Source organism: Corvus hawaiiensis, chromosome 3, assembly GCF_020740725.1.
Source record: "Corvus hawaiiensis isolate bCorHaw1 chromosome 3, bCorHaw1.pri.cur, whole genome shotgun sequence".
NCBI lineage: Eukaryota > Metazoa > Chordata > Aves > Passeriformes > Corvidae > Corvus > Corvus hawaiiensis.
This window is the reverse complement of record NC_063215.1, coordinates 61,446,156-61,590,334: the sequence shown is the minus strand read 5'-3', so window position 1 is coordinate 61,590,334 and position 144,179 is coordinate 61,446,156. Positions and strand designations below refer to the sequence as shown.

General features: G+C 40.4%; 2 protein-coding genes across 8 annotated transcripts in view; both read left to right on the top strand.

Moving 5' to 3' along the window:
• CNKSR3 (CNKSR family member 3) overlaps positions 1-45,137 on the top strand; it is a 52,453-nt gene extending 7,316 nt beyond the window's left edge. Inside the window, exons 2-13 of one of the 2 annotated variants that reach the window (XM_048299866.1) lie at positions 17,861-18,024; positions 25,133-25,335; positions 26,646-26,733; positions 29,235-29,276; positions 31,161-31,280; positions 33,025-33,084; positions 35,837-35,905; positions 36,649-36,795; positions 38,475-38,599; positions 40,911-41,119; positions 41,590-41,679; positions 43,026-45,137. In XM_048299866.1, coding sequence (XP_048155823.1) covers positions 17,861-18,024; positions 25,133-25,335; positions 26,646-26,733; positions 29,235-29,276; positions 31,161-31,280; positions 33,025-33,084; positions 35,837-35,905; positions 36,649-36,795; positions 38,475-38,599; positions 40,911-41,119; positions 41,590-41,679; positions 43,026-43,324 — 1,616 coding nt within the window. In that variant the 3' untranslated portion in view covers positions 43,325-45,137. Of the gene's footprint in view, positions 1-17,860; positions 18,025-24,088; positions 24,158-25,132; positions 25,336-26,645; positions 26,734-29,234; positions 29,277-31,160; positions 31,281-33,024; positions 33,085-35,836; positions 35,906-36,648; positions 36,796-38,474; positions 38,600-40,910; positions 41,120-41,589; positions 41,680-43,025 lie in introns of those variants that run through there. The other variant, XM_048299867.1, reaches the window with a different exon arrangement.
• Positions 45,138-51,626: 6,489 nt separating this feature from the next.
• On the top strand, positions 51,627-135,687 carry IPCEF1 (interaction protein for cytohesin exchange factors 1). Of its 6 annotated transcripts, none has more exons than XM_048299872.1 (11): positions 51,627-51,685; positions 87,818-87,868; positions 93,970-94,006; positions 94,673-94,842; positions 102,591-102,664; positions 103,796-103,867; positions 106,779-106,840; positions 111,210-111,298; positions 116,657-117,026; positions 126,507-126,700; positions 130,240-135,687. In XM_048299872.1, exons 2-11 carry the CDS (start codon positions 87,845-87,847, stop codon positions 130,438-130,440), a joined length of 1,293 nt encoding a protein of 430 aa, XP_048155829.1. In that variant the 5' UTR covers positions 51,627-51,685; positions 87,818-87,844; the 3' UTR covers positions 130,441-135,687. The 6 variants fall into 6 exon arrangements, with proteins under 6 accessions (XP_048155829.1, XP_048155828.1, XP_048155827.1 ...); XM_048299871.1 differs by lacking the exon at positions 51,627-51,685 and adding an exon at positions 73,739-73,815; XM_048299870.1 differs by lacking the exons at positions 51,627-51,685; positions 87,818-87,868 and having other exon boundaries at positions 93,835-94,006; positions 116,660-117,026.
• Positions 135,688-144,179: the final 8,492 nt, after the last annotated feature.

The window sequence follows — 144,179 nt, the reverse complement described above, 5'->3', positions numbered from 1 at the left end:
CTTATCTTTCACCTTGATCAAAGCAAAGAACTTAATTGGTGCTCATCAAGGGCTAAGGCTTCTGCTAAGCAAGTGTTGGTACACGCTTCTGGGCTAATCAACCTGATGTCTCTGTCTTGGGCGTGCAAAATGAATGTTGCTTAGGTTGCCATCCTTTTATCATTATGTTTCTTTATCTCACAGAGTCTTTAGTGAAATGAATTTGGCTGGGTGAATACTCTATTAAAAGCTCTCCAATAAGCCCATTTTGTCATTAAATATAAGAGATCATCTCTGGTACAGGTGCTTTTCAAGCCAGAAGAGAAGGACTCAGGGTTTTGCAGGAGGCAGAACGCTGTACCTGAGCAGGTATCTGAGCACTGCACTGCTGAGATGTGTGCTTTGCCATGGGGGTGGCGAGGGAGAAGGGAACAAAAAGAGATGAAGACTTATTTTACCTCCTCTGCCCCCCTTAAAAGGACTTGCCCTGAGTAGGGAGGGCTCTAGAAACAAGTTCGGACATGCCTGAAGTATGTGGCCTGAAAAACATGTGTAGTGGATGGAGATGTGTCCAGAGAGTATTGCAGAGGAAAGGTTGAAACCTAGTGAAATTCACATACCTACTCTGGCATGAGACTTGTTTCTTCCTCCCTGTCTGGTTCTAGTCACAAGGTGCTGGATTCTGTTTGTATTCTGTCAATTTCACCGAACAGAATTATAAAAGTATTATGGCAAAAGTTACACTTAGTAATTGTTGGCATTCCTAAAGTGAGCTGTAATGGAAACTTTGGAAGAAAGAGGAGACAAAAGATAAATATGCTATAAATTCTGTATGTTTGTATTCTTTCTCATCAAAATTTGTAGTATTTCTTGTAGTATTTGGACTTTGTTTTTACCAGATGGTGTAATATACCTCTTGTGAAATATAATCCCTGTGTCAACATAAAAGCATTGTAGTTGCTTCCTTGTATTTCAAAAGAGTTCATCTTTTCTCTTAACTATACCTACTTCACACTATTTCAGACAGTAACATTGGATAAAGAAATCTATGTGTTTGAAACAAGGACTTGGAAATCAAACCTGCCAATAACATTGTGATATCTTACTGGTTTTGGTTTTATCTCCTCATAACATGTCTTCTCAGACCACATCATGGTGCTTAGGTTCCAAGCTAGTTAGCATCTTTGGTGTATAAATCATCTCTTCAAACAAGACAATTGACAGTTGGACAATCTTGTTGGATGGGGCCATGGTACCAGTAGCAACGATGTGTGGCTGCTTTTATTGTAGTAAGATTATTACTGTCTTCTCAAGGTGATGTATCTGGAGAGGAATTCCAGCTCCCAGTAGAGTCAGTCCTGTGTTAGACGTGTCTGGAGACTTTTGTTGAGCTGCCCTTCATGTAAATGATAATTTCCAAGATTGTCAGGTTGTGTGCACACTTGCAGGTTTGCTCAAATTAACATGGCTTGCAGAATACTGAATGGACTGTGTGGTTTCTAACACATGTATAATTGAGCATAATGCATGTAAATTTTATTGTCCAATATCATCCTCCCTTTTCCAAGGGTTAAGAGAGTGTTGAAATGATAGTTGGAAACTTAATTATCTCTTGTGGCTTTATTGAATTATATTTTACTCTTTAATATTCTTCCCTGTCATTGAGTGTTCTCAAAAATGTGTTAACTTCTGAAAACTAATTTTCTGTTAAGATTTAAACTATTTTCGTTCTGCCTACATTAGCCCCCTAGCAGCTTTCTTAGCCATATATGCATGGTCCCTCCCTTGAAATGCTTTTTGCACCTTGGAATTATGCACGGTCTGAAAGTTGGACCAAAAAAACTGTACTGTGTAACAGATTTTTAAAAAAAACCAAAACCCACACCAAGTTTAGCTGTGAGAAATATGCAAATAGCCATCAATCAAATTGCCTGACTTCCCTACAAATATCTGATGGTGCTTTGTTGTGGCTTAAAAGTATCAGGGAGACTTGTTTGGAGCTTCAGCAGAGGGTCAGAAATAGCTTGACACCACCCCCACTAGGAGGGTAGAATATCTGCTCACATATTGCCTCTTCATCATCACAAAAAATGAGGATGTCAGATGGAGTGGCTGAGGTACTTGAAGGGCTCTTCCCTGCCCTCTCCTGTTCTACTTTTCGTGTAGGAAGGAGGTAGGTCTCCTGGTCAGTTTAATGGTATTTTGGACTTGTGTATGATTCAGACAGAACCCTCAGCTTTGCCACTGGTGATCTTAAGATACCTTTGGCTTTGTTATGGTTGGGATGTTGCACTTGAACTCTGAGGTCTCTGCTAACTCAGGCTGAATGGTGTGAAATAAGGAAAATGGGTCAGGCAGCTGATTGTTTCAAGCAATTGCTTTAGATGTTTAAAGTGATTATAAAATTATGGAGAAGCTGAAAGATTTGGTGTTCGACTGCTCAGTTGATAAACGTTGTTTTTTGATCCAGTTGTGATGTGCTTTAAAATGCCTGTTGTATTGGGTGCCTCGAGGCAGTACATCCTGGTTCGTGGAAGGCACTCCGAGGGCTGCGTAAAGTAATGCAAACAGTAACTTTTAAGAAGATAGTATTCCTGATGGAAATGTTGTGGGGCTTTTTGATATGAAATGATGTATGCATCTAAGTAATGACAGCATCTCCTAGGAGAATCCAGTAGTGACTCCTGGGGATCTATGATGGAAAGAGGTATGCACCATCAGCATATTTCTGTTAATGTCATGTCATGCAGCTTGTTATGTCACTCAGCTTGTCATTCATCAGCAGGTACTGATGACTGGTGATTCTCATGTGCCTGTGCTTATTTATTCCTCCCTGGTGACTGTCAGACGGTAAGGTGCTAGGCATCCATGTTTTGTAACCATGGAAGAGGTTGTCATCCAAAAGCTTGACTATCTGGCAGCTGCATCAGCTGTTGCCTTGCAGCAGGCTGCTCCCTGACTTGCTCATGGGTGGAACGGTAATCACAGTGTTTGCGAGGGTGCACACACAAAGGAGAGGCAGATGTGAGTAATGGACCCTGCTGCAATCAGCCAAAACACTTCCACATGGTGCTGTGAGAAGGCAGCCAAACCAGATTAAAGGGATCATCCCATTTCTTCTTGGGAGACAAGAGGCAGGCAGTTTTGCAATATTTCTTTTTGTTTCTACTGTGGGAACAGGCAACAGAGTGTTAATTGTCTGAGTTGAAGAAAAGGGGCTCTTGTGACTAATGAACTACTCCTTCAACCACAAAAACCTTGCAACTTTTGAAAGACAAGCTCTTAATTGTGTGGTGGCCATGGGGTGGGAGGGGTTGTTGCTTCATATTAAGCACATAAAGTTATCAGGCACACAGGGTTCATGTGCTAGACACACAAACAAGAAATGTAGAGTTTACTGTTACTGCTTTTGGAAAATGAAATAGCTTCGTGCTTGACCTCTTGAAGGATGGTATTTATTTTAGGGCCAGCAAAGACCAATAATGAATATAAAAATTATTCTTGCTGCAAAGATGTTGACTTATTGTCCTCGTGGAAGGGCCATAACCTATTACAGCTGACAAGGCATGGAAACAGTCACCTTAGGAGGCATGCTTTGAAGGGGACAGTGCTTTTGTGTTGCCTGCAGTCATTGTATAAATACTGTGATTAACATTAATATTGCATGTGATTGAATAGTGTGCTTGTAGTTACTTCCATTTTATTAATTTGGAAGTGTAATTCTCTGTGCTTCTGTGAAGTTCTTTGCTACAATAAACCAGATGGGCAGAGGCTTGGTGATGAGATGTATGTGTGGGCTGATGGAAGCCCAACTCCAGATAAAATGGACTGAAGGTTGATTTTTGCCTCCAGGTGGGATGGGTTGTTTGTTTTTCAAGTTGAGTGTGGCTTTGCCAGGAAGTTTTGCCATGCAGTCATCTCTAAAGACTTCCCTTGCTGGGGGTTTTGGCATGGAGGTGGGTGGTGGTCTGGCCTGTCCCCTCTGTCCATAAGCTCTCCAGGCCTGAGCAGTTTCCTCTCTAGGAACAGGGATTGAGGAGCTGCTGTTAGCTCTGGCTTGCAAGTAAATACATATTTTTGGTTTCTGTGGCTCTGATTCCAGCATCTTTTCAGCAGGATTAGTGTGTGTGTGTGAGATGGGTAACAGCAGTTGAAGTTTAGTGTCTGCAGACCGAGAGGTTGAAGACAGTTTTGTATCTCTTAGAATTGAAAACATTGGGGTAAAATAAATGTCTGTTCTATTTCACATGAGTGGGATGGGATATCTAGAGGGAGTAACTTTGGGATAAGAAGACTTCTATGTTGCCCTGTTTATTATATGCTTGTAATGTTCTCCTGTAGATTGCTTTTGAGATATTGCTACTTCTGTCAATTTAAAATAAACATTAAGAGGAAAAAAATGCAAAGACATTTTTGTACTTGTGCAGTTGAAGCTGTGTGACTGTCTAAAAGTCAGTTAAGTGGTCTCTTTGGGGTGAATGGCTGCAATGAAAACTTTCAATAGCAATTTCTCATCAACTTTCCTCTTGTGGCTGTACTTCCCTTTATTCCTTGTATTTTCTTGTTAATGAGATCTTTCCTAGACGATATTCTGTCACAATGGTCTTACTTGGATAACTTGTCACTTACTTGACATAACTTACTTGTCTCCTGGCTTTTTTATAACAGTTTTCAGAGGTATTTGGACTTCTTTTCCCCTCAGTAAAGAGCATGCTTATAGGTGTGACAAAAGGCAGCACACATTTTTAAAAAAAAATTTAATTGTATTAGCCCTTGTGGGGAAAACCCTCATTCTTTTCCAGCTAATGGTAAGCAGAAGACAGGAGTGTTTGGTGGCTTCTGTGATGACAGCTTGCAAATAAGTTGTTCACAATTTTCTGCTTACGAGTCTGTATTACTGGTGCAGAGGGCACTGCTGGAGCTGGTGGGTTTCCTGGAAATTTTAGTAGAGAGAACATGGGGAAGGTGTCGCTCGCTCAGCAGCGGTTTTGGTTTGGGGATGTGCAGCCAAGTCTGAATAAACAGACAGTTGAGACACTTGCTTTGCTGTTTCAATAACTACTAGATATCACAAATGCCTTTAATTTAGAAAGTAAACCCTCTTCCTTCCTCTTCTGCACCCCCTTCTCTTCCCTTCCCCAACCATTCTCCACCTTCTGTAACACCTAATGATTAACTCGTCTGTAAATAAGGTCACTACAGTACCTGTAGGAAAAGAATAAAGAATAATCAAACAAGCTTCCATAAATCACCATCTTAAAAGTCCATCTCCATATAAAGTTAACAAATAGTATAGTATTACTTCTGAATTTAGGTTTCCAAGTACTTACTTTGGGCACAGTGAGCAATTTCTTACGATTTGGGAGTTTAAAAAGTCAGTCACTGACTGGAGATTGCTACACAGTACTGACCATGTGGCAAGTTGATTTGCAGAAGTCTGATCTGAGGACTCAGAGAGGTTGTTTGATCTCTTTAGGTAGCTTGGAAATAAGGCTCTGTAATATGTGAGATACAGTATGCAGACAGGAGAAAGGCTGCTCAAACAACTTGTTGGTCAAAACAAACAAAATACTGCATTTAATTAAAACTTTTGATAGTTCTAGATTGGGTGTAATATCTTTTTATTAATGGGCAAACATCTGCTTCTAAGTTTTCAATGCCTTCTGGTTTCAAGCAGCCCTTATACCCATCAGATGACATTGTTAAAAAACAATGTAAATGTTAGGATAAAGTGTCTAGACTTCTTCCAAATCAGTATTTCAGGGACCAGAAAAGAGCTGAAAATTTTACAATGCTCATGAAACATAACTTCATTCTTCTTTCTACCCCATTCTTCAAGTATAATGTTAGTCACAGCTCTACAAGACGCTCAGTTTCACACGAAGCCTTGCGTTTAATACTTCTCATTACTTGTATTCTTGGTACTGGTTTGCCAAAAAATCTGAGCACTAAGGGGTTGCTTGTTTGTTTTTTTTTTTTTTTTCTTTGCACTGAATGCTATCTGAAATGTAAGTGGAGCAGTAAGTAGAAGAAAAATAAGAAAATGTCTAGGTGACCCTCGAAATAGAAACTGGGGAGGAGAGCATATTGAGTTTAAAAAACAGGTGTAAAAATTATTGCAGCCATTGTTTTTAGGACAGCATTTGCATCTGTGTGTTTCTAGCCTGTTTTGCACATGTTTAATACAGCAGGAGAGCAGTAGGTTATTTTTGGTGTTTAAAGTAATGTTACAGGTTGAGCATCAGGGCCTTATTGTGTAACATTGCATGCATGTACACATGTAGTGTGCTCCCAAAGGACTAGATTGTGTCAGACATTAAGAATGCAAACCATTTATGGGATTTTCATCCCTTTGTGTGTCTGTTTTGCAAATACAGAACTCAAAGCTTTAAGGGGAGATTGTCCACTTGATAATCTCTTAGAAGAGGGGCTGTTAAGTGGTTTTGTACCACTTTCACAAATGTTATCCAATCCATTCAGCCTTATTTAAAATCTAATTTAGAAAATCCTTCCGCTTGGTTACTATACAGCAGTAGAGTGGCTGATGTGAAGTTTGGCATAACTGAAATAGAGAATAATCATTTTTAGGATGCAGGAGAAATATGGTGCTTACAAGGTGAATCAGCCACTGGATTAACACATTTTCTCCATCAATGTCTTGAAGGTTTTAGGTTGTGTTTTTAGGTCTACCTGGTTGTGCCTCTTGTAAGGGTTTCCTTTATCTACCAGTTCCTGTCCTTTCAGCTATTGAATTTGTGTTAACTGACACAAGCGTGGGAATGATGATTTTTTTTTTTTTTTTTTAATGTTAATTAGTTTGGTATGAAAGCCATCCCTAAGAAAAAAAGTTAACCTACAAAGAAGATAATGTTTTGCTAAAACAAGCTCTAACTGTAACATTGTTCTTAAAATAAGAAAAGCCAAACAAAAAACTCACACGAAATCATAACAAACAGAAAACCCCCCACCCAACTGTATAGTGGCACAGAAAAATCTCAGTATGAGGAAAAATTGATAATTCCATTTCATGTAGACAAAGAGAATAGTTAAATTCATGAAAATAATGAACTGAAGAAGCACTGCTTTGAAGTGTCAGTAGGTGAAAGATAATGTAGGTGAAAATACAGGTGACTATTCTGCTGAGGTTAACTCTCTGTGCAGCAGAAACACTTCCTCTTTCAGACACCTTTGAATTTTTGACATCTTGAAGTTTCATCTTGTGATGGTGCTGGTGTAAACTGCATGTTACTGTGAATGCATTAACATTACAATTGAAATTCCAAGACTTTATGAGGCAAAAGGCTCATTAAGTTGTCCATGAGTGTTCCTATGTCTAGTGCTGTTGTGAAAATTGTTTGAATTTGATTATGAATTACTTGATAGTAATAATGAAGTTAGGTAAACTGGAAAAGTACAGTGGTAGGGAGCTGCCTCTTTGTGAGGTTAACTTCATATGTCTGCTGCTTGGAAAACTGGATTAAGGAGGATGTGAGGGTTGGAGCGAAACCTGCCAAAGGACATACCCCTTTGTAAGAGGTTAAATGTTTTGTTCACATTTTATACATATTAGGTCACATACCAAATGATGTTAATAACATCTGGGTCCCAGAAGACCAGTCTGACCAGCAACCTGGGGCATTGATGTGACCCAGCATAGCCAGTTTTGAACACTTGGGCAGTAAATGCACTTGGTGTGTCTTGAATATTTTGTATCTTGGGATATGGTGAGAGCAGTGTCATGCAGGAAGGACTTCATGTACTGACACTGCTGAGAGCTTCTCTATCTGTGTTGTCCTCTGGAAACAAATGTTTAGAGGGTCAAATAGGATTGTTCAGCTAACCAGTCTGTGTAGGACCATAATGGGCAAGCTGTGCGACCCTACATCCCACACCACACTCACTGTCCTTTCTTTTGTGGCATTCACTGTCTTTTGCCCAGTGTCCTAGCACTTATTAAAGAACCTTATATTCCTTAAATCCATCGTCCCAAATGCAGTCCTGCAGATGGTTCTCCCCCATATGGCACCTGTATTTCCCCAAACCTGTGCCTTGTCTGGTGTCATTTGCTGCCAGGTGGCACACTGGGGAATGTTGGTCCAGTCTGCTGTTTGCAGTGTTTCTCTGGTGCCCTGGCACACCTCCCAGAATATGCTCAGATACAGCCAGGGCACATTGGGACCCCATCATCACCTGTGGTTTTCCTCACTTTTGCTATGGACCTGGAAGGTTTTCTGCAAGGGGCAGGTAGTATGGTGCAGGTACAGGGAGGTTGGATCAGAAGACTCCACCGTGGTGCCTTCCAACTTTACCCGTTCTGTGAATCAGAGGTGAGAAAGAAGGGGACCAGGGCTGTTGGAGAGAGGAGTGAGACAGGCAATGGGAAGAATGAGACTAAAGAGGTGGTCTCAGCTATATATAATGAATTACAGACTTGAGTCCAAATTCCATAATTTCCACAGCTTCTAGAGTTTTTGCCTCTGGAGACTGAAACAATTTCCTATTGCTGCTATGGATTAAGCTGCAATATGTATTTCACTTGAACAATAAAACAAAATTAAATTGTTTCCCTTAAAAAAAAAATCTGGTTCTTGTAATCTCATGAATGACTCCATAGCTAACATTGGAACTATTTTATGTTCAGTGCTATTATACTTCTGTAAGCAAAATGGTAGTGTTTTAACGACTTGTTTTGAGTAAAAATTCTCCTGTAAAATGTGTGTGTTAGAATAGTGGTATAAAAAAGAAGCCACGCAACAAATTCATCATAGTTGTGTGAGTTGGAAAATTCTGGGAAATGTATTTCCTCTGCGGTTGCATTGATTTAATGAAAACATCTGTATCTGTTAGAAGCAGCAGTAAGATTTCTTTTGGGCTTCTCTTTGGGGCTGTTAATGGGTGTGAGGAAGTACACATCCCTAAGTGAGGTCTGCAGCCAGTCTAGTGAGGAGCATGTGGGGGTCTCACGATGCACGAGTCAGGTCTCAGATAGAGGAGCTCTCCTGGATAGTCACGGATGAGTCAGTCTGGTCTCTAGGGAAGCGGGTGATACCAGTGAGTGTGATGGCACCAAAGCCACACGGGGTTGTGGCCTAGGGCCCCACAGCTTTGCACAGATATCCAGTCCAGTTCTGCTGGTGAAAAGCATGACTGCATGTGTCTTCTGATACCTGCCTTCAGACTGGTGGGAATGCAATAAAACAGATTTTTTTTTTTTTTTCCCTGGTGTGGCCTACTTTTCATGCCTAGGGGGAATGCCTTGTCAAACTGGAAAAGCCTTTAGTTCCTTTCCCTCTGGTTCTGGCACAGTGATCTATTTTTCAGTGTAGTGAAGTGTGTCTGACCTACTGTCTTCATGCTTGTATCTTTTTTATAAAAATACTTTTTTGGTTAAACCTGTATGGTGTTATGCTGTATTAGGCTGTGTTCTGGTTATTTTTTCCCCTTTTCTTTTTAGATACATGACATGACATCACAACTCACTTTTCTGTAACATTACATTTCAATTTTGCCTTTAATTTGAAGTCTTAAAGCTATAATCATAAATAATAATAAATAGTCATAATAAGAACCCCCCTGTGGAAAAGGGTAGAAATAAGTTTCTCTTCCCCTACCCCCTTTTTTTTAATGCATTATCCGAAAAGGAGCTATTAAAAAGAAACAAAAGTCAACTCTACTTTGAGTTTTAGTTGAAATTTTGGAATTAAATACCACGGACTTCTCAACTATTATAGAATTGCCTTTTTCACTGTTTATTGTATACTACCATTTCTCCATGTCAAATCTCTTTTTGGAGTTCTGATGCAAGTTCACTCATTGTCAACCAAAAGTACAATTTATAAATCAATTCACTCTAGCAATTTTCCATTTGATGTTAATATCTCAAGCTGGATTATTAAACCCATGAGAGCAGCTGTGCGATTCATGTGATTCACTGTGATCTGTTTCCTAGTATTACCAGGGTCTATTCTTTGCTGTATTTTTTGACCAGTTGGTAAAAGCTTTGGTTCTATCTTTAAATCAATATTGCAATTCAATATTAGTGTATAGCTGTTTCTTCTTCCCCCCTATCTGCTGAACTCCAGTTACTCTATATAGAGAGTTTTGCCTTTTTGGGAAAATCTTGTGTCACTATTACAGAAAATATTAAAACCCAGAGTAGCTTTCACTTGTGAAGAGAGACAGTTTTCTTAAGTCTTAGAATAGGAGCTCACCATTGTCACCCTTGAGAATGGTGAGGCACTGGAACAAGATGCCCAGAGAAGTAATGGGTGCCTCATCCCTGGAAGTGTTCAGTGACAGGTTGGATGGGACTTTGAGCAGCTGGGTCTAGTGGAAGGTATCCCTGCCCATACTGGGGGGTGGAGGGAGGAATGTGGAAATAGATGATTTTTAACGTCCCTTCCAACCCAAACCATTCTATGGTTCTAAAAGTAATTAAAAGGGAAGCTGCCATCTACATTTTGGTGCTGTGTATGGCACAGCTGTGATAGTCCTGTGTTCTGTGCTGCCTAGCTAAGTGTCCCATCCTGAATGTTTGCCAGAAAGGGGTAACTTAAGTAGTGTAAGAGGAAAGATGACACATTGTGTTTCCTTCTGTAGGCTTCCTCAAGCCTTAGACCATCTCTGCTTGAGTCTGTCAGGGTCAGACCTGACTTCTGTGGCACTTTCTTTCATGAACCTCTTCACCTTTCCCTGAACCTGTGAATGGATGTTGAACATTCATTGCATACTGCTGTTTGAAGAATCACTCCTTTATTGCTTGTTTGGACCTGTTGCATGCTTGCTTCACTGTCTCTCTGATTCCTGTATTGGAAGAGATGATGTGCAATCAGTGTTCTTTCTGGCCACTTCTGGCTTTATAGGCGTTTATCATGTCCTTCTCCCCTAAGTATTTTCTTCTGTAAAACTTATTCCATGGCTGCTTAGTTTCCTAAAAATATTTTTGAAGGAAAATATTCAGTAAATTTTTCTGGTTTTTGTAGAGAGAAGTCTTGCCTTACAAAACTTCTGAAGTATTGGAAGCGTTCAGCAAGCTATTTTGACTCTTCCTGAACATACTTCATGACTGTGAAGTGCTAAAGCTTAGAGTTGTCCTCAGATTTACTGTCTGGACCTAGGTAATAGGCACTGCCAGAATGGTCGCAATCAGTGGCTTTGTAGGGAGGACTGATAAAAAGTGTAGCATAACACAAGGGCTGTCAGTCTGAGATTGTATCTATACTGAGCATCTAAAAGCTAAACTGTAGTCTCTGTTTCCCTTCTGGTCAGGATAGCTTACAACCCAAATTTACCGACAAATTCTTTTATTACAAGGTAAAGCTTTCAATTTTGTGTTCAAAAAAAAAAAGCTTAGGGGTTTATGGATGGATTTGAATGGAATGAATGGATTTATTTTGAGGTAATGTGAATGCATGTGTACGGAGCCTGTTTTTGCAGGCTAAATATATTAGTTGGAAATACTGAAAATAGAAACAAGTTGCAAAAGCCTTTCTGTGCAACTGTCAGTCGGGGGGGGGGACAGTAAAGCACTCATCGAGGCTGAAGGCTTCACCATTTCCCTCTGTCCTGCTGTGACCTTAATGAGAGAGCTGCTCCTTGCATCCCGGCTGGCAGGCAGAGCCCAGCAATTTGTCTTGTACCATTCCTGTGTGATGGGGCAGACTGACAAGAAACTTCTGTACCATTCTGCCTGCTCTTGGCAATGCCTGTCCTCAGCAGAGCCGTACCTAGTGCCTGGTTCATTAGGATGCAGGTGCTTAGACAAAACCATAGAAGAGTTGCTTACAGTTGACTACATGAGGAGAGCTTACTTTGTAAACAACCCGGTTTAGGCAGGAGACATTTTTTCAGGGTGATAATAAGCAGCTCTTGCTCTTTGATTCTGTGTTGTTGTTTGTTTTTTTTTTTTAAGTGATTGATACTTCAGATGGTGATGGTGTTATGACTAATTGTGAAATTACGTGAGAATAAAAAGTGGAATAAGGAAGTTTTTTCACATTTGTACTAGACAATAATACAAAGATCTCTTGAAGGCATCTTCTTGGAAAACGAAGACCTTTGAGCTGTTTTCTGGCCCTTAAAAGTGGCTCACACCAGTTGATAGCTAAACTTTTGTTTTGGGAACTTTTTGAAAGATAAATGTGAAAACACTGATGATAGCTAAATGATGCCATGAAGATTTTTTGCCTTTTCTTTTATACCCCTGTTATATATTTTTTACAACTTCATTATTCTTAGTGCTTTTTTGCCTACATTCTTGGACTTGTTTGTCAAGCTGAGAGACTAAACATTTTAGAAGCTTTGTATATAGGGATCAGTGTGCCCCAGACCCCAAGGTCCTCTCCAGAACGCATTTTGTAAACTAAGAACCATCCAGGGGAAGGCTCCTTGGGAGGGGGCTCACTTGAGCCTCTCATTGGGGAATCTTTGATAGATATGCTAATTAGTAAGACCTATAATGTTATACCAGATCTTTTAGGGTGTGCATTTCGCAGGGTGCATCTCGATGCATATGACCTGGACGTGTGCAGCTAAGGATCCTTAAAATAAATACCAAGGTAAAATCCCTTTTCCCTTTCTAACCGTGTATGACTCTTGATTTTAAGACCAGGAAAAGGCATCATAACAATCAGGCATGTGGATCCTAGAAAGTCAGTTCTTACCTAGGCTCAAATTATTAGTGAAATAAGTTTCTACTGACTGCTCCAGATTTAATTTTTTATCCTCCTTTTATAGAACCTTGAATTCCGTTGTTAAAGTCATCCCTGGTTCTGTTTATAATACTGTAGGGGGAGAATGGCATCTGATGTTCCTGTGAAAAACCTTCCCACTGTGTCCTAAATTAAAGAAAACTGTATTTATTTTCTTCTCCTTGAACTTTTCTTATTGCTTTTCACCCTGTATCTGTCCTACTGAGCTGCTTCAGCTTTTGGCTGCCTTGCAAACCCTTTTTCCTTATTTTCATTTGCCTTCTCAGGTGCTGGTTCATCTGTTTATGAAGTAGTTATTTTCTCTTTCTAGTGTTCATTTGCTGCCTTGATTCCCTCCTGCTTTTTCTTTGATTAATTTCTTCCAGTCCTGGAAATAGAAGAAATGATGGGAGGAAGCTATCACAGTGACTGTTATAAAATGATGTGGAATATGAACAATGGTATAAGGGCACATACCGTGGGGTATGCCGAAGATTCTCACAGAACAGATCATCTTTCAATGCTTGGGAGGGATGAAGTTGATGTGTGCAAGGAATCTTTGGATACTAAAAGTGGCAAGTATATAGATCCTGAAGAGGAGACCAGAATAAGAGTGACTTTTTTAGGTGGGAAGGTCAGTTTTAAGGTGATGAGGCAAAGGTTACTTCAGCAATCCTATTCTAACCGGCTGTCCAAGGTCCCAGGGATCCCCTTAATGGGATGAGGGTTGTAGTTGAACCTTGGTTCTGCCCTGAGATGCCAGGTGCTGCCTGCTTGTTATAGTCGCCCAACAGAGAGTAGAGTACATGATCATCATAATGCTTTATTTCCTTGAGACAGTGAGCAGTGACCTCCATGTTCCTGCTACGTGAAGGAAAAGGTCTTGTACTTGTGAGTTCTTCCTCTGTTCAAGTGGCTTGTGCTCCTCCCATTTCCTGGTGTCAACTTTTGGCGTTTTATGAGCTGTCCTGAGAATCTGTTCAAGTTCTTGAATGTACGAAAAGTAATCCCTGTCACATTCCAGCTTCCCCTCCCCGTGCCTTCCTCAGTTCCTTGCCCTATCTCCTCTTCCCTGCTGTCCGCCCCCTCTGCCCTGCTATGTCGGAGTGTATAGACTCTGTGTTGACTGTGGTATCACAAGAGAAGAGAGTGAGGGAGGAAAGAAGTGGTGAGTTAGCTGTGCCTGCAATACATTAGTTAATTGCTGCTTTATGGTAGGTCAATTGTTTTGGTAAACGCAGAAGTTGAGCAGAAAGCGTGAAAGTGCTTAACGACTCTGCTCACAAAACACATCTCTCTAGTTCTTGGGGAGTCAGGTATGTCCTGCTCAATGGCTGACATCTCTCGACAATAGAAATGTTAATTCTTCCTGAATAGAAAACCGATAGTTATGGCTTGGACCCAAGCCTCACCCTTAACTCCCTCAAAGTTGTTTCTCTATTCCCCTCAATTCTTATACAAAATAACTTTCTTAATCGTGGAAACCGATTACTATCAGTTTAATCAGAGATTGCTATCGGTACAAATCTGTAAGTGTAAGCCCTGTCCTAATGTTTTTGCATGAATGCAAGGTATTGAATGTCTTCTGGGGTGCTTTTCTTCGTGGTGGTTATTTTAGACAGAAAAGTCTAGACAGTTCTTAGGATCTATTGCACATCTCTACACCTGCCAAAATTTGGGAGGGAGTTTTGTTCAAATTACACTGCTGTTCCTCAGAAATGTTTTCACAACATGCATAACACTAACTGGACTAGTCTGCCTCTCGCTCTCTTTCCCCCAAAAAATCTCTGCTACTAGTGTTCTAAAACTTGAATAATATTCTGCAATTGCTATTTTTATTTCTACTTTTCCTCATTCTCTAACAATTATGTAAATAGGAAGGACATACTTTTGTGCATGGTTTTGTTGTATGTCAAGAAAAAATGTGAAGATTTCACATATATGATTGAGGCAAGTGCTTTTTAAAAACACTTTTGAGTCTAAAATGAATAGATTAGCTTTGAGAAAGGCTCTTCAGTGGATAAAGGAGATAAATATAGATACCTTTTTCAATGTCAGTCTTAATTGTATTTTTTTTCAAAAATACAGAAAACTACTTTCTTGCTTGAACCTGCTAATAGTGCACTTACTGGCATGTAAGAAAGTATCTTTCTAAGTAATGTAAGGAATTATCTAAGTAATTTCGACTTGCTTTTTATAGTTTTTTTTCATCTAAATTCTTCAGCAGTATCTGGACACTACAATCAGCAATACCAAGTCTCCATAAGGCTCTGAAGTTCATGGAGAAAATTCATGGAAACAATATAGATGTTTGGAATAAGGAAAAAACGAGCTACTAGACTACTAGTGACATTTGAAGGCTGGTTTTAAAACTTTGCTTAAATATTATTAAAATTTATTGAACTGGGTCATGAGTCCTTTTTCCTCCCTTCTCCCTTCCCTCTTTGGAAGTGTGGTTTGCACACGATGCTTTTGATTTGCGTATGATGTTTAAACATTTCATTCATATGATGGAAAATTAAACGATAGGCTATAAAATGTGGTTGCAATCTCAATTAAAATGTTTAATATTTCCCTCTGTGTTTCTCAGTAAAAGTAATAACAATGTTTCTAATTTTGGTAAGCTCATCTTAAACTATCTACCAATACATGAGTTTATGGGTCTGTCTTCACTTCCTGTTTTGCATAGTTTTGGTCACTTAATCTTAAATACTTGTCTAGCTGAGCAGCTGTGCCACTGTGTTGGCTGTTCTGAGTCAAAGTTTGTGCAATTTTGCAATATCTTATTTTATAAAATATAGTCCTACAGTTTGATTGTAAAAATATTGTTTTTAAGGACTCTTAATTAAAATTTTTTATAAAAGTAGCCTTTCAAGTTGTAGTAGACCTTCAAGAAAGGGCAAGCATGAGTTAAAGCACAGGCAGCTAAAAGCCACAGTTGTGTTTCTTGGGGAGGATATATACATCTGAGTCTCCATGTTTTAGTAGAGAATGGAGTTCTAGAAAGGATAGCAGGCAAAAACCACACTACATCAAAAAAACCTTAAAAAGTAAAATCTTAACTGCATGCTGAGTGAAGTTTTTTTTATTTTAGGTGTTTGTGTAGTTTGTACTGGAAACTATGGGCTGACAAGAGCAAATGATGGGAAACAGTTGTCTGCAAGGCAGCAATAAAAATTGGGAATGCCAGATATGTGCACTGTATGTCAGCCTTGGTTGTGAATTTCTTTGAAAAAATAAATTGTTAAACAATGAAGGCCAGGTTTTTTTTATTATTTTTCCTGGGAAAAGAGTTTGTATAGCCTAAGGGGGAATTTGGTGCCTGTGGGAAAGAGAACAGTGGGCTCAATTTACAAAATTTGTGCAGCTTTGTGAAGACATAAGGGAAGAAACAAGAGTGCACCCTGAACAACTGTAGCCCTGGGAGACTCTGCTAGTCTTGCATGCGGGTTTTCCCGTTCATAATTGTGCTTAAAAATCAAGCTGCGTGCACTGGTAGCTCTGCACGGGGAGGAGTCGAGCTTGTTCAGCCAGATGTTGATTTGCTCTAATAATTAAGCTTACCCGAGTCATGTAAAGGGGTGTCTCTGTCCTCATTAACTTGAAAAGGCAAGTGGTGTGCGTTTAGCCAGCCTGTGCCTTTGGGAGCCCATCCTCTGCACATCTGCTGTGAGCAGGCACTGCAAGGGAGCAGTGGCTGCTCGTGCCGCTGTTTGGAAGTGAGTATGGGACTCCTCAAACCCCCTTTGGGATTTGTATCAAGTGTTTTCTTGGTGGTAGTGTGTGCTGGGAGTGCTTGTTTTGCAGGCTGCTGCTGCGGCTCCACAAGTGGAACTGAGTGCTGGTCTTTTGGCTCTCATTTCTGTGTAGTTCAGGATGCTGTTCGTGTTTCTCATCTGCTGTGTTCGGTATCCTGTCCATCTCAATGGTTTCCTTTTGAGTCAGCGTTGTGCATAAACATCCTTTATTCAACTAAAGGCTCACCTCCTTTTAAAAAGGAATGGTGAAACAATGTAGCTGTTGTGGAGCATGCAAAGTAGATGTCAAATGTGTAATCTGAATTTTTGCTCATGTCAACTGTTTTAAATGAATGTGGTGTATTCCTATGAAACAGACCTGATTGGGGCTGTTCCTTTTGCTCTACCCAGTATGTTGAAGGGGAGCAGAGTAACAAGAGCACCGCAACATCTTTAAAATAACACATCCATCCAAATTCCCCCCCAAGATTGTTGCTGCTCGCAGGCTCTTAAACAGCAGAGGAAATAAGAATACACAAGGAAACAGGATTAACACATGAAGCTTAGTAAAATTAGATGAAAACCAGAAACACTTTCTGTAATCACTTGGGAAAACCTACTGTAGAGAACAGGATCATAGAATCACTGTTTAAAGTGAGGATTTGGGGGGTATTACTGGGACAAAATAGTCTAAACTGTTTTAAAAACACTTCAAGATAGAAAAATGAATTAGATTTCTTACTGGTGTATGTTGTTGACCCTTAGCAAGGGGAAGCAATAGCTACTTCAGGAAGCTACAGGGCCTTATAAATCAAGGTAATAATGAGACTTGAACCAAACATCCTTTTGATTGCTTTGCCTTTGTGTTTTATTTTTTTGTTAATTTTCCTTGTCATTTTATGCTTTTGTTTTTTTGCTTGATTAACTAGGCTTTGGGCAAGATCTTTGCCCTTGCCTTGGATTTTTTTTTTTCTTTTTTTTGACAGTTGTTATTTTTTTGTTGTTGCTCTGGATGCCTCTCAGGGTTTGGGTTACCCTGATGTGTATGTCCCTTGGTCACTTTACCTGTGCAGACAACAAAGGTACATTCTTACTGGCTGAGCTTGATCCACAAGGACCAGGCAGGTTGTGCATTGACTTAGGTAACCTAAAGATCCCCATAATTTATGTGCCCTGTTTCTATGCTCCTGTGGTACAACCTCAGTCACACTGCAAATTTATTTCATAATTTTGCATTGTACACTGTACGAACTTAAAATTTCTTCCTTTTGCAAGGTGGTTTTTTTGTGGGTTTTCTTTGTTGTGTTATTTTTTTTTGGTTGTTGTTTTTTTGTGGTGGTGATTTTCTTTTTTTTTGTGTGTGTGTGGTTTTTTTGTTTTGTTTTGTTTTTGTTTTCCTTTTGTTTTGTTTGTTCGTTTCTGATGCCCCCTTGTCTCTCTTTTGTGTTTTGGTAGGCCTGGATGATTGCCTGCAGCAGTATGTCCATAAATTTGAACGGGAGAAGATAAATGGTGAACAGCTGTTACAGATTTCTCACCAGGACCTTGAAGACTTAGGTATCTCAAGGATTGGACACCAGGAACTGGTTCTAGAGGCTGTGGATCTCCTGTGTGCACTGGTTAGTTAAGTGGTGAATAGATATGCAAAGAATTCCTTAAAGTGCTTTTTTGGGTGAATAACCAAAGCAAGATTGACGAAACCAGAATACCTTTGTCTCTTGCTTTCTGTTACACATCACAACAGAAGAAAACAGTAAGAATTTGTTTAATTCTTGCAAGTTTTGTATTAATAGCTCATTAACTTTTTCCTGATAAGAGGCAACTTTAATTCATTTGGTTGCGCTTCCAAAGGAAGATGTCTGAATGACATTGTTAGATCTTGTGGCTCCTCTCAGTGAACAGTTTGTCTCAGAAGACAGAAGGCACACTGTTGAAATGACAGGTGATAGAAGTTCCTCACATCAGTTGAAATGGGTTTAGGGTAGTTCTGTAACAAACATAGGAAGTGAAGAAAAACTAATTCTTGAAATGAGGAATGTTTAGCCACCTCAGTTACAGTCTAGTTGAACTCTCATTGGATTCAGAACTTAAGCTGTTCCTTTGTCCTATTCCTGATATATAACTGCAGATACTTTGAAAACAAACATTTTCTGAAAAGAATAAATATATATTGGATTGTTTTACTAGCACAGGCTTTATTTAAAAGCCATAGTTTGGTCACAGTCACAGTCTTGAAGGCGTGTTTGATGTAATGCAGTGTAATGGGCACCAGAGGTATATGTAATTACATCAGGGAGGAGGGTGGGAAAGCCTGCCTGATGCTTCCTTGGCCAGCACTGGCCTGTCTTCCCTACATTAGGCAAGACTTGCAGCACCAAGCATATGTTTCTTAAATGGAGAGTCTTTATTGCCTGTGTGATATGTGCTTTATTTGCTGCAGAGAGGTGCTACAGGGAGTGTTCCTACTCCACAACCTGCAGCAAATTGTACTGAAAGAGGCATATGTAATGAAATCTCTTCAAATGATCTAAAATGATTCTCAGAGTTACTCTTATACTTGAAAGACATTTTATTTCCTTTATGTATTTGATCTACCAAAAATTTTTAACATTAACTTGAAAACCTAATAGAAGAATGTAACTGGACTGAAAAGCAGTTAATGGTGTGGGAAAGAACTTGTTGGGCAAGTGCAGGGGTCTGGTGAGTTAGTAAATGTAGTGTGGGCTGTCTGTGGTCCTGACTGAAGTAATCTATGTGGCAGTCCCCAAAGGCACTATTTTATTCTCTTAAAAAAATTAGAATAAAGTGAACAAAGCTGGACAACTGCCAGAACCTAAAGCTGTCCTTTATCTCCTACAATTTCCTTCTAATTTCCTTTGTAGACAAAAGTTTTGACCTCAGACCCATTTCTGGAAATCCTTTGTGAAATGCAGCTCAAGTTAATGCATTGGACAGATACTGCATATTACAGCTGAAATGTCCTTGTTCCCTTTCTAAGAGGTGAAGGAAGAATTCCCGTGTTTTCAGTATGCCCTTTGCCACCTTCTTGATGCCTGTTCCCTTGAGTTTTTGGAATTGCATAGAATCACTACTGATTTTGTTTCCAAGGGGTTACTAAACGCTAGTGACAGCTAATTTTTTTTTGTTGTTTCTTCTTTTTGTGCAGGAGAGAGGTTTTCTGATTCCACTGTGTTAGTTCTTTGGAAGTGGGAATGTTTATTGTTTAGTGACTGTTTTGTACGTATGCTGACACTTCCCCAACTTTTGGGGCCTTGCAAGCAAAGGAACTATTTTTTTGACTTTTTCTTTTTTCTCTTTTTTTTTTCTTCTTTTTTCTTCCCCCTTTTTTGACCCCACTGGCACCCCCACTATTCTGTAAGCTCACACAGCGGAAATGTGGCATTGGCTGGGCCAGCCTGATGTCACTCTTTGAAGGTTGTCATTCTTGGCGGACAAAGGCTGAGAGGGGGTTTTGGTGGTTTCCCAGTCCTGGAGTTCTCTAGAAGAATTTCCTTTTTTATCTAGTTTTGCTTTGGCAGTTTCCCAGCTGAGTTTCCTTCAGATCAGTGCTTTGGTTCCCTCACACCACAAGAACACGTGGCTCTAAATACAGTGAGGAAACTCTCTTTGGAACATCTTCCTCCTGCAGTATCTCTTTTCAAGCATTCACCACCATTCCAGCCTCAGTAATCAGTCACTAAATAAAAGGTGAACATAGTCCTTTCCTTGAGAAAGGACACCAAATGCACCTGATTTTTTAATTTAGGTTTTATAGGGGTTGGATACTATTTGGCAGCACTGAGCTAAAAATATGACAGTAAGTTTCTGGTGTGAAAGAGAAATTAATGCATCTTTCTCTACTGCTTTGGTGATGAAGCAGTGTTCCCTCATGTCCTCGTAGCAGTGGCTGCATATGCAGCATCCTGAAGAGTCAGCAGGAGAGTGTGGACTGGGATAGAAAATGAAGGTTTCCTCTGAGCACACATTTCTGTTACTCTTGAGCTGGTCTAATAGAGTTTTCTGAACAGGTATTGAAGACTTTTTTGAGGAATTTAGAGGATATGTCAAAGGACCTGAATTCCCCACAGGGGAAAAAAAATCATCAACTTTCAGCTTTTTGTGGGTAGTATCTGCTTGGTGTGTGGGGGGGGGAAAGGGATAGAAGAAAGATCATGTTTCCTTATTGATTAAAGTATTTGGGGAAGGGGGGAACAAACATACATAACTTTGCTTTTCAAACCACAAAAGCAGGGACAGAAAACAAGCCTTTGAGGGCTCAATGAATGTAAAACAATGCAAGCAGGAAACTATGAAAATATTTTCACTTTTAATGTGTTCTTTGGATTTGATTTCTGAATCTTTGCCTACACTGTATGATGGGAGCATTTGGAAACAAAAAAGCAGTGGATTTTTCTTGAAGTTAGAATGAAGACCTACTAATTATATACAATTAAAAAAAACCAAACCCAAACCCTGAAAAAACCCATAAACCAAAAAAGAACATAGTCGTGCCTTTGATAATTTCACTGGTAGTAATGTTCTGCCAGCATATTTGCAGTGTAACAAAATATAACATCATAGCATGAAATAAAACATGCATATGTGAAGACTTACCCTTTAGGCCCTAATCATTGTCAAAGGGTATCTGTGCACTGACACATAAGATTTCATTTTTTTTGAGGTTTCAAATTATGTGTTGTTTATTAGGAAATTTGCTACTCCAAAGGATTTTTTAGAACACATTTTTGTTAAAAGGAAGAGAGCAAGAATGGGTGACTGTGACAGTACCTTGTGTTAACTCTACTGTTTATATAGGCCTGTAGTGACTTGGATCAGCTTCTGAGCCAGCATTTGAACTGGTTTTACTCATTTTTTTTTTCCCAGAGCAGGTTTTCAGTTCAGTCAGCCAGCATGTCCAACTCATAACATTGCAGCATGTGAACATGGCTGTGAAAAGGAAGGGGATGCTGCCCCTGGGCAGTGGCAGAGCTCTTCATCAGGCCAGTTCATCTTTGAAATAACTGCTCTGCTTTTTTGACTTCAGTTAGTGGTTTGTTTTTGGTTTTTTTTTCTTGTTATGTTGGCTGCCCGACCTTGAGCCATCATTTGGTTAAATTAGTTTTTCTCATTAAATGTGATGGAGTTTAGAAGGAGTGCTCTCATGTCCTCTCTCCTGCACGTGTGGGTGCTGCCTCTCCTCCAGCCCTGCATGTGGCTCCCCAGGTTAATGAGTAATAGCCTGGGAATGTTTGACATTGGGTGCTCTTGACCGCTGGCTTCAGCCTGTGTTTAGATTAAAACAACTTTGATGTTTAAAATCGGGAGCGATAGTAAAATGTAACCTCTTCTTTGGTTCATGAGCAACATCTAAAACCTTTTGGTTGCTTAAATAATAATTTGTTAACTCTTGTAGCCTTAGTCCTGTGGAAATATTTCAAGAAAAGCCTGCTAAGATTTTCACTTCAGCTATGTGTCACTGAAGGCTATTTGGTGTGCTGCCACAATATCAACATTCCTATCTGTTGTGAATTGGGGCTACAGTTCTATGACAAGTTAAATTAATCCAAGTCAGCTGCTGTCTCCACCCCCTCCTGTCCTCTGATTAGTGATCTTTTGTGCTTGCACTCACCTGACCCTGAAGTGAGTTACTTCAGGGAGCTAAACCAAGGGATTAGATTTCTTTGTATTGTTTAGATCCCCAAGCTAGCCCTCCCAAGAGACTGGACCTTGCAAGTGAAGGAGCAGGAATAGTTGGTGATGTGAGAGCTGGTCAAGACACTTTCAGCTTGGATAGAAGCATTGCTATACCTGGTGAAGGGGCAGAATGCTTTATGTGTATCAGCGCAGACAGGTGAGGAGACTGGCTTGCCCGTGGAGCAGAGGTCACTTGGGTTGTGATGATGCATATTTCCAGGAAAGTTCATCCATGAGGGATGATGCAGAGTTGGATAATTTGGTGTCCTGGTACTGAAGAGCTGCATACCCTGTCTTGTGCTGCATAGGTGTAGTGCTTTCCTAGGGCACAAACTGCTGGTTTAGCAGTGGACGTGCACTCTGTAGACTCCTTGGGGGAAGCGTAGGAGAGCTTAGAGCAGGGACCTAGAGCTTGGCTGTGATGTGGCTCCTGAGAGTCTGTTGGGGACACCAGTTGCAGTTATGAGCTGGCATCCCTAGAGGCAACACGTGTTGCTGAAGTCTCCCTCAAAACTCAGAACTACTTGACAGAATTATTTAAAAACTGCCTGAACTGGAAGAGTCGCACCAGGCTCACCTGTGGTATGAATAAAGTGGAAGAGGTGTGATAAGGGGTATGTGAATGTTTAAGGCCAAGTCCAAAATCTTACCTGGTATATCAACACGTGTCCTCTTAAATGCTGGTGCCATCTCTAATCTCAAACACCCACAGGTAGTTGGCACAGTTTCTGCACCTGAATGACAGAGGGAATGATCTGGAGATACTTAATTATATGAAAACTTTCAAGTTCTGATCAGAGTGATTAGGTGGTTATACCTCTGCACAGGAAAAATATTTTCTGTTTTCTGTCCCTTTGTGAAAGCAGGGGCTCAGCATCCTCTACTTCCCCTCTTTAAGGGGAGGAATTCTGATACGTGGCTGCTTTCTTGTGGTCGTAGGAATTTGCCCCACATCCAGATGTGTTTGTGGAAAAGTATTCCTTCAAGTAGACTAATATGCAATCCTCTGAGAGGAGGAAAAAACTAACTGCAAGAAATGCATCCAAATAATGCTCTGTGGTGCTGGGGGTCTTTTTGTGTTTTGTTGTTGTTTTTATTAAAATTAAAAGGTGGTAAGTTCACACATCTCAGTGTGCGAGTACTTTAAAATTGTTTAGTAATCCAGATCTTCCCCTTTCTGTGATCTTGGAAAATTTAAGGATATCCTTTGCATTTTTTAAAATTGAACACATCCTTTCAACCCCTACTCCTGGCTGCACATGAAGGGTATTTCCTTGCCAAGAGGTGGTGGAGGGAGGCACTTTTGTAACTTACACCCACTGGGATCTTATCCATAGGAGGTAGTAGTATTTTAAAGGTAGCTGCATAGCTGAAACCTCTCCGTACTCTGTGGAGGTGTGTTTCTTTGGGTCGAAGATTCTGTCTCACATTTTGTAAATGACTTAATCTGAAATATTCCAGCCTGTTTTACAGATGCTTCACCCTGGAGGGAATGGAGGCACAAGCCAGCAGTGTGCCCTAGCAGCATCCTGGTCTGCATTAATGGGAGAGGGAGGGGACCCTTTATTCTCATTCATTAGTCTAAATAGGCCCCCTGCCCCTAAGTACAGGAAAGGTAAGGAGAAACCAGAGCAAGCTCAGTGGAGGGCTGGAGTGGGCTTGGTGAGGGCTGGAGTACTTGCCCTTGAGGAGAGGCTGAGGGACTGGGACTTCTTCAGCCTGGGAAAGAGATGGCTCCAGGGAGGTCCAGCAGCAGATCCCCAGCACCCACCATGGTGGGTAACAGTTGTCAGGATGGGCTGTGCACGGTGGAAGCTGAAACAAGAGGTTCAGGCTGGATATAAGGAAACATTTTCTTACTCTGAGGACAGTCAGACCAGGTCAGGCTGCCCAGAGAGGTTGTGCAGTCTCTGTCCTTGGAGATTTTCAAGACCTGAGAAGACAAAATCCCGAATAAGCTGGTCTGAGCTCACAGTTGAGCCTGCTGTGAGCAGGAGGTTGGTCTGAGACCTCTGAAGCTCCCCTTCAGCCTGGGCGGTGCTGTGATCCTGAGTGGAGGTATTAGGAACTCCTGGAAAATAGGAATTGAATGGAATTAAAATTTGCTTTAGTTGGTTTAGATTTTTGAGTGGGAAAGTAGAAAGAGTAGTTATTTGTCTTGGTTTGGTACCCAAGGCAATTGTCACCCCAAGACAATAGTATATCTGACTGAACTATGGAACTTGGAGGTTAGTTGCAAGGATCTGCAGCAGCAAAAGAGTAGAGAAGCACAGGGATCTTATATTTTTTTCTGTTTGTTTTGTTCTGGTGGGGGTGGGGTTTTTTTGTTGTTTTGTTGTTGGTTTATTTTTCCCTCAAGAAAAGTAGGAATTTGAATTTATGAAGTTGTAGGCAAGACTCAGATTTTTTTTTTTTTTTAGGTTTTGTAAATGAGTGAGAAATATGATGTCTAAAAATGGGTTTAATTACCATGTATAATGTTAATGCTGTCCTCAAACTTGCAAATAATTGCACTGTTGTAGTCAAGGAGCACAGCTACTGAAAACTTGTGATCCAAATATTTACTCAAGCTTTTGATTGCAAAATTTCATTTGCTTCCTGTTGGTGTTTTCATCTCTTACCAGATTTAACTTATGTTTAGTTGTGAATGAAATGTTACTTCAGTGTTTATTTACCACAGGATAGAAAACATTTTAAGAAAAAAAAAAAGCTTGCTCTTCTTTAACAAAAAGAAAAACAACACAATCCTGTTATTAACAAGTAAGTGATATCTCTTAGGATGTTGGGACTTCATTCTGATGAAAAAGTGTCCTTAAATCTTATTAATGTCAGAAATTGAGGTTTGGCACCCACAAAAGTATTCTTTAGTGGCTATAGTGCAGAACAAATCTTAGAAGGTATTTTTGCCAAAACCCATGAGAAGGTTGTGCAAATCCTCAAGACTTTTTGTCCCATATGAGCTTTTAACTTGTGGTATGATAAATAGGAGAACTCAACAAGGATATTTATCAAGCTTAATAATATTCCTTGCAGAACTATGGCCTTGAAACAGACAATATGAAGAACCTGGTTCTCAAGCTGCGAGGGTCATCCAACAATCTGCAAAATTACATCAGCAGCCGTAGGAAAAGTTCAAATTATGATGGAAATACCTCTCGCAAGCCCCCGACTGACTTCCTTACTTCTGTCGTAGAGCTTATTGGTGCTGCTAAGGCCTTGCTTGCATGGTTGGACAGGTAAGAATAAAATGGTCATATTTTAATTTGCTGCTCTAATGAATTGCTTTTCCTTGTAGGGCAATTCCTAGATGCTTGGGTGGAAAGATCTTGATGTCACTAACCCCCTTTTTTGGTGTTGCTAGAAGGCCTCTAGTGGATAAATTTAACCTAGGGTATCTATTCTTGCACTTCCACTCTTGCTAGAACAAATAAATCTGTTAACATTGCACACAAACTGGTATTTATAAAAGTTTGAGCGTTCCCTTCTAGGTCAGTTTCTCATACACATGGTTTTCCCAGCTTCTAAATTATTTGTCATTGGCAAGTCCCTTCCTGAAAGATTTTTTAATGTTCTGCTGAAATCACAGCCTTAGCTATGTGATTTGAAAACTGAACAATGGGAAAGATTATCCTTCTGCTGTTTTGTCTTCTCTTTTTTTTGTCTTATTTAATTGTTTTTTTTGCCTGGAAAGAGCCAGAGTTATTTTGTTACACCTGCAGCAGGTCAGATGCTGGCAGGGGTGCAGTCCACAGTAACAGATGAACACAAATTCTCCAAGCCCTTGCTAGCTCTCCTGAGAAGGGAAGTTAGGAGGATAACTGCGCAGGGACTGGCAGCAAGGAGCACTTTTATCCTTTATCCTGCTCTCAAGCAAGGAGTTGGTCTGTGTCCAGGCAGTGATGTTAACAGTTTGTGCCTCTCACCTGGTCCTCTCCTCTCACTCTGTTGCTGGCAGCTCACCCTAAATTTTTTTCTGAAACTCACAGCCAGCAAATTGCTGGCTTGTCCATTTTCAAACTGCTGTAGTTACTTCTCAACCCCTCTTCTAGGTTTTGTAGCTGTCTGAAGGGTCAGATGTAGGACTCTACAGGCCCTAAAGCTGCCCTACCTGTGATGCTTCTTCTCTAAGTCTTGCTGCACCTCTGTGTGTAAAATGTGAAAATCCATTTTTCTTCTTCTGGAGAATTGTTTTTTCCTTGTCCAGTCAGAAAGTTGGAGGTTTACTCACTGGTAAACCCAAGGGTGTGATTTTTACACCACTGTATCATTTGACTTCAGCTTGCAAGTGAGAGAACTGCAGTTTGGCAAACCGACCATTTCTTCTGGTTCTGCTCTCTGAACTTGCTTACCACAGGGCTAGACAATTCCCAGTTTTGTGAGTGGAGCAGGACTATGCAGTCAGGAATACTTACATTGTAAAACTACCCTCACACTTGTGCTAATGTCAGAGTTGCAGCACTTACTCCCATATGCTCTTCCTCACTGATAAGATGGGATGGGAGAAGGCTAGTCCCTCCAATCTAAGGAGAACTTTCTCTTGTTGTAGGACCCCATTTACAGGTATTGCTGACTTTTCATCAATGAAGAACAGAATCATTCAGCTCTGCTTGGACCTCACTACTACTGTTCAGAAGGTCAGCTGATTTCTTTTCCTTTCTGCTTTCCAAAAGGGAAGGAAAGGGGATGTTTGGGGAAGTAATGTGCTTGCTTTGTGCTGAGTAATAATGAAAGGCAGTTCTGGGAATGACAGCTTACTTTTAACTTGGAACGTCCCTGAAGGTCAGTGTCAGTTGTGTTTCTGAGTTGTGGTGTTTTTTGTTGTTCCCTCTGCCCCTGAATTTAATTACCAATTTTGGTATTGCTGGCTGTATCTTAAGTGACTGCAGCTTAAAGGATACTCATATTTTCTTGAGCTTTACTGGAAAGAGGGTTAGTCTTTGAAATGGTTGATCTGCATGTGAAGACTTTCACATTCCAAGCAGCATGTTGAAAAACAGTTATCAGTGCTAACTCTAAACAAAAATGTGGCTCTATTGGTTTTTCTACCTATGCTTGCATACTCCATAGATCTTGTCCCATGCAGAATGTTTTAGCCATCAAATGGGAAATGCTGCATGTAATGGAAGGAGCAAGTCCCACTAGCCTGGCTGCTTCTGCCACTACTGCAAGACTACAGTATTTTTAAAAACTTTATTTACCAGCTGTATGATGAGTGCTTGTACAGATAACATCTAAAAGGACATGTAGCAACTGTGACAATCTTGGCAATTGGCATAATTTTGCTGTCTGATAATGCTGCCTGTCTTTGAGACTGTTCTGAGAGTGTGGCACTGCTTTGGCTATGAAGCACTGTGTGCACACTTCAGTGACTGCCAAACTTGCTCATAACCATTATTCTGTGCCCATACAATGTTCAAACTCTGAAGGACCATGCCCTGTGACATGCATAGTTCCCTCCCCATGCTGAAGGGATGATGTCAAAGGACAGAAACATCCTGAGCTGTCAAGCTGTGGTGGCACCCAATTATGTCAGTTGTGTCATTGTGAAAGGATGGGGTCTGGGTGCTCCAAGGTGCACATACCCACTGCTCAATGCTCTTCTTGCTGGGGTGTTCCGTGTGCAATGCACAGCCAGTGATTTACAGCTACAGATATGCAGATTGTGCAGTAAAACAGTGTTTCTAGCAGCAGGTGGTGTTAACCCAAGAGTGCTTCAGGAACTCAGATATGAGATTGCTGAATGTATTAATAAAACTGCTAAAAATGGTGTCTAATCTTTTGGTTAGATCAGCCTTTGATGGCAGGGGAATGGAGGTTGTGAACACAACCCTGGCCTTTTAAAAAATGTCAGACTACTTCTCTGCCAATTTGATATGAGCTATAATAAAGAACGGCGCTGGTGCACAGGAGAAAAAGCATTAATGAGGGAAGAACCAGCATGATTTTGTCCTGGGATGGTGCACATATGCTCAAATAGTCTGAAGGAGTCTGCTGATGTGGAAAAGAGATACAGTTGAAAAATCTTCAGGAGGATTTTTAGACTTCAAAGGAATTTCTTATTAAGGTATAGACTATAGGAACAGGTGGTCAGTCCTAATAGTGAGGAAGAGGCCAGAGTGGCTCTCGTGGAACCAATGCTGCTCTGCATAATCATAAATGGTGTATAAAAGTGAGTGAATAATAAGTAAGGCAGGAGTGCAAGAAGATTCTAGTTAACTTTGATGATGGCTATATAGATTCAAGGACAGGACTTTACTCCACTTAAAGTTCTATGTCAAACTTTAAGATTGAAATAATTAACAGTGTAAACAGAAATGAGTAGGAACAGAAGGACGTTGCAATATTGAGCATTTTGGCTGCATGATGATAGGTGGCATTTGCTATTGATTTGTGCAGATGTATTTAGCAGAGAAAAGCAGGGGAAAGTCCTCCACACACTTCTCCAACATGACTCCTTCTTAAGCTTATTAAAATGGTTGGGGGTTTTCTCCTTGTAGATATTGTAAATCTTGTTTTATTATTTATGTGCTAACTTTTTAATCTGAGAATAATATCATTCTCCAGTTCAGTACTTCTTGCAGAAAACAGTGATGACTTTTGTAGTTTGTTACATGAACAGTAGTTTGTAGTTTGTTTCAGTTCAAAGACTTTTATACCTGGGCTGTGTAAATAATGCCTTTTGTGCAGTCCTCTGCCCTTCAGGAATGTCATTGATAGCATATTTTAATAAATTCACTTTCCCTTCTATTTTTAACAATATGCTTTAGATCCATTTTGATGCCTGGGACAGAGGAGTACCTGAGTTGCGGTTTATGTAAGGCAAACACATCTGCCTGGCCTTCTGAGAATCTGATTTTATTTGTGCAGGGTTCTGCTTTTCTGGAAAAGTCAGCTGCTGTAATTGAATCCTACATTCTCTCAGTTTTCAAGGTTTATTATTGCTTTCTACCAAGGCCAGAAAATAGTTGCTTAACAGTCCTTTTGAGCCCTGCTGGGTGAAACTAATCTGACTAATCCCTGCAGCATGAATAACTATTTCTATTTGAGGTTAAAATGGAAGTTTTGCAGAGTTTTCAGCGATTTGTTTCCATGTTTATTGGTTAATATAGGGGTTTTGTTCTTGTTTTATTTTTAGGATTGCACTGTGGCTGACATGGAAGATAAAGTCCAGACTGTGGTAAGTTTATGTTTCTGTTGAAACTCAGCTGTCTGCAGTCACATTCATTTCGGTTGCTTCTATTGTATTGACAACAGCATTTCAGTCCCAAATGCACAAGCACATCATCCAAGGAAACATTACTATGGCTTGTTTTGTGAATATTCTTTAATGTAGAGGAAATCATTGACATTTCAGCAGATGGATCGTGTGTATGATAATACAATAGTACAGAGTCAAGTATTCCTTAAAGTTTCATTACACAGCTATTTTTCCAAGAGAATTTAACCTCAAATTTTCAAGGGCAGAGTAGTACTGTAAAGTGATCACAGGCTAAATAAACCAATTATGCCTGTGAAGTGCATTTAGTGCCTTAATAGGCAGACACTCTGCCTTATTGTGCTTCTTCATGTAAAAGACCTGCCCTGGCACAGGACTGAAATTCTGGCTCTGTACTTGAGCTTGAGTTACCAGGGTTGTTTGAAGCAGCCTTGTGACCAAACACAGAGTGTAATGGAATGCTTTTTATATTTTGTAACAGTTAATCATCGCTTCCTGCTTTTGACATGAACCAGGCTGTGCTCTTTGATAAGGCCTTCCGGTAGCTCATAGATGCTTAGGAATTTAGTAGCACAATAACTAAAAATAATTTTGTTCATAAATAATGAGACCACGTAAAAGGGAGTTTTCTGCATCTTTCTTTTTCCGTTTGTGCACACCCACACTGGAAGTAGGCATTGTTGTTTGGAATTCCCTTGTTTGAGCAGTTCCTCACATTCACACTTAAACATTGTTTTCATTTATTTTATTGCTGCTCTATAAATCTGACGTAAAACAAAACAGAAAAGGTTGGAGCTATTGTTTCCAGGGGCCATTATACTCCAAACCAATGTCTTCCTATGACACAGCTCCCCCCCATTCTGTAATTGTGTGTGTCTACTTTGACTGAAGGATTCCAGCCCCTTGTGAAAGGTGACTTACCTTGCTGGTTCCCAAACTATTTATACCTAAGTACTGTTAGTACTGATCAGTACTGTGTACTAATCCTCTCTCTCTCCTTGTCTCTAAGCTTTTGTAACCTACTCTGAGTGTCAGCCTTGCTTCAGTTGATGCCAAGACAGAAAACACAGTGGGACATTATGAAACCTGTGAGTGTAGAGAGGGCACAGATTTTTTGACTGTTTTCTTTTTCTTCTTTTTTTCATGTTTAATTAGACATTCTGATAGTTACATGTTCTACAAAGCAAAGCCATTCTGCCTCCAACTTTACTGACACACATGCCGAGGTCAGAATTAGCCGTTAATTATAATGTTGGCTTAGGATCAGTTATGTTTTGGTCAAAAGAAAATACGAACCTTGCCTGTGTAAGCATTCCAGAAGAGGTCAGTTCAGAGGCACAGTGGAGAGAAGTACTGCAGAAGCACTTAAGTGCTGGATGTCCTACCTTATACTGTAAGGTTTTGTGCAGATATGCTAGTGGCCAGCACATCACTTTTTGTGACACATGGCCAGCTGTATTCTCATAGTAGAAATACAGAGGAACATGAAAAACTGTCAACTGTTCCCACAAGGAATCATCAAAATGTTTCAATATTTTAATGAGTTGTATTTTGGTTAAAGCAATCAAACCCTAACCTCATTTTTTTGCTGTATTTTGTGTGTTTATTTTTTTAGACAGAGGATGTGTCAGCATCTGTTAGTGATGGTGAGGTGGCACTGATGGAAACACGTTGTTTGTACTGTGTTACAGTAAGGATGTGAACATGCTGTAGAATAGATCAGTACAAATGAATCCTCTATTTCAGTAGTTTTGGAACTCATTTCCTTTACATCTTTTGAAAACTGAAAGAGGAGGAAGCCAGGAGAGAATTTTCGTAACTGTTTTTTGTATGTTCTCATTGCAGGCCAAGACTTTAAATGGCATTTGTGATAAAGCCATCCGATCAACTACAGACCCACTGATGAGCCAGTGTGCCTGTCTGGAGGAGGTCCATTTAACCAACATTAAACCTGGGGAAGGCCTGGTAAGAAGCAATTCTGGAGTGTCCTAATGTTCCCAGTGTTTAATAGGTAGTAGCCCTGTGGACCAATGCAAGTGTGTGTTTATAATAAGGCATTTCAAAACGGATAATAGCCTGTGGGGAAAAGAAAGAGGCATGGAGGAGGAAACCTAAAGGTCAATTGTCAGATGGAATGGCTGCCAGAGACAGATATGCACATTAGTAGGTTTGATCCCAAATATAATTTCTGATTCTAAATTGTTAAAGATTTCTGTGTTAACCAGGATACTGGAGAATTTATAAATGCTTGTGAAGCTAGTAGTTTTATTTTTTCAGGTTACTATAACCACTAGTTTTTCTAGGGGAGCTTGGAGAGGGAGAAGGTAATGAGAAATGGTATTTGTGTTTTGAAAGATGCGTGTTTATGTGTGTTTATAGCAGGATTGAAAGGAATATGAGATTCTGGAGGTTTGCTGTTAGCAGGAAAATGAGAATTTTTTAAAGTGTTTGGTGGCCATGTCACATAACTGACTGTTGTTCATTCAGTGAATTCTACTTAGCTGAGTGCTGGTTATGAGAAACTTAATTTGAAATTTTGGTGGATTTTCTGCCTAGGGAACAGATGTGTTAGAATGAGTTGGAGGGAGTTGAAATTGTTACGTGCATTTGTATTCACCCCTAGCCCTGAAGGCAGGAGAGATGAACATTTTTAGAGAAAGCTTCACAGTCTTACTGTGCTACATAGTTTTACCTAGACCAGTGGATTTGACTGAATTAGTCACACATTCTTGAAATTATGGGAACCTCTTTGTTAATGCACAAGCTGCATCGAAGCAGAGTCAGTCTAGCTTGACCTAAGTAAGAAACAAGGAAGTGGGTGCACACAGTTGGATACTCACAGGGAAACAGGCAGGGAATTGGCTGGAGAGGAAGGGTCAAAAAGATCATCTAAGTTTCCACCTACTTTTAAAGCAAGTGTGGTAAGCTGCTTTCAGCTCCTGAGTAACATCCAGTTCTGTACTTCTCAGTGTGTTTCTAACAACAGATGCAGAAAGGAAAAGTAGAGATGTATTTATTCATAAACGATGAAACCAATGTGTGGGTCACCTCTTGTGGGGTCATCTGTGTAATTATTAGTTAATAGCCTGTTTGTGATTTTTGATTTGGTGCTCTTACAGTCAACACCCACTTAATCGAGTTTGTCCTTGTATTCACACTCAGCATTAACATACAGAGCCACAAATACTCTGCTGGAGCTTTTAGTGCTTATGTAAGCGTTGTGGTTATGAGGCAGTCTGTATATTGACTTAGCAAGAGAAGCTGTAAAAGAACATGTCAGCAATACTTGTAGTCCAGCTGTGTGAGTCTGCTCTGTATGGAGACAGCTGGTGGCCACCTAGTAAAACCTTGTAATTCTCTAGTGCAGGCTGAGTAGTAGGGAAGTAAAGTTCTGTTCAAGGCCTAAGACCGACAAGGCAGCAAAACCAGCAGTGTTTGGTATTACCAACCAGACAGTGTTTCTAAGTCTCATTCCATATACTAGGTATTTGAAGTCATTATAAATATTATAATTAACTGCACTAAAAGTGATCTGTGAAGAAGTTTAGAGTGTTGTAATATTAGACCACACACTTTTCTAGGGAGCATATACGAATTGTTAACTGGTTTTAATAATGTTTTGAGTCTGTTGCCAATAGTGCTTTAATCAGATAAGTTATGTGGTTTGTTTTGTCTTTAAACTTGTGTTTTATTTTTTCCTTATATTCAGGGAATGTACATAAAATCAACTTATGATGGGTTGCATGTAATTACTGGAACTACAGAAAATGTAAGTAAAGTAAACGTAGATTAACTCAGACAGTAGCTTTGATTGAGGTAGTTGTTTTTTTTGTTGTTTTAGATATGACTTGCATGGTATTACCTGCTTTAAATACTGTGTGATGCATCATTTGTTTATCCACAGTCTGTAAATATTTTGTGCCTGCGTGTTTCACTGTTAGTCTGATTAAACCAGTTTCTGCACGTACACCAAATTAGTTCAAATGCTTGGCATTAAAGTAATTGCTTTAATAAGTTACTGTATCTGCTGTTCTGAGCCCTTATGGTGTCTTGCTTAACAAAGTCTTGGATGTATTTTCTCTCCACCGGCAAAGGCAATCTCCCCTAATGGGAACATTTAGGTGGTAGTGTGCTAAATTCAGTAATGAGTAATGAAATCAATGAGCTGTCCTGTGACAAAATTACCTTGCAGATTAAAAAGACTATGAACAAGTAAGACTTTAAGAGTGGTCAGCTGGAAGGAAATAGTTGGCAAGAGAGGCAACTAGTTTTTACTGCAGGTGGTTGCTTGTTTTATTTGTACACTATGAGTCCTTTATAGTTGAGAGTTTATTAAAGGCTTTTGGGCAGCCCTTGAAGGAGTGGACCTCTAGCCAGCAGCTGAGGCTGGCAGGTGATGCTGTGGTGTTTTCAAACAGGCTACTGTACAGGAGCAGTGACTGAAAGAAAAAACAGCAGAGAAACTTGGCGTTTGCAGTAATGTGTGTGTGGTTTGTTTTTTTTTTTTTGTTTTTTGTTTTTTTTTTTTGGTTTTTTTTGTTTTTTTTGTGAATAGGAAAGAACCAGTGATTCTAGTTGTTCCCCTGCCAGGTCCAGGGACCAGCCAGGAGAGGGTGGCAATCTGTGCTTGCAGTTCAGAGTGAAAAGTTCTATAGCTTTTATGCTATTGTCCTGGAACAATTCTATATAGGATCTGCCACAGAGACCAAGTCCACTTTTGCAGCAACTTTAACATCTGATAAACGTGAAAGAATATAGTGTTGACTGCTGACAACCTGCTTCTGCATGTAGGTCTTATTTGGGGTCTGTATTCCTTCTGTAGCTTTGAGTGTTGACCTAAGTGCCTGCTTTTTATTATCAACACTGGTTCTTCCTTTGGGGAAACTCCTTTTTTTGGAGCAACAGAATTTGACAAGTGACTGAGAGATCTGCGAACAACTGATGTCTTTGTGGTGGTATGGTATCATTTAGGTGACCCAGGCTGGATCTTAGCTCAGTTTTCTTTTTTCTTGCTAGATTTGGAATGGTATTTTAGTAGCTATCCCCAGGAGCTGGTGTATGGGAATGCAATGGAATTGCACCTCTAATTTGACAGTACTGAACAATGGAAGAACTGGGGAAGTCCATTTGGTATGAGTCAGCCAAGAGAATTCCTGAGTTATGCCATCCCACGTGTGACTTTGCATGTCACGTTGGCCTAGAGCTAAACTTTGCTCTTTCCTCTGTTCTCACAGTGTGATCCCAGTGTCTGTGCTGTGACCTCTCACTTGCTGCAGGAGTTCTCTGTGCAAGGGTTCCCCACCCTCCCTCAGACAAGTTGTTGGCCACCCAAAGGACAGCTTGAAATGAGCTTTGTTTTTCACAAACTTGACTCTGGCCCAGCATTTTTTCGTGGTCTTGGTTGACTCCTATATATGCAGCTTTCCACAGAGGCATTTCCTCTCAGAGGAAGCAAGAAGACAATGAAGAAATGGGGTTACTCATGATAGCTGGAGCCTCCCACAAATTCCCCATGTTTTCTTCCTTTGTTGTACTGTTTATTCTTACAGTTCTTTCTCATAACAAAGTTACTTGAGGTCTAAAGGTGTGATGAGGTGGAGAAGGGAGTCCTTAATCCCAGTGCTTAATTCTGGAGTCGCTGGGAAGAGCTGGCCTGCTGCCTGGTAGTTGCTCATGGGGTGGGGGGAATGGGAGGAGTTGCTGTCCTGTGACCAGGGTGCATGTACCAAGGTAGCATGTCTGTGTGCTTTGGGTGTTGTCAAGGCTGGTAGGAGTTGGTGTGTTATAGCAGTGAGAGTGTTTTTAATAACTGCAGCACCAGGTGTTGATAAATGTAAATACTGACATATTTATCTGTTCCTTGCTAACGGCTCCCCCGAGCTTAGGTTTTGTTCCAAGAAAATTGTATTTTAAAGTCTATTATTATTAGGTATTTGAAAAATACCTATCTATGTACATTTGACTTATGCAAACATGTATTTTTATCTGCTGACCTTGGTGATTCAGGCAGGCAGTTTCACATTAAAGTCAGAAGTTTTTATTTACATTGGAAAACAAAAAGGGAAAGTGCAATGGGTCTATCTTGTGGATTGGAGTGGTTTTGGTCCTTTATTCTGTACATTCAAAGTCTTAATGTATTTTTAAAAATAAATATACATTTATTTGAAAGCTGTTTAAGATGGTTGTTGTTTTAGGGCATAAATCCTCTTCAGTCCTCCTCCATTTCTGTCTAAAACTAGTACAAACTGGAGGGAAAAGGAGAGTGCAGACTCTCCCATGCCTTAAGTACAATTTGGCCTGTAACAGATGGAGGCTGCGCCTTCTCCCTTCCCCTTTAGTTCCCCAAGTATAAAATAAATAATTCAATTAATTAATTTACATTTCTCAAGTTGTCAGCAGATGTGAAAATTATCTATAGTGAAGAGCATTGCTGATGCAACTTCTGACTTAGCTTGGTGGGGGTTGTTATGGCAGGGAGGGAGACCTGCTGCAGCACATGACTCTTGTTTTCCTCTTTGTAGTCCCCTGCTGATCGCTCTCAGAAGATTCATGCTGGTGATGAAGTGATCCAGGTTAACCGGCAAACTGTGGTGAGTAACTTGCAGCACTACAGACCTTCCCCTATGCTTGCTCTGCACCACAGGTGCTGAATGGATGGGGTCAAGCAGCAGTTCTGGTGTTTGCTTGGTGAAATGGCTGAGGCTTTTTACCATTTTGTTTTCAAGACAAATTTTATTTTTTGTAGTATTTTGACTAAATATACTGCATTTCATGTTTAAATGCTTTATGTGTCATATTAAAATAGTTCATGTTGCATTTAAGACCTGTTTTAAAAGGCCTTGTTACAATCCACTGAAATGCAGATAAAGAGCGTTAAAAAGCCCCCCAGTCGTTTGCAAACAATTGTCCAATCATTTGCATCTGGGTACCTGGATGTAATGATTACATTTTTGCTTAGCCAAGTAAACAATGCCTTCCAATGTGAGAAAGAAGCATGACAAAAGTACTTCACTGTGAATCCCTGTGTTAGTCAGTTTAAGCATATCCATGCATCCTTCTAGGACTGGAACTGAGGTATAAAGAGCACTGCTTGATAGCTCAGTATTTAGTTTGCAGCTTAAGTAGAGAACTTTTTTGGGAACAAAATTAAAAACCTTGCAAAAAATGAGTTTTCCAATTTTTTCATCAATTCTTAAAATGGCTTTTTTGGATCTCTTATCTCTTCTAGGTTCATGTTAAAACAAACAGTTTGACTTGGGGGATTTGGGTTTTTCTTGTTTGTTTGCTTTCAGAAAAGAAATGCTAAATAAAAGATGTCTTTATTCTCTTCCAGGTTGGATGGCAACTAAAAAATCTGGTGGCAAAGTTGCGAGAGAATCCTGCTGGAGTTAGGCTGCTGCTTAAGAAACGCCCTACTGGCTCTTTTCATTTCACTCCTGCTCCACTGAAGAACCTGCGCTGGAAACCGCCTTTGGTGCAGGTGAGACCCTGCCAGCTCCGCTCTGATCTCAGGATGGGAATGTCTTGGTTGCAGCTTGAAAAAAGAGAAATCCCATAAATGCTCCGAAGTACTCATGTTTGAGTGTAGGTCAAGGCAGGTTAGGTGAAATGGCTGTCCTCCTATAGCTCCTAGATAAAAGGGAAAATGTTCTTCTCTTTTTCTTTTTTTCTTCCCCTTGCAACCAGATAATGCCCTCTTGGTACACAAAGGGACTAGGTGTGCTGAACATTTTAATCAGTCTGTGTGCCACTAGAAGAACTTACCTGAGGCAAAACTGCTGATATGTATGGAATTAATCAGCATGGAGCAATAAATAAATGCTTTCTCTATCACAGTAATATGTCTGAAATAACTTAGATTATTCCATATATTTGTCCTCTTTTTAGTCTGGTGAAGAGTGGAAAAGAGTGGTTTTTTCAAGAAATTATTTGAACTACTTGTTTAAATAAGATTTGATTGTTGGACAAGTCACAGATTGGGTACTGAGCAGACAGAGAAAGTGATGTTAATAATTCTTAAATAACCATGTTGAGAAATGGCTTGTTTTATTAGAAAGCCTTAGGGCTTAATGTTCACAGGAGGAAACAACCTAACTGAATTTAAACTAATTACCTGAAATTAATAAAACCAGGGAGAGTTTCCCCTCCTCCTCCTTATGTAGGGAGATACAGGTCTCCCTACAGCCATGGGGATAATTTAAATCTCTGAAATGCTGTTGGCTATCACAAGTCTCCATGAAGGCAGATTTCTCTCAAACTGGGTAGAAGATGTATACTACCTGACTACTTGTTCATCCTTACTTTCAGCAACGCCTGTGTCCTGTTTTTGTGGCATCATGCCTGACATGTATCACCAGGGTGAAAAGCTGGGGTGGGCTGGCTTATAGGCTATACCCAGCAGAGTTTCCTTGGGGGAAGGTGTGATTGGAGAAGCTGTTTTACAGTTCTGGGTTTCACCATACTGACCAGTAGAAGGCAGAAGCTTGTGCAGGAGTGCAATTAACTAAGTGGACAGGTCCTTGACAAAAAGAGGAGAGGGCAGTTCTCTTGCCTGACAAAGGTGAAAGTGTCTTTGAAACCTTTTCTCTCCTAGAGGCAGACAGGAGCCTGGAAAGATGCTGAGAATATATAGAAAAGAACTGCAAACATGAGCAATGCCAAATCTATTTTTAATTTGCTTCCCTGGCCCTAGTTATAGCCATTGATCCATGATCCATCCAATTTATGGTGAGCTTTACTATATTCCCGTCTATGCCCCAGGCATTGAATGGTACGGAATAAAGGTGGCCTATGACAGCTTCACAAGGCTTGCAAATCATATCTGTATTTAACAAATAGCATTCTTTTAATGCATCTAAAAATAGAAGAGGTCTCAGTTACTTTTTTTGTCTGTGGAATTTACAGGAAAAAAAGAACTGGAAAGAGCAAAATATTCTTGAGCAGTGCCTTACCCATGACAGGACTTCTGTAGGAGGGCCTGTAAAGCTAGCCAAAACTGGGGGTGGAGGAAAATGTAGATTCTAAGAGTTTTTAGAGTGTTTATACACCACAGAGATAGTAATTCACTAGGGGATGAAAACAGTACTATTGATTATCACATTAGCTTTTTGTGAATGTTAAATGAATGCTCAGATGTTTGATTCCTGTCTAACTTTTCAGACCAGTCCTCCACCAGCTTCAACTCAGTCCCCAGAAAGCACCGTGGATACCTCACTGAAGAAAGAGAAGCCGGCCATTTTGGATCTGTACATACCCCCTCCACCAGCTGTTCCATATTCGCCTCGGTATGCAAACAAAAGTGCACTACTGAACAAAAACCTCCTTCATTGCACTTGTTTCTGAGCTGGCTTGCTGTTAGAGCTCTGTGCAGATCAGCTTGAGGAAGCTGCAAATCTCAGACTTACTTCTAGCTGCCTAAAGGAGTTGGATTGCTTAAACTTATGCCCAAGTGCGTGTACTACCAGGATAGTAACAGATTTTATTACTAGAAGATTATTGTGTGCCACATAGATCAGATTTGTTCCCAGAACATGAACTGATGTCATCTCTGGTTTTCTTGTGGAGTTATGTTTATGACACTGTTTAAATCCAACTGCACACAGCAAGAAGTAATTTTTGTCCCTAACATTTTTCACTGTTGGATTTTTTCTTTTTTTAGCAAGTTGAGTAACTGTTTTGGGAGTTAGGATAGAAAAGAATGTCATGTTAAATAATGCCTATCTTGTTAAATTTTTAAACTTGGAACTTGTTTAAAACAAATATGTTCCCACTGAAGGGAAGGGAGAGTCAATACATCAACTTTTATTTTTTTATCCTGCAGTGTTAGCTATGAAAATGGAGACCTGTGTACACAGCAGGAGGGGGAGGGATGTGTATAGTAAGGCTGACTGTTGTTTGTTCTCAAGTCCATGTTGACTCATGCCAGAACCCTGCCAGATGATCTGGGAATGTGATGGAAAAAAGAGTTTTCAGGCAAGACGTGAAAGGCAGGCATGTTTCTGGCCTTCCCTGACCATTTAGGTTATGTGTAGATAGGCCAGCATGGGAACTCTGGCCTTTTGCTGCAGGCCCTGTGGGAAAGCACTTGCCTCCTGTCATGTAAGGGCTTATACAGAGACAGAGGTTGTATTACTGCAATCTTTGGGGCAGGACTGGGAAGGGAGGGGGCTTTCCAAGGTAGGGTCACTTTTATGAAGCTGGACCCACCTTGACCTGCTCTCTCCCTGCTTTTATGGTTACACATGCTCAGTTCTTATTAAAAAGCCCCAAATCTTTTGGCATAATAACAAGCATATAGATTTAGCAGATGAATGCCTTAGTCTTATCTTCAAATCAATAAATTTAAAGCACATTGGTGATTTATGTCCATGTGCTCAATTTGTTTATTTTTCCTAACAAGACACAAAATTATATCGAGCTTCAGATGTCTTTAGACCTGAATCCCTGTTGAAAAGGAAGGAAATCACAATATGAGCTGTAAAACTTGTCCTGGATGATGTGTGGAAAGGGAAAGGCATCTTGACTTGGACTTTTAAAGAAAGCAAATGTGAGAAGCTGTGGCAGGCAGGAAGAGGAGAAAGGACAGTTCGCTTGCCTTCTGTTTGGCCATTTATTTTGACCTCTGCATGTTTTGCTTTTCTCTTGAAACTGTGGTGCATTCGTGTGATGGTTGTTTTTTTTTTTTCCCCTCATCCTGTTCTCTTCCTTTCCTGGCATGGATCTCCTTTGGTCCACACTGGGAGGCAGAGAGCAGTGTTTGGTTTCCCTGCCCATGGCACAGTCTCCACATGGTGGTGGTGTAGGAGAGCTCTCCACATACATACATTTGTGGTGTAACACTTGAGTGCAATTTTTGGTCTCTGCATCTCCATAAATAGCTCCTTCTTATTCACTGAGCTGTAGCATTGTTCTTGCTGGAGAGCGGGACAAGTGGGATGTGCCAGCCAGGGACTGCTATGAATACTGGGCTATATGTGTGCTTAGACAGTCAGCTATGTGTTTTTATGCCTGACTTGGCCAATGGTTGCTTCAAGCTACATGTACAGAGAAGGGGAAAAAACCTCCTGGCAAATCTTAACTTGAAGGGTAGCTTATTTTCCAAAAGTCCTTGCAGAATTTAATCAAAATCATAGATATATACACACTATGAATCTGTGACTGAAACTCTTAAGGAGGGAGAGAGAAGGTGGTAAATATTCAGTGGACTCCTACAATGGAGAGTCCCTCAGATGGAAGTGATAGGTGTTAAAATAGCACAGAGATGGATAAATTTATGTATCACTCCTGAGCAGACAGCCAGACAGGTCTCATTTAGCAAAATCTTTTGCAGGAGTGGAGCCTCTAGATTTCTCTCTGTGTTAAATTACTGGCTCGTTAAGAGTGAATTAGCATGAGGGGGGTAGCTTTCTTTTCTCCTTGTTAACTATAATGAAGTCTTCTATCACCTGACTTGTTTGGGGTTTTTTTCCAGCTTGTTTGCAGCACACTGCCAGTTGTCACGAGCATGTCTGGGTGCTACAAGTATCTTTCAAATCTACTCATGTCTTTAGCATTAAACTCTTTTAAGCCACTAACTGAAGTGCTATGTCTTTTCAGAGATGAAAAGGGGAGTTTTGTGTATGGAGGAGGCAACAAACGCAGTCAGCCACTGCCTGGGTCCAAGGGCGCCGAGTCTCCCAATTCTTTTCTGGATCAGGAGAGCCGAAGACGAAGGTTTACTATTGCTGATTCAGATCAGTTGCCTGGGTATCCCGTGGAAGTAAATGTCCTACCAGCCAAGATGAGAGAAAAAACACAGTCCTATGGTGAGTTCATTTCTCTCTCGTTATCACTGTTGTGATAAGGGCTTTGGTCAGTCTGAAATGACTTGTCTTAGAAAACTGCATGTCAGACTATTAATGACTCTTAAGGGAATTCTGTGCAAATTGTGAATATGAATGAAATTCTACATCTGAAATAGTTTTTCTTAAATGTTGTTCTTTAATGAATGTCATTCAGCTGGGCTCTGCTGCTGTAGAAAGCCATTTCCATGTGTGTTTTGGTTATTAACGTTATGTCCACTCCTGCTCTAAATGAGCAAGAGGGTGGCTGTTCAATCTCAGCACATTGATTTCTTATATGTCACCAGTGAAAGTATCTTCAAATATTCTTTTTTTCTGCAATTTGAACTCCTTATTGCCTATCTCTCCCTTTGTTTAACTGGGAAAAGTAAAAGTTTAAAAACTGTTTTCCTAAACTTTATATCATTCCTCATAACCTCCAATGTTGTCTCTAGGAAAACCTCGTCCTTTGTCAATGCCTGCTGATGGAAGCTGGATAGGAGCTGCAGAACCCTTCTCTAGGCCACGAGGATCAGGGAGAAAAGGCAAGGTTTTAGGTTTCATTCCTCATCCTATTCTCTTCCTCTCCAAGATTTCCTTGGGGTGATGTTAGCAAGAATGACTAGGGCAGATCTGTACTTGTGACTTTACACAAGTTTGCTATTTTGCTCTTGCACACAGCCTTATCCTTCCTTCTGCATTTAATATGGATTGTGAAACTACTTTTTTGCTAAGTCTTTTTGTTTAGCTTACTGTGGAGGCTGTTGTAGAAGCAAGCATTTTGAATTTTGTTCTCAAAATGTAAAATATAGGGCCTTTTAGGAGCTGCTTTTTACCGCTACTGCTGTTAGAAAGCAACATATTCTGCAGACATCACTGAATGCAAGAGAGACAGAAGCTCATAACATTGGGTGTTCAGTTGGATGGCTTTTTTTACCTCCCACACTGTCCTCTTCCCACCCTCTTTTGCATCTGAAAGACTATTTCAGTCATGTTAGAGTGGGAAATAAGGATGACTAGTTTATTCTTGGAATCAGTTATGAAAGCTAATGTCTAATTCTAGGTAAAATCAAAGCCGGATTCTATTATTTTCATGCAAAGCCAGAAGTTGATAACAAGAAGCATCAACCTGGGATGTTAGAAGTGAGCTAAGTAATGAGTCTAACAGAGCAATCACCAGGTGGCAGGGCTGGTTTTTGTGTGTATGGTTTTTTGTTTGGTTTGGCTTTTGGGTTTGTGTTGTCTTTTTTAATACTTGAAATGTACCTAAGTGCTGCAGGCTTGTATTTAAGCTGTATTGGATCAGAGCCAAAGGCCTGCCTAGTCCAGTAGGATGTCTTTAGCAGCAGCTGCCTTGGTCAGGTACCTAGGGAAGAGTAAAAAAACTGAAAGCATCACAGATCACTGGTCAAAACCAGGGAGGGAAGGTCTTACATCTTCACCTGCAAAATTAATTTCTCTTGTCCAGAGTAATATTTGTAGCTTTTAAGTTACTCATGAGTTACATTGAGAAGTACATGGATTCAACTCTGGTCTCTTCAGGATTTTGAATAACACATTAGAAGAAGGTTTATTACATCTCACCCATGATAATGATTTGCGTGAAGGTAGTCTGTACCAGCATTTTTGGTGTGTGTGAATCCAGAATATAACAGTCAAACGGTATCTTCCCTGTGTATGGATTTATTTTGTTACTTATGTTACTTAAAAACCATTAAAGATGTAAAAAGCCATTAATCTATTGACAGCTGCGTATGTCCAGGTGTTTTATGAACAAAACCCCAGATCTAGGTATTTGAAGTGTAACCAGAATACTTCTATAGAAATAGAAAATGTTAATGGAGGGTTTTGAAGTCAGCAATAATTGGTTTTCCTCCTCCTGTTTGTACAGATGAAGATGTCCTCTGCAGGTACTTCAGCAATGAAAGGATACCCCCGATCATTGAGGAAAGCCCCTCCAAGCAGCACCCCCTCTCCAGGCCAGTGTCTGACAAGCAGTTGGTGAGGGGAACAGATTATATTCGAGGCAGCAGGTGTTTTATGAATACAGACCTCCACAACAGTGCAACAATTCCCTTTCAAGAGGAAAGTGCTAAAAAATCATCGGTTACATCGTCCACAAAATCCTCCTCGGCAGAGCCCTCGCTGCTGGTCAATTGGATGACAAGACTGAAATTGTTGACTCACTGACTTGTCCCCAGTGCTGTTACCAAGTGCCTTTGCTCGTTGGTCAGCCTTCTCTGCTTTGCAGCTTAACTGACACACAGAGACTAATGCGGTTTTCTTTTCCTGGAGAATCTTACACTTTTGCCTTTTTGTTTGTCATTTTTGATGGATCAGAGGGTTTCGTAGTGTGAGGAGGGAAGAAAGATAAAGATCAAGTTCCTCTTCCTGGCCAAAAACTGAAGGCATTTATTCCCATGGAAATGAGTAAAATTTCAGTGAGGTGGAGGCCACACGTGACCTGGAATATGCATAATGACTCAGAGGAAGGCACTGCATTACTGTGAAGTCCAGTGGCACTTTAGTTGCCTGAATGCTCAGAGGCTGGTGTGACTGGCTGGGTGTCAGAGTATGCAGAGCTCACAGAAGTTGTCACTCTCCTGACTGGGAAAATAAGCAGGGAAACAGCAGTTTTGTGCAACTTCGTGATGCTGTTTCGAGTACTGCATGAGATCAACCTTATGAGGAAGAAGTAGTAGTGTTACCATTCTTTCTCTGATCTCCAGAGTTCCTGTGAAGTCTTAGGAAGAGAGTTCTCTTATTCAGAGATTTCAGGAAGTTGGACTAATTTAATTATAAATCAATCCAACCTTATATATAATCTATTTTATTGAAATCACAGTACAAATAAGGAGCACTGAACCAGTGCAGTGCTCATCTGTAAAGGTATACAGATTGCTACAACATGCCAAGGAAATGCATCTGTAGAGGTGGTAAAAGAATATATATTTTTTCCTTAATTGTTTAAGAATGACTTGCTGTTAACCAAAGTAACCTTTTAAAGTCCTGTTGGACTTATGAGAACTTTTACAGTGGTTCAGTTTTTGAATGATGTGTTCTTTTTATGAAAAATATGTGCTATCATACACTACAATTGTAAGACATCTTGCTATTTTCTATGTAGCTCTAATTTTTACCCCTCCAGAATTTTAAAGTAGCATTGGGTATTTTGGGAGGAAAATAAAACTTGTTTAACAAAAGAGGAGGATATTAACGAGATATTGTTTAAGAAGGAATGTATATAAGATTGTTAGTATTCAAACAGTTGTGTTTAAAGATATTTAAATGTTAAATATAGTTGTATATATTTTTACATTTAAATAGATAGAGTTTGTATCTTCCTGTATTGAAGTGTTGGGCACAGCTTAGTCAAATGAAAAGAAAATAAGATTTTGTATTACCTTATAATTATAAGACTGACTATTTTTGTAGATGATACATTGCCAACAGTCTTTACTCCTTTGGTCTTGCTGAAAAGAAGGATTTATATTTAATAATTGGTGGGGAAAGAGGGAAGTTAAATGCTAGTTTACACTTAGGACTGGGGCAGGAATCACATGTGATAACAGGAGTGTTAAAAACACACTGTAATCCCGTTTGTGAAGATGTGACCATTCTGCTGCAATGAGCTTATGAAGCTGTGCTACAGCCCTGCAGAGAGAGACAGGGTGTTTGATTCACTTCTCAATTAATTTGATTGTGACTCACTGATGACTGGGAGGGCTGGTTTGGACCTTTCTGATCAAAGCAGGTTATAAAGTGTCTGTCTTGTGCCACTCTCCTCCATTCCCCAAGATGGCTGTCTATACTAGAGACATGACCAGAACTGCTGCTGTGCAGTTGAACCCTACAACTGTTTGGTCCTGCCTCCAGAAAAAGGGCTGAAACTGCTATGTTGTAGGCTTTGTGGTGTAGTATAGTCCAGCCTCCAAAAGGCTGAGCTGTTCTAAAGATGTTGTTTAAACAAGACTTTTAAAATGGAAATTTTGTTCATCTTCAATGTTGTGTTTTCTGTACTTTAAAAATAAGTGGGGGCCATCATGCTTAACTTCTTATTCCGTATAATGAATACAGAGGATGCTCTACAGTTTAGGGGTAAACAAAAAGGTCCCACAGATCTAGGAATAAATCACAGCTGCTATCTTTCTGGCTTAACCTGAGAAAAATTCTACTATTATGCTAAAACTTGGCTCATCTCTTGATGTTGAAGGTACATGTATCTGTCCTATCAAAAACTGTATCTAGGCTGACTTCCCTAATGAGTACAACATACATTTCCAGATATCCTGCCATGGTACAGTACTCCACAGTACTCTGAATACTCTGTCACGGGGGCAAAACAGCACAGTTAAGTGGAAAAGATCATAAACCCCACAAAATTGGAAAAGAATATTTAGTACTCATGCATATATGTATAGTAAGGAATGTGTACTTTTGAAATACTGAGCAGGCTTCTGTTATAGACTGCAGAATATGTGAAAGCCAATACCTTTAATTTTCCCTTACATAACCATTGCAAGAAAATTCTATTTTGGATGGTAATGTGTGAGAGGAAATAAGACATAAAAATGAATACTAATGGCTTGTAGAGAAAGAGTGCAGGGCAATTCTCCAAGCAATGTGTTTCCTCTAGTATTATGGACAATTAAATTAATCAGTGTCTGAATTCTGGATGACCAACAGTGGTGGAGACAGTATGGAGAGTATTATACTAATTTTGTGCTAATCAGTGGGCTGATAAACTTTTCTTCCTCATAAGCAGGGCTTGTTTTAAAAACGACATGCTCCATACTCTTGGTGCTCATTGAACAGAAAGGGGAGAAAATAAAAGTCCAAGACTTAGCCAAACCAGGAAAAACAGATGGTGAAGACTGGTTTTATAGTTGGAGGGGATAAAGAATTTTCTTCTTGCATAAATGTTTATTTTGTCCAAATCTTACATCCTGTTTTATTACACTGCCAGCATGTAGTCTTCACAAAGTGCTCTGTACCTGCAGTCACATCCTGAATAGATCAAGTTAAACCCCTCATCAGGCTTTAACTTAGATCTTGATGAATTCAGCTCAAATGTTTTTTGTTTTTTGTTTTTTTTTTTTTTGCAGGATTTACTTCCCTAGGAGCTTTCCTGCATTCATCGTTCAATTTTTGGAATATCTTACACATGATCTGGGCAGCAAGGCTTTTATGTGCATGCATTCTCACAAATGCCTTTGCCAGCAGGATTGGTATCTCGGAGGAGTGTGAAAGTTGGCTTCTGCTTGTGTTTTCTGCACTTAAGTATTGTTCCCCCAATGTCCACTGTACATCCTAGTGCACCATTTCAAAGTGTGAGATAGAAATGCTTGTGGACAATTGGAAAGAAGTGTTGTGTCCTTTGGAGAAACCTTTGTCCTGCTGTACAACTGTGGCTTCTCTTTTCTCTGTAGCCTGAGCTTTACTTTGCACATGCTGTGGTTATGGAGCATGTGCTCTTTGTGGCCATCACATAGGAATGCTTTTGTCTCCTTGCAGGCTGCAAGGTTTTTATAGTGGACAAGAGCTCTTGAGGAAGCCACTGACTTAACTTAGCATATTTTGTGATTCACTTAAAATGTAGAAAGAGCACTCCAAAAAAACTCAGTTTGGAGAATGAAAAAAGAGGGGCCAGGCTAAGCTAAATGCATGGGTCTGTGTTGTGTTGGATGCTGCTTCAGCTGTGTGGCAGTAACTGCAAAGAAAACACCCCACACAACTGCAGCATGCACATTTGTTTCCACTGCTACATTTGTATGATGCTGGAATATGAAAGAAGGGCAGTCTTTCAAAGTAGTTATATATAGTTCCACACACCACACTTGAGCTGTAAGATGTATGACAAAAGCAGTCAAGAGCTGCTGTCAGTATGTAATTTCACCAAATTCTTCTGCCTGTGCTGCTGCTGCATCAGTTTAAAATAGTAACCTCTCTTTATCCTGTTACCTGCACAATGCAAGTCCATAACCATCAGTTTTGTCTTTTTTTTGTGATAGTTAGCAACTACTGGTCAGATTGTGTCATTTGCACAGGGCCTCATGCAGTGGGCCAAAAGCTTAGTTTGGGTTATTCTGGACTTTGTCCAAAAGTGGAAAGTAAAATTTAAAAAAAATCTTACTGGTCCAATATCACTTAGAGTTGGGATTTCTTTTTTATACATACTAAATATGAAACAGGCAGGAGTTTTGTGTTGCACATACTTTGCCAGTGCGAGGAAAAATGAGGATTACATACTCGGTGGAGGAAAAAACCCCAGACCTTTGGGTGTCCTCCAGTTCCTGCCAGTGGGAGAAATGTTTGTTTTAGCATGACATAGAATGGATGTAAACATTTCTTTTTAAACCTCCCTGTGTGGTTACCTCAGTTATTCAGGATGATGTAAGCCACTGACTTTCTCCCTTAAGTGGTTATGGAGTTAACCCAATATATTTTTTTTGGGAGAGGGGAAAGATATATTTTCTTAGACAATTATGTGATTGATTAACAGTATATGGAGACAGAGGAATTAAGCATAAAATAAGTGCCAGAGAGCGCCAAGTTATTGGGAGAATTCTTGGGGTCAGTTTATGATTTGTGGTTGCTGTTTGTTCTCTGGGCTCTGGTGAGGGTGAATGCTCTCTATGCATGGTGACAGCTAGACAGCAGCCAAGGAATCAGGACAACCAGTCCAGCTTACTGTGCCATCTTCAGCTGAGTGGGGTAGTTGCTTGGACTTGGTTGGTTGGTTGGTTGGTTGGTTGGTTCTGACCCCCCACACCCTCCTTGGTAAGTGTAGCCCTCCTTCTGTCCAAGCGAGCCAGAGTAGGAGCTGTTGAAATGTACCTGTGGAGCAAACCTGCCAAGATCCTGATGGAGCACTGGGCTGTGCTTGCCAATGGTGCTCAGCCACCATGTGTTTAGATGTGCTCTGGGAGTGCCTTTGCAGGTGAGGAGCCTCAGACCCACGTGACCTTTGCTTAGAGGTTTTTAGTTTAGGCAATATTTACTGTGAGGTATAAAATATACAAGTCTAAACTGATATTTAATGTTTTGACTGTGTATTTAATGCTTTTTTTCCCCCCCTCACTAATTGCATGTTTTTCAGTGCTACTTACTAATGTGTTTTTCTCTTTCATTCCCCATTAGCTGTTTTCAGTACAAATGTCCCAGATTTCCAGTGAAAATGTTCATAATGCCAAGTAGACACAAATGAGCCATAAAATTTAAATCTGTAAACTGTAAAAGAACCTCAACCAAACAAAACTCCATAACCAAAACACAAGAAAAACCACTTCTTCTACCTTGTGAATAAGTACGTCATGAATGATATGCAATAATAATGAAACTAGGGATTTACATCCAGGTAAAAGATCAGCCAAACTTTAGTGCCTGCCTCTTGGGTGATTTGTTTGATTTTATTACTTGATAGTAGAAAGTGAGGGCTGTGGTTCAGGTATTGTAGATTCTTGCAGAGCAACTGTGGTGTTTAAGTGTGCCTCCACAGAACATGACCAAAGGCTTTCTTAGGTGTAACACAGCTTTAGCTGAAACTCTTTCCCAAGCCACTGAATGTCCCATTGAACACAGAGAAGTCTGAATATTGTCCGGCATAGTTCTTGACCATTTGTTTCTGGGGGGAAGTTGGTATAAGTTCCTATAAGTGAGTAGGATGAAAGCAAAATAAATTATGTCCAAAATTAATTATTTCCCTTTTCCTATGCCCTTCTTCCTCTCTGACCTTTTCCTCTGTGTATTAAGGCCAAGGGACTTTCCAGGAATTTATTTCACAAACAAACAGCTATAAAGCCTTTAATATTTATAGCATAATCAGTTTGTTTTGATGTCTGAGATAGTTTTGGTCAGAGCCTTCCAGCAAAAATAGCGCTGCCCACAAGACAGTATTTCCAAGTTCTTGATTTGTGCAAGAATTCCTCTCTGCTTAGTAAGCTGTTGGATAAGACTCTTGCTTTGAAGTTACTTAGACCACCCCAAGCAGCCCTTGGTCCTTTAGGTCCAAACACATCAGCTTCTTATCACTGGATAGGAAGAAAGGTCTGTTTTTTCTCCTCTTTCAGAGTTTTGTAATGCTGGATTCATAGGCTGCATTGGAGAGATGGGTGTGGACCTACGGCTGCGGCCTCCTGCCTGCTCTCTCCTGCTGTCTGTGCAGTGGCTACGTGAGGTGGAGAGACAAGAAGGTAAAGGGGAACCCAGCAGCTAAAGCAGCAGCCCCTCTCTTCCCTCCCTCATGCTCAGGAGATGAGTGACAGGCCTCTGAATAAAAGGCTAGTGGGACAAGATACGCGATTTGCAAAGTTTGTTTTCCTGTAGAAGTGTGGGAACATCGTGGAGGGATGATGTGTCACACAGTGTTAGTGCAGAGGTAATATGAGGGAGTCACTATTTAAAAACCAAAAAGTTTTGGCAGCATATGAGCTCCTGGTATGGCACAGGCATGTTTCACCTAGTGCTGCACAGAGACACCTTTATTAAGGCAAAGTGAACAAGTGAGCTGGGGCTGTCTGGGAGAGGCAGTGAGGCAGCACCCCCGGGTGCTTATGCCACAAGAAATGCATTTGACCTGCTACTGACTGTGGCTGGCTGTTGTGCTTGGAATGGATGTGGTCTGTGTGGGAAATAAGGCTTTTTAGAAGGATGTGGAACAGGCTCTGGTTTTGGCATCGTGACTCATTTTCCCAGTGGTTGATCAAAGGTGGGGAGGTGTGATGAAAAGCTGTGATGAGAAGTACTCCTGCTGTCCTTCTTGCTATCAAGAAATGTCAGGGAGTGAAAACAAACATCACTAGAAATTTGAAGTTCAGAAAACTGGAACCAGCCATGGTAACGAAAGCGCATGACTTCTCCCACAGGTCACTCTTGCAAATGCAGATTTTTCATCTAGTTTGCAATGAAGTAGTTGGTGTGTTTTCAAAATGCAGAAGATTTCAGGCACCCTCTGGTCTCACACAGTGTTTGCTGCTCATGTAGCTGGCTGTGAAGAGAGACATCTTGGCTAGTGAGGGTGATTCTGGCAGTGTTGTCTCAGGGCAGGAGCTGTAAGGTGAGAATTGCATCCCTGTGACTAGTTTGATACAAGCTTTTTGGGTTGGATATGCGTAACATGCCTACATTTTAAAATGAAGTGGAAATCAGTTATAAAATCCCAAAAAACATCCAAAAGCCATTAGTGGAAGAAGCTGTCAAAACATGGTTCTCTGGTTGCTTTCCAGTACTCTTGCCTAGTTTGCACCCCTAAGACAAAATTCCAGGTTCTGCCTCAGTGGAAGGCAGCACTCTAGGTGACCCCAAAGGCTCACTTCTGTTGTTCAAAGCACAGGCCAAGCAACATTCTGTTGTTTTTCTCTAGGTATTGAGTGATTTCCAGTGATGACCAGTCTATTCAGTTTCTTGCCACCTTCTCCCTTTGCTCAAGGTGCCCTTGCTGAGCACCTCAGGCAGTTTCAGCATTGTCACACTTGTGTGCCTGCAGAAGGCAGTGTTGTGTTCAACATTCTTGTGCTGATTTGTACTTGAGGACAAAGAAGAAATTCTGCTAAGTAAACAGGGCTTGTCTGGCAAGAGGTTCTGTCCAATGCAGCCACTAGGTCTGATTGTTCCTTCTACTTTGGTGTCAAATCTGAGTGGTTGATTAGAGCTGTTCTGATTTATGATTGTAGGGGATGAAATGAAAATAGGATCTTGTTGATGAAGAGGATTCAAATGACCATTTGAACAATATGATAAAGGCCAAAGAAACTAGAGAAGTAAAACCAGGCATTAATTCTTTATCTGAGCAGTGCTAAACAAAAAATACACAAAGTAAATGTGTATGTGTTTTGCATTTGTGTGGGTTTTTTAAATGTCAGCCTACAATATAATTCTACAAGTTTCTAGACAATGACCTGCACGTAGCTGTGGGATACTTAGGATCAAGCTGCTGCTGTATTATTGTCCTGTTGTATTTTGGGAGAGCAGACTGCTTGCAATACCTGGCTTTTCTGTTCCTTCCCAACCCTCCCACTCTAAAACCAATGCACATCACCTCAGGTGGCTTTCAAAATGATAAGCTCATCACTAGATCCTCTCTTCATTGCCCTATTCAGTCCAACTTTTGAGAACAATACAAAATATATTTTTAAAGGCTGAATATGCTGCAATACATAAGCACAGGTAGGTGTAGTTATTGATAGGTTTGAGAACTGGAGCCATTGTAAGGTAACAGATGCGCTGCTGTATTTAAGATGAAAAGTTGTTCTTCAAGTAGAAATTGTTATGTACTTGGACTATTAAATACAGGTTTGATTCAGAAATGCACAAAGCACCATTTGTGCCACTTAAAGTTCACATGGAAAAGCTGAATCATCCAAGCCATCTGAATGATGCACACTATTTGGTAGTTGTTTTCTTCAGCAGGCAGCTGGTGATCTCTCTTCCTGTATTCAGGGCTTGGGTGGGGGAGGAAAAGGAAGAGAGAAAGGAGTCTCCGGGGGTGGGGGGAGCTCTATTGCTTCATGTGTGCAAACTTTATGGTTTTCCTGAGATCTCTCTAAATTTTTGGTAAGTTAAAACTATATTCAGAGGATTCAAGAGACAATATATATTGCAACTAGGTTATAAAGTGTTTTTATTTTAAAGTAATGAGGCTTTATGAACATTTTAGGCATGATTTGTTTATTGTAAGTTATATTTCAAGCAGTTCTTCATGGGGGAAGACATGTGATATGTGCTAGGGCTGAGAATCCTTCAGATTGGTAGCTCCTGTGTCTCCTGCTCTTGAAATGAGGAGGTGAACTGTGAGATTCGTTGCCTCAGTCACCAGGCAAAAAATGGTAACTCAATTTTTCTTGTGCTGCCCGTGTTGTAAACTTAACACTGAATTTACATGTTTGCCTACTGAAGCTCAGTGGTAGTGAAGGGCTGTTTAGTGCTGGAAGAACTCCCAGCTGAGGAGTGGGACAGAGACGTGACAGGGTTGGGGGGAGCAGTAATTTTGCAGACAACCCCATATGTAGTCCCTGCAGCTACATCCTCAGTTTTCCACATTTAGGATGTATCTATTTCTCTGTGGATATTTTCTTTATATTGACATTGGTGAATAAGCTTTTTTCTTTTTTTCTTTTTAAATTATCTATCTCTTTATTACAGTCTGTCTTACCTATTTAGATTGTAAGATTTTTTTTTTTTTTTTAGCAAGCCATATCTTGTAGTTTTAAATTCCTGAGTGTGCTGGGTTGGGGATTTAATTGTCCTCTATTGTACTTACTAGTACAGTTGAAAGGGTCTAAAGAGCAGCAGAATGGAAAAAGCAATGCAGAGAGGCTTTGCGCAGATCTTGTTTGTCTGACTTTTCTTTGGGTTTTTTCTTTTTGCCAAATCTGAAGAGGGACACAACCAGCAGGCATTCAAATCTTTTGAGTCTAAACCAAAGTGTGTGACTCTGTCAGTGAGAGTAATGAACTGCCTGGGAACTGATGGCAGATTACTTGTGTTTCTACCAACACAGAACAGAAAAAAAGGCTGGGGCTCTGCTTCTCAGCAGATTCTTCAAGAGAGCCTCTCATTAACTGTGCTAGGGGGGCACCTCCATTCCTTTTGGTGACTGTCATTTTAGAGCTGGCAGTGCCTGCAATAACCTGAAGTCCTTACCACAGCAGGTAGTTTAAGCGAGGGGGCAACAGTCCCCCTTGCTTAGAAAACATTGGCCTTTGAGAAAATATTAAATCAAACTAAGTTGCATAGTCTTAAGAAAAGATGACTGCATTGGTGTCATAAGAACAAACATTAAAGTTTTATGTAAGAAATTTATGGGACAAGAGACAATAAGCTTAAATTACAGCACAGAGCTTGAATTTGGTGGAAAAATCTGATGTCAAGGAGAGTTAAGGACTGGTTTAAGATGCTGAAGGGAGCTGTGGAACCTCCATTATTTGATGTCTTTAAGAACAGGTTAGGCAGCCTCTGTCAGAAATAGCCCAAGTATAATTGATCCTGCTGGGAGGGACAGACTTAATGATCTCTTGATGTCTCTACAACCCTATGAATTTGCAGAGATGTGAGTAGGCTGTATGTAATTGCATCCTGGTAGAGCTCATCAAGTGCTTTCAGGCCCTTCTGGATAAAAGCCACTATGTACACTTCACCATAACCCTAGTGAAATTTGGAGGTTTAAAGGACCCTGAAGCAATCAAATGAACGCATGAGAAGATTCAGTTCAGGGGCACCCCACAGGAAAGAGGGACAGGGAGCAGTAACATTCAGTAATTTTGCAGTTTTGTACTTATCGAGAGTAAAATCATAATTAAAATTACCACTGTCATTCCTTCAGTTGAGGCATTTGCAGGACATTGGAAAAACACGGCTATTTGTTTTGAAGAGCTATGGAGCTTTTCCTCTTAATAGAAGGAAAGTATTAGGAATGGTGCTACACTTCTGAGTTTTCAAGGGAAAGCATATTGATAGGTCTAAAATATAGTTTGGCCTTTTAAAATCAAGACAATAGACCTACAAAATCTGCTCTTTTATACTGCTTCCTGATAGAGTTGAAAGACACATCCCCACATCCCTGCCATTTCTAATGTAATTTTTAATTTTTAAAAAGGAAAATAACATGTGGTCAGGTAGGGTAGCTCTGTGCTTATGGAAGTGGCTTATTTCTGTATATAAGTTCCTTGTTAAAACAAGCTGTGAAGCAAAAAAGTACCCACCTTCATCTTCTTTCAACCAATGGGTGGCCCAGGGGTATGAATTTATGGGGAGACACACAGGTGGCATGATACCAATAAATTAATTTCTCATGCAGTGCAAATTGTGTGGCCAGAGTCTGCAGAAAGCAGCACCAGATGTACTGAATATTTTGACATTCAAGCCTGTAGAAAGCTCCAAAGAGGAGGAAGTGGAAGAATGGTGGCAAGTCTTTCGCAAGCAGTTTTAGGGATGTGGGACTTCATTTGCACATGAGTGTTTCAGCTCTCTTCAGCAGAAAGCATGGTGGGAAGTAGGATAGACCTTGTCTTTACTACCACTCAAAGGAGTGAGCCATCTGCTTTTCCACGTCATCAAGGAGCAGTGTCTGGTCTGCTGCCTCCTGTGGACTATTAACTCTTTCCATAAGTAATGCACGTGCTTCTTCAGACCTGCCAGTATTGCCCTCACTACGATTCCAAGTGCACATAAAGCCAGTAGTTATTTTAGGAAGTAGGAGCTGAGTCTCTGCATCAGATTTCAAGATACATTTTTGGGCAAGTTTTCAGATAATCTGTTTATATGCAGTTAAAGAGCTTTGAAGATGTAAAGTTACTGATAAGTACTGATTAGTCATGCAAATAAATGGAGATATTTTAATTAGGGCAATTTCAACATGATTCGTACTGTGGAAAAGAGCCTATGTAAACATATTAAATAGGTAATTTATTAGTGGGAACAACCTGTGATTAAGGGCCCTGGGTTTTAATTTTTTGAGGGGGATAAAATACTTAGCAAAGTAGCAATGCAAGAGGATAACAGCCTGATAAGCTAAAAAACTAATAACCTCTGTTTTTCAAAGTGTGCATAAAATTATAAATGCGGTATTTGTATCACTTCATGTCTGCTTGAGCCTCAGTACAACTCCAAGTAAGCTGGGGATGTTCAAATACGTACTGCCTGGAATGTGGCAGCCTTGCCAGCTGGTCCATCTGAGATTACCCACATATCCTGTAGTGCTATAGTAGCTTTGTTCTAGGATTTGCCATCACTTTTCTGCCAGGACCCTTTCTTCTTGCAGTAATTTTTTTTGTGTGTGTGTGATCTGCCAGCATCCTGACGGGGAGTGACAGCAAGTGACTGGGGTGTATGCCACGAGGCCTTCTGGTGTTATGTAGGAGGTGTGTGAAGTGTTGCTGGGTTATTCTATATCTACTTCAGAGTCACTTTTGTATGTGTGTGCAATTATGTGTGAGGTGGATAGAAATGGGGACCAGGATCAAGGTGCTGTTATGCTGTACTTGCTCAGGAAGGCTTCTGAGAGTTAGAGCCAGACCTTTCATGTTCTTGGATATGGTTGTACACTACCCTTTTGCTTTCCTTGGAATCAGGATAGGGTGCCTCTGTAATGAGGAATGGAGCAGAATATCAGGCTATTGTTATTGATATGTGTGTGTTTATCACCTTTGACAATATATATGGGCAATGTAAGTGATGACTATTTGATGAACTATGGGAATACATCCATGAAATGATTCTTTGTCTCTTTGTTTTTAGTGCCAGGACTCGTTTATAGTGGAGTGTGCCAAAGTTAACCTCCAATTAAAAATCAGGAGAGGCAACAGTTTACCCCATGGTAAACACCACGTAGTAGCTCAATTTACTCTCTGTCAGTTAGTCACAACACCCACAGTCTTTTTAATTTGACTAAAATGCAAAGGTGTAATGTAAGTGGATTTTCCAGTCTGGTTTCCTAGTTTCAGTGGAATTTGCCTGAGCTTTATATAAGTATAAAAGTATTTACATGTGTGTATGCCTGTGGGTGTATGTATATACCCATGCACTGAATTCTGTTTAAACTACTCAACCATAATATTTATTGGAGATGGAATGGCATGACTTGTCAGCTCTTTCATATTCACTCTTTTACCTTTGTTAAAAACCTTCCAAAGAGCTTAGACTTACAAGCTGTAGTCAAGGAACACGAGTCTGCTATTGCCATATTTCCCTATCCATGCAGCCCCCTTACCTAGAATAAGGAGAAAACCAGGCTCAAGTGAAAGCTTTAGTGAAACACCTTATGTGTAACTTCCCACTTTATGCCTATGTGAGAGGTGTATTTCTCTTTTTTGGTTTTTTTTTCTTTAAACTGAGAATATGCAAGAATAAATTTTGACAATCATTGAGGTTGTAATGCCTACTCAGTAGATATTTAAAGTACCTACAAAAGCTCAGTGCAAAAGCTATTTTTAATCATTGCTATTCTCCTTCTAGTGTGTTGCGCTTACAAGTACAGCTGTGTCTATCTCTGCCTTTTTAAAAAGAAGTCAAATTTCATTTAGAGTTGCGCTTTGAAAAAAACCCTAAACAACTGCTGCGACTTTGTGACCTAAAATGTGTTCTCTGCCTTTTAAATAGGGACTTTCACTTGAAGGAATTTACAACAGATTTTCCTCTCAATCCTTCACACTTAGATCTTGGCTTCATTCCAGAGTGTAGAAACTAGATTTGTAATTGCCTTGTTTACAAGGTAGGGTTTCCCCTTCTCCTTGTTTACTTAACTTGCCAGATTGTAGACTATGAGGCGCCACTTAACCTTCTTACAAAAAAGTTTTATTTCTATTCCTTTTCCGATAAATATCTATTTATTCTCCTGAAAAACCATCATCAGAATGAACAAATAAAGTGGCTTATTCTGAATGTAATTTGTGATAGCAGAGACTGGGTTTAACAGAATTTACTCTTTCCGACGATCCTATCAGCAGGTCCCAGACCCAGCATTCTCTTTAGGAAGAGAAAGTTAATGGGTGGGATGGAATGTAGTCCAAATGTGTTTTGGGATAAAAGAGAGATCCTGGGGGATCTGGTTATCCTCCCATTGTCTGTCTTCTCCACTGGGGTCCTCCCACTGTAGGAAAGGGCAGCAGCAGCTCCAGGTCCCTCTCACAAGGGTGCAGGAGGAGGAGGAGGAATGATGCCTCCTCCTTGCGGGGGTAAGGCTGTACCATGGCTGGAGGAGCTGGGGTGTCTGTCTGATTATCCTGCTGTGCCAGAAGCACTGGTGTTGCTGAAGGTCCCTGAGGATGATTGTACTTCACAGCAAAGGGAAAGATACCCCCACACCAGAGGAAGTTTGACATCCGCAGAGCTCATCCACACAGCGCTGCCGTCGTGTGAGGTGAAAGCAGGCACAGTGTGTTGCCACCACTGAGCCTCGCTCCTTCGAGACTGGCACTAAGTAAAGTCATTGGTGCCCTGGGGCATTTGTGTCTGTGGCACTGGTCAGAAGGTCTGTCTGGGACAGGTCTTTCCCTTGGATGAAATGCTCTTTGGTGTGTGCCTGCTAGAGTCTCCTTACCCTGTTCCCTTCACAGAGCATATGGGGATGTGAAAGGTACAGCTGGAGAGGTCTGGTGCTTTTCTGCAAACTGAAGCATCTTCTCTTGGAAACCCTCCCAGACCCCACATCAGTCTCTGTTGGTTTTGGCCAAGATGGTTTTTCATAGTTTGGGAACATCTTTGAGAGCATGCAGACAGTGCCTACTGAAGTGTGTATTATTTATACAGCATATTCTCATTCCACATTCTCTAGATTTATATCAAACAGATCCATGCAAAAGGCTAGCCCTCATCTGGAATTTCTGGACAATGTTTTGTTGGTGTGTTATTGAACCTGTTTTTTCAAATACCATTGTGTGAGCAGCTGGCACTTGCAGTCTGACTGGTGTGCTGTCAGGCTTTTACCTGTGTGACTCTGCTGTAGGAGAGCACCACAGGAATTACTCAGCTGTTTGGGCTGCTAAGGGCTTGTCAGTGGTGACTAACCCTGGTTGGATTTTCTAGTCCACTCAGCCCTCTCTTTCTTCTTATCTCAAATAGATTGTGAAAATACTCTGAATGGTACAAACTGACTTGTTTGTAACAGTGCAACAAGCAGATTATATATCACAGCCTGATGTACAAGTCCTTTGGAAAATGTTTGCTTACATGGTTTCCTATTTGGATTTTTTTGTGGCATTTGACTGCCTGGCTGAGCTGTGTGGGTCTCTGCTCCCTGAAAAACTCTTGCAGTGGGAGAAAGATGTTTTATTGTTCTCTGTGGATGAATGCTGGTATTCATACAAAACACAGACTGTCTAGTCATGCACAGAAATAAAAATCCCTTCAAGATAATGATGACAAAAAGGGAACATACTTATGTCAGATCATATGCTGTAAATACAGACAATAATGAGGTTTGTAGAATCTACTTAACTTAGGTCTTGGTCCTGCAGGGATTTATCAGTGTGTAAATACATTTATGTAGCACTGTTGACTTTTAGGACTGCTTAAGTTTATAAGATTAGTCCAAAGGCTATGGAACACACATAGTCATTTTGTTAAACTCACCTAGTTTAAAGTGTTACCATCAGGCTGTGGTCATATGTATTTTGTATTTCCTCACTGGGGGAAGGCCACCCCAGAGGTGACTGTAGCTGTTAACTGGGAACTGGCAAGTTGTGAGTGCAGGTCCCAGGGCTGCTGCAGCCAGCCTGCCTTACTTCTTGCATCTTGGCCTTAGGAAAAGGAAGCTCGTGATGGAGAAAGTAATGTTTAACTTTCATACTGTAAAGTCTTGTAAGAGTGAGTACTTCCAGAAGCATGGGGCAATCAAGAACTAGCCATGGCTCTCTTTGTGTTCCTATTTGGGGCCAATAGGGTGACTGACGTTTTATACCATGTGTAGCTCATTGCAAGATTCAGGTGTGAAAATTCTTATCAATGCCTTCAAGTTTGACATCCGGGGGAAAATTAGAACGGCTTGTTTGGCCTCATCCACAAGCTAAAACAACCAAATTAAAAAAAAGGACTTTGGAGTTAAATCACTGTTTAAAACCATTCTGGTTTAAACATTAGAAACAAGATTGAATTTATTAGGTGTGGTCTCTCAGCAGACACACCATTCCCACACCATTGCTGCTGTTGAATTGACTGAAATGTGAAAGTCCAAATATCTCCTTAGGGGATTGTCTCATGCTTTGTCATGTGCATTTGTGTTATCAGAATTCAGGTTTGATTGATTTCATGCCAGTGAAAAGTAATATATAGCTGAGTGGTAATGGAAACCTGGATAGAATGAATAACAAGAGAAGAACTTGAAGGGAAAGAATGAGAACAGGAAGCCTAATCTTCAGCTTTTCTATATATAGAAAACACCTCAGGGGTAAGCACATACTGTGTTGTATAAATACATTTAAAATGTGTTTTGTAGGCACATATTTTCAATGTGTTGTCATGATCAAAAACACATGTAGACTCTGAAAAGTTATGTGAAGCATGCAGAACCCTTGCTCATGCACATAAGTAAAAGCTGTGCACACTGTATATGTGTGTAAACATTTAGCTGGAAGAACAGCCACATAAGAACTACTTCAGAACCATCCCCAAGTCAGGAAGCCACAAATTATGGGTCTGAAATTTACCACACTGGCATGTCTACATAAATAAAACCAACTGGAAAGATAGGAGAGAGGAAAAACACATTTACAAATAGTATTAGATTAGAGAAGAGGAAAAATGCTAAACCCTTTTCTTGGCTCTAATCAGAAGGCAGGAAGATTATTACAGGCAGGAGCTTGCAGACTTCAGCTAAACAACTTCCTGGTGCTGAGTATGAGTCTTGATTTTTACTTATGTGCATGCATACAATCAGGGCTTTACACATAATCATTATTTTGATAGAGGCCAAGAGGGGGCATGGTTGGATTTCTTTTTTCCCTTTCCAGGTACTTTGTCATCATCTTATTCCCTCTTTATCTCTGCCAAGTCTTTGGGATGGGATGATGTCATCTTCTTTATCTACCTAGTATCTACCATGATGAGCCCTTGATCCTTACCAAGGGTGTTGGCTGTTTCATGAATGTTGAATTGAGAAGCAGCCATAGGAAGTCTGAATTTCTATTGCAGACAGCAACACTTCAGCTAGAGTAAATACAACTGATACTTGTAAAACCACTGAGACAACTGCTAGTTGTCACAAAGCCTTATATAGGCCTCATTACATCAGTCCTTTTCCAGTCCTCCCACCCTTAGCCTGTGCCAGAGCAAACTCCCAGAGCTTCTCTCCCCACTCGGTCATCACACTTGCAACTCGGACTCTGCTGCAGCTGGGCTGAGGGAGGCTTGGAAAAAGTAGCTGCCCTGAATGATTGGTTGCTTCTCAGCCCCAGATGTTCCTGGGAGTGAAGTAAGCGCAGCAGGTAAAATGCAATTCTTGGAACTGAAGAGTGAGAAAAGGGGGTGTCAGTAGATCGGAAGAAAGAAAGCAAAGTGACCATTTGTGTTTGTTTGGAGTTGTCTCTTCTTTCTGTCTCTGAAGAGACTTGCTGAGCAGAAGTGTAGTTGACTGATGTGGAGCATCCCCACATGGTGGAGAAAGTCTTGTGCTCGCTTAATCTCCTACTTACATCTGGGAGGTCTGTAGGACAACTGGTGAGAAGGTAGCAAGAATCACTGCTCTTCCTACTGCAGTCTTCTTGGAGCTGTGTCCATGTCCTCTGCTTCATCAACTTGGAGGATATAAGGGAAGAAGAGAAGGGAAAGCATTATGTAAGTGGAGGAAACTTCGTTACTATCTAGCAATATCTGACATTTTAAAATGGGGATAAAAGGAAGAGTTTTCTTGAGATGGAATGTTATGAAACTAGAATTGAACACGCAGGTTCAGCTCCATCATCTGGCTTCTCCGCAAACAAAAATGAGGAGGTTACTTTGTAAATGCCTGGAAGCTGGAGACTTCCTATAAGAGAAGGATGGGTAGGTTTAAAAAGTTTTTCTCTTTCCTTAGGCTCTGCTGTCAGACATCATAAGCAGATGTGGCACATAACCCTAAGGAAAATGACTGTCAAGAATGTATTGGCACTAATGCTGTTCTGTGAGAACTGGAGCACTGGGAGCCCCTGGACCAGAGATGTCTCTGTGGGAGGGTACCTCCTGTTCTTGCTCCGAGAGCTGACTTTTGTGTCATTGTAGCTATGGCATTGCCATCAGCTTCATTAACTTAAAATCATGAGAGCTTGGTCAGCAATTTCAGTCTTTGCATATTTTTATTTCCTGTGTTGAAAGGCTAATTGCTGCTGTTACTGAGGTAGATCTCATTTGGCATTTAATAACAAGTACTTGTTTTGGGTGCTGACTGGGGACTGCAATCCCCACATCTGGGGAGAGAAGTTCCCTAGTGCTTTGTGGATTTATATCTGCCCCTCACAACACTTCCATCTGCAGGAGAGAACAGCCGTTGCTTTCCTTGGATGATTTGAGGAACTGAGACAGGTAAACCACTCAGCACTGCAAAGCAAATGGGGGAACTGAAAGGCCTTGAATTGGACACCAGTGCTCTTCTGCAGCTGGACTATCTTCCCTGCTGTCAATCTCCTAACTATTCAGTTGCTGTGGATAACTCAGTAGTGCATGGCAGTGGTCACTACCAGTTTTTCAGTCTTTGAAATGACCTCTGCTTGATGGGGTTTCTGTGCCTGCAGAGGATTCAGCTGAGCTGTATTAAGTAAAGAACATTAAAAAACTAAGTCTGCAAATTAGCCCTGAGAAAAACATATGCTGGATATTTCTCTGTCCAGGATGAGTTTAAATTTTCTTTCAAGATTTTTAGTGCCCACTCTGATCTGTTTGGAGTGATTACACTTTCTTTTTGCAGTAACAGAAATGTTAAGTGTCTAAATTTTATTTGTCGAATTCTTGTAGATTAGAATGCACAGTTTTCCTTACTGGAGAAGGGGGAGGGAAATGGTTTGAGCTGTGGTATGGAAAAGTTGTGTAAAGAGAGGCTTAGGGTTTGTGTTTTGTGGTGTTTCCACTGCCTGCTCCACTGTGTGTGTGCAGAGCACAGTGTCTTTGGGGACAAGATGCCTGTACTGCTGTCACCTTCTGCAGCAGAAGGTTGAGCAGTCAGCTGCAGGAGGGGGAGCCTCTGATGGGTATAATCATTGAAATGAACCTATTATCTCTTACAGATTTTGGTAGAGTTAGACTTATATGTGGCATTTCTTCTAAAATATCTCCATACCTAGTTCCTAAAAGCTTTTTAGCTACGTGTAATGCTCCCTTTGAGTTTCTCCAAAAGAAGAGAAATATGTGATAAGGCAGGATTGGGAAAGGACACTTAAATATTTAATTTGACTACCGTCTGTGGGATTAAAAATTGGTTATAACTAGTGATTTCTTGAATACCTTGTGTATCTGTAATCTCTAACATTTTACACAAATGAATGCAGTTCCACATAACCAACTTCTACCATGTCTTGGTTAGATAGAGTTCATGGAGTCATGCACAGAAACTAGGTATTGTTTTAGGCTCTCCTTATCTCCTCTCAGAGGATAAGTAGTCCCAAGGAGCATCCCACTGAATCCTGAGTCTTGCAGGCAAGCCTAGATCCCTGCTTAGCTCTGCTGGAGCATGGCACTCCACCAGCTGTCACATTCTGCTCTTTAAACCAGCGCTTCATCCAACCTTAACGCAGTTGCTGGACCAGGAAAAGTGCTGCTGATAGAAATCTGCTGTGATCCAACAAGTAGTTAATGGTGAAACACTCCATGGCCTAAGAAGGCTGGGTCATACCGGTTCAGATTTTTAATGTGGGCTCAGTCTGTAGAGAAACCTACAGCTGAGTGTTTCTGGCAGACAGCCTAAGGGGTGGGAAAGAAAGGCTTTTGTAAATTCACTGCTGTACAAATGTATGCTTAATGTGTGCATGCACCTAGTATTTATTAAACAAGTAGGTTTTCCTAGCAGGAGAGACGAGCAGATATTCTGCACATGGCTGGGGCATGGTGCTGCTTCCCAGCAGAACCCGACTGCCGTACTCTCCTGCCAGGCGTCACCAGCCCCAGAGCGTGGGGCAGCAGTGTCCTGGTGCCTCCTGCAGCCTCCCTGGCCCCTGCCTTGGCTTTGGGGCAAAATAGTTATTGTTGTTTTTTGTTATTACTGTTAATCTTCTTGCTCAGGATTTCTGAGAAAACTAACATCAGTACTTAATATATAGGGATTTTCCTTTTGAGGATGGACAAAAACTTTTCAGTTAAAAGGATTGTTTAGTAGGAAGTGTTTATCAAAAAAATCCAAAAACATAATGGATAAAATTTTTATTTTATGTTAGAGGTTAAAAGGAATGCAGAGAAAGCATCATATATCTCATTAAGGTAAACAAATGTAGGAACCAATTCAGCGACTTCCAATTCAGCATCAATCTGGTAGTTAAGAAACCAAGTAAAGTAACTTTAAAAAGTAGCCCTAAATGATGTGAAAATGTGTGTTGAGAGAAAAATAGGAGCTGTTGGAAATGGCATCAAGGCTGTTTAATTGTGCCGTTAGTAGAAGCTAAGAGTAAATATGTATCACTCTCAGGGAAGATTTAAAAAGTTCAAAAAGCAAAGAGAAAAGTGTATGGAAGGACAAGGAGTTGAGAAATACTTCATACAATGAAGCTGTGCAAATCTTCCTTCAGGATGTGCCCAGACTGTGGAATGGCAGAATTCCTCATGGAGACCTCTCTTGACATTGTCTCTGTTCTTGTCTCTTTTCCACTTTACCTTTATTCTGACACAGTTTGAGCACTGAATAAAAATGCCACTTTTATTTCATCTCAAAATCTGGGATGTAATTAAATAAGAGAAAATAATAATCTATGACATCAAATTTCTTCAGCTTGTTATTGAAGGTGCAAATACTTTCTCTCTGCACCCTCTTGGGACACCCAGATTATCCACACTTCTTATGTAGCAGTCTTGGGTCGAGCTCGCTAGAAAGCTGAGGATGAAATTGGCACACATACCTTATTCACTAAGAATGTTGCATTGTCTTGCAAGCCAAAGGGAGCTTGCTTTAGTTCTGGAGATGCTGCTGGTGCTGTGAAGGCTTGCACGAGGCCTCTCAGCCTTGTGCACCACCTGTAACCTCCCTAGCAGAGTCCTGCTGTAATTTCCAGCTTTGGGAAAGTGGCTTGCATGTACTGTTTCTGAGTCAGCCTCAGGAACAACGTTAATGTAGGTATTTGGGACAAAGCTCAGGGTGTACCCTGGCAGCAGGGAGATGGCACAGGGCAGGTGGAGGGGTACTGTGCTAAGGACTAAGAGAAGCAAGAACACCCAAAGGGTGCTTTGGTAGTTTCTGGATGTGAGAAGCACCAGGGAAGTTACAGATGTGGTTACAGATGTTATAGCAGGCTGTAGCAGAGCAAGGAAACTTCTTTTAAGTGGTGACACTGAAGAAAACATGTAGAGCTTCTTAGAGAGATGAGATTGTAAGACCAGGTGGATGGGTGGCCTGGTAAGCAGAGACTGCCTGGGAAGCTATGGAGAGCTCCTCAAGAGATATGGTGCTTTGCTAAGTTTCAAAGGTCCTTTGAACTTTTCAGCACAGAAGTGGTGCCGGCTCTTGGAAAAAACATGTGAAGCAAAGCGGGAATCTGTGCCACTTGCTTGTCTAATCACATCTTATCTCTTATCTAATCACTTGTTATTTTTCACTCTTTCTGTAACCATTCACCTTTGTTCCCCTCCATCCTTTTTTTTGAGAAGACAGGGAATTCCTCTATAACAGAAACTGTTGGAACTTTTAGTACTTGAATGTGAAAAGATTGTTGCAGTGCAGCTAAGCCCAAAGCCTCACATAAAAAGTTTTTTGGGTTTCAGTAGTTGTTTATAGTGGTGGAACAAACGTGTAGGAGTAGCAGTGGGATTGGGGAGCTCCAAGCCCTGCTTGAAGTGTCAAAGGATGTGTGTGGTAATGTCACTGAGTCATGTTGGCCACAGGGGTGGAGGACAGTGGAAGGGCTCTTTATCTGCTTCATTTCCAATGGCTTGAACCTTGGTGCTTTCACAGAATAAAATCATTAAGGTTGAAAAAGACCTCCAAGATTGTTGAACCTAACCTTTGACCGAACACCACCTTGTCAACTAGACCACAGCATTAAGTGCATGTCCAGTCATTTCTTGAACATCTCCAGGGGTAGTGACTTCACCACCTCCCTGGGCAGCCCATTCCAATGCCTAACCACCCTTTCAGTGAAAGAATTCTTTCTTCAAGAATTTCTTCTTCAACCTGAACATCCCCAGTGCAGTTTGAGGCTTTTCCTCCTGTCCTGTTGCTGGTTCCCAGGCAGAAGAGACCAACCCTCACCTGGTTACACCCTCCTTTCAGGGAGTTGTAGAGGTCTCCCCTGAGCCTCCCTTTCTCCAGGATAAACTCCCCTAGCTCCCTCAGCTGCTCCTCACAAGATTTGTGCTCAAGACCCTTCACCAGCTCGGTTGCCCTTCTCTGGACACAACCCAGCCCCTCAATGTCCTTCTTGTAGTGAGAGGCCCAGAACTGGACACAGCACTCAAGGTGCAGCCTCACCAGGGCTGAGTACAGGGGGGACAATCGCTACCTTGCTCCTGCTGGCCACACTATTCCTGATTCAGGCCAGGATGCCTTTGGCCTTCTTGGCCACCTGGGCACAGCGGGCTCATGGTCAGCTGCTGTTGACCAGCACCCCAGGTCCTTTTCCCCTGGGCCACTTTCCAGACACTCTGCCCCAGCCTGTAGCTCTGCAAGGGGTTGTTGTGACCCAAGGGCAGGACCCGGCACTTGGCCTTGTTGAATCTCACACCACTGGCCTCAGCCCATTGATCCAGCCTGTCCAGATCCCTCTGGAGAGCCTTCCTGCCCTTCAACAGATCAACACTCCCACCCAATTTGGTGTCACCTGCAAACTGACTGAGGGGGCATTTGGTTCCCTTGTCCAGATCATTGATAAATATATTAAACAGGACTGGCCCCAGCACTGAGCCCACAGGAACACCACCTGTGACTGGCCTACAGCTGGATGTAACTCCATTCACCACTGCTCTCTGGGCCCAGCCATCCAGGCAGTTCTTAACCCAGTGAAGAGAGCACCTGTCCAAGCCATGGGCTGGAAGTTCCTCCAGGAGAATGCTGTGGGTGACAGTGTCAAAGGCTTTACTGAAGTCCAGGTAGGCTATATCCAGACCCTTTCTCTCATCCAGTAGTTGGGTCACCTGCTTATAAAAGGACATCAGGTTATTCAAACAGGACCAGCCTTTCCTAAATCCCTGCTGGCTGGGCCTGATTCCCTGATTGTCTTGTACTTGCCGTGTTTGTTCGCTCAAGTTCACCTGTCCCATGACCTGCCTTTGGACCAAGGTCAGGCTGACAAGCCTGTAGTTCCTTGGATCCTCCTTCAAACCCTTCTTGTAGATGAGCATCACATTTGCTGATACCCAGGCATCTGGGACCTCCCTGGTTAGTCAGGACTGAGGATGAATGCTGGAGAGTGGCTGGGCAAGTCCTTCCACAAACCAGTACCCTTGGGTGAATCCCCTGCAGCCCTGCAGACTTGTGTCTAAGTGGCTCAACATGTAATTAACTACTTCCTCCTGGACTGCAGGCTTTTTTTGTGCTCCCTGTGTCTGTCTACCAGCTCAGGGGCCTGGTTGCCCTGAGGATAACAGGTCTTTCTGTTAAAGGCTGAGGCAAAGATGGCATTAAGTACTTCAGGCTTTTCGTTATGCTTAGTGACAATGTTCCCCCCGTGTACAATAAAGGATGGATATTTTCCTTGACCCTCCTTTTGTTGTTAATGTTTTTCTAAAATCCTTTTTTATTATCTTTCATGGCAGTGGCCAGGTTGAGTTCTAGCTGAGCTTCCTCCTTTCTCTCTACATGACCTAACAACATCCTTGTATTCTTCCTGAGTTGCCTGCCCCTTCTTCCAAAGGTCAATAACTGTTTTCTTTTCCTGAGTTCCTCTGAGAGCTCCCTATTTAGCCAGGGTGCTTTCAGGGGTGCCAAACACTGGTCAGTTCTGGTATAAAAGGAAAATAAATTGCTGCTTGTGGTGATGAGTTTGAAAATTAGAGTTGACAATACCATAGATAATATTGTTTTCTTAATCAAGGATTGTTTGCAAACCTTTCTGAGAGCTGGTTAAGCAATCACTCTTACTACAAAGGAAAACCCAGTGTGACATCCTCAGTTGTGCCTTCATGGGAGGCTTCAGCACCTTTGCACAGAATTGCTGTCATTAGCAATGTAAAAGTGTTGGTAGATGTGTCTCAAGTTCTTAGGCTTTTATGGTTTTTTTAGTCAGGGTGTAATCTAGTCCTAACAGTTTAACAGCGAGCTGTTTTCCTTATGCTACTTGGAGATTTCCAAGCTTGAGTCTTTACCAAGGTGAAATTGCCTGTTGAGGAACATGTGAACCTAGAAAAAAAAAGACTTGGTAAAAAAGGAACAGCGAGTCCCAAATGCATTTCTTGAAGCCTTGTGCTTGAGTACCTACTCAAAATAGAGAGGGAGATTTTAACCACTAGACCACAGTGACTCAAACGTTTACTAAACTGTATTGAAAAATGCTTTTATTCCCTTCTCTCGCCTTATTATGACTGACTGCTGAGGATGAAAAATTCAAATAACCTGGGGGAGTGGAGTAAGGGCAAAAATGATAACTGGCCAGAAAGGATGACTGGAGAGCAGCCTTCACCCTCCTCACCTGATAAGTTTGTTGCTGGGCCTGGGACAAATGCTGTGGGAGAGGAAGAGAAAAAAAGGAAGCAGCAATTGCGAATGCTTTACAACCTCAGCAGAAAATACTGATGAGAAATGGCAAACATGCAGCTGAGGTCGTTGCTCTTCCTGAAGAATGTGTTGGCATTGCTGTGTGACCTCCTTTGTCCCTCAGAGGTGTGAGAGCTCAGCAGTCAGCTTCCCTCAGCCCAGAGGGAATGCCCGCAGGGGAAATAAGGGAGAGAATTTGTTTGGGCAAATTCAGTTAATCCAAATGAATTTAGATGATGTGCATATACCTAATGGTAGTATAATCTGAAAAGCCACTATTTGATAAATAGACATGCAAACAACAAAAAACCCAAACAACCAAAACATAGTATGACAGGCTTTTCTTACCAATGTCTCAAAAATTGACCTTTTGCAAGTTACGGATTTTTAAAGACTCTGAATTTCAGATGGCTGTATCATGGCAGTATTTGAATTTAAGTGTAATTCATGTGACCCCAAAAGTATAATTGAATTCAATGCACTCTCAGTGACTTATATATAAAATAATTAAAGTTTATTGATGAATTGCTGATGAATTGTTGAATTTAATAACTTAAGTCAATAGCTGCATTGGCTTTTTATCTATTTATCTTACAACTGACATGGGATCTCCCTCGTTTGGGTTCTTTACAAGAAAATAGATGCCTTAGTAATCTTAGAGGCCAATCCTAGAATTATTTGAAAAAATAAATTTAATATATGTGAAAATAATATGGGGTGTTTTTAGAAGACTTTCAAACACTTCTAGATGTTTTCATTTTCAAGAAATATAATAGTTTTCTTCCTTTTTCATTTTTGCTTTTGCTAAATGACCTTGCAACTGGAATAGAAACAGTTGAGCTAGAATGCAAAAAATGTGCATGTTGTTCATTGCTTTTCTTTTTTAATTTTTTTTCTTCTCAAGTAAGGTGTTACATCCAACAACTCTCCTCTTTTCCTGAATAATTTTTTAAATACCAAATAGTTGGATAAAGGCCTTACCCCTTTTTTTTGTGTGTGAAAAAATATACTTAAAAACTTTTTTTGGGTGACTTGGTAGAGCAGCTGAAATATATGAATGAAGGAGAAGGATGTTTGTCATGGTGAGAAAAGATAATGTCTAAAGGAGCATATTTTTTGAAATTACATAGTCTTAGTTCATTATCATATCCCTAACAGTGATATTTTATGGTTGTATTTTAACATAGATTTTTGCATATGTGTACAAGTCACAGGTTGTCCTAAACTTGTGTTTGTGCTCATACATATATTGCTTTTGAAAATATATGTGTCTATCTTCTTCTGGGAAGGCATTTTAATATTTTCTCTTCAGGTTTTTGGATTATTTTCTGGTCAGATGGAGGTTTGGAACTAACAAAGAATGACAGGCTCATTGCACCACCTGGGCAGGAGGCCTCAGTCCAACCTCCAGCTCCCAGCAGGATCAGCTATGAGCTCAGGCCAACTCACTCAGGGCTTTATGCCATCGGGGCTTGAAAACTTCCAAGGACAGAGGCTGCACAACCTCTCTGGGTGACTGGTCCCACTGTCCTCATAAGGAAGGAGGTTTTATTTACATTCTGTCTACAGTTCTCCTGTTTCAACTTCTGTTTCTTGTGTCTCAATGTTTTCTGTGTACCACTGGTAAGAGCCCATCTCCATAGTCTTGCTGATCGCCCCATAGGTGGTGGAGGGCTGCTGTTAGAGGGCCCCTGAAGCTGTCCCTGCTCCAAGCTGGAAGTGTCATTTTCCCTCAACTTCTCACAGAACCAATCATTCATTCTGACCATCTTGGTGTCCCCTGCTGAGCTTGTTCAGTTTGTCACCATCTTTCCTATATTGGGGTGTGTGCCCCAAATTGGCTACGGCGTTTAGATGTGGTTCAAACCAAGCAGAGCAATATAATCCCGTCCCTCAATCTCCTGGCTGTGCTTCCCTCTCTATAGCCTGCTGGCCATCTTGCAAATGCACCACATTCCCAGTGCATCTGGAACACCCAGTTTTTGTCACTGGGCTAGTGATAAGTGTCCATGTCAACATTTACAATGGGAAGCTGTTGCAGGCTCTCTGGCAGGCATTTTCAACATATACAGCCACAACAAGCAGCAGTAAGTGCTAATGTGACTAGAACTGCTGAGGGCTTTTTATCAAAGATGAAAGGAAAGCAGTGGCATAAAGTTGTGCAAGAAATGACTTTGAAGCAAAGAGTGGGATTTAGGATTCTGTACAGATGCTAAAGTCCTTGATTAGTATAGTGCCGCAATAAAACCAGTGTCTAATGCTTAACTTTGGCAACTGTTTGTTTGCAAGATGTTTAAGCAATTTTCTGGCCACTTTAAAGGTGTTTTTCTTTTCTGATAATGGTGTCCTTACAAAGGCAGCTCATATGATTCCCGCCTGTGAAGCAGTTTAGCTGGGAAACACCAAACACTTTAGAGGAATTAATTACTAAATTTTCATAAAATTCCTCCAATGTAGGTAATTATTGTGTACCGCCTTTAAAGGTGTGGAGGTAAAGCTGTGGAAGAAGTGTGTTCAAAGTCAAGTGGTAAGTCAGTGCCAGAATCAGGCCTGGAGCCTCTGAGTACTCATTCCCTGCTCAAAGGCTTCCAGTTTCATGTTGTCTCTCAGCACTTTATTATCAAAGTTTCACACTGGGATTTAGCCAAGTGGTAAATATACAGCTGGTTTCCTCCCCTTTGATTTTGCCAATAATGCTCCCACAAGGGTGGCTTGATCTGAGGGAGAGGGAAACACAAAACTGAGGTGATGTGTGTAAACCCCCACCTTTCTCTCAGTGTTGGAGCATTCAATGACAGCTTAATGCTCCCTGTTTCAAATTTACTTCATTAACTGGAACAAGTTAAAATAGAAAAAAAAGCTCACAGGGGAAGCTGGAACATCTTTACTGCTTAGAAGGAAAACTTTATGGTTGTGCAAGTCAGTAGCACCTGGTTTGCCTGTAACAGGTGGGTTTGGCAAATATGAATCATATTGGTTGACAGACTCATCTCGTCCCACTTGTGGTCTCTACAGCCTGTGACAGGAGTCATGCAGCCAATAGGTTTGTTGGTAAGTGATATGTTATCTGCCTTCAGCGGCTTTCCCATACCCTTTGGTACATTCATCGGTTACTTAGTCGGCTGAGTAGGCAAAGGAAAGTTCAGGCGATACCTTTTCCTGTCTGGTAAGAAACACTCACAGAGCATTTTGAATAAAAAATACAGTGTCTAATAGGATTTCATTGCAAATAAACTGCAAACTGGGTGATTTTTTTTTCCTTTTTCTGTTACAACTGCTGCTCAGGAGAAAATACATATGTTATGTCTTGAGTTTTTAACCAGACAGATACGTTTTCTGCTGTGCAATTCCCAACTCCAATGGATTTGAAATCTGCTGTAGGAGCACAGTGGAAAAGTAGTTTAACCTGCCTGCTCTCACCAAGTGTCACTCATCTGTGACCTACCCTCATGTTAATATGTGCCCTGGTACATATGATTCTGGTTATTCTGTTTCCAACAATCCTTTATTTCTACAGCCTCTATTTGCACAACTACATAAATAATTTTTTTTAACTCTCTGCATCACTTACCCTACTGCAATTTTTATTCTTGTATTGTGCACCTACCTCAAAAGTTAGTGAAGGTCTCTGGCTCTTTGCCACTTCTGTGACCATAAGAAGCTAGTAAAACTAGGATAATGTTTTTATGCTGTGAAATTTGCCATTAATGTTTCAACCTAATATTCCTGGAAACTACTTAATTTACCGCTCTCTGCACATAGTGAATACTATTTGCCCTGTTTCACAGAGTAATATTTTCAATTCTGTACCAAAGTTCCAAACACTGTGCTTGAATCCACTTCCTTCTCTTCATTTTATCACCTTTCACTGTTTGTTCCTTCCCTTTTGTTTTACATTGACTGAGTAGGAGATGTGTTTCCCTATGTAAATTATAATCTAAACTATTTATGTTGAATCCCTTATCAGTCAAACCACACTAAAAAGCATTGTTTATGTTAAAGTCCATGTTTGTATTAAAATCCGTCTTCCTACAAGATAGATTCATTTTTTTCCCCTGGAAATTCTTGACCATTCTTTTCACTCTTTTCTCTTTAGTCTTACAGATTCTTTCTATTGTTTGTTGGTGATGGCTGTGTTATGTAATATTCCACACAAAACTGCCACTGATCCAAACAAAAGCATTCCTAAATCCATTATATTATTCACCATTCCCTTCCTCATCTATCAGAATATTTTGTTCTGTTTCTGACCACAGTTGAACAATAAACATAAATTGCCCCTGAACATGTTGTACACCTCCTCTTTTTAAGTTCATTTGCAGCAACAGAGCTATTAAGTAAATCAGTTGAGTACTTTCCACTTAAAATGTTATTAATGGAAATTTAGCTACAAAGATGCATCTACTTTTGTCTTACCTTACATCTTGAAATGATACATTGGAGAGAAGACTTTACAAACATTAGCTATGTTTGTAAAAAAAAAAAACCTTAGCTATGGCTTAGAAAAGTGGAAAAATACTCTTTTGGTAAAGAGGAAAAAAAAAAGGGAAAGCAATATGAAATCAGTTTATTAGTATATTTGGAAGGATATATGAGTGCTTCACAACACTGCTGCAAGGTAACATATGAATGCAATGCAAATACTGGTCAATGAAGTGTGATGCACTGGGTAACATGGTCCATAGTTAAAAACTAAGTTAAGAGTGGAAAAGTTAAAAACAAACAAACAAAAAGTGAGCAGCCACAATGGAAACTCTCCTTAGATTCAAGGGTGATGTCTGTCTTGGCTGGAAGTGGTTGAGGATGTGGCAGATCTCTCCTGCCTGTGCTGGCACAAGCTCTGAAGTGGACTATGAATGTATTGCACAGGCACATTCTCCTTCCACGAAACATTTGTCTTTGTAGCAAAATATCCTCTTCTGGATGTGCAAATGCATGTTGCTCTATGTGAAAAATGCTTTCAAGTAACTCCCTGTAGACTGAGTCATCTGTTTTTTATGTTCCTGTTCTTCTGCCAAGACTATTAGAAAGCCCTATCATTATAAGTGGCATTCGCGGCACCAGCAAGGCCCAAATCATTTTTTTGTCGATGTCCTACAGGTGGCACTGTAATTTCAGTGTCATGAATAATAGAGCATTTAGATCTCTGTATGTCTCCTTTACCTGACTCTGGACCCTGGAATTTTGCTGTGACAGGGAAAGAGATCTGAGAAAATGCAGGAGAATCCCTAGGCAGCAGCAGCCCTCCATCCTACTTTGAGGAAACTGGTCTGTAATATTCCAGTGAGTCAAAAAGGAAAAAGTATGTGATGGTCTGCCTTATTTTTAGCAATGCCTATCACTTTGAAGAAGGATGAAATTTAACAGAGTGCATGCTCTGTCTTTATAGACTAATGCAATATGTGAAATAAGTAGAGTTGTGTAGACAGAGCAATGAAAAGTTACTCGGTTATTTGTGCTAGATATTTATTCATTCTTGGAGTCCACATACCCTAGGCTAAAACTTGAATACATAAGCCAGAAAACTACGCAAAAATACAGGGTCCTGATTTTTCATTTAGTTTGTTCCCCAAGCCTAGTGAAAATGTAACTTACAGAGGCATCTGTCCCATATTTTTAACAGGGTTATTAATTTTGGCATACCACTCCATTGGTTAGTTGAAAAGGAAATGTGGTAAGTAAAGATGGTTGATTTGAAACTATTAGATCCATGTGCTTGTCTGCAGATCTTGCTCTCATCCCTGCTTGGATAGGATTTCCTGGGACACACCTTGCAGATGACCCAGAAAAACCAAACTGACAGCACTTCATGTCCTGTCTTTCCTTTTGTCCCAAGGGCTCCCTTGCCTTGGTGTGGCTGGGTTCAGGCAGCCCTGAGCTCTGCCACGCCTTGGGGTTCAGGAGTGAACTCTGGGGCCTCCAGGAGACTGGGACTGGAGTGGTGCTCTGAGGAATGCGTTAGCAAGAGAGGCTTTGCTGAGGCTTGGAGAGTGCCTTTTGTCATGGGGACTTTTGTATACTTTCTTCTGTCTCCCACAAGCCTCTGCTGAGGAATGTACGAGAGTACATCTTTTAAACCAATTTCCATTTGGGAAACAAACAAAAAATATTAAAAATTAGCCATCTGGGAACATTTCTAATATTTTATTCCCATCCCCTACCCTGCTTCCGCATGTCTAGGTTCTAGCCTTAACAGTTCTGGCAGGCAAGGCTTTTAGCACTTGCTTAGATGCCTGACTTGTGGTTTGTGTAGTCATGGCTTGTAAAAGAGACATCAGTTTCCTCTTGGGCAATTTCAGCGTTGCAACTGATTTCTGTAAGAGTTTCCTCTCTCCTTTGCAAAGTGTATGGAGCTGATGGGACAAGTGTGGCTATTCGTCAGACTTCCTTGCTGGTAAGGTTGTGACTTATTTCTTTTTGTTTAAGTGACAAATGTTAGTTGTTTCTGTCTAGTCACATCTATTTTCTTTTTAAAAGACAGTATAGTTTTAGCTGATAAGAAACAAGGCTTACTTTGTACAATAAAGGAAGTTCACACAGGCAAGTAGCTGCCTGTTTTTAAAGGCCTGTGTAAAAGATCTCGTGTTCTCCCCTCCCCCTCTGCACTTTGGTTAAAAATGCAAATGGATCACTAAAAAATAATGAAATAATTAGAAAAAAATGTTTGTTGAGTGAGGACAAGGGATAACATGTATACGAATAATTCTCTTCTGGACAAGTTTAATTCAGTTATGTTTTAAGATCCATCAAGGGGCACAGTGACAATCTATTCATGACTGTTTCATGTAAATCTGATATTTGTGAAGACAAATGTGTAATATGGAAATTGAAGCAATTCCCTTATTGATTTTGGTTTCCTAGAGTAAAATGTGCAAATAGTGTTGTGTAAAGAGAATTTAGGGTGCAATATGGGAGTAGATTGTATTGTGCTGTGGTGACAGCACTGAGCAGAATTATTTCTGTTTTCATTGTGAAAAGAATTTTTGAGTACATTAATTTTACTGTTTTTCTCATATACATTAAATTGAATGAGTAAAGACATGGCTAAAGTACTATGTGAATGGGCTTACCCATACAAAAGGCCAGCTGGAAGTAAAATCTTATGTCCTTTAAGCTGAAACAGAAAACCCAAACCCCTGTCTTTATCTCTGGATTCGAGTTTTTCTCAACAAAATGTGCCTCTGGAGAAAGTGGAAATTAGCATCTTGTTTAATTGTTCACTTACCTACTTGCTTTCAACAAGTTCTTTTTGGGGTGTAGAGCTCAGTAGTATTAATTGAGTTCCTTGGAAGATTTTTTTATCCCTGTGCAGGAACTGCAGTTCAGTTTGGCAGGATTTTCCTGTCAGCCAGTTATGCCCATGTTCAATGGTTTGTGACAATTCAAAAAGGAGAGAGAAATTGTTTTGTGACTTGCTACAGAATGGCCTTTCTGTACCGTCCCCTGTGGTGAAATTTTCTAGATTCAAAAACTACCTCTGTGGAAAGGAGATTCCCACAGTGCCCCTCTCTTGGCATTGACTCTGGTGGGAGAGCTGCACACAGTGACCAGGTAGAAGTCCTGTGGCCTGTGGAGGCTGTGTGCCTCGGTCAGGCATGCTGAAACTGTCTGCTTTCAAATGCTGCATTCACCTTCACTTTGCCCAGCATGCTGCCTTACTGCTGCCCCTTTTCCATCACAGGATGGTGGAAAGTTCTGTTTCACTTTATAAATGGTAAGAGCTATTAATGCCAGGCTGCTAATGTTCATGTGAACTTTGGGTTCTTGCTGTTTGCTACTTGTCCCCATGCATACTGGGAGACCTGATTTCCTGCAGGGCTGTCTAGCTGCCAGAACACAGCATTTGCATCTCACCTCTTTGAGTGTGTTTCCTTCAGTAGGTGCAGTAGCTGGGTGCTGCCTGCTCAGCATGGCAGGCTCTACACCAGCCCCGTGCAGTACCTGCAAGGTGAGGGGGGAAGGCATCAAGCCAATAGAGGCTGAAGAGCTTCCTCATTTTTTAAGATGCTGTGTTTTGTCCTTGTTGATTCTAGATGTTTCCCCTTGCCCCGCAAACCCATCCCTTACACACTCCCCCATGATCTCTCTAAAGTAATACCGACATGGTTGTGGGTTAGTAGGACAAGGTCTGCTGTGGGTACAGACACAGCTGTAGGGCACTGTGCAGGCAACAGTATTGTGTATTGTGCACTCGCTTGATTAAATGGCATGGATTTACAGCCTGCTGCTCACCAGCTTGTCACAGGGAGGTCCGAGGAAATTCTCAGTTGCTGTTGGATCCTGCGGTAGGAGCAGTAACCAGGGAAAAGGCTATTGCTGGATGACATAGTCGCTGGATGCTGACTAGTTTCAGTATTTTGTTCACAGAACTCTCTTCAAGGAGTCACTTAACGCCCTGTTAACTCACGAGTCCTGTTTACAGGCCAGTGTAGCTACTACTGGTTTTGTGTCTCCTTCCCGATGCGTCACTTAATGCTGATAAAATCATGCTGAGTGTTGCACAATCACTAGACAGGGAGATGGGCACAGAGGTAATGTTGCATGTGAAACTATACCTTTTACCCCTTCCTGCATCTCGGTTCCTTCTTGCCCAAAGCAGAGCCGCATTTTTTTCTCTCAAGAATTTCTCTGGAAAGCAGTACATGCAGTTAAAGACACAGCTCATCAAAGTGTGTGCACTGTTTTTGCCTTAGCAACGTATATTTCTAAAAATATTTCCCTTTTGCAGCCCCCTCTACTCTTTAATTGCTCACTTCTCTTTCCTATCATCAAGTTACAGTCTGGCTGTCCTCCAGTGTCTGTTTCTTTTGCTTTTGCTATGGGGCATCTCCGGCATAAATCTTGTCAATAGGCTGTGTCTGTCCTCCTCTAACTCTATCCCCTGCCTCTGGCTTAGCTGAGTCATGCTTTCTCTGTGCCTGTGCTTACAGTTGTCCCCATATTCTTGTGTCCTTTCCCTCCAAACGGGTCTTGTGGGTTGCTTCTAGGGGGGAAGAAAAAAAAAAAATCAACATAATGACATGGCCTTGCATCACCTACTACTTCTTTAACTGCTTCTTCTGCAGATATGGCTTCCTCATCTAGGCAGAGCTCATCTTCCTTTGACTTCTCTACCTTGCCTTTCTCCAAAACCTCCTCCAGCCTTTCTCACTTTCTCAGCTAACATGTCCTTATTTCTTCTATTAACTACAATCAATGAACAAACCCCTGTCCATTCTGCCTTCATTTTACCCTGGCATTTACCTTCAGTTTTATCTGAAAGTGATTCTATCTGCCAATAGTTCTCCACCTGTTTTCTGAAAACACATGCAAAACGTCTTTCAGAAGGTCCTGATATACCTCAAATACTGTTTGTGATCTAATAAACAGTGCTGCACTCTGATCCATTCCTCTGCACGTTTTGCCCAAGTGATTTTATTCACAAACATCCTCCTATGAAGGACAGATCTACTCCTCAACACAGAATTGTCTTTTTTTTTTTTTACCAAATATAGAGTTTGGCCTGTTTCTCTGATATGTCGTGGCTCAGCCTTCAGTTGAATCCAGCCAGCATGATCAACTTCTACCTTTCCTAAGTCATACTTGCTTATTACTGACAATGATATCATACCAAGAAAGATATAGCCTAAGCACTTTCTTCAGTTCTTTGTTCTCATTTCCAAGCTATTGGTTAAATTTCACATAAACTTTCAAATGCCTTTACTCTCCATACACAGAATTATACTGTTATCCAAACTGTCATTAGATAATGTCACTTTTACTGAAATCTCCTATTGTCTGGCCTTGACAAAAGTAATTTCACCACCTCATATCAATTCAGAAACTCACTGCAAGGATAGTTTTCTTACTCTGGTTCATTGATAAATCTCCCATCATATTTATTTATACTTCTGAACAGCATTAAACATACTGAGCCTGAATTCTCACTGTGAACTCCCTGGGATCCTTCACTGCCTGGGATCTCTCTCTTAGTTTTACAAGCATTTGAATGTATACTATCTCACTATTTTTCAAAGCCCTTGCTCTGGTGCTAACAAAAACCTTTGACAATGCGTGTACTCAGGCTTCAGGAGACCCAAAATATGATCCTGGTGGTTGTTGTCTCACTGCTATCTTGGACTCTGCCTGATTCCTGCCTACTTCCTCCTGCTGTAGCTTGTCTTAAACTGGAACCTGCCAAGAGCAGCTGTCTTTTCTTCCCTGTTCCTACAGTACACGTGGTCCATTGTAATGGAAGCAAGCCTACTGCAATCCCTGTTGCTAATACTTCAGAGAAGTTTCTTCAAAAATATTTTTTGTGGTAATGCTGTGAATCACTTTACATATTTCCCTGCTTTGTTACATTGTGCAGCTCTTTCGTTATCCTTGCTCTTTCTTGCAAGGTCTCAAGAGACTTCATGCTCTTATTCTGTGGTGCATCTAAGTCTACTAGGTTCTTCTAGGAGCAGCTTCTGGGTACATGCACCATCAAAATACCACACCAGCTGAGTCATATTAATTGTGCTTATTTTCTCTTAATCTAAAGCAAAAAGAACCACTAGGCAATTCAGTTTGCCTTAAAGCTCTTTCATAGTTAATGTGTCTCAGCTAACACACAGTAATTTGCTTATTGCCTGAGCTTTCTGTAGCTCCCTAATACAGTCTTTAAATGATTTGTGTGAATCTTACAAAGTGCAAGGAGAAAGGAGGTGATGTCAAATAGTCAGATTTTCTCAGAAAGAAACAATGTGAAGATGTTTGTATTTAGTAAGATGCAGCATTTCCCAAATTGGTTGTTTAGCATGTCTCTACAGATAAGAGCAAAATAGGGAATTGGGAGGGAAGGGAAGAGGGCTGGAATTAAGAAACAGAAAATATCACTATTTATTTACTTACTTACTTATTTATTTACTAGGAATTTAGTGTGCTGGAATTTCTTTTTTTCATTTGTGGTTTTCATATAGTGTCTCTACCTGGGGTCTTGTGGGTTGTGCCCAAGTGAGACCAGCACACTTAAAGCACTGCTGAGATGAAGAGTGAATCTGTATTCTAAATTGCCATGTAGTACACACCATTGCAGGGGTAAGCAAGACCCTCCAGCAGTTTTCTGTGTTCTGGATGTGCTGTCTGTGCCTGGAATGCACTTCATTTCCAGCAAAGATGTATTGTGAAGATAAAATCCTAGAAACACAGTGAATCAGGTCAATTTAACTCTGGTCTTGGGTTCCTAAACCCGTGGAGAAGACTTGGTCTCGTACTGGTTTATTGCTGAGTCCGTAGAGCTTTCTCCAGTTCCTCCACTTCAGTGATTTCTGATCAGATAGACTTTCAGGCAGTGGTTGTGTTCTGGCCTGTTTGTCTCCTGATGGAAACCTTGGTACAGCTTTAGAAACAGCTGCTCAGCATGTGGCACTAAGTTGCTCCTACTTTTGGGCCAAAATATAACTTTATACTACATCAGATGGTATTATATTTGGGTTCTGTATTGCTGCCTGTGGATGTGCAGGGACAGTGGGTGCTCAGTTAGAGTCCATAGCTGTCCTCTGCTGCTGCTTCCCCTTCTTTTACTTTCAAGGACGTGACAAAGTAGGAAAATATTGGTTGCACATGCAACACATTATGAAATGTGCTGAAAACTTGATTGACATCCAGTTTGAACAGCTGTTCAGTGTTCTGACCTGACAGCGTTCTGTGGAGTTTTAGGCTTGGCTGCCTTGAATTTAGCATTTTCAGCATTCTTGCATCCTATTCCTGTAGTCAGCTCTTCTTCTCCTGCTAAGAACTGGGGCTTAAACTCTGGAGTGGCAGACATTTAAGAAAAAAAACAACACAAGCATATTGAGTCCCCTGAAGTGGCTTGGAATAGCTTGCTTTTTTTTCCATCCTCATTGATCTCAATAAATCACAGATTGATGGTCAAAAGTCCACCCACTTTATGAGAAGTGGGCTTCTTGTGCCAACCTTCTTATGAACTTGGATGAATTTTGTATTATTACTTCATTTTTCATAAGTTACAAAATTGAAATTCAAGGACTTTAATATAATTTGGAAAATAAATATTACTTACTTACATATTACTTACATACTTAACTTTAGAAATTATATTGTGGCTTAATTCCAGTTATTGGTATAAATTAGAGCTCTGCTGCAATGGGAAATACCAAGTGTGGGGTTGCTTTTTTCCAAGCATTTACCTCTCATTTATTCTTTTTACTACCATGGGGGTTCTGTCACCAATAAGAGGAAAAACTGAAGTAATAAGTTAAAATAATTTATTTAAAGAGAATCACAGAAATAAGAGTAACTATTGAGCCTGCAGATACTGAGATATACATTACCATTAAATAGGTGATAATACTAATTCTATATTGTCTTGATTCCTATTTTTTTATCACTGAGGAGTCAAGAATTTATTTTGACTATTTGCTTTTCCTCTACAAAACTTCAAAGATATGTCTATAAGAATTGTTAAAAAATGGAGGTGCTCTATCTTGGAATACCCTCTTCTAAATATAAAAGGATATAAACAGCTGGGAACTTTTTAGAAGAAAAACAGTGAAGAGAGAAAATCTCTCCTAAGAGACACGGATTAACGTTGTGTAGACTGTTTTGAGAACCATAGTATGGTGGAATATAAGGACAAAAGTTTGATGAAATAGAGCTTATCACATAAAGAAAAATCCAGATCTTCTGGGAAAACCTTGAAATTGTTCCTGTGAAAGAACAACTTCAGTTTTTAGTTCTATGTAAGTAGTTTTAACATATTGGTTTCTCCTTCAGAAAAAGGCTCACTGCTTTCCTTTGGGATTTTACTATAGTGAGGGCAACGCTACAGAAAAGGAGTACAGAAAAGTGTTCATTTCTGTGAGATTTGAGAAGCAAGTGTCTGATGTAGTCAGATCTGCATTTGCAGGAGTAGCAAATGCCATCTCTAATGATTTATTTCTTTGTGCAGATGTTCTGGCAAAGGCTATGGTGTTTAAGAAACAAGAATCAGTAAATCCCGAATGCCTAGAGGCACGGAAGGCTGAAGAACAGTACTGCAGCAATTGTTTACATGCAGCAAATATTTACAACCAGTCATAGGGGATTTTTAAAGTTTTATTGCAGCTCTCAGGGCCAACGAGCTTGTTATGCCACCCACCTTAGACAAGACGCCCTTTTCGCACTGGTGGGGGTCTGTCTTCTAGCAGATATTTCTTACTGTGCTCTTTTTGTGTGGTGAAGAGGCTTTTTCTCTTGCTTATTGCAAATGTAAGTCAAAGTAAATATGGCTGGTAGCAGTTGAAGATGAGAACTAATGTGTTTAAAAGAACCCCAAATCTACTGCTGAAATAGTCTAGAAGCAGGCAAATCACAGATAATTAAACTGGATTTCAGGGCAAAGTGTTTCTAAGAGTACCTTCTCATCATATTTTTGAGCTTTCATCCTAGAGGTGATTATTTTTGCCTCTCAGCAGTCCATATCTGGTCTAACTCAGACATACTGAGAACAGCGCTTGGCTCCCAGTTGCCTGCTGAGCTCACTGGCCTGCCTGTCCTAGGTCTTGGAGAAATTCTATGCTATATATTAGCACATGAACTTGGATGTTGAATTGAGGAATGTGTACTGGCTAAATTTCTCTGGAGAAGCCATGATGGCAGCAGTCCAGTTTTCTCCGTTCTCTTGTTCCTGGGGAAATGCCTTTCAGCCACGGGAGAAAGGAGGTCACATGCAAATCTGTATGGCTCAGCAGACGACATTGTAGTGCAGAAGCAGTTCCACCCTCTGGTGAAACCTGCCAGGGCAGTTTGTCATTGCTATGCCTCTCCCTTGCCCTATTGCAGAGGTGGTGTTTGAGTGCAGTGCATGTATTTGCTGGGCTCTGATGTGTGGGAGGAAGATAAACTCTTCCTTGCTCCTGATCTTTTAATGAAGAACCAGACAGGACTCTCAAGACTTCAGTTTCTTGAGAAATTTATGAATGTGGAATGGAATTTTTGATGGAAGAAGCAGAAAGTCCCCCAGATATTTCGTACCTGTTTCATTCCTTGTAATTGTCAACATAATGATTCTGCTTTATTTTTTAAAATCTGTTCTCTTGAGATTTCCCTGGAAGTGTGAACGTTGTCCTTTTGCATAGTGCTGTTGATAAAACAAACATTGCCTTCGTGGAAGAAAGACTCACATCTGAGCTTCAGAGAGTGCAAACAGTACCAATTTTTTCTGGCCTTTTATTCTCATATGCAGGAGTCAAAAGCATGCTACTGTTATCTTGAAATATTACATTGCAATTGTGTTAGTTGTAATGGGACTGAATTTCCTTGTTACATCTCTTGTCAGGTTGGCAGCTCAGGAAATATTTCTCAGGTAACTGGGTTTTTTGGACAGAGGAGAAAACACCATCCACAGTGCCCTGGAGAGCACCTGTATACACAGAAAAGACTGGTTGGCTTCTGCTCTAGAGTTGGTTTCACTGCCTTAAATCAAATTACTACCCACAAGATGACTTCAGCAATGTTGTGGGTGGGGACTGATCCCCTCCAGGGGCAGCTTGGCAGTGCTGCAAGAAAGGCCATTCCCCACCTCAAGGATTCCTGCCTCCCAGCTGGGTTTTCATCCCAATGGCCACTGGATGGGAAAAAATAAAAATTCTCCAAAAGGAAAATGTCACAGTTGCTCTGGGCAAAGGACCCTGAAGTCAGTGGGTTCATGAAGTGGCACAGGGCAGAGTTGAAAGTTGGAGTGTGTCAAGCAGCCTAGCCATGTCAGCTCTATCTGGCACAAATTTTTGTATTAGTCTTATTTTAGGAAATCTGATTCATTTTGGCAACAATTCCTTTTCTCTTTCTTTTTTTTCCTCTGAAACTTGTCCTCCAAACTCACATTTTTTTCAATTTTTACTTCCATTGGATGCATAAACCTGCTGCAATGCCATGACAGCAAAGGTTATTTAGAACAGCTTTCCAGTGAGGGTGTTTCAGGTTCTTGTCACTGCAATGATCCAAATTTGCAAGTAGAGCAGCAGTTCTGTACCTTTGTGCTAGGGTGAGTCATGCTCTTGTTCTCTCTTTACGTGCTGGACCTTGCAGTGTACCCTCAAAACTGTCTTTGCTGAACAACTGACCTGAAAAAATAGAGGAATGATGGTTCCTCTCTCTTCATCTGTATCTTTTCACAAGAGACTTGCTTCAAGGGAAACACTTTAGATGGTTTTCTCAGGAGGGTCTACAGGCTTGTTGCCCTTTTTTCCCCCCCTTCCTTCCTTCTGTATTTCATCTTCTGGACCAGCAAAAACCTGTGCATCTTTGGAAGAGAGCAGAAGATCAGGGAAGTGCTTCTTTATCCCTGGAGTGTTTCCTTACCCCTTCAGTGCACTAACTCTTCCTCCATTTTACAGCCAGCTTAACTTTGCCTGCTTTCATTGCCTGCCACAGCAAAAGCAAAAAGACAGCTAGGAGGCAGTAGGAATTGAAGCAATGTTTCTGCAAACTCTTCCTTGGCCTTCAAATATAGCAGCACTAGGAGTCAGTTCAACACTACAAGGAATTTGGAGCAGACACACTTCATTAAGCATGTCATTTTGTTTTCTCATTTTAGTCTGTGAGGCAGCTGGAGCACGTCTTCCTTCTGTTGAACCTCTTCTTTCTTTCCAGCCCCTCTCCTCCTGAAGGTAGGGAGCACTGACTCCTGCAACTGCTTGCTCAGAGCTGTCAGCACATATAACCTGCTGCCCTTGGGCTTCCCAGCTGGGCTGACAGGACCTGGCCATGATCCAAGCAGAGCGATGTCTCAGACCCTTTCTGTCTCCAACACAGGAGCAGTGAACTTTGTTCCAGTTTTTCCTGGCCTTCTCCCAAACAGAGTCAGAAGTCATCTTTTTGAATTGCTTTCACATGAGGGGATTGAGTAACTCCAAATGCATTTCAAAACAAATGGTATTATAAAATATAAAGGTATTAGATATGAAAAATGCAGTTTCTTGCTGCTAAGCCTGTGAAAAGAACCCTCTGATCTTTTCAAAGTGTAATGCATATTCAAAAGGTTAAAGTTATCCATTGTGACCAAAGCTGCAGGTATTCTCTGACAATTATGACTATATTTTCATAGACTTGCTCTTTCTGATGCTAATGGTGAATCTGTAGTTTCATCTGGAATTGGAAACATGAAGTCATGGGGACCAAGGTGGGTGGGGCAACCTTATCCAGGATGGGACAGGTCCATGAACTTTTGTGAAAATGACTTTAATGTCTGTTTGTCACTGCCCCGAGGCAAAGCACCACCTTAATATCCATCTTCCCTGGTGAGCCTGCATGTGAGAGAAAATCTGCAGACCAAGAAACTCCTTGTACAAGTTAGGCAGTCAATTTAGATAGTTGATTAACCAGTTAAGTACCTGACTAGAGCTGGCTAATTGGTGGTTAATGGTAAGGTTCTGTCAGATTAAATTGATCTCTAGTATGCCTAAGGACAATTATGAGCTTGCAATCACTGTGATAATTTTTCCCCTGCATTGTTGCAAGAACCCCAGTTAGAGGTAGTGTGATAATTTAGGACTATTATGTAAGGCTGTCTCCTTGCCACAGGACAGTGCTTCAAGCGCTGCTGTAAATTGGGGCAATGCTATTCCTAACGTCTGGTGAAATATGTGATTAAGTAATCATTGATTTTTGGGAAGAGAAATTTTGTAGCACTCTCACTAGTTTCATATTGCCTGTCAATTCATTGCACATTGAAGCCCAGATTGCTGCAGACAGCCAAATAGACAGAAAAGCATAGAGGTGACCAGTGTGGGAAATATAAACAGAAGACTCAAAGCTTATTTTCTGGGTTGTCTAGAGCCTTGGCTTGGTGCTTGGTAAAACAGAAATTTTCTTTTGGAGTATTCTGTGTCAATACCATCTGAACAGGAGCTTAGCTATGCACATTTTGGTTGCTTCTGCAGTACAAAGAGTCTGAGTCACACTGCATGTATCAAATATTTTGCTCAGAAGCAGGAAGGCATATGTCCACCCTGGATGTCATCAGAGAGATGCCTGGAAGGCATGTCTGGCAAGCTTATGCCATGATCATTGCAGATTGACATACTCACTGTAGCTTGTAATTGGTAAGAGACAGAATAAGGCCTTGTAGATTTTGATTTTCCCAAGAGGAATATTACTAATGAATTAAGATTGATTTTTGCAATTAGAGTCATTGGAACCTCAATGTTTTCCTTTCTTTCCCCCTTTTTTCCACCCTTTCAGATTACATTTGACCTTCACAGAGATATTTCTATGTATTTCAGAAGAGATGATGAGTCAAACAGACTACCTCTATCTATGATTGCAAGATATTTCTGACAAAACACCCATCACGTTTCCACGTTTGTTGCATCAGCTATTGCTCATGTACCTACTTGTTTATTATTCTTCCTGAAAAAGCAAGAGTGAGGTGGGATCAGTAAAACTATGCTCATCGATACTTATAGTTCTATATTATAGTATAGTTGTTAAATCAAAATAAAAAAGCCCTCAAGAACTTGATTTAGAAATCTTTTAACTGAAGCCACATTTGACACTGTATTCAGTTCAGACTGAAATTATATCAGGTGGTTCAGGTAACTCTAAGAAAAGCCAAAGAAATATAGATAAGGTTTACAAACTGATAATGTATACCTATCCCCTTTGCTTTTCTTCAGTATATCCATTGCAGTTTAGCTTCCAGAAAATGAGAAATTCAAGTTTGTTTTATTGTTTCTGAAGCCATCTGAAGTGGGAGGGGATTTACCGTGTTTAATTTTTTCTCTTTGGTTTGTTCCACTATCCAATTTTAGCAAATTGAGCATCCACTACAGCAGACTGGTCCTGTTGCATATCTTCCATGTGGGTACCTTAATCTGTAGGCTGGAGGGTTTTCCTCGCCTTCTGTGCCTAGAATTTATCTTGTTGGAAATGGAGAGTTTTAGGAAGAGGGCTAGAATCACACACCCACCTTTCAGGGTGACATCCCTCTTCAAATTCAATGACCACCTAAGTCACGACAAGGATATACACAGGTCTTCAGGCTGTAACATTGCACTGCTAGTGCTGTGAAATGGGCCAAGTCTTCTCCTGCTGCAGCTATTCCAGCTAGGAGTCAGGACACCTGATGGTATGAATGGAAGGGTTGTCTCTTACAAACCTCTCACTGACTTGCAAAGCTCCTGAGTTCAGGTGTAGCCTTTGTGGGCTGGGAAGAAGTCCTTCTGTTGGCAAAGCTGCCAGCCCTGAGCATGCCCCTGGGCTGCCATGGTGTGACCACTGCCACCACACAGAGGGAAAAGTGAGGGCACTGCCCATCAGGGGATGCCAAATGCAGCCTGTGCAAGGGGTTATCGAGGGGCAGAGGGCCATGGTTCCCAGAGACAGTCCCTGCAGAGTCATGCTGGACCATCCAGTAAGGTGGATATTGATTGGCTCTATCTGACTGGCCACATTTATTCAGCTCCTTCTCTTAATTCCTCAGACTGTTTAGAAAGGAGAGATAGTTTTCCCACAGTGCACCTGCACAAAATTGAAAAGAATCACTTATTTCACTGTAGTGCAGAGATAAACAGGTTATGCCCTTCTGAAATGTTAGTTTTGCAACAGTTGAATACACTTGAGTGGATATAAGAATCCTAATGCTATTTCACAGAGTAACTAATCTCACTCAGGTTGGGTTTACTTAGGAGAAACAAACTCAGGTTAAGTGTCTAAGAGTTATTTCTGCAGTGACTCTGTGATTTTTAAAATATCTTTCATTACACAGGGAACAATAAATTATACTCTTTAACTAGAATGAGACAGGAGTCAATGCTGCTTTTGAACACTGTGTGCTGGCTCAAAGACTGCTTATCCAGTTTCTGGAAACTAAACAAAGGTTTGCATTAAAGTCACTGAGAAGGGTTAGCTGAAATCCATTTTAGCTCCTTTGGCACAAAGAACACAGGAGGAAACGTTGCCTTGCCAATTAACTAATGCTTCTCCTCTTGCTCCTGGTACTGTGTCTGATTCAAAGCTGTGCAGTTCCTCCCCAAACCCAAGGCACACATGAAATGAAGAAATGACAGGAAAAAGGCCACGTCACAATAATTACTGTGATATGGTCTGTTGTTCCCTTTCTTGCTTGCTCTGTATTTGAGGCTCAAAGTTAATTTGCTTGTATAACTCAAGGTGTTTCCTCTGCTTGTTTGTACTAGCTATAATTTCTAAACATCCTTGAAATTATTGGCCATAACATCTCTCCTCATCATGATATTACTCCAACTTGAGCTACTTATAGAAAGTGCTTCTTTCTACTTTTGAACAGAAACAGCTGGGAGCCAGAAAAATACGTATTTGTTTGCCTTTCTATTTTTGGTTTGAAATTGCTGGAAGCCAGTAGGTGGGTTTTTATTTTCTTTTTTAAGATTTTATTTTCAAACTAAGGCAAATATTATGTATGAGGAGTGGCACATATCTTAAATAACTGGTTCTAGTAACAGGAAAAAGTTCTAGTTAGAAATCCTTCTGAAGTGTGGCTCTATTTCTGGAAATCCTTTCTTGCTTGCTTCAGCAGAGTCTTGCATCCTCTCCCATCTTCCTCAATGATTCTTTCACATGCAGAGGGGTGAGTTTTATAGGAACTTTGCTGGCACCAAAACACTGGTGTGTTTTCATTTGTCTTATACACTGCACCAACTCATCATCTGCCCATTCTACTACTCAAAGGAAAATCATCCAGGGAGCTGGCAAGTGCTTGTTTTAACCAAATGAAATCACCTGGTCTGCCACCTAAATGGATACCTACTAACCTGGTGTGTCTGTGGAAAATAGAATCTAGTGTCTGCTGTTGGACTGTGCAGATTTTGGTCTCCAGAAAGGAAAATTTCAATCCATGATAAAACAAGTAGTCCAGTATGAGGTTTCATCCCATTCAGGAGAACTAGAAGGTGACCTAAGTTTTAATCCCAGAAAATGCTGGGAATTACTCAACTAAAGAAGAAAGCCAAATCCTCCAGATTTCTTCCAGAGTAAAGACAAAATTGAACAAAAATAATCCACTCCCAGTTTTGTTTATTTATTCTCTCTGCATTTCCTCAAAAAACCCCCAAAACCCCCAGTCCCACCCAACTCTAAAACCCATCACAACCAAGAAAAAAGCAAACCTCTGGCCACACCCATGAGCTTTATTCTGTTTATTTCATAAAAATAAGCTTGGATAGTTTTGAGTTAATATTACTTACTGCTTGTTGATTTCTAAAAGAGTAAAATCAGTTCACATAACATAGGATTGTCTTTGGAAAAGGTTTTTTTTTTTAGGGGCTGGAAGAACTCGGAGGGTAGAGTTAGAAGGACAAAATGTTTTAAAGCATTTTTTTACTGTACTGCCAAGATTTATGTTAAATGAAAGCATAATACAGAGCTTAAGTACACAAAACTTTCTCTTTTTACAGCCTTTCCACTAAGCCTTGAAACCATTCATGGAAGCTGATGGCAATATTCTCGTAAGTATAACTGAAGTTATGCCAGAGTTATTGATCATCTGAAGAGGTCATATGTAGGGATTGTACCCTTGCAGTCATAGAAGACCATGAACAGCATAAAAGAATTGCACGTGTGAACAGCATCAGTATCCAAACAAGATCTTTCTTATGGGCCAGCCCAAGTGGTGAGGCTGTCCCAATTCTGCTCTAAGGATAGAATGAAGTCTACTGCATGTGCCTAGTGCCAGGGGTGCCCTCACTCCCAAGTCCTACCTCTCAATGGATGAGAAAACTGTAACATAAGATACATGAGCTTAGCAAAGGGTTTTCTTAGCCACACATCTGTCTAACCCTTAAGAAGATTAAAGAAAATACAGCTCTCTAAAATATGACTGTTGATCACAGCTGCCTTTGGTGCCTTCTCACTCATGCATTTGGAGTCAAATTTCATGAGACATGAAGACTGTTTTTTCATATTAGCCCAAAGGCCCTGCTTTTCCATGTAGACCTTTTTTTTTCTTTTCCCTGAAACAGCCTCATATACCTATTTCGCCCCATTTTTTATTCCTGGGTAATTTGCAGGCTGCCCCTGACCCAGGACACCTGGAGCCTTTGACACAGCTCCCTCTGATTAGAAAGGGAGAAGAGCCCTTTAACCAGTGTTTGGGAGGCTCCTACCCTGACTGCAGCCAACAGAGCCATCAGTTTGTGCAGCAGGGTGTGAAGGAATGAAATAAGGGGCCTCCCTTGAAACAGTGGGGCTGTAACAGTCTTAGACACGGTGGTAAGAGGGCAGTTTCCCCAGAAAGTGCAGAAGCAACTGTCCCTGCTAAGGCAGAGGCTTCCACACAGAGTGTCTGCAGCCCTTCAAGTCCCAGACTTCAGGGGGTGTCAGGGACCTCTCCCTGAGGCCAAGGGAGATGTCTCTTGGCCCTGCAGGAAGTCTTGAAGGAGCTGTGCTGGCAAGTGGAGGAGATTTGGAAGGAAGAGTGCAGACTGTGCAGCATCAGAGAAAGTGAAAGAGAGAGAGATGGGGTCTTCTCTGAGACACAACACTTGAAGACCATCAGTCCCCATCTGCAGAGGAGAAACAGGCAGTGTCTACTCCCACTATCAAAGTAAGCAAAACCTCTGGAGAATTGTAAGGATGGAAGTTGATGACTTCTTGTATCAAGAGGAAGCTCTTGCCTCATCTAAGAACAGGCTGACTGTCCCCATAGTTGAAGAGGAGCCAGATGTGTGCCCTAGCAAAGACCTAGTTCACTCAACTGTAAACCATGCAGGTCTACCAGGAAGAAATTGTGAGACCCTGCAGTGGGTGACTCCCTGTTGTGAGGGACAGAGGACCCATCTGTAGGCCTGTCCAACCATCTAGAGATGTTTTCTGCCTGGGAGGGGCCAGGATACAGGATGCTGTGCAGAGACTGCCAAAGCCTGTCCAGCCTTCCGACTTCTATCCCCTGTTGTTATTCCATTTGAGAACAAGTGGTACCACCAGGGGAAACCAGTGTATGCTGGGGGCCATAGAGCTGGAAAGTAGCTTTGCAGAGAAGGACCTGGGAGTCTTGGTGGACATCATGAGCCAGCAACGTGCCTATGCGGCACAGAAGGTAAATGGTATCTTTGGCTGCATTAGACAAAGTATTGAGAGCAGGTCAAGGGAGGTCATAATTTATTCAGTGCTGCTGAGGCCACCCCTGGAATGATTCTCAATATAAGAGACACATGACATACTGAAGAGGCCTGATGGAGGGCCAGAAGAGTAATTAAGGGACTGTACATCTAAGATATGAGGAAAGACTCAGTGAACTGGGATGGTTTAACTTGGAGAACTGGCGCAGGGGGGCTCTTACCAATATGTTTAAATACCTGAAGGGAGCATGCAAAGAAGAGGATATGGTTTAACGGTGAACATGGTGGTGGTGCTAAGTTGACGGTTGGACTTTTATGATCTTACAGGTCTTTTCCAACCTTAATGATTCTATGATTCTTTTTAGTGGTGCCCAATGACAGGACTAGAAGTGATGGGCACAAACTTAAACACAGGAGGTTCCTCTGAACATCAGAAAATCTTTTTTACTGTGAGGATGACGGGGTACTGTCACAGGTTGCCCAGAGAGAGACTCTGTGGAGTCTCTGTGCTTGGCGAAATGCAAAAGCTATCTGAAATGGTCCTGGAAAACCAGTTGCAGGTGAGGAGTGGACTTAGATGACCTCTTGAAGTCCCTTCAATCTTAATCATACTGTGATTCTGTGGAAAAATAGGACATCTAAATTGACAGAAGTCTCTGCTAAAGTTGTTGCTTCTCTCATATGTTTTTGTTCATCACTGGAGTCTGCCTGGCACAGAAGTGGCTGTGAACAGTGCACAGTTGAACAGAATCCTTTGCAACTCATTCATGGTGTGTTTGCCAAGTGAAGGAGTAATGGATAGCAAGTTTGAAGTCTGTGTTGTTCTGCAGGATCACTATCCCTTCCTGTTCAGTTCTTAGCAAACCAAAGCATACCAAAACAATTGAAACCTACTCTCTATTGCCAGTCTTGCACAAAAGTGTGTGTTTTGCAGTTATCAAAGAGCTTTCTCGGAACTATTGCTCTCAGATCTTCCCTGGTAACAAGAAGAGATAGAAATACATCTGTCATTCTTGGTTTGTTTTTCAGTTGAACCTGTGATAATGAAATAAATCACTTTCCATCAGGAAACTGAAAATGATAGGAAAACATCCACCATTGTCAGAAGCAAAATCATGACATTTGGTTTAGTTTCAGATTGTTCCAGTGACTATGTCTGCTAGTTACAGTACATTCACCTCTGAATCTGCTGTTATACCCCTGGTTTTATCGGTAACAACTCTGCCTTCCACAGTTTTCTCTTTATTCTGCACAGGTAAGAATCTCTATAAGAGTGAAACTTTAAAGTATCTCTTAATCAACGCTCACCCAGGTTCACTGCAATAAAAGATTATTGACTTTTATAAAAGAGTTTTCAGTGACGGAAACTTTAATTTACTTCTTGAGTAAAGGTTTGCCACTGGAGACTTGCTAATGTGTTGTATTCACATGGAAAATTGAATCCAAACTGTGCTGGTGAGGCATTTATGAATTTTGTGGTAGATTCATTTAAATATAGGGTTTCTATTGGTTTGAGAGAAAAACAGTTTTACTGAAAACTGTTTGTTTATTTCATAGAATATCTATCTGACTCCAAACATTGTGCTTTGGAGAAAGAGGGGGTTTTTTTATTTGTTTATAGATCAACAAAATTTGAGAAGGCAATTTTGTGAATCATGCCAGATTTTATTGCTGCAGTTGGGGATTAGAGCTTTCTCTTGCATGGAGCAGAACACATATTTTTTTACAGGATGAAGCTGGGTTTCTGAACAGCACTAAAACACAACGAAAAATGCAGAATTCCAGGCTTAGTGCTAATTTGTTGAAAATTTACCTCAGTTTTCAGGGATACTTGGAAAGACAACAAGAAATGTATCTTAATTTAAAAAATGTCATTCAGCAGTTATTTTGTTAGAGATTTACCACTAATTTTATCCAGGAAAACTAAATACAGTGCTGGGTGGGGAAACTGCTCTTCCTTCCACCATCAATTTCCCAACTCCTCCCACAATATATGAAGAAAAGAGGGTAGGTTCATGACCCCTATCAGCTTGCAGCAGGATACCATCATTGCCACAGATTAATACACGTAAATTTATAAATTTTTTTAGCTAGCCCAAGCTCTTACTTGGTAATCAGTTTTTGCCTCAGTCTGATAATAAAGTGGGCCCCAACAGATGACTTACATAATATGGGTATTAACTCTTCCTTGACAGATGAGCAATAGACCATGTTATTTTGCTTTAGATCGTCAACAAGGTTAGTGGAAAGATTACTTCCTCCTCAGTTGTGTAGAAAGAGCCACATCCTGTCTCAGTATTGCTCTTCTTGTTGTATGATTTTATGTTGGTTATGATGCCATGATGATTTTTTGCCTTTTCTTTTAAACCCCTTTTATACCTTTTTACAACTTCTGTATTCTTTAGTGCTTTTTGCCTACATTCTTGGACTTGTTTGTTAAGCTGAGAGACTAAACATTTTAGAAGCTTTGTAGCTAGGGATCAGTGTGCCCCAGACCCCAAGGTCCTCTCCAGAACACATTCTGTAAACTAAGATAGAACCATCCAGGGGAAGGCTCCTTGGGGAGGGGGGCTCATTGGAGTCTCTCATTGGGGAATTTTTGATAGATATGCTAATTAGTAAGACCTATAATGTCATACCAGATCTTTTGGGAGTGTGCATTGAGGTGCATTCAACCTAGACATGGTGCACCTAAAGATCCTTTAAATAAATACCAAGGTAAAATCCCTTTTTCCCTTTAACCATGTTTGCCTCTTGATTTTAAGACCAGGGAAAGGCATCAGTTAGAGATGAAATGACCCCAATATAGTATCATGGCAAAGATGTGATGTTGCTTTGCTACACAGTTTTTTGGGCCAGGAGACCTGATTCGTATTTGTTTTTCTTAATAGCATTTTGGATAGCTCTAAAGGAAAGTAACTAGTTTGTGTGACCCATTGATTCCCTGAGGCCGTTTATTATTTCCATGTGTCCTAAATAGGGTAATACTTTCTCCCGAATGAAGACATGAAGGGTGGCCTATATAGGATGGGGAAATAGCAGAGCCTCTAATACAGCTGATGTGTTTTCTTATTGCTTTTCTTTGTGTGTTGTCATGGAGAATAGTGTGAGAGAGAGAGTGGTAGAATTAAAAAAAAAAAATAAGGGAAAAAGGGAAAAAGAATACTCAGTGATTAAGCAGGAGTCTGGGATTATTCATGCCTTGTAAAGCCTCCCACAGGAGTGTTGTTCAGGTCATGTCAAATAGGCACCAGATAAGCACAGGGCTGCGATCCATGGTTCTGTGCTCTGTGATACACGCTGCAGAGATCCCTGCTTCAAAAAGTTGTAGCTCTTGTAAATACTGGTGACAGTGGTCTCTTCTATCATTGTTTGCAGACGATCTAGCTTTACTCACCTTCAGTTTGCCTGTGAGAAGAGCTATCAAATTTTTCAAGACAAATGTGAAGTGGGGTTTTGTTTCCCCAAGAAGCTGGCTGGTGAGGCAGAGGGGCTACATTAGGGATGTTCATAGCGTAGCTCTGCAGTGGATCAGGTAGCTACCGGCTTTGCATAGCAACATTGTGGCCAGCATATTAAATCATACGTCACTTTATCCAGCATTTGTCATCTGGCAGCTTCAAACCCTTCCTAAAAATAGAAAAAGGTGAATACTTTAGTTCCCACACTAGAGAAGGAAAGGTTGAGGCAAAGAGAAGTCAAGTACCTTGTCTGCAGTCACACAACCAACCAGCCTGTCTGGGGAGAATTGACTCCAAAAGGAATACCTTCCATTTTCCATTACCTGCTTTTTTGTTGTTTGTTGGTCTTCTCTTTTAGTTTCATTTTCTATGTGTTTATGCGGGATGAAATATGCAGACTGCAAATGCGTAAATAAATTCAATTGTGTTATTTTTGCAGTGACTAAAATGTCCATATATTTTGTGTGATTTTTTTTCTTAAGAAATATTATGAAACACTTTCATAGGGTAAAATACATGTTCTGCATTAAATAAAAAAAGGCAAAGGTGAAGACCAATTTTTTTTTTCTTTTTCAAGATTTCATAGAATGAGCTAAATAATTATCAGTCACCTGGCATGTATTTTAATCTCTCCATGTTTGTAAATCCCCCTTGTGGAGTGTAATGAAGCATTGAAATACTGGAGTTTTAACTTTTAATTTTTAACTTCAAAACACAGATAACAATTCAGGCAAACACAGCAAAGTAGAAGCTGCCTGTGGATGTGAAACAGGAAGCACTAGTAGGTAGACACATGTAATAGAGTTGCATTTGCTCTTGCTCAACTAGATATACATCAATTTTAATTAACACGTTTTTTGCTTCAGCTGCTCACGTCCCTTCAGCAGTGAGTGGGTTATGCGTTTCCATCCTGCATATACCACCAGCATCACCACACGTCCTTCTCTAGCTTCCCCCTCCCCTTTCTACACAAATGTTGCAACACAATCTGAAATTTCCTCTTTTCTTTCCTTCCTGCATTTCTTACAGGTTCCTTTGCGTCAGAAGGCAAAAAAGAAAAGTCAAGGTAATGAGAGATTGTTTTTTCTTTTCTCTCCTGGATTCCTCTTTTGTTATTTGCTTAGTATGTCTTATTCTTGGGAGGGTGAGGATTTTGTACTGCTACTCAGCTGGTGAAAAGCTGCTTTTTATCTCCACTGATTCTTACACTGATTCTGAGAAAAATGACAACGGGCTGTTCCTTTGGACTAAATCCTTGTGGTATGTTAATTGAATCAAAGCTGGAAATCAGTGAGGTAGAATCAGCTGCCTGCACAGATGAACACACTAGTGGTTTTCATGTACTTGGCATAATAGTTTTCTCTAGCTGACTTAAATAGATGTATTCTTTTCAGTGCAGCTGTGTGAGGGAAAATATATGCGTGCTTCTCTTAAAAGGATCAAAGGCTGTATTTTTAATTTGCAAAAACTCATTTATGGTTATCTTAGCATTAATTACTATCTGCATTATCTACAGTTTACTGTTTTATTCCTGAACATCAGCATGCCTTTCAAATGAATGTGTGTTACTGTCACAGCCATTATAAAACTGAGTGACTTCTAAGTATGTTTTAAGCTATGCTTGGGTGACTTGCTGAGATTCCTCAGTAAGGATGATATCTTTAATTGGCAGCAACATCTTTCCTGGAACTGCACTTTTAAGCAAGCACAACACTTATTTTTAATGGCACAGGGTTCTTTATAATGAGCCGACGGAGGATATCGTGCAAAGAGCTGGGGCAAGCTGATTGTCAAGGATGGCTCTACAAAAAGAAGGAAAAAGGAGCTTTCATTGGCAACAAATGGAAAAAGTTCTGGTGTGTGCTAAAGGAGTCATCACTGTATTGGTACAGCAGTCAGCTGGTGAGTACAGCGTACATCCAGCTCTGGGTGCCAGACAAACAGCATCTGCTGAGAGAAGGGAGGGAAGCTGGGGTCACAATTTAGGTGCACCCCGGAGGAGTACAAATAACTGGGTTTATTTCTCAGTCCTGGCACTTCTTGTGATCTGGGAAGTGTCTATGTGAATGTGAAATATGCAGAAAACAATGTGTTTTCTAGTTCAGCAAGTACTTGTGAAATGTTAACTTGCTGTCTCTTTTGCCCTGTAAAGAGCTGCTCTTTGAAGGCTCTGGTGGCACTTGAATTTGAGAAATATTTTCCTGGGTATAGGCAATTTGCAAACACTTGCTATAAAAACTCAAAACAGGAATGTTTCTTCATTTCTTATTAATTTAATTTTCAGAAATGTCTCTCCTGTTTCTTTTTCCATCCCTTTCCACACTGAGATTATTCTTTTTATTTGTCTGCTTGGTTTCTTTTTCTTTTGTTTTCAATATTTTTCTTTTTTTTTCCTATTTAATTTTTTTCCTTTTTTTTCTTTCTATTTTTTTTTCTTTCTTTCTTTCTTTTCTTTTTTCCTTTCAAATGGTAGAGGGCAGCTGGCTTTACTCTGGGCTTGTTTGATTGGGCAGAGAGGGTGTCTTGCCCATCCTAGGAAGATTCAGATATAATTATTCTGTTCACTTTGCTGTCTGGCACTGCTACCTCTAAAAAGCTCTTAACACATTCAAATGATGGCGTGACAGAGCCCAGAATTAGGGTGTGAAGAGAATTAGGGTATGCCAGCAAAAACATAGGTTGAAAGTCAGCAGCTTCAGTGTTGAATTGTGGATGGACATGAGGTTCTCTAAATGCAAATTAGCTGCTCTGGAAATCAGCATGTCCCAGGCACAGCAAAGGATGAAAGATTAAAGGAACCCTTATTAATTCTTAGAGCATTTAAAAAAAAATCAAAGGCAATCTGGGCTGTTTCCACTTGTTTATTTCCATTGCAATAATCCTCATTAAAAATGTTGCTAACAGTCTCAGGGAATAAATAAAATAGTTTAAGCCATTTAAAAAAATCCTCATACCCTAAACAAAGCTTTACTCATGTAGAGTATGTCACATTCTCCCTTCAGTTGTGGGTATAGTGTTAGTGTTTTTTGGTGGGGTTTTTTGTTTGCTTGTGTGTGTATGTGAGAGAGAGAGATATTTTTTTTGTTTGCTTTTTTAAAATCAGAATAAAAACTTTGACTGGTACTTCAAGATGATATTAGCTATTTCTTTTTGAGGTAAAATGAAAGCAACTCTGCTAGTCTTGGGCTGTTGTTTTATGATGTTGTGGTAGTCTGATATAGATTTCTTTCAAGACTAAGTTAAATACATGCATAAGAGAAAGCAAAGAAATAGAAAAATTAGATAAAAAAAAGTTTTAAAAGGCACTTTTTTCCCTAATGCTTACAATATCTCTGTTTGAAGGACATGGCCTGGCAGATATTCTAATCAGCAGCATTAATACGTTGCAAAACCTTATTAATATTGTCTGTTATAAATCTGTATTTGCAGTTATACTTCCGGCCAGCCATTTTAAGAAAGGTGAGCTGGCTGGCTGAGGTGTCTTTTTAGACATGGAAAGTATCAGAAAGGAGTAATCCAGAGGAGTAATCAAGCTGGGAGGAAATGAAAAGGCAAGACTATGAAAAATTTGCCTCTGGGAAGAGAAGGGTGATGGGGGAGAGGTGCAAATTCCTCCTCTTCTTTCAGTTGTTTTGGCCAGGTTAAATTCCACTCCTGAGATCCAGAGAAACCATGATCATGCTGGTCCCAGTGCTCCTAGACAGCAGTCATCCTTTTAGTCCATGCCTACTTCCTGACTGCCACTGGCTGCCCCCAAATGAACAAGGCTGAAAAATAAGTGTCAGTCTCACTCCAACTTATTTAATTTCCCCTGGAGAGCTCATGTGGCTTCAAAATACTGTTGTCTTGTGTCAGCCCTGAGTTCTCACCTGTCACAGTTGTTCTTTAAGTGTGCCAGCTGGTAATACCTCTTTGCTTTTAACTTCTGCCAACTCTCACACACTATTTTAAGTTAAAATCACAAAGATTCTTTGGGCAGCCTAAAGTGTTCTATATAACTATAGATCCAGGCAACGTTTGCAGAATGTCAGGGACTGTGGGGTTTGCTAAGACCTGCTTTCTTAAATTCTTGAGAGCATGCTCAGAGTCCTATGTTAGATCAATTAGACCTAGATATTCTCACTTCTAGATTGATGAAGGAGAAATAGCAGTGACATATTCACTTGCTTGCTTGACATTTAAGTCTCTGGCCTGGCATTAGGATTGCCTGCACTTCCACTGTCTTCAGTAAAGTTAATCCTTGGTCCTAAGGTGGTGTACAAGATGACAGTCTAAAGTCCTGTTGAAACAGGAGTCCTGCTTCTCACGTGCCTGAGGCTTCCTGCGACCAGCCCTTTTACAGAGGCTGATGCCAAAGGTGGTGATGAAAGAGTGGGGCTGACGTCAAAGCTACAGGTTGCCTGTAGCTCTGCTTGAACAGTTCTGTTCTTGTGAGAAATGAGTGTGGTTTGTTTGTGGCTGTGTGCAAACCAGACACCGGCAACTGTAGCATAGCAACAGGGTGCTGGACCTTTTCTCTAATGGGGATGGAGAAAATAGAGAGTGGGTGGAATTTGTATGGGAATGTGCATTATCCTGGATTTGGGTAGATTACCTCACCTGAATATCATCATCTTGGTCAAGTTTGTCTTCATGTGCCTCTGAAGCTCTGGATGTTTCTGTGAGTCTGGTTTAATTTTTCTTCAAGCCACTCTGGTTCTAGGTCTCTCACGAGAGGCAGATTTTGGTATATGATATAGGACACTTGTTGTGACATTTGCATCTGATATTTCCTTCAATCTAACATAAAAATATTTTGTGAATGCCACAACTCAAAAGAGTAAAAATAAACAGGTCAGCAATAGCAAATCAGACACCCCAAGAGTCAAGATTCTCCTTACTGAAAGAAAGCTAGAGAACCCAGGCAAATCTGAATAAATTTTCGATGAGCTAGCTGAGGTCAGGGCCTGGTGGTCTCAGCAGGTTTGGGTAGGCTGCCCTGGAGCCTGTTCCCACACACCCTTCTTCTTTCTGCAAAACACGAGGCATGTAAACTTCTCTTTGCAGCATGGAAGCACTCCCAGTCTGGGGAGGGGAAGCTGTTTGGACTAGGAGGAAGCACAGAAGGGTTGTTTTGCAATGAAAACACAGGAAATGTCAGAAAATGGATCTGAGCAGTCAGACTTTCTGAGTGCATTCAAGAACACCAGACTCCTTGGACAATGGCTCTTCACTGTGTTAGTGTTTGGTTCCTTTTTTTTTCAGTACTGCTCTCTGTAGGCAGTTGCCTTGAAGAAAAAGTGTTTAAATAGTACAGTTTGTGATCCTGCCTGACCCTTTAGCAGTTTCAATTCTCATACTGAAACTCCAGAGGGAATTAGTATTCTTACATAGGAAGAGGGGTGGTGGGGGAGGATTGTCACATGTAATCCATGCTCCTGGTTCTTTGTGCTTGTTTCAGCTATGTTGGATAGTGTTGGCTGGAATGGGACACAGGAATAAATGCCTCTATCTGGTGGGTCTTTAGGGTAGCTTGACTGGTTTTCCAAATAGAGTTGAAATAGATTTTTGCAGAATATGTCAACGATGGTTGTCATGGGGATTCAGCTGAAAAGAAATATAAATATAATATTAAAGAGTTGCAGGCTGTGATCTACTGTCACTATTTATCTTTGTACCTTTTCTTCCCCCCCCCCCCCCTTCACTGCGCTTAAATTGGTCCTCACTCCAACAGCTTTGCTGGAAGCTGTATAATTACAGTCTTTTAAAAGAAAAGTCTTTTACCTTTGAGTTGTAATAGCTGCTTACATGGATGAGAAAAAGTCATTGATGTTGGCTGATTGCGCTGAGAGGCTTGGGGACCTCTGGCCCAATATCTTACACAAATTATTCAGTGTTCTACAGGATGGCTCATTGGTGTACTTGGCAGAGAGAAAAAAAGGCTAAAAAGTCTGAACTGCTTTTCCAGCATCCATAGGGTCTTCTGGGGGCAGTGCTGAAACACTGTAATGAAGCCATGAGGACAACCCTGATTTGCAGATTGGAGTTGTTCCGCAATAATCAGATATTTCATTTTAAAGCACTATTTTTAAAAATCTTGCTGCAACACTACACTCACTTTAAATGATTTACTAAATCTCCTAAAGCCACAACATTTAGATAACGTATTGAAGCAAGCTCAAAAGGACATTAGCCTCTTTCATTGGATTCATGCATTGTGTTTCATAAATAATTATTTTTGAGTGCAAAGCTTTTTCTGTGAAAAAATGGCTTTCTTTTTTGCCAAGAGCATTTGCAGAGACTGTTGTTATTAATGAAATTATTTTTCTACAATTTGGAATAGCGAAAGTACAGATTTATGTTAGGCTAACCTCCATAAAACCCACAAGAGATAACAGCTTATTCTTTTAAACATCCTGATTAAGTAGAAAGCAGGTCAAGGTTCTTTTTATCTGAGTTATTAGAGCTAATTTACAGCTTTGCATCAAAATTTGAAGGAAGCTTGAGTGAAAAGTGTGAGTTAAATAATAGCATGCTAAAGTCATGTTAGAGATAACATTTTGGAAGAAAGAAAGCACTTAGGATTTCTATATGCTTTAAAATGTCATTTTTATCCCAAGAATGACTGGGAAGATGACTTTCACATGTTCTGTTCCTAGGGTTTATTTGGAATTCCATTTGCTGACTGTAATAACATCCATAAGGTTTTAATGTTGTGACTTCTTTTCCTTTTTTCATTTCTTTTTTCCTGATAATTATGAACTACATACGCATCAAGCCCCTCTTTTCTGTTACATAGATGGCACATTTGAGATGTGTACAAACAGTGCTTTCAAAGCTTCACACCATTGTCCTCCTTCCTTTCACTTATACATAAAATGAAACATAATTTTTTCCTTAAATTAACAAATATGAAATCACAGACAGAATTAATATAAAATCTGAATGGATTGAGAGAGAATGTGTATGTGAGAACATAATCTTTTACCAACTGGAACATGCCAAATACTGCATAAGAAGTCTGGGGTTTCTCTGCTGTATAGCTGTTAACATTAAAGTACTGAAATCAAAGCCTACAGACCTATTTTCATTAGTAATTTAGAGGGTGCTTCTCTAATTTAGGTAGAGGAGTCTATCTAAATTACTAATGGATTAGTTCAGTGGTTCAAGTCCAAGTTCCATTTTTGCATGGGTGGGAGCATTCCAGGTGGGTGTCTCCACAGTGGCTTACGGGGTCCTGATAATTCACTAGTCCAATACAAAATCCAAACACTCAAATACTTTTATACATTGACGATAGAGACAGTGACTTATCTAACAGCATTTCATGGACTTAATCCCCTCACGAGTGCTTCTGCAGCACTCTAAACTGTTTGTAGGATGCAATCTAGACCAATGGTTACTGCACTGATAGACAGAACTGGCTGAGCTGTGATTGCATTTGAAACATTTAAGAAAGGCCAAACCTGTCCCAGACCCGAATCACCCACTCACCCACCTGATGGCTTACCTAGCTCAGGCCATGGATTTATTGCTGCATGGGTACCTGGGTATATTCCTTCACACAGGGTCTCATGCATAACTTTTTCTTAAACTGGGATTGTTGATTCATATTGCAGAGAAACAACTGGCACTGTATGCATTTCTCACTTGAGGCAGGTTTCTCATCCAGCAATGCCTGCAATAGTGTTTGTTGTACCTCACGGACAGCTTTTTTGAGATTGGTCTCTGGTATTCTCAGATTGGTCTTGGGAACTAAATAGGAATTTTGGTGTTCCCAATACAGTAAGTGACCATCTTTTTGGTACAGAAATGCAGGATAATACAATCTCTATCTTTAGTACAGTGCAGCCCAAGAATAGAGCTCCTTCATTACTCACCCCTACTCATTTACTCATCCTTATATACTTAATATACTGTGGATCTGGGATGGTAATACTAGCTTTAGTTAGTTGTTATTTATCTCAGTGAGTTTAGTCTCATGAAATTCCAACCTATGGAATGGAAACAAAAGCTCCCTGAGCTAGTCTCTAAACAAGTTTTACAGATACAAATACAAACAGAGAGTGCTAAAAGCCCACAGTAGCAAATAAACACTTTTTCATACAAATATTACAAAATGAATGTTTTTCAGCCCAGATGTAAAAAAATCATTTTTTCTCCTATGCTTAAAGAAAATAAGAAAACCCCCTTCCACCAACGCTGTGTGTGTGTGTGTCCTGGAGCAGCAAAACCCTTTACTGGTGATGATGCAAAATACAAACCTCTCATGTGAATGCTTAATACATGTAAATGGCAGGAATGATAGTTAGGCCATGATTTACTGTATACCAAAGAACAGATATGCAGATGTGAGGGGAAGCCACCCATTGAAATATCCATTCTGTATCCATATTTCAGTTCTTGGAGATTCATACTTCCAAGCATTAAAGCTCAAAGGCTTTTCTTGATGAACATCTTTTTATAGTCTTGTCATATTCATGCATAATGAGACTTGAGATACTGTCAGTCATCTTCATTTATCCTCTGCCTTTGTAACTGTTGTGTATATTTTACCTGCTTTAACTCAGTGTACATTTTCAGAATTTTAATGTGTCTACGAGTAATGGCTGGGAGCAGCAACAATGTGATTCAGGAATGAGCATTCTGTGTTTTGGAAAGTACATTTTTTCCTGATGTTATATCCTACAGACTTTCAGCTACATTATATATCGCTCATCTTAGGAGGATTCCTAATCTTATAGTAGATGACCAGGTGTATGTAGATAGATGTAGTAAAGGAAGATGTTTCTGCTTCAGATGTTTCAGTTTCAGGCAGCACAAACAGGGATTTGAGGCTTGTCACTGCAGTTTTGCTGGAGCAACGCTCTGACTCAGAGTCCTGCTGACTGAGAGCAGAGACGTCAATGCTCAGCAAACCTTCTTGCATCCAGAAAGGGCTGACTGGATATAAACAGGGTACTGTAAATGTCTGCCTGGATTTTGCTACCTCTTGTACCATGCCTGCAAATTTCTGGGGGAAGTGATAGCTAGGTGACCAAAGCCATCTGAGGCAGGTTTGCAGTGTTTAAAAACAGAGCTCAGCTGCATGGGATGATCCCCTTGCACCTCGTGGCAAGGCAGCAGCCTGCATTGCCTCTGCTTTGCTCAGGTACAGGTGACCCTGAAAAATGGTCCATGCTGCAATTACACAGGGGACACCCTACTCCATTTCTACTTAGAATCATCTTGGGGAACTTCTGAATTGTATTTTTCAGCTATACATAGGTCATTTTATGTGCTGCTGTTACATGTAAGATGTACATGTGTAAGATGCATACACGCTGTGTCACAGCACAAACACACCTTTGAGATTGTAGGTACCATCCTGACCTGAACAGATGATATAACCCTTGTTCATCCTTATTAGTCAACAAAATCTATGCTCACACTCTGCCACTTGCACCAACAGGAGTGATGGCTCTCCAGCACCCAGGATTTGCACAAATATAGCTGGTATAGAAATATTTCATCAGGCGTTAATCTGTCCCCATGGTGATGAGCATATACTTTCACAGTATAAAAAGCTGTCAAAAACAAGCACTTGCATGTTAAATATTATTCAGCATTGGAGTCTACTGTCTTACCAGTTGGTTGATTTGGTGATATTTAATTTTTTTCTTTTATGGAAGGCTGAAAAAGCAGAAGGATTTATAAGACTTCCAGACTTCAGTGTGGATCGAGCAATTGAATGCAAAAAAAAGCAGTAAGTTTATCTCTTGTTCCCACTTTTGCATGATTTTTTTACAACGTTGGAAGGAATGAATCTCTGTAATCTTTGGCAGTGAAACTGTGGGGAGTTCTTTTGTATTGTATAAATAATGAGATATTAATTGAGCTACTGAAAGAAAACTATATTGCAAAAATATTTTTTTAAAATCTCTGCCAGATGTGCTTTGGTAAAACCACAAACAAAAAAACCAGGTCAATGTGCCAAATGCTTTCTTTTTATTTCTCCTTTTTTTCATTCACTGCTTATGAGTAAGCTGTAATTCTCAGATGCCCCCTCTTAGTTGAGGAGGTCAGCAGTGGTGCAAGTAATGCTGCATCACTCCAAGCCTGGACTATTCTTTAGGCTGCTGTGGTGCAACTGAGCTTGGGCTGTACTTGAAGCCTTTGGATGTGCAGGGAATAAACACTTTCTTTAGTGGGGTGCACATTTAAAAATATTCTCTCCAAACTCCATATGCAGCACTGACTTCCAGCTGCTTCTGAGCACACTTCAAAGGTTTGGAGGGGTGCTGCTGTTGTTCAAAGTTAAAAGCTCAGCATGGTTTTAATTGTGTCACTCAAGAGAAAGTCTTCATTCTTCTGTTGGAGAAGTCAGAAGAGTCAGTCACTGTTCACCAGCTGTGTGCTGGTGATTTTACTGCATCACATGTCCCTTCCCTCAGCCATCCATTTTCTGTGCTGTGGGGTCTTAGCCTTATTGACCACTCATGGAAGCCGTTCCATGTCTTGGGTCACTATTGGTGCTTTCTCCAAACCCTTTTCAGGTTTGCTTTACATTTCAGAGCTGGAGGAAGCAAAACTGCACATGGTATTTGAGTAGTGGGAAAGCAACAGGATTATGTAATGAAATAATGGAAGCCTTTGTTTTATTCTTTATTCCTCCTTTTTTAGTTCCTGTAGTTTATACTCTCTGGATACTGTGTGGCCTAGGAAATGAGCTAAAAATAGACTAGAGTTATAAAGAAAGAGCTATATTGATGACAAGCTAATCCGGATTAATTCAGTGGAGCGAATAAATATTTTAAATAATTCATTCAGCTATTATTTTTTCTTTCTTATGGAAACTAGTTTTCTTCATATCTCTTCTATTTTTCTTTTCCTGAAGTGCTATTAAGATCAGCCACCCACAGATCAAGACATTTTATTTTGCGGCAGAAAATGTTCTGGAAATGAACACGTAAGTAGGAGCAACTGGTCATGTTTCATCCTGTCTCATGCATGAGAACACCCTTTGAAAGTTCATTCTTTCACTGTCAAGCAGTTGACAAATTTATTTGCAGAATTACTGAGTCTAATTTTTCTGGTCACTAAATGGAAGAAAACTATTGCACTTTGCTCATTAATTATAATTGAAATCAGAAGTGCATAATTAGCCCAATTTTGATACTAATCTTCCTAACATTTGCTGATATAAATCCCTTTCTCTTATAGAGGTGCTACGATTTGATAGCAAGTACATCACCTTGGAAGAAGTGAGGGGACAAAGGAAAGAGAGGGAAGAACTTAACACAGTTTTGTCCCAGAAATTGTCTAGGACTAGAATATAACAATTTCTGATTTCAGAGTACCACGTCAGCTAACAAGGAGGGTTAGAGGGCTATAAAGGGCTGTTTCTTTATTGCAAATAAGCATTAATCAAGCACCAAACTACACTGTAGTTGAATGATCCTCATGACAGGTCAGAAATTTTCCTTCCACAAATGTCCAGAAGAAAAACAACCAGATAATTTTCAACGGAAGAAGTAAAAATGGATATGAATGCTGCCATTTTAGAAACTACCGAGCTATCAGAAAGATATTATTTTCTGCTGATCCAATTTTGGCTGATTTAGATATATCTCATATCTTTGCCTTTTCTACTTTAGATTGCAGTCTGTTCTCTATGTTATTGCATTAAATGGCCAAATACTGGCTACAAAGCAGTACAGTGTAAATGGGAGGAGAGCTCCTATGACAGTCAGGTCAGGATTTTAATCCTGGCTCTACTGGTGATCTTTGTGAGAATTTTCACAGGACATTGACTACTCATTCCCTCATACAAATTTACCACTATAGAAAAAGAGAGAGGTTGAGAGAATGTGTGTGATTTTCCAAAAGGCCTATAGATACAGAAATGTACAATATTACAGTAATGTATGTACACAGATATGTATTAATAAATCTGTGCTCTACAAGTAAATATAGATGAGAAGAACCTGTTGCCCTTTGCAAGCTGGAGCAGCACAGAGCATTCTGGTGGGGAGATAACCATCCATTTCTGTGTTCTTGCATTTCCTACCAGAGCTCCTGAATGAAGTGACAAATTCCTGAGGCAGATAGGATAAGGACGACTGAGAATGAGGGACTTCTAGACAGGAATATTTCCATAGAGAGGGTAACCCTGGGTGAGAGAGAAGAGATGGAAGGACATATGGAGAAAGAAAATTAGAGCTAATGGAGGATATCAGTGAGTGCTAACAGCCAGTTTGGAGCCCAGCTAGAAATTTACATGTGAGAAATGTTTAGGCTCCTGTGAGTGAGTGATTGAAATCTATGCAGGTGTCTTAGCTCTTATGCCTCTGGAATGATTTTGTTCAAACTCCACTTCTTGAGTCAATTTCATTTTGGCTTAAAGCTAGGTAGCCTAGTGTTAGAGCAGCCTGCGCTGTGTTGAACTAAGTCCTCACTGTTGCAACTGATGATGTTTTCCTTGGCAAAGTATAAAATACATGCATTTAATACATAAAGTACATGCATACTCACACATATGTCAAAACAGACTGAAGGACATCTGTTCTCTTGGCTCCAGTGCTGTAAATACACGTGTGAATGGTTCCACTGAACTCACTGGAGCATTTGTGTGTTGAGTTTCTGGTGTGCATAAATGGTTGATGGATCATAACCTTTTGTAACTCTTCATGCATATATCTATATACCTGCCCATACATCTCTATTAAATCAACAGTAGATTTATTAACACAGTCATTTGTTTCACTAATTTATTATGTATTTGCTGTTGTCATGCACACATGAAAAGTAAAGGCATGCTGACTAGCTGCATGCATTTACCTGGCCAGTTGTACATAGTTATTAGTGACTTGGCTGCCCTTGTCATTAATGAAGTCCCAAAATTATTTACCAAATCTTTTCCTTGTTAAGGTGGGTTTTCATTTAAAAAATCATTCTGTTAGAATTAGCTGTTAGAAAAGAGTCAATAGACTACTCTTACAGAAATGACACTTTGTTTTTCTGAATTGTTTGTGGCTCTATTGTTCATACTGCAGTCTAAAAGTGCAGTTACTTTGACGCTGATCTTCCAAATTTCCCATTGCTTTAGTAGAACCGAAATCAAACAAAGTGGTGTTTTTTCCAGTAATGAATTCCTGCCCTTCATACTTTCTCTATTAATGCCTTGAGTTTTAATCTTAAAAGCTTGAGCTTTTTCAGTTGTCAGCTACTTAAAATCTGGATAGATCTGAATGAGCTGCAAGCAAACATAATATACAAAAAGTATAACTAGGGAATGTTTCTAGCACTAGAAAAATGCAGCCACCTAGGAAGACAAGTGAAAAGAACCCTGTTAATATCTTAAAACAACCCAGGGAGTGAGACTTACTAAAACGAAAAGTACATAGCAAGGTGAAGAACGTGGTATGTTATGACCAAAAACTTGGTTTCAAGTGGCACAGACTGTGCTGCAATACTTTTGGCCAGGGCAGCTGATATCGTCTTCTACAGCTGCCATGCCTTTTTCTTCATCTCAGGTGAAGGATGACACCTCAACGGCTGGACTAAATCTCTGACATGGTGTTACAGCACAAAGACTTTTTCTTTAGCTTCCACAAATGCGACTCCTGGTCATCAGTAGTACCTTTTTACAGTAGCAGGGAAAGAAGATGTCCCAGGCAACTAATCCTGTTCATTACAGGAAATATTAATATAGAGGTGACTGGTGCCTTTCTAGAAGATGATCTAAGAAATAGAAACTTTGACATTTAGTCTTCAGGCTAATGAAAACAGATGTGGTGATGTAGAGCACAACCGAAAGGAACAAAACTCATGAGCGTGAGAGTGTCCCTGACTCTGTGTTCCCTCTGTTTCAAACACAGGTGGCTAAGTAAGCTGGGAATGGCTGTAGACCCTCAGGCACCAAATGGGAAGAACGAGGAAGGTATGCTCCTCACTGGTTTCAGCGTGTAACTACATTGTGCTCTTCACAGTTTTTGTTTGGCCAAATTTTTGTCGGCTATTTTCTTTTTTTTTAAACTATCATCTTGGGTCTGTCTACTCTCTGAGCTCAGAGAAACCACATTGTCACAGCACAGAGTAATCACAGGAGAAGAAAAAATGGTGAGAAACAGTGTGAGTGAGAGACACTCGGTGATCTTGTCAGAGGTGTGTAACTACTTTCTGGCAGTTTGCTGGCTTGCTAAGCCTACCAAGTGTGAAGATGTACAGCTGTGCTGCTCTGGGTTTTGAGCTGGTGAGTTATATTACAGGAGTTGTGCTGCAGTATGGCAGCTTGCAGGCCTGGGAACACCTTGTGCTCTGCAGACCCATCCCTACTGTGTTCTCCAGTCCTGGGGGTTTCAACAACCATAGTGTTGGGAGACAAGGGGGTGGGTGGTACTGCTGTTCTGGAGCCTACAATTTGTTTCAGAGCCAAGCTCGAGAGTTCATTATGGAATGAGAAACTTTAGAAGTTCCCAAGCAATTTATTTATTGTCTTAATTTGCACACTGACCCAATATAACTCTTTGGTGGGAGGATACCTGCACTCAAATAACAAATCTGGGCAGAGGAGCTGATTTAGAATGAGAAGTGCTCTGGGTAGTATTATGTTACCAAACCAGGAATGGACTCTAACCTGAGGAAGATGTGCCATCATCTGGGCTTTTAACTCTCCGAGGAATATGCGTCACCATCAGAGCTTTTAAGTCTCCATTTTTAGAGTATTGGTACCAAGTGCCATTTTTAGAACTGCTGAGCTTGTGAAGGAGCTGTCATTATGAAGAAGAAACTGGTATTTGCGGTAGTATGAACACTTAAGTGATGCAACCTGTTTTGCAAGGAAATGTTCCTCTCTGCATCCCTTCTGCTTTATCACAAAATTCAAGATTGGGGTTTATGTTCAGGCTTGGGACATGCAATTCCATTATTGATTAACTTGATTTGTCTCCATTTATGCTCTACCATTAAAAGCAGCTTTGGGGTTGGTAAACACAGATATTACTGATTCCTGGAGATCCAGCAAGTCTCATCAGTTTCTTTCTTGTTTTCAGTTAACAGTTGTTTCTTTTCAGGAAACTTGTTAATTCCCACACCATCTAATTCCTCCTCTCTGTGTCCTCTTTGAAGCCAACTTTACCAAAACACTTTAGGATAAAGGGCTATATTGAATATTAGGTTGTGTAGCAAGAACTGCAAGATACTTGTACTCAGAGAGGAAGTATGCAAATATGTTGTCCATCTTTTCATGAAGGGAAGAGTTTGATGGAAAATGAGAATGGGCAAAATTTTATACATTAAACCAAATTTTAAGGCTCAAAAATGTGATACTGGCTGTGTTGGCTGAATCAAGAATTACGAAGCAACACAAAATGAGTTATTCCACCAATCCTACTTTTATAAAAAAATGACCAAAAGATACAAAATAATCCACTCAATAATCTGCAGCAGGCTATCTAATAACCTTGCAATAACATAACATAGCCAAAATTTATTCAGCTTTTAAAGCTGGTGGGCCATCTCCCCTTCAGAAAAAGGCCTTCTGATTCTGGTGTCAAACACCTCCTTGTCTTTCCATGCATGTTTCATCACAGGTGATCCAGCAGCTGCCTTCAGTGTGGGTGCAGCACCTGCTGGTGCCTGGGTGGACATGCCCTTACAGAAACATTGCTATGCTTCATAAAAGAACTGTCACTAGCCACAGTCACTTCTGTTCCTGCTGACCAGTTCTTCCTCTCTGTATCACACACCATAATTCTTCAGAAGCCCTGGCTCTTTTCATGGCATTTCTTGTGTATTTATGTACTTTCTGTGCATTTTAACATCCCCCCCACTGCCATTTGTGTATTTGGAGTATCAGAAACAGCTGTAGATTATTTTTCAGTTCTTCTGTGTGCCTAAAAGGGGAGCTGTAGAAACAATAAGCTTTTTACTAAGAGTTACTCAAAAAGGCATTAATAGAGTATTAGAATTCAATATAGGCCTTATTGCAGCCATTTTCAGTTCTTTATGCTCAGATGTGCCGGCACAGATTTCCAGTAAACAGAAGAGCATCTATGCTACTCAAAACCCCTATGGTTCTGCAAAGAGTACAGGGAGAAAAAGTAATGAACCTCTTTAAATTTCTCTTTGTTAACATGTTATAAAATTCTCTCTCATGTACAAAATTCTTCTCTCATAAAACTTTATACCCCACATTCTGTGCTTATTAGGCCCCCCCCCCCAACCAATGACATGCACAAAAATAATATGTGTGGGTATTAAATGAGTTAATTTTAGATTAAATAATTTCAGGTGACTGTCCAGAGACCGTGCTAACACACTGCTTTCTAGTGGTGTGAGCCCCTGAAGTCCAGCTCTGATGAAGTACTCCCTGAACTTAAGCAACCCCTGTTCTCTGGGGCAGAGCTGACAGAAGTTCTTGGACTGTCAATATCTCTATTTTCGTTTTGCCTCTGAACTGCGAGTTCTTTTACTCAGAGTTTGGACTGAAACGCAGGAGATGCCAGGCTTCTCTTCTAATTGATGTTTATAATTTCTTCTCTATAATACAACTTCACAGAATGTGCCTCCAAATTAACAAGGTCGAAAAATGGCTGTGAGTTCCAACTTCCAAGACCTTTTAAGGTCCAAATTACCCAATTATGGAATGCAAAGTAATTTGTTTTTACTTATAATCCAATAACTAACTATTCATGATCTGCACTGTGGGTTTTTTTACCCAATACCAGAACACCCAGATTTATGAAGAAGAAGGTGAAAAGAAGAACAAATCCACACCTGAAATCCTCCATATTGTTACACATATATATATTATTATATCCCAGAAACCTAAATTCTCTAAATCCAGGGTTCCAACATTGGACAGCACAAACTGCTGGGTGCATGTGGCCAGCAAAGGGCAGTGCTGGAACCCATGGAGACCACGGGGGCAGCCTCTGTTCTGTGACACTTGGCACTCACTCAAGTTGTCCTCATTAAGCTCCGACTTCGTCTTTGCAAACTCTCATGTCCCCAGCTCAGTGGGGTGGGGGTGAGTTCTGTCACTCTGCACATATGGTGCAGGGCAGGATGCAAGCACTTGCTCCTGTAGAGCTTGCATCTGTGCTGGGAGATTTAGCAAAAGTGACCCTTGTGGCCCTTCAGTGCATAAAGAGGGCCTGTAAGAAAGAAGGGGGGAAAATTTCTTAGCAGGGCATACAGGACAAGGGGTAATGGTTTTACACTAAGAAAGGGCCAGTTTAGACTAGATTTTTAGACTTTAATTTTTTACAGTGAGGTTGGCAAAACACTGAAACAGGTGTCCCAGAGAGGTGGCAGAAGCTCCATCCCTGGAAACACTCAAGGACAGGCTGGACAGGGCTCTAAGCAGCGTGGTCTAGTTGAAGGTGTCCCTGCTCATTGCAGAGAAGTTGGACTATATGACCTTTTAAGGTCCCTCCCAAACCAAACTATTCTATAATTGCATGATCTTGTCCCCAGGTCCTGGGCATAAGAACCAGCAACATTCTGCCTCCCTTTTTCTGTGTCTAATTTTATCAATGATTATCACTTCATTTAATCCACCTTTAAACAAATTTTTAGAAAATGTTTCCACCTGCTGCACAGATAGTTGAAAGAAATAACAGCATGACTGTCTCTGACACATGTCAAGAGATACTGAGGTTCTTACCAGCTTGTTTTTGCCAAAAAAGAAAAAGAAAAAAAAAAGCAAAAAAAGAGAGACTACTAGGGTAGTCTTACTGTGTTTGCTTTTGGTACTGCCTCTTCATATGTAATGCTGTGCCGTATGGAGTGTCTATGTGAGTTACCATGTGTGACAAAAGACCCTCACAAGGCTGCTCTATAGTTTCCAAAACATGATATGAACAATCTGTGTACTCCAAAACTGCAGCCAAACCCCCAATGCCTGTTGCTAGCTCCAGGAAAACTTACTGGTTACAGAGATTGAGGGATTGCCTCCGCTACTTGCAAAAGCTCTCCACTGACTTCTACTACAAATGAAACTTTTCTTTTAAGGCTGCAAAGAGAGGAAAAAAACCCACCCCTAACCTACTTGTGAAGCTACCTAGAACAGTGCAACCAGTGTTTCCTGTTACAGCAAATTAACAACTATTGTTTTTACTAAAAATAAATAAATAAAGTCATGAAGTAGTGTAGCATTACAAGTGGGTTAGGAGACACTGACTTGTTAATGTGTGAACCAAAGTTCAGAACACCCTACTTGGTGATCTCTGGTTGCCACAGTGCTGTGAGGAATAAATATGTTGGTCTAACTCTTTATTTTTGCTCATTTTCCATGTCTACCTCAGAATGCTACAGTGAAAGTGAACATGATGATCCAGAAATAACAGACACACCACCTCCTCCCTACACAGTCCAGACATCACCTCCTCCTTCGGTAAGTGTTCCAGTAATTACCTTGTTTCTTGTTGCAAGCAGGTTGAAACAAACTCCCTAGAGGTGGTGGGCCTGTAGGAATAACCTAAAACCTTATCTGGAAATGTTCACCTTGTGTTCCTGTGTAACACCTGTGCCCTGACTGCCCGTCCTGTGGCAGAGAACACAGTTATCACATCCTGCACCACAGGGAGCTTTGCACTGTAGAAGATCAACACCTTCTTATTTATCTTGCTGGAGAAAGGAAGGTGTTATTCTACTTCATGCACAAACTGTGTCCTTACTGCTATAAGCTGTTTTTTTCATACTATTCTCGCTTTTTAAAAAATCAATCCTGAAATCTCTCTCTTTTTGTGACCCCGGTAGCATCATCCAACAGTATTTATTTATTTGAGTGAGCTGTTTTTAAGACTGCTGAATTTGAAGCTGCTTTTGTGGCAGTGAAGTAAAGGGAAAGAGGCTTCTTCACACAGTGATAAAATCTGGTTTTTTTTCCTCTACTTCTGAAAAATAGACTATGAAAAAAGAAAAAAGGCATTCTTCCAAAATCTATGTAGCATATTGTCCCAGAATATTCCTTCCTGTCTCACTTAATTTCATAAATTAGAATAAGCAGTATGCACCCTCATGAATCTAATCAAATTGACTTGCCTAATTATTATCTGCTTCTTGCCCTATTAATCTTGTTTCTATGTCATTGTTTTTCCCACTGATCTCATTGCTCTTACATGTGCTTTAAATGGATTTTTAAAATTTTCTTTAATTATTTTAATTTTTCAGTTTTTTTTTTTAAGTAAAGAGAGAAAAGTTGTTAATTTCCTATGATAGGTAGCTTCACAAGTAGGTTTGGGGTGGGTTTTTTCCTCTCTTTTCAGCCTTAAAAGAAAAGTAGTAGAAGTCAGGGAAAGTTGCTGCAAGTAGTGGAGGCAGTCCCTCAATCTCTGTAACCAGTAAGTTTTCCTGGAGCTAGCAACAGGCATTGGGGGTTTGGCTGCAGTTTTGGAGTACACAGATTGTTCATATCATGTTTTGGAAACTATAGAGCAGCCTTGTGAGGGTCTTTTGTCACCACATTTTTAATTTTTAAAAATTTTTCCATTAAAATGGAAAGTCAAATTTACTTAATTCTGTGTTTAGAAATGAGTGATCTGCTTTGGGCTGGTAATACAGATGAAATAAGGAATCCTGATCTTAAGCCTTTCCCTTCACTAGCTGAAAGTTAACACTGAGAGGTGTGCAGTAATATACTTAGTACTAAATGTTCTCATTGCACCTCATGGAAGGGAAGTGTCTGCTGCCTCACTGTTGCAGTACAAGTTCCTCTGTGGCACACTGAAATGACATCCACTAGCTGGGGTGGGCACCGCAGCAGCAAAGCAGTAGCAAATCTGAAATATACAGATGAGCTAGAGAGTCTTGTGCAATCACAGGCATTAGTAGAAAAGGAGACCTCACGTACAGGGTTGCCTGTCCGGCAATCTCTAACTAGCTCACGTAAAGCTGGGAGTGCATGTCACACTGTCACCCACCTGCCCACCTCATTTTCAGCCAGATAAGTCAGTCTTCACTTCCTCTCCTGAAACATGTAATGTTTATCTCTAGAACAATCTGCCTGGCACTCAGGGGTGTGAGGCATTCACTGCTGGTGAACGTGATTCTTTATTGCCTGCATTATCTGGAAGTTAAATGTGGCTGAGTGGCTATAAATATCAGAGAAAAGAAGAATTTTGGCAATATGTCTCCTGCAGTTATTTTGGGCTGTGGGTCAGTTAATGAAGTGTCTTGGATTTTATGCCTAAGTGGCTTGCCTTTAGGAAGCTGTAGATGTCTTTTCTGTCTGCTCACCTCTGGGTGAATGCCTGCATTTTTCCAGATGATGAGTTTTAAACAGGTGCTGTTTTTTAGTTTTCTGTTTTTCTGGTTTCCTGCTGCTTGTTGGTCTGTTGCTGCAGGGGCGATCTCCGGTTGTCTCCTTCCCACATGCTCCTCTTGAGTGCTGGCCTCCATGTTTTGGCAGGGTACACCGGAGAGGCAGGCTGTGGTGCAGATGCTGAGGGGTCCTGCTTTATCAAGCTTTTCCTTAAAGGCTATCTGCCCTTCAGCCTTTACCTTTGTCAGATGATTTCCCTTATTCTTATCCCTTAAAATCCCATCCACTGTGGACAAAGGTTGATGTCTCCTGAGCAAAGCTGTCATCTTTTCACCCCAGAACTGGCCACTGGAATGAGCTCCATTTGCTGTGGGTCTGCCCTGTGCTCAGCTTGCTTACATAGTGAGTAGGAACAGCTCTGTTTGACTTCAAGTCAGAGTCTTCTTTTAAATATTGTATTTAATACCTCTTCTGGACAAGTGCTGAAACAAGAAAAACACTGGGAAAGGACTGGGAAAGTGCAGCTTCTACTGAAAACTCAGTTCTAGGATTGGAGCCTGTGGTTGTCTCAGGGAACGCTGGTTAAACACTGCTCGCTGCCTGTTTATTTGTTGCAGAGTTCTTGAACCAAGCTGTGAAATCTCAAAAATGTGGTGGATTTGGGCTCATATTCTGTGGGTGCAGTACTTGGCCTGCTTTGATTTTCTCAGATTGCTACTGGAAGTGACAGTCATCCTGATAGCCCAGTGTCAAGAATGTCACAGGCATTGACTGGAGTTAATTTCTTTTTATTATTTTAAGCAGAAAGGCCTCCAATCTTCTTGACATCAACTCCAAACCTAAATCTATTAGTATGGAAACTAATAGACACCCAGGTGCAGGCTCTGTTACATTTTAGAGCAGCAAATACTGCTGTACTTCTAGCAAAAAGTTTATATTTGCTGTTCTATTCTCTGCTGACTCAAACCTTTTTGGAATTTGCAGAAGAAACAAGTAGTGATCATGAGCTTTCCACATGTATGCATGGGTTTGGGTACTGTGGAAGAAAAAAACAAGTGAGGAACAAGTAAATTATAGCATCTGTAGGACAAAAGTTAAATTGACCACTTGCATTAATTTGCCCACACGTGAATGGATTCAAAGTTCAAAAATCAGCAGATATGCTGAGAAAATAGATTGCAGCAGTGGCCAAGAAAGCAGTTGAAGAGTTTCAGAGTCAAAATTTTTCTCTAAAAAATATAGAGACTCATTAATCTCCAGTGAAATTTTTATGATCTGCTTTTAAAAATATCCCCAAATGGAAGTTTATTATCATATGGATGATTGCAAAATTTCCAAAGGAGTCACTCAAGTAAGTTAGATAAACATTTGTCACGCCAAAGTAAAAACAAAACACAACACATATGCAGAGAAAAAGAAACACCTTCTGGCAGTTATATTTATTCTCACCCATATTTTTTAATTAGCACACAATGAAAATGAAAACAAAAACATATTCCACTCAGTGAGGCACAGTCTTCAAGTCTTCATTTCAATAACACTTCTTTTTTTGCATGGACAAATGCCAGAAAAATAGAGGTGAGATCTAATATCTTCCTTTCCTGGCTTTGAACAATTGAAATTAGACCATCTACACCATGTAGGCAAGAGCTTTCACTGTTCGGTTCTTCTGCTTGACTTTACAAATGCTTCAACAATTTGTCTTTGTGATAGGAGATTTTAGATGAAATACTTCATATCACCTGTGTTCCCAAGGGCATTTTTTAGCACTCATAGTTTACTACAGCATCTCCTTGTCCTTTGCTTGAGGATGCAGATGTGAAGGTTTCTGTTTTAGAAACAAAACCACACCTGAAACACAGTGTTGTACTTCTCATAGAGGAATATAAATGTCTGGGTCCTGCCATATTTGGAACAGTCCTAGGGGAATTGTGAAAGGACTAGAGAACATGTCTTATGAGGAATGGCTGAGAGTGCTGGGTTTGTTCAGTCTTGAGAAGAGGAGGCTCAGGGGGAGCCTCATTGCTCTCTACAGTTCCCTGAAAGGACGTCGTAACCAGGGGGGTCCAGTCTCCCCTGATGTGCCTGCAGTGAGAGAACTGAAGGCAATGGCCTTAAGCTGAGACAGGGGAGATTTGATATATGACAAATTTTTTTCATCATTAGGGTGGGGGGCCAGGGATTGGAATAGGTTGCCCAGGGAGGTGGTGACGTCACAATCCCTGGAAGTGTTCAAGACGTGTCTGCATCTGGTGCTGGATGATGTGGTTTAGGGATTTAGGGGTTGCAGTGTGAATGTTGGGTAGATGGTTGGACTGGATAATCTTGAAGGTCTCTTCCAACCTTGACAATTCTATGATTCTATGAATGGCTTTGAAAATTTACAGAAGTGAAGAAGCTGCTATAAACAAGTAGTACCCACAGTCTGATATAAGTCCTCCTCATCTTCTGAGTTGACTACTCATTACATGATGCAGCTGTATTAGAAGCACAGCAAGACTTTGCTGTTTTTAATATAAGAAGGATGTAGTATACATTACAGAATACAACACTGACTTACAGAAGTTTATAAATCATAACAAAAAAAATTGTTACTCTTGGTTTATTTGAATAAAGCTTATTTCTAGTTTACTGGGTTATAAATAGGTATTCCAGGCTAGTCTCTTTACTGTGTTTGCAGCTTTTCCAGGTTTCCCTCGCAACACCTTCTCAGTAATTTTCAATATTTTCAGTCTAGGTATCATCTGTTTTAATCCTTGCACAGATCTATTCTACATAAATATTAAGAACACAAACTTGCCAGAATTGTGGTCCATCAAGTCTGGTACTCTGATTCTGGCATTGGCCAATAGGACATGATTTGCAGAAGGAGTAAATTTCTGCAGTAGCCAGAAATCTGGCTTTCACGTCATGATGATCTCATCACAATTTCTTGTAGTTTCTGCTAAACCTTCTTGCCCTGGTGAATGATTATCCCTTGAATGGACTAGGAAAGATAGTTCTTTACTGTACTATAGACCCCTTCTCTCTGTCTCTGGTTATTGCAATGGTGGAACTGTTGAGTGCTTCAAGACAACTACTTGTTCAATGGCTAATTTGGGTCTTTTCTTTGGGTCTTGATCTTGATTAGACCAATAAAGTGAAGACAAGTTAAAGAAAGAAGGTGAGTGTGAGACCTAGCATGGAAAGCTACATTCAACACAATAGTTTTCCTTGGTCTTTGTTTCTAGGAGTTGACAGGTTTGTATCTCCTTTGCCTTTGGTTTCCTTGTGGCTTGGTTTCTGAAGTTACTGCTCTGTAGGAGATTGACTGCCATACCCCAGGCTTGTTTGGATAAATAAGTAACCAGATTACATCAATTTTTGGTCACTTAGCATTTCAACTGCATATCTATATATAATATAGAATCTAGAAACAGGAGTAACTTGTAAATAATTTTTCTTTTTTCTTCCTTCCCCTCCTCCCTTTCTCCTTTTGCTTCTGGAAAGAAGGATCAGCAGAAGTCATCATTCACCTCAATGCTGTCAAGTGAAGCATCTTGTTCTCTCTCCTCTCCTGAAAGCACTTTTAACTCCCAAGAATCATCGTCTTCCTTGACATCCAAAGTGGTTTTTTCTGAGAGGCAGTCCTGGCTTGACCTGGTTAACAGCTCTGCCACGGAAGAAGGTGATCAGCCTTTAACGTTCTGCGTGCAGATTCATTCTGATGAGCTGCCAGAAGTGGTCTGTGGAGATGCAGCAGAGAGACAGGAAGTCCGGCTTTCTGAACCCAATGGTGGCTCCCAAACCTCTTACTTAAGTGCAGATACACATTGTCTAGCTGTGCCAGATGCAACAGGACAGCGATCACTTGCCAAAGGTGAGCTAATGAGAGAGGAGATTTTTGCTGCAGTTGTACAATATGAGAGTTATGGGTTTCCTTAACTTCCTTTCACCTTCCTTCCTCTGTATGTGTCACTGAAGAGTTTTCCAGTGGCACATCATTTATAACAAACATTTAATTTATTGCACATTAAATATATAACCTAGTATCTGCTTGGTAGGTACCTTTACAAATTTTCTCAAATTGTATCTATATGTTAGATCATAACCTCTGTATATAAATCTAGCATAGACATAATTTTATTAACAGTCTTTATTTCAATGCAGATGTCTTTTATTAATTAGGATTGAATCAAAATGTTAACAAAGTGTGTCACAGAATGGACACCCTAACCAAAATGGAATATGTAGGACATGGTGAACATGGGGTTAGGTCAGTCCAATTTTACAAAAAAATGCAGCTGCCTTTACGTGAAGTACACACTCCCTATTTGCTTCATTAAGATTCTTTGCAATCAAGAGAAAACAACTGAAATCCTGAATGAGAAAGTCTATTAAGACTGGATTTTCTTTAAGCAAATAGGTATCTGCACAGTATCCTCCTACTGAAATGTACTTCTAATTAAAAAAGGTAGCATTGTTCCAGAATTTGGTCATTGTTACTGTTTATAAGTCTCCTGTGTCACAAGGCAATATCTCCTTCTTTTTGAGCAAAGCTACTTCTTTCTGAAGATTAAAAGCAGTTGAAGCCTAAGAGCTGCTCTTGGCATACAATTATTCTGCCTAGAGGGGTAATACATAAGGGAACAACAATGTTCCTGCACATCAGCTCTTCCCGTGATTCCAAATCCTTGTAAAGATTTGAAGTGAGTACTTCGTTGCTGAAAGAGAAGGGTTGTCTCAGCACAATGCAAAATAAAGGTGCATCGAAAAGCTTAGGCTGAAGGTAATGCAATGCTGGAAAGAAACTGCACTGGAGCTGTTGGGAACAGGGTATTTCTCTGTAGGTGAACTTGTCACTGAAAAATGATACTATAAGGCACATTAGTTACATTGTCAGTCCCCCTATTGTTTTACAAATATCAACACTTAGCAAGCTGGCAGCCCTTTATGTTGTCATACCATTTTCTGATTTTACAAAAAAATAAAAAGGGCATTAATCAAAGTACAGTTTTTATCAAAAGTGAAAACTAACTCAGTGTTTTATGCTCACCTTTATTATCCATTTTCTTGGCTTCTCTGCTAGAATGTTCTGCAGCAAAGAAGATCGGAAAGAATTAAAATCCAGAGTGAGCATATGTGCTGTTTCTATGTACTGGAAAAGAGTGCTGTGCTTTGAGGGAGTTACTGTGAAATATAATTCCCCTGCTTCTGGCTTTGCAAGTTGTGAAAAGGCTGGGGCTGGCAGAAATGAAGTCCCTAATGAAAATGTCACAAAGACATATTAAATACATTGTTTTCTGTAATTTTACCTTCTGGGTTAAATTTGACAAACTAATGTCTTTGGAAAACATTACTAGGGACATTCAAGTGGATTGTTGGAATGTAGGTCATAAATGGCATAGTGGCTTATAGATCCTGTTGACAAAGATTCAGTAGTTGCTCTTCAGAAATCTAAACTTTTGCTTAGAATACATTACTCTGGTATTGTCAGAAATCCTGCAATAATGCGTGGGTTAGTGCTTTCCATTGTAATGTAAGCGTGACAAATACTTTTATGGATGGTCATAAAATTAAATTAGCATGACACATTCATAATCTCTTATAGTTTGATGGTCTCAACCGCACTAACCAATAAAAATGGGATTACAGTGTAAATCGAGGTACATTTTGGTATATTACTGCTGTGTGCAGGATGGTTTAATTTTGCTAGGATTATTCCTGGGGAAATTAATTCTTCTGTTGCTCCCTGTGAAGTTGATGGGCAACCCTGATGGCAGAACACAGAACACCTCTATCCTAACCACAATGGTGATTGCTGACAGAATTCCAGAAGCAGATCATTTCACCGAGACAGTCACAACAGAAACTGCACAACCTCACTAGTTATTGTCTGCATCATAACCCATTGTTGACTAAGTAAAATGTACACCATACACAGGTTTGTCTTTCCTTTATCAGTCTGCATATTATGGGTTGGCTGTGGAGAGTGTTTCTGTGTGGGGCCCTCCCCTGCAATGGCCACTGAAAAAATTAAGGAAATAATTTGCAAGGAGATTAAATTACTTCAATTTGAGAATCAGGCAGGTAAAGTAGGATTAATGTAAAATAGCAATTCACTTCCAAATGAAAGCTATCAAAAAGGATGCAGTTATGGTTCTGTGTCTTATCCCCAAGAATTTCCTTCTCCAGCAAGTTATAAGGATGTGCACAAATACTGTGAGATGAATTCAAGTTGTTGGGTAAAATCTAGCTGCAAATTCTCCTGATTTACAATAACTGGTAAGAACACCCTTGTTATCTGATGCGAAACAAGAAGGCATACCTCAGTTCAGTTGGTATTATTTACTTTACAGTGCTTCTGAATAGTGCATTTCTGACGTATTTCAAAGTCATGATATTGCATCCAGGAGGAGAAAAGTCTGTCTTGTGTTGACTTTTGTCCTGAAAGCACATGTTCCCTGTGTGTTAAGATGGCTCTGCTGTCATCAGAACAGCTATGTAGTCTTTGATGCCCCTCCCCACAGAACCTACAGGTGTGTCCATGCTCTCTCCTTCTCATGGTAAGGACAGAAACACCCTGCCACACTGTTTTCTGACTATGTTCTGAGGAATTTTTGGTTGTAGCTGATAAGAGCCCTAGAGCTGAGGTAAAAATTTTCTAGAACTGAAGAGCACTTTTGCTGCACAAAGTCTAGAAATGGAGACCAATGTGAGAAAAGTTGGTACCTAGAAAGAAGGAAGAGTAGCTGTGGTTTTGTGGGAAGAGATTACCAAGAAAAAGTACAAAAACTTTGAAGAAACCTTAGTGATGAATTAAACAATGAAAGAAACATTTTTCAGAAATAAATAGATGAACGTCCATAAGAAAAGCTACAGATTCAACTAAAAGACGATGGATTATTTTTCCAACAAATATTACTTAATGAACTCTGCTAAGCAACTGTGAGTATCTGGTGCAAGGAGCATATGATATTTTTAACAATCTTTCCAACCACTCTTAGTGGTGTTGTGAACATTCTCAGCATTAATTCTCTGCACCAGTTACTGGGGAGATGTTACATACCAGAGAGTGATACACAGGTACAAAGAAGAGAAGTTTATCAGTTTTCTCTTTTGAAGAGAGACCAACATTATGCATCCATTTACTTTTTGGGAATATTTAAGACTTTGGTGATGCAGCTTGCTACATGTGCAGTGACAAAGGATTCTAAGCTGTCCGTGATGCAAAGAAACTGAAAGGTAAACAAGAAACAGCTGAGAATACAAACAGCTATCTGACTACGTGCGCTTTATCCAGAAGCTGGCCTTGCCCCCTCCAGGATGCCTGGACATGCTCTCCAGCCAAACTTCATCCTTTGTATTTCTTCTGGCAACCACTGGAACAAAAAGTATCTAATATCCAACTGTGACCCACCACCAGTATGATCAAAAAACATAACAGCAAAAGGAAGCCACAGGAAATGAAAGGTTATATAGAAAGAAAACAGGAATGTGTGTTTCTATTTATTTAGGGATCTACTAAAAACCAGTAAGATCCTTCTTTCTTGCATTTTCTGAGGGTTTCATGACCATGTGAAGTTACTGCATCTTGGCAAGGCGTTCTTATTTTACCACTTCTGGTTTATTTTACCTTAGCTCACAGTAGCTGTGGAAGATCTGGTGCGTGCTGATATTTTCAAACCTAGACAGCTTTTCAAATACCACTTGGATTATCTGGGTTGGTTTTCTGGGAAGGAGTTGGTTAAATAGGAGCTGGAGGCATTCAATTCCTTCTGTTCTCAGAACTGACATCCTCTTCCTCTCTGGAGTCTGTCTGTGCCAGTAATAGCCTGAACAGATCCTCTGGTGTGCTTTGGCCCCCTTGTTCCTTCTGCAAAAGTTATAGAAAATAGCTAGATCATGGCTGAGACTAGCCAAGAAGTGTGCCTATGGTGAGAACAACTGTGTAGAGAAACAACTTGAATAATTATTTTGTTTCTCATCAAAAAAGCTTTAGAAATCACAGTGAAAACTGTGGTGCAATGGTTTTTCTGAACTCTCTGAAAAAGAGATGCTTATTTGTTTCCAGTTCAGTCAGTTAATTAAAGTTCTACTCCACACTACTGAGTCCACTATACTGTCAGACAACAGCATCTAATTGTTGGTGGTAACACAGTTTTCCTATTATTTTCTTCCAATCTTTCCTACCTTAGTTCTGCATTTGCCAGTGAGGAGTTTGCCTGAGCTATGCTCACCTAATTGAAATTTTCCCTGTATTTCCTGTTCCACAGTTATGTGGGAAATGTGATTTCCCTGAGGTGACTTCATATTCCTGTTGAAAAGTCTACCACCACTATGGAGAAGGGCTAGGGGGTGGATAGGTAGGTAAGGACAGAAATAATTTATGACTTTTTTTCCTCTGCTCTTCCCAGCCTTGGGTTTATGTGTTCTCTCCCACTGGCATCAAAATTTTTAGCAGAATTAGAAACAGAGGTGCTGGCAAAGCTACAAGAAGCTCATAAGAGTAGCAAGAACAGGAGGAAGAAGCAGAGTTTTTTCTCTGGGATTAATACACAACTGGGAGTCTGTGACATCTCATTTACAGAATGGCAGAAAAAATATTTACATTTCAGATAAATTTAGTCAGATCCTTTCTGTTGGAGGTGTTTTTCAATGCAAAATGCACTTTTTGCCAAAGATTTCCAATTTCTATATCTTTACCACTGGGAAATGATCAACTTTATTTTTCACAGCTGCTTTTTGAAAAGTTCTGGATAATTTCACTGGTGTAGGCTTAAAGAGCATTAAAGCTGAGATTTCAGACAGGCTCCTGTACTGATGCTCCAAGATGGGGAGTCTCAAGACCTTAATGTCTCCAGCCTGTAGCAAGTTGGCTGACAGGAGAGCAGAAGCTGAAAATTGAGGAGGTGAAAAATAGGCATGTTGAAATTCTGGCAGGTTGTTCTTGTCTGTGTTATCTCCTGTTAGAGGGAAATTCCAGATAAATAGCATCAAGCCTCAGAATTGTGTTTTACTTCCCCTAAATCAGCATTTTTCAGTTGTGCCTGAAATACTATTACTGCTTCAACCTAGAAGATCTCTTTCTCTCAAATGTGAAACTATCTCAGTGCAGAACTTGCCTTTTCCTCATGTCAGTGGCTCTTTTCCACTTTGCTCACTGTTGAGTCTGACAAAGTTAAAAGAGATATACAACATTGCAAAATTTTTCTAGAAGTGCTCAGAAGCTTTAGCAGTCTGCGAGGCTTGGGAGTGAAGGGCATGGTGTAGAATCCCAGGAAGACAGGTCCTTCCAGTGGCATCCCTCAACAGAATTGCTTATAGTTAGTAGTGCTAAGGGAAGAAAAAAGTGCACCGTGCACGTGTTCCCCTGATTGCATGTACCCCATCATAGATGCACACAATATGTAAAATCCTTCCACTGTGGCCATTTCTTCCTTCCCACTAATCCTTCCGTAGGTCCCGGGAGAAAAATGAATGTGTTTTATCTTTAAAATAGGATGAGATAAAGAAATGCTGTAGTAGCATTTCAGTTTCCTAACTTGCGTGACTGAGACAGAAAGTGCTTAGCTTGAGGAGTGGCTGGTGGAAGAGATAACTTGCTGTAATTTATTCTGAAGTGACTTTAAATGTGCCTGATATGAGCTGTGTGACCTGGCTGGAAAGAATCACTCCAGAGCAATGCTAGTGGGGTTCAACTTATCCATATTATTAAGATTTTTTTTGCCAGTGGAATATATCTATCCTTATAAAGCTTCAAGGTTAAAAAAAGCTCAAAGTAGGGATAGTACATATTTTTTTGTGAGTCTGACACAGACAATCTGTTCATTTTTACACCAGGGCCTGAGCTTATGTACTGTGTGCTTTTTGCACACATTTTTACTTTGTGATAGAAAGCAAATATTTTGTAACAATTTGGTAGTATGGTCTAGACACCACAGGTTTCTTTCATAGGAAGAATCCAAATCACTGCAGCCTAAGAGTACAGAACTGGTGAATGCCTGTGCCTCTTCTAGAGACCTGCTCCTCTGCAGGTCAGTGTTCTGACTCCAGGTTCAAGCAGTACCAAGTTCTGCGAAAATGTGCCACGAATGTTTGAGAGACTGAGAAAACCTCCAGTCTGCTAAAGTCTTGAGTTACATTGCTTTATTTCTTTTATCCAATCTTAATTTTCTCTCAGGTGTTTCATGGGAAAAACAAGCAAGTAAATTACAGGTAGGGCTTTCTTAGTTTACTTTCATGGCATTAAGAAATACTGAAAGGCCTCATGGTGTGAGTGAGGTTAAATACATTTTCTTATCACAGATAATTTTATTTGGCTTGTTAATTGAATGTTGATATAATGCCTCTGCTCTTCCTCCATTACCTCTCCCCTTTTCAGATTTACAGCATCAATCTAGTGCACTAAGTGGCAGCTTCAAGCCTGCAAAATGTGGGCTTTTTTGTTGTAGTGCTAGCTTTAGTTTAGCAAACTGCAGCTTTTCCTGAGAGCTCAGCGGAGCTGCTTAGGGCAGGGCAGCCATTCCATCCTCCCACAGTCCATTTCGGACGGCTCCGCACTTTTGCTCCGGTAGCTACCAGCCTTACAACACAGTGACGGCGAAGGAGATGAGAAGGATCTCTCCATGAGGGTTTCAGAGGACTTTAAATCTTACACCTTGTCCCAGCTATCCCAAGAGGCAGAGAGACCTCCTAATCCGGGTGCAGGGGATTTTCTCAGGGGCTATGGGGCAGTACCTGGGCGGGGTTGGGGTACAGGAACCAATAGGGAGAACTGGAGGGAGCGGCCAGGGCTAAGGGCGGGGAAAAGCGGGTTGGGGGGAGCAATATGGGATAGGAAAAGCCATGGCTGAACAGATCACCACACTTTTTCTTTCTGGACTTGGCTCAGGGATACTCAGGACACTGAAGGTAAAATTACAGATAAGTAACAGACAGTCTGGCCTCAGTTTGTAGTAGTTTATTGGCAGACATATCCTTTGTCAATAGCAACAGTATCTGCTTCTATGCAAATGCACAACATTAGGATACTCTTTTATTTTTTAACTGTAGTTGAAATTCATCAAAGATGGAGACAAAAGTGCTATGTAACTCATACCTGGCTCTACACAACCTGTAAGTTCCACACACCCTTGTTTTCCAAGTTTGCTGAAATTCCATTTAGTTGCTTTACTGCCACTTCCTTTATCCACCTGATATGAAGAATCTGGCACACTCCTTTCCCTTTGAAATTAATTGACTATGATTAATCTTTTGGAGGATGAGAATGGTGGAAGAATAAGAAATAGAAGAGGAGTTTCAGGTTGCAGTCTTGAAAGACTGCAGGAACTGAGTACACTTTGCTGGGCAAGTGCATCATCTGGGAGCCTTTTCCTGGGCTTTTCTGACTTTGGCTCCATCTTTTTCTGTGCTGAGTGTTACTGTCCTCCTTACAGTTATTCAGAAGTGCATGGAAGATACCAGAATATTTAGCATGGAAGAAGAGTGTTCAGTGAGGATGTTTTCTCGTGCTTGCTGCTTTGTAACCCTTTTAGGACACTGAGGAAGGTCATGAGTTAGCCTCAAAAGGTGTCTAGAGCAGGGACCTTATGTCCCCTGTGGGTTGACTTTATCTAAAAGTTGCTGGACAGGATTGAAGCAACTTTTTTTCTTCTTATACACTCTTTCTTGGATAGCTGATAAAAGTCACTTTATCCCTCAAAGTGTTACTGTGCACAGTCCTGATGGGTGATGTTTAGAGTAGAGTTGAGCCAGTCCTGTGCAGAAGCTGGCTAATGAAACAAACAGCTGCTTCATCCCAAGAAAGCAGGCAGGAAACTAGTTATTACGAGCCCCATGGCATGAGCCAACAGTTTTCAGGAAATACTACTGCTGTGTATTATGCCTTACACTTCCATTCTTTTTCTGCTTCCTGCAGCTTATTAAATATACAACAGTTCTCCTTTTCCTCCCCCAGCAATGTACCAATGTTGGAAGTTATATTTAGTTTTTGTCAAGTTACAGTAGGCTTTTTATAATCACACAGTAGTGAAGAATAGGCCAGCAGCACAGTGAAGGCAAATATTTGCTGCGTATCATAAACCTTTCTTGTAACCTAAATATTTAGAAAGAACAGAGATGTAGGAGGATGCTCTACTCTATAAAACATGGAAAAGATAAGAAGCAGCCTCCTAAGCATGCTGACATATTGCAGAAGTATTTTTGCTGCAGCATGAGTGAGCAAAAGGACTTGTTCCTTTTGTTCAGAATATATTTGCTGACTGCAGATGATTTAGAAAAGTAAATGCTTAACTTTTCTTTAAAAGAAAAAAGTGCCCAGCCAGTTCAGTGCTAACAGGGAGGACTGCAGTTGAGAAGAATCAACACCACTACCCCCAGTGATATAAACCCAAGTGTTATCCAAAGTGGTTCCTGAGGTATTCATTAGCACCCCGAAAGCAGTAATAGCTGTAAGATTTTCCTTTAGAGATCACTGATGCTGTGTGGACTGAAGGACAAGAAGCAAGTTGTGCAGTCTGTTGCTAAAAATGGCCTCCTGCTAAAATGCTCCTACATATGCCTGGCACATTTTTGGTTTCTGTCTGTTCATTTTTAAGTTGTTTTATTCTGAGAAATGCATTTTCATCTTATTTTATGCTATTCTCAGCTGTTTACTCGCTTTTCCTTTCATGTACTCTCTGTCTTGGAAGATGGTCCTGCAGAGCCGTCAGAATAATTAAGGTGGAGATAATCAAGGCATTGTTGTGAGGCATTACAAGAAAATTCTCTGCTGCAATCTGTGAAACTCAGGGGCAAGACACTGGATGCCCCAAGGGTTCTTTCTTTAATCTGTTTTCTAGGGACCTTCTCTTTAGGCCCCTGAAATACTTCTATGTTTCATTTAATTGCTCAATTTTTTTAAACTCCGTTTTCAATAATTACCAAAACCTGGTGATCAATCAGCACACCAAATAGAATTTGCCTTTTGACTTTCCCGGTAGAAACATAATTCACGGTGTGTAGCATGTAGGGGAAGGGTGAATGGGCATAGATGCTATCAGAGTTGTTTCATCCAGAGTTACTGACAGCTATTCAAAGGCTGTGATATAGTCAGAGCATTAAAGCAGCACTCTGTTAGGGGAGATACAGGCTCACATCTGTTGGATCATTATCCGATTCTTAACAACATTTGAGTTTGGAAGTATGTCTCTCTCATAGGCTTTATCACCCTAGAAATTACCCTAACTGCCCTTAGTTTTAACTCTAATACCATTACTTTTTGACCTGTTTGAGAGCCTTCCTGATGGCTGAACATAACATTTCTGTTATCTGCTGCCACATTCACCTTCTCATACCCAATTTATTCTTTTCTTTGCAGACCAGGAAAAATGTGATGATGATGACGAGATGGAGAGACTTTACAAGTCGTTGGAGCAAGCAAGCCTGTCTCCCATTGGTGATCGTAGACTGTCAACTAAGAAGGAGCTCAGGAAGTCATTTATCAAGCGCAGCAAAAATCCCTCCATTAATGAGAAACTCCACAAAATTCGAATGCTGAACAGCACATTAAAGGTGAGTTTGCAGATCTTGCCAAGGAAAAGCTTGACAGAAAGAAAGAGTTTGGCTGAAAAAAGAAGCAGCATAGACTTCAGCCAAACTCTAATTATGTATTTACTGAAAGCCCCAGAGAATTTTGTTAAGTTTTCCAATTTTTTTTTCTGCTTCATTGTGAATACTGATCTGTGTTACGTTGTTCAATTTGAACTGGAAGCAGAGGCAATAGCTCAGGAGGGACTTTTCTTGCAGAAGTTCCAGCTCATTTGGAAAATTTAATAAAGAAAACTTCTCTTAGTTAACTGGAAAACTTGCAAGCTCAGCTAAATGCACTAAACAGGGGAGCCTTAAAAAAGGAAGAGCAGACAAAGTACACTGATGATAAAGGACATGAAAATGACCCTGAGCCAAAAAAAGTTTTCCTTATGTGATTATTAGAGAATGTACAGGATGTGCCAAAGCTATTGTAAAGACCTGTAACTAAAATATTTTTAATAACAAAAGCATCCTGCTTTTATGTTGGAAATATATCACGAACTGGAGGAGTGCAGGGGTTCAGGAGCTGTTCCATGAAGGGACTGGTAAATCTGTCTGGAATATGGAGATTTATGGAGCTGTTTACTTGCCAGCATCAAGTGTTAAGGGATTTCAAAGCCTGCTTCTGAATGGTACTGAGGGAAATAGAAAGCTTAACCACAGCATTTATATTGTAAGGTGATGAAAGAATAAATGCAGACTTGAGGCTTCACTTGTTTCTTTTCGTATGCATTTGAAGCAGGAATTGAGTATCTTGTTTCAAATGCATGTTTCTGGCATCAAGCACTGTGAGCTGGAGAAATGCATGTAAAATGGTTGGACTTGATGATCTTAGAGGTCTTTTCCAACCTTAGCAATTCCATGACTCTAAAAACTTATCCTATCAGCACAATCATTGGTTTGATTATTAGTTGCAATGGGAGGCTTGGCTTTGGCACCTCAGCCTGTATTGAAATTTCTGAAAGGTACAATTGTAAAGGGAATTGGGGAGAGAGGCATTCTTCCTGACTCCATATGAGACCTGGTGAAGTCTCTCCTTAGTATCAAAGAGTTTTCAGTGATATGACAGTGACTATTGAAATATTCATTTGCATCAGCAATAAAGGGAGCCCACCACATAACAGAAAGTTAGTTTAAAGAGTATGTGTATTTTGTAAGATAGAAAGCTTCATACAGAAACATTCTGCAAGGTTTTCCCTGACAGGAGCCTCACTAATAAATCTAAGAACCAGTTAGTACAAAATGGAGTTGAATTTTGTGGGAGAGTCACTTTCATTAGTATGGAGCATGAGCAAGGAGGACAACCATGCATTGATTTAGCATGGGAGTATTATATGTTGTGATTAACTTAGGCTTGTCTAACACTTGTATTTAATATGGAAAAATAAGTTTTGGAGTGCTCATAACATATAAAATGTGTTGATCTCTTAGTTTTTGTTGGGGTTTTGTGGTTTTTTTGTGGTTTTTGTTTGTTTGTTTGGTGGGATTTTTTGGTTTTTTTTTTTTCCTTTCTTCAAACTAAGAAACTGGAATATTGGCAAGACAAATATAGCACAGACACTTTCTCATAGACACAAAGAGAGTTCTGTACACAGCAGTGTTTAAGTTAGCCTGTCTGAAAGGCCTGCAGTGGGAAAGTGCTATATTCTTTATATCAGTGGAATTATGTGCTTTTAAAGTAAATTTTCTTAATGTATGAGATATAAGATAATTGGAAATGATCTACTGAAAATTTAAAAATCAGCAATTTTTTGCTTCTAATCCATATGTACTCTGCTTTAATTAAAACCCTATTAGTTTGAGAAGTGATTCATGCAAGTCTCAGTGCAATTTTAGACTTTTGACTCCACATATTTAACAACAGATTAATGTTGCTGCCACAATATATCATTAGCAAAACATGCTTTGAATACTTTGGAAGAGAGGGAAGCTATGTGCAGATGCATCACAGTCTTAGTGAATGTGGGAAATAGTTTTGGTGCTACAGGAGAAATGCCATGGCATGACTTCTTGCCACCAGGTTTGTCCAGTAGAAATACTTCTCTCCTTTCTACCTATCTCCTCTCTTCTTCTCTTAAGCTAACTGCACATATCCCTGCATCAATGCCAGAAGTCTTCCTAAAAGGGCTGGCACTGGGTCTTGAGGGTAGGACATGTGTAAACTACAGTTGAACAAGCTTTTTGGTTTAAAAAGCAGCAAAGGCATCCCAGAGATTGGAGCAGTTGAAGGTTTATTAGAGTAGTAGTGGGACGTGGATGTATAAACAGCTGATTGCTGCTATCAGAAGGTGAAATGAATGCATGGGAATCCTTTCAAGGTGTTTCCAAGGCAGCCACCAGCACAGGGTGTCCTCGGGTATGATGAATGGGTAGCAGCAGGAGAAGATGGTTAGAGCTATTCCATCACTTTCACACACAGACTGGAGGGATGGAGCCTGGCAAAAGTTGTTAAGGCTTGTTATTGCAGCATGGTGCCTCCATTAAGAAGTTACACCTGCTAACTAGGGCTTCTTTATCCTGTGGTCCATTGCAGGGATAGGCAATATGGGCTGGAAAAGCAAAGTGGTTTGTTATGCCACAACATGTGAGGACATCAAAGAACATCAGTATGTGAAAGGAGGATGTAATGAAGACAGAGCCAGGCTATTTTCAGAGGTGCACAGAGACAGGACCAGAAGTGATGGGTCAAACTGAAGGTTTCCCCTGGATATCAAGAAACACTTTTTTACTGTGAGGGTGACCAAGCACAGGTTGTCCAGGGAAGGTGTTGAGTATCCTTGCAGATATTCAAAAGTCATCTCCACACAGCCCTAGGCAGTCTGCAGTAGGTGGCTCTGTTTGAGGAAGGGTTTTCGACCAAATTACTGCCAGAGGTCCCTTCCAAGCTCAACCATTCTGTAGTTCTGTGACATACAGAGTCTCAGTGTCCCCGCATCTGTCACTGTTCACATCTTACAAGTGAACCAGGGTGCCTGCAATATATAGTCTGAGCTGCTCTTGCCTAAAAGTAGATACCATATTTATTAGTAGTAGCTGGTGGTAGACGGCAGCCATATGTGCTCTGGCCACTCTATTGCCAGTGCACAAATTATGTCCAAAATAGTGTGCAGTCCAGCTCCCAGAGAAAAGACATTTATAAAGTGGAATAAGTATTTTTTGAGAAAGTTAGAAATGCTGTGAATTACGGATATAAATGCTGTTGTGTCTGGTTTCATGCAAGTACTGTCTTGTTGAGAGACAGCATAACAATGTGTAATTTTCACATGAATCTTCTCTCATGAATTTTTGTTATGAAGCCTATAAAAAAAATCCAGATGAAACCATAACTGCCTTTAACTGGGAAGAATTTTTGCTGCAGACATAACTTTGACGACCTATGCTCTAAAAATGGGAACAAGCTGCAAGGAGGATGGGTAACTGTCCATCTCCTTGTGACATGAGTCTAATGTTCCCAGAGTGTTTTCGTTAGGGAGAATTATCTTGACAGTTTCTGTGGAAATAACCACTTGTTCTCTTCCTAGTGTAAGGAACATGACTTGGCCACAATTAACCAGCTGCTAGAGGACCCAAAGTTGACAGCAGTGAAGTACAGAGAGTGGAGGAGCACAAATATCATGCTGGTCCAAGATATTTATCAGCAACAGGAGGTCCAGGACATGTCCACAGAGAATTGTGAGGAGCAAGAGATGACTCCACAGCCAATCACTGAAAGTGCTATTTGATCAATGACACATGGCAAGATCTTTCTCCCTGGGTCTTCACGTACAAGCAATTTAAGCTGCTGTACTGGAGGTTTGTTTTTCGCAAGTGTGCTTCAGAAGGAAAACAACCCACTCTCCAAAGTTTTGAATGCTCTTTCAGAACTTATTTAATGTCAAAAGGGCAAGTTCACCAAGGTAAAAAAGCATGCCTGAACTTGGCCTGTGCATGTAAGTCGACTACTTAACAAAAGAGGCAAAGAAATGTTTTTCAGTTTTTGGAGAAGAAAATTGTAAGTGTCCAGCTCCTGGAGGACACAGAACTATGGAATGTGTACTGTATAAATATGAGATCCTTGGGATTGTTTTAACCATGCAACTTACCTTGAAGCTAAACTGATACCGACAGGATGTAATCTACTCTACTTTTACCCTCTACGGTAACCCGATGTATGCATTTTCATCTCTGCACCCATTTACTTTCACCACTCTACCAGTTTAAACTGAGATAAGTAGAAGAGTAATTATGCATTAATTGATACTATAGACAGCTGCCAGGCACCCACTTTGGGCTCTGCCTGATGTTTAATGAGTTTCAAGTTTATTTATGGTCCAGACCAAGAAGGTACTGTCTTTCTACATGAAGAAGAGGTCTCTCAGTTTTGCTAACATATAATTTACTCTTCAGTGAGACAAGTTTCAACTTTTTTTACGGACTTGGAAGAATTCCTTGGAAGATTATGTTCTGCTTTCTTATTTTTGACAACTGGGAGTATACAAGGTACAAGCTCATCCCAGAGTCCAGCTTAAGGAAGGTGATCAAGTTCACAAGGCAGAAGCTAAATAACTAAACTCCTAATGTGGACCTGGAAGTGTAAAACAAAGCTGCAAATATTTTTGTAAATATATGTAATTTTATGGCTTATATGAATGTGACTATGTACTGTATAGATGTTTTATTTATATATTTATATATGCTGAATTTCCTAATATAAATAGGCACATGTGGACCAAGGCCACCCAGATGCGAGTGCTTACAGATTGACTTGAAATGCCTCTTTGTTTTGTGTTCCATTATGGATCACAGTAATGGCTCTACAGCTGAGACTGCCCTGAGACATGTGCTGTGACTCTTTCTTCTGCTTTTATAGCTTTGAGTTTTAGGTGAAGAAAATCTGTTCAATTTAGGGTCTAAAAAAAAGGTTTTCTAGAAAGTTTCAAGATTTCCCTTTGGGAAAACAAAAATAAGAGGTTTTGCTGCAGGATCATGATATTTTGGCTTCATTGTCCTCAGTACAAGGTTTTGGGTTTTTGCCTTCCCCTCTTCTGAAGTATAAGGAATTTTGCAGGGTGTTGAATTTTGAAAAGGAAGAATTACCCCACTATCCTCAAATTAATGCCACTACAGCAACTGTGACAATCTGCACTTCTGTGGATATTTCATAAAGATATTTTTTGTCATTGGTTTTCAATACAGTTTATCTTTTAAAGCAAAATACACTATAGAGATGCAGCCATATTCATTTGTCTTTACACATTATGTGTTTTATCATAGCTTGACTGAGAAAAAAGGTAATGGTGTTAGTGGGAACATGTGAAATCTTTTCCACCTGTGTAGTAATTAGTTTGACTGTTGATATTGCATTTTTAATACTCAGCAGCTTTTCTTTTAAAATAGAGACATGGAAATAGATGAAAATGACTAAATGGGGAAGCAGACAGAAAACCCTGGATAGTTACAAAGCTATTCTTTTCAGGAAATCATCATATAAGCAGTGATTTCATCACTAATTCTAATTAGAAGTTAAACAAGCTTAATACCTGATGTAATTTGGTTTAGAGTAATTGCATCTTAAAAAGGGAGCCCATTTTTAGGATACTTTTTTTGTTTGTTTGTATGGATTTTTTTAAAAATAATTCTTCCACCATTCCCATGGAAATGCTGTCAATTAACTTCTGAGAGCACCCTGAAAATTAGGAGTGTAGGGATTAATCTACTTGGTCCATTTCATTTTTAACTACCTGGTGCTAAGTAATTGATAAGTACTGGAGGTCAAATTATATGTACATTTTCTATCACACATGTGAGTTTCTCACGAAACAAAGCATGTAAACACCATTTTTCTTCAAAAGCATCTTCACTTAAATGTTGAAAAGAAGCACATGCTTAAGTGGCCTGTTCAGCTGGGCCAGACAAGTCAGTGCCTTGCAGTTCTGAGCAAAGTCCTAGTCAACTCCTTTTGCTGAAGTAGATTTGCAGTATACAAAGAAAAGCGCTATGTGGCCTGTACGTGCTGTGTTGGCTCTTTTCACACTGTACTTGTACAAGCACATACACAACAGCCTTCCCAAATAGACAAACAAATGCCCTTGGACTGCCCAAGCTCTTCTATTGGTTCTGATGGATTACATAGCCTAAAATTGCTTTTAAATTACTCTCTTTCAGATGGTCAGTAGATAATTACTCTTGAACTATTGAGGCTTTGGCGACCTGCTGAGAATGGGCTCTATCACCTCTTAGAAAAGAACATAAAATTCTTGAATGGGGTTACTTTAATCCAGTTATAATTTTAACAAATTTCTGTGTTCAGGAAAACAAATGTATGGGTTTTATGCAAGTACTGTGCAGGAAGTCTAACTCCACTCTCTTCAGCTACTATATAGACTCAAAAAAATGAAAAGTGTGAAAAATGCAAAGTGAAAATTGCAGTAAAACCGGATTAATTTTCTGGCATTACTAATTACTGTGACAGTTTTTGCCTGGGTTTATCACAAGGGGTTGCCCAGCAGCGTGAAAGCCATAATCAGAGACAGAATTATGCACAAGCTGACAGCTACAGCGGGGAGCCACCTCAACAGGAGAAATTTGGACAAGTTCTTGCTCTGCGCAGTGATGCTTGGAGTAATTGGTGTTTCTTGGTCTGGATTTGGAAGACCTGCGCTATTGACTCATAGCATAGGGAGCTGTGCATCCCTAGTGTGTGAATGTCAAGAAGCCTTCAACCCTCTGCCTCAAGGGACTTGCTTTGTGTACTTTTTCAGGAGAAAGTATGTGTGCATGGATATGTGCACGTGCACAATTTTTCCTCTGTCAGTAAAGCCAGCTGGTGCAGTAAATGCAACAATGGAGATTTTAACAATATCTAGTAACAATATCTAATTTCAACTCTTTCTGCAGCTTTTCTGGAATTTGAATCTCTCTGTTCTGGTAGTGTACATCTCATGAGATACCAGAATGAGGTGGGATCACATTTCCTTTCCTATAATGGAAGAGATTTCATCTGGGGATTGTGAATAATTTTTACATCTAGCTCTGATGATTCAATAAATACTAGGGTTTCACCTTGTCATGGTTTTAAGTCCAGCTGGAGATGAAGCACCATGCAGTTGCTTGCTCAGGCCCCCTCTCTTTTCCCTCCCCATCCTGGTGTAATGGGGAGGAGAACTGGAGGAGAACTTGTATGCTGAGACAAAACCAGTTTTATAATTTAAAATAAAGTAAAACACAATAATAATGGTAAACAATAATAATGATAATAAAAAGGAAAGAAACCTGAACAAGTGATGCACAATGCAATTGCTCACCACCCACTGACCTGCCAGATCCCTCTTCCCAAACCCAGCTCAGGCCCCCCTTCCAGGTAACCCACCTGGTTTATATACTGGGCATGCTGCTCTGTGGTGTGGAACATCCCTTTGGTCAGTTTGGGTCACCTGTCCCAGCTATGCTCCCTCTAGTTTGTATTTTGTGTACTTCCTCACTGGCAGAGCACAAGACAAGGGAAAAAGTCCTTGACTTAGTATAAACACAACTTAGCAAACAACCAAAATATCAGCGTGTTACCAATACCACTCTCATTTGGAATCCAAAACACAGCATTGTACAGCTACTGAAGAAGAAATTAACTGTACCCTAAATGAAACCAGGAATAAACAGGAATAAATAACATGCTACTTCTCTTTTTTATGCAAATAATTTTAATTTTGGAGGAAACCTTCATATTGAGAGAAAAGGCTGGTTTGGGACAGCCAAAGAGGGAGGGGAAGAAAAAATGTGATGGTATTTGATTTAAAACTGTGTGGAAATTCAGAATTTAAAATTATTTCTTACTTGGAAAAATTATGGGGTGTTACATCTATTGTGTGAGCCTGTAAGCTTACATGTCTATTGCAGATTTAGTATAAAAACCTGTAGTTTTAAACTTTTCAGGTAGCAAAGGAGCCCATGTAAGCATGCATCTATGAGAGGAACTCCATGTGTTGTGGCTGGGGTTTGGGCTTTGGGCTTTTTTTGCTGTTTTGCTTGTTTAGTCATACAAAAGTAACCAATTGTAATGATGGTCCGGGCTTACTTCATTTATATGAGACATGTCTTTCTGTCTAACAGGAAGCCAAAGTGGTTTTCTTATAGTAGTAGAGCCAAAGTGGAATTTCCTGTTTTGTGTGGGGCATTTCAAAGCAGCAGACATTTTAAGATGTCAGTGAGCATTTCCTTGATGCTTGAAGATTTATCCCATTTTGGTTTGCTTCACGCTGCAACATTCTTGCATTTTTTAAAAACTGCCTTCATTATGAACTGAAACAAAATTTGAGGTGAAAAAAGGAAAACAGAACAGAAAAAGCTCTGAGCTAAGATCGTGCTGACATCCACATCTCTGCGTAGGGTAATGGGAGCTAAGTTTGCCAAAAGCTAAGAATTTCAACACTCAGAAAAGATTGTAAAGTGTTGAAAAGAATACTACATTCCTTGAAATTCACTGTGGGAGAAGTTCCAAGACCTGTCTGCTCTGGAAAAATGAATATTTTCCTAATTTGTTTCCTCCTGATCAAAATCCAGAGGGAGTGGTTTATAAGCTGGCAGCAAGCTAAAGATGAAATATGCATGTAATTCATTGATAGCTCAACAGCGTTGATGTATGATCTGGAAATGATGGACTTTAGATGACTCAGCCTGTAACACACAAAATCTATTTCTTTGGGAAAGCACTGTAGCTACCAGTGTCTGTTGCTTATGCACCCCATCTGGTCCACATGAGGTCCATTTTGAGGATGTAGGTGAATGGCCTTTCTATAAGGAAAATATCTTGTGTCATCATACCATAGCTTAGGAACCACTCCCTGTATCCTAGATACCTTAGGACCTGCCCAAATTATTCTGACTCTTGAAGTTGCTTATGGCAGTTTTATCTTCTCCCAGCTAAAAAAAAAAAAAAAAAAAAAAAAGGATATGAAAACACATCTCCCACTCCCACATGAAAAAAAAACTAGCACTAGTCTAGCAAAGATTCACGTAAGTCACCTTATTTATGAGCATTTAGCAAAATAACTCACCTGGTGAAAAGCCATTTGTGCACGCAAATAGCAGTGCTCTTGTGCAAAGCTTTCAGTGCAGGGGACTGGCCCAAGGGAAGAATGGGTGTGTTTGAACTGCACTCTATGTAGAGAGGGAAAGTCATGCACAGAGGAATATTTGCAAGGACATCTATCAGGCAGGGGCAGGGCCTGCAGCACCATGAAAGCACATGGAACCCAAATTTGGTATTTTACCTGCTGAGCCTTTTTTTTTCTTCACTGGTTTAAAACTCACAGCATAATGTTGGCACTCAGCGCTGCCTTTTTACTGCTTGTTGCCTACACGTGTGAATCGATTTTCATGGAATGATGCACACATCTTGCAGAATGAGAGCCTTATGTTTGCACTTGTCAATTAAACACTGAAATGAGAGAATATTTTGCTCAGCCTTTTTTTTTTTAATTTTCACTCTTGATTTTTCAGTTTACTGCAATAAATTAAAATAAATTTTTGCTGGTTCTTTGAACAAGCAATTTCCCTGTGGGACTAATATTATTATTAAGTTGTATAATCTGGAACCAGGAAGAGTCAATGAATGGTTTGACTGAGGAATACCCTCTACTAGTTTGCAATGTAATATTTGAAACTGCTGTTAAATTAGTTAACTCTAATTGGTGGTTGTAGGCATGCTTTAGGAAGATTGGTCTCTTCGGACAGGTATGAGATGTTACTGGATTTTTTTTGGCTCACAGAGCAGCCTGTTTGCATTAAAAGAAGATTGGGATTTTTGTCAAAAGGGTTTCAGTTTAACTGGATAAGCCAGACAGGTCGCAGTATGGTGAAGGTGTGTTTCCTAGGAAATGAGCTTGTCCTAAGGGCTCAAATGAAGGAATAATATCCCTGTCTCTGTCCCCTCTGTTCTCCCAACCTTCTACACGCTGCCACTGCTTGCTTTGGGCTAGTCAGCTAATCATTTGGCACCTCTGTCAGCTCAGCCATGTCAGGCAGCAGGGAAAAAGCACACCAAGCTGGATACTCATCTACAGCGATGATAACTAAAATTGCCTCATGGAGAGGTTCAGTGCCTGACAGAGTCCTCAGAAGGGCAGCAGCTGGATTCTGTAGGCAGAACCAGAAGGAAGAAGAGCTGCGTAAGTGGGAGGGAAGAGGGGGACATTTTCCTCTCAGAAGCAGAGCATTAGCTTGGCTCAGCTTCCCACAAAGTTATACCTTTGCTTCTACCAAGCAATGATTTCTCTTTTTCCCACCTGCTAGACAGGGAGTTGTGAAGACAACCCGAGGAAACAAGTTTTCATGTGATCTCAGCCTGTGCTCTTGCTTTCAATGACTAATGCACGGCCAAACATTTGGTTTCTGGGCCTGAAAGCCAAATTCTACAAAAGAGCATCCAATGACATCTTTCCGTAGGATCCTTCCTGGTATGCTTGTTGCGGGAATGCTGACAGGAAAGGCAGTGGGGCACCATCTGCCTACCCTTATGCCTGCTGTAACACCACACCTCACTGGCTCGGGCTGCCTCTCGTTTGGCTCTTGCTTTTGCTTTACACCCTCTTGTGGTGGTACAAAACACAAGCTGTTCCAAAGTTTTATAAAGGTATCATTGAGTTACTCATTATGATTTGAACATTTGTCTTTTGTCTGCTTAAGAAAACCCGCTGGGCTTTACTGGGCTTGCTTCCTGTGAGCTTGGGCATTCCCTGTGAGCTTGGGATGAGCATGATCACTGGCAACAGAAGAGGGCAAATGCTCCATCCCGGGCATCTGACCCTATTTCATCACTGCTTGTTTTGGAATGGCTCAGTCGTCATTCTTCTTATTATTTTGGCTTTTTATTATTGCTGGAAGAAAGTGCCTACTGTTAGTGAGGAAGTTCCTGTATTATCTTCTTGTTCTCAAGAGATATCCTCGTTGTCACTAGGGGATGTTTCATACTGTCTAACAGAAGCCTTGGCAGTACATGGGATACAGAGTACAGTGACAAACTGCTGTTATTTTGATGGGGAAACGTGCATCTTTCCCCTTTCCACTTCTTGGCAAGTGGTGTCAGTCTTGGGCCGACAAACAAGTTCTTGTACAGCTGGTGGGAAAACACAGCTTCTGCAAACGGGTCTCGGCGTGTTCCTGGTGAAGAAAACTTATCCCTCAGCACAGCCTGCTGGCTGCTGGCAGCACGACAAGCAAGGGGGGAAATGACAGGTTTGTATGTGAGAGGGGAAACAAAAATAAGAGGTTTTGCTGCAGGATCCTGGGTTTTTTTTGCTTCATTGTCCTCAGTAAAAGGTTTTGCGTTTTTGCCTTCCCCTCTTCTGCATGTGTACAACTGTGTAATGGTCTCAGTCCACATTTGAGGAAGTTTTGCAGAGAGGTGACAGCATTTACTGCAGGTGTGAACATGGAGGTGCTTCTGGGACACCAACCCTCTGCAGACGTGAAACAGAAGCAGTAAAATGAAACCGAGGTCAGTCTGAGGATAAAGATGCTCTATGAGGAAGAGTGAGTGAACACCTGAGTGGCAAAGGCAGACACAAAGAAAGGAGAGCTGGTAAATCTGGGGGTGTGGAAAAGGGGTAATTTTGCCTGTGGAAAAATGGGTGGCAAGAGATCAGCGGAACACCACAACTGGCCATACAACTAATGTCTCAGAGGGGAGGATTTTTAGTAGCTGGCTATTTAGCATCCACATATCTCATCCAGCAATTTGTCAAAGCTGTTTTGCAGAGCACCCTGAGGGTTCAGATGTCAGAGATTGTTTTATGGAAAATGCAGTTAAGGTCCATAGTGTGTTTCTGTCCCTTGTGAAATGTTCTGCACATGCCTGATGAAACCCCAAAGCCACTATCATGTTGTGTCACAGGAAAATAGCTGAAAAGTCAGAAGCATTTCCAATGTCCTCAACCCCTGCAATGGCAGCCATGTCCTGGTAATGGACGGGCCTGCCTGTGCTCTTGCAGCCCCGTTGCTGAACTAGGATGTTTGTTTCTAAGGTGCATTTTCCTAAATCTTATTTTTTTACAGACAGTAAATTCAGTTCACCTTGGCTAGCATTGCTGCTGTTACAGCAGCAATGAAGATGACTCTGATAGTAGTGTCATTGGCTGTGAAATTTGGAAATTTTGCTCTACAAATGTCAGGAGGAGCTCCAAATAAGATTTCATACTCTTGCAAAACACACATATCACCTTCCCAGATAGATGTGATATTTCATCATGAGCATAATTTGTTTTCTGTGAAGCAATTTATTCTGTTCATCTTGCTGATGACAAATTGAGGCAATTCAGGTGGCTGTGTTGTTGCTGAAATGGGTTTTCTAACACAAGAAAAAGAATGACTTATGGTGCTGATACTATTTGGAAGAAGCAGATGAGAATCTCAGGACTGAGGCAGCAAACAAAGCTCAGCACTTTGGAGACAATGACACAAATGATATCTTGAAAAGAGGATATGGAAATTTAGCTCATTAGAGAGAGAAAAGAAGCCTATCCCATAAGGAATCAGAGAAATGATGAAGGCAGAGTTTGTGTGACAGCACTGTTCATACAAAAATCAGTGTGTGAAGTAACCCCTGGGAATAAAGTTCAGATGCAGGAAGGTATTGACTGGTTGAGGAGCACAGCTGCTCTGGAGGATTGTAGGGTGACCTGGTTGGGCTATAGCCCGGGCAGGACTGGACAGCTCATCAGCTGACTTCTGGAACTAGCTTAATGACACAAGCTTGGCAAGAGGATCCCATGGAAAGAGAAACACAGGATGCAAAACTACCTTAGTTCCTAAGTTCCATTTGTTTCATAGACACCACCTGGCAAGGTAAGCAGAGCATCCAGACATAGTAAAACCTGTCTTGGTGTCAAGACAGGATGGGAAGGTGACATGAGGGAAACCACAGTAGGTTCAGTTCCCAATGACATGTTTGTATGTAGTAGGCAGCTGCAATAGGTCAGCACCCTGGGCCTGAAACATGATGGCACTTTTGGCAATGTTCACAATTCAGTTTCTCCAGCCTTCAGTCTTCCAACGATTTTGCTGCTTTGGAAGATATGAAATCCCAACACATGGGTTTACACCTTCCCTGATATACTATTTACATCCTGGGCAGGAAACGTTGATAAATTCTGTTTATAGCTTAAGGGAAGCTACAGAGACATGCACAGCTGCCTAGCAAGACATGGCTATCTCTGGATGCCATCTGCAGCCTCCCAAAGTTTCACAGTAAAATGACTTTGGATGAGGATCTTTGCAACCATTTCATACTCCTACTTGTCTGTCAAAATTTACAGTAAAGATCAGAAAAATAACTATACACAAACCTGTATTCAGTTCTTAATGTAGCATCAAATTAATTCCACTGCACCAAATTAACCCTTGGCATTAGCTGAAGAGAGAGATATGTGTTTTCCTTTGATTCAGTGAAAGTTTTGGAATAATTTGTAGCTGCAGTATCAGGCTAAATTCCTAAGTGCTACATTAGTGAGGAATATAAAAGTAGTGTAGATCAAGATGAAAGAGAGACATTTATTGTGTATTGCTCCAATTAATAATTTATAATCCAGTAGGCTTTTCTGGAATACACATAAATTTGCACATACCCACAGATTCACAGATTAAGGTGCAACAAAACACCTTGAGCTTGAAGAAAGCCTGTAAACTATTGAACACTCACTGTATTTTTTTTCTTCATAACACTTTTTATATAACATTTTATTTCACTGTTCTTTTCATCATAAACTTAAAAAAAAGAGTAATGCTTCTTTTAACACTCTCATTGATATCTCTGATAAAAGCCCAGCAGCAGCCATCAAATACATTATTAGAAACTATGCATTCAAAAGGAAGAATGATTTCTACAAAAGAATAGGACAAGAAAGAGCGTTGCTGCCGTGTTGGAGAAGAGGCAGCAGTAGTTCCACTGAACTTACACCAGACAGAAGGTAAAACAGCAACAGTGGGGGAGCGGAAAGGGGAAACCTTATTAGAACAGCCTGTGGAGATAATCACCTATGTGACATTTAAAATTTGCCCTAAGTTGTACTCCATTATAGGTAAAACTGCATAATAAATTTACTTATACTGTTTACTTTCTTCTTCTCACTCACTTCTAGACTGTATTTTATTACTGACTTATGTTAGTTTAGGAGATTTGCTGAAGTTTTGCCATTGTTACCTAAAATCTACTGCAACTAGGGACCTGTATTAAGCCAAAACACTGTGAGGATTTCTTTAGATGGTGTTTTGCTCATCCCTCACAGGCAAAACCACCAATCCAGAGATTTGAAAGCCAAGCCCAAATGCTACAACCTTCTGTTCAGACTTTCTACAGAAGCACTCTGCTAGTCTTTTACCAAGTCCAAGTGGTCCCAACACATGATGTTTTGCTTTAAGAAAAGTGGAAAGGGAGGGTATTCTTGACTCAGTAAGTTGAAGTCCCATTATACTTTCACAATACTTCTGTCTAAAACATCTCTAGTACATGTATTTTCACAGGGGAGCCACCTGAATTGGCCACTGCTTCACTTCCTACCAATTGCAATCCTTTCCTGACTGTTTAAAGACCCCTTGCTATTAAAGGGACTAAAACTTCCAACTGGTGAAGGGTCTGGAGCACAGGTCTTAGGAGGAGTGGCTGAGGGAGCTTGTGGGTATTTAGCCTGGAGAAAAGGAAGCTTATGGGAGACTTTATTGCTCTCTGTGACTGCCTGAAAGGAACTTGTAAGCAGGTGGGGGTCTCCTCTCCCAGGTAACAAGAGATGAGAAGAGAGGAAATGTCCTCAAGTTGCTCCAGAAGAAGTTTAGATTGGATATTAGGAAAACATTCTTCATGGAAAGGCTTGTCAAGCATGGGAATAGGCTGCCCAGGGAAGTGGTTCTGATCCCTGGAGTTATTTAAAAGATGTATAGATATGGCCCTTGGTGAAGTGGTTTAGTGGTGGGCTTGGGAGTGCTGAGTTAATGGTTGGGTTTGATGACCTTAGAGGTCTTTCCAACTCAAGTGATTCTATGATTCTACTTCAGCTCAACCAATAGACAGAAGTACAGGTAGTGTGTACAGTTACAAGTTCATTACCAGTGTAATTCCACTGGTACTTCTACTTTCATACAATGAACATGGGGTTTCTCTGCCCCATCTAGTGCATGGTTTTCTTGGGAGAGAACAAAAGCTTTCTTACAATTATCTCATATTCAACTTCCAAATTACAGAGATGATGATGGCAGTATAAAAGGAACATAAATGCACTATTAAAAGCTTTTAAAAAATTAGTCTTCTGTTGCTCCATAATGAACTGCATTAAGCCAGAGACCATCAGCACAGGGGGAGGTTATAGTTATTAGCAACACCAATGGGAGGCCTCCTGTTCAGAGTTCAACTGGTGATATTTATCTTCTCCATTGCCAAGAATTAATGTCAATACATGACATTCTGATCCATCATAATTGGATACTTTGATGTGGTCTGATCCTCTCTTGAAAATAAGAGTCTCATAAACATTGTATAATAGCTTTTAAGTCAGTGTTATGATGCTACCATTCTCTGTTTTTATCTAATAGCATTACGATACATGGAAGCAATCTTGATTTGTAAATCTTTCAGAGTAAGAAATTTTGTCTGCCTTCATCATCAGACCCCTTATCACATTTGGATCTACCAGGCTGTATTATCCCTCTGACTCAATGTACAGGATTCTGGGAAGAATGAGTTCTTCTGATGCTGCCTACTGACAGCTTTACAAGAGAAAAATAAAATAGATATTTACAGAAAGAGAGTGTGACAGTAAACTGATGTGCAGAAACAACGTGATGCATCATTTACATGTGAAGAGTCTATGCCTGGAGCTTGCCTGCTCCCTGTTCTTTTGTCTTCTGTTCTCTGGAACATTAGATACAAGAAAATATCCCAATGAAGGAATACAAAAAAAGCAATTAAATTTGAACAGCCTGTATCATCTCTGCACTATTGCGTAAACCAAGAAAACATTTAATATAAGAGGTTGAATATGTACATTCGCAGCATTGGTAAGCAGTGAGAGAGAATTCAGATTATCCTGAACTAAACTGCACCTTATTCACAAATATATTGCCTCCTTGAAAAATTGAAAAGAAAATAACTAGTTGTTAGAAATCTGTGGTGGAAAAAAGTTTTGTGCCTGCTTTGCTTTCTCCTAATTCTTATCCCACAGAAAGAAAATAAGTAAGTAATGGATATTTTGAACTAAACAACCACAATCCTACACATTGAAGAAAATGTTTGATACAAAGCAAAAACTGAAAGAACATCTTTCCGTTTATTTGTACGAAAAGGCTTTCAAGAGAACATGATCTTAAAAAATTAGTTCTGAGAAAATAAAGTAACTCAGAAGTAGGTCACTGAAAAAAAATTACTGAATTTGGAAAATCAGAGCTAAACAGTTTTTTGTAAATTTGGCAAAACACTGACCTTATGTAGAAAACTGCTTTGGTCAAAAAGATCCCAACACACCAGAACCAGTGAAAAATAGGTAGCAAGGACAGGGACACCCTCCAGAGGACCATGTTTTCAGGCAACCCACACTGGGGCAGGGACCCACTGGAGGACACCAAAGTAGTACTTTCACCGCTGCAGTTGGTATATTGTTGTTTTCTAGAATTTTTCCCGATTACCTGAATCCTTATGAAAACTTTGTGTTAATTAGCAAGAATTAGTTGAGACTGTTTTGCCCATGACACAATCACTATAAAGGCCCTATTTTTTTATTAATTTGGAGAGATGGAAGGGCATGATGTAGATTTCTAAGGTTTCTTCCCATTATTCAAAATGAGAGTAAGATACCTGTAGCACAGGTAAGCCTACTCATGCTGCCTTGACTTTAATAACAATAAAACCAAAAAGACAAAGAGTTCAGCTGTTGATGTCTCCCCTCCCTTTGTTAGCTGAGTGAACAGGCACAAGCCAGCTCAAAGCCAGCTCAACTGCATATTTCTTCTGCTAAAGCATCTGCAGGTACACTCAGCTGCATTCCAGCTCCAAGAGAGACAAACTCACACAGACTTGGGTTCATGGAGTCTGTCTCTGCAGTGGAAAATGTCAATTCCAGGATCGAGCACCTCTTGTCAAGGGGACACTTAAGTAGGAAATCTCTTCAATTTTCCTCTTCCCTTACATAGAGGCTCCTGAAAGTAAACAGGGAATTGGCTGATGTAGTTGCCAGGATATTCTCCATCATATTTGAAAAGTCATGGCAGTCAGGTGTAGTCCCAGGTGACTGGAAAAAGGGAAACCTTGTACCTGTCTTTAAAATGGGTAGAAAGGAGGCTCCTGGGAATTACAACCACATCAGCTTCGCCTCTGTGTCTGGGAACATCACGGAACTCCTAGAAGCTATGTCAAGGCACATGGAGGACAGGGAGGTGATTTGGGACAGCCTGTATGGCTTCAACAAGGGCAAATCCTGCCTGACCAACCTTTTGTCCTTCTACGATA

What these genes read in the sequence shown, in the direction of transcription:
- IPCEF1 (XM_048299869.1), top strand. Translation starts at nt 93,838, where the DNA reads ATGCGTTTCCATCCTGCATATACCACCAGCATCACCACACGTCCTTCT. An exon ending in ATTGGTACAGCAGTCAGCTG is followed by an intron (nt 94,843 to 102,590) that starts GTGAGTACAGCG and finishes CTTTTATGGAAG; the next exon opens with GCTGAAAAAGCAGAAGGATT. An exon ending in ACAGCGATCACTTGCCAAAG is followed by an intron (nt 117,027 to 126,506) that starts GTGAGCTAATGA and finishes TTTTCTTTGCAG; the next exon opens with ACCAGGAAAAATGTGATGAT.